At 46.9% G+C, this 144,179-nt stretch overlaps 1 protein-coding gene across 1 annotated transcript; it reads right to left on the bottom strand.

Annotated features, from left to right (window-relative positions):
• Window positions 1-65,880: 65,880 nt before the first annotated feature.
• On the bottom strand, window positions 65,881-133,227 carry STMND1 (stathmin domain containing 1). Its single transcript, XM_063923211.1, has 5 exons — window positions 133,067-133,227; window positions 85,815-85,989; window positions 82,006-82,142; window positions 81,515-81,649; window positions 65,881-67,539 (listed from the first exon to the last, which is right to left on the bottom strand). Exons 1-5 carry the CDS (start codon window positions 133,154-133,156, stop codon window positions 67,249-67,251), a joined length of 828 nt encoding a protein of 275 aa, XP_063779281.1. The 5' UTR covers window positions 133,157-133,227; the 3' UTR covers window positions 65,881-67,248.
• Window positions 133,228-144,179: the final 10,952 nt, after the last annotated feature.

The raw sequence follows: 144,179 nt of genomic DNA, 5'->3' as shown, positions 1-144,179 counted from the left end.
TATACTATCCATCTACATTCTATACCTGTGGTGCATTTTAGTTTTGCAGTTTGCTGACACAGTGACCACCAGTATACTATATATAGCAGTACGGTGCGGAAGGCCACTGCTGTACTTACCTCTGTGTCGTCATTAAGTATACTATCCATCTACATTCTATACCTGTGGTGCATTTTAGTTTTGCAGTTTGCTGTCACAGTGACCACCAGTATACTATATATAGCAGTACGGTACGGAAGGCCACTGCTGTACCTACCTCTGTGTCGTCATTAAGTATACTACCCATCTACATTCTATACCTGTGGTGCATTTTAGTTTTGCAGTTTGCTGACACAGTGACCACCAGTATACTATATATAGCAGTACGGAACGGAAGGCCACTGCTGTACCTACCTCTGTGTCGTCATTAAGTATACTATCCATCTACATTCTATACCTGTGGTGCATTTCAGTTGTGCAGTTTGCTGACACAGTGACCACCAGTATACTATATATAGCAGTACGGTACGGAAGGCCACTGCTGTACCTACCACTGTGTCGTCATTAAGTATACTATCCATCTACATTCTATACCTGTGGTGCATTTTAGTTTTGCAGTTTGCTGACACAGTGACCACCAGTATACTATATATAGCAGTACGGAAGGCCACTGCTATACCTACCTCTGTGTCGTCATTAAGTATAATATCCATCTACATTCTATACCTGTGGTGCATTTCAGTTTTGCAGTTTGCTGACACAGTGACCACCAGTATACTATATATAGCAGTACGGAACGGAAGGCCACTGCTGTACCTACGTCTGTGTCGTCATTAAGTATACTATCCATCTACATTCTATACCTGTGGTGCATTTCAGTTGTGCAGTTTGCTGACACAGTGACCACCAGTATACTATATATAGCAGTACGGTACGGAAGGCCACTGCTGTACCTACCACTGTGTCGTCATTAAGTATACTATCCATCTACATTCTATACCTGTGGTGCATTTTAGTTTTGCAGTTTGCTGACACAGTGACCACCAGTATACTTTATATAGCAGTACGGTGCGGAAGGCCACTGCTGTACTTACCTCTGTGTCGTCATTAAGTATACTATCCATCTACATTCTATACCTGTGGTGCATTTTAGTTTTGCAGTTTGCTGACACAGTGACCACCAGTATACTATATACAGCAGTACGATACGGAAGGCCACTGCTGTACCTACCTCTGTGTCGTCATTAAGTATACTATCCATCTACATTCTATAGCTGTGGTGCATTTTAGTTTTGCAGTTTGCTGACACAGTGACCACCAGTATACTATATATAGCAGTACGGTGCGGAAGGCCACTGCTGTACTTACCTCTGTGTCGTCATTAAGTATACTATCCATCTACATTCTATACCTGTGGTGCATTTTAGTTTTGCAGTTTGCTGTCACAGTGACCACCAGTATACTATATATAGCAGTACGGTACGGAAGGCCACTGCTGTACCTACCTCTGTGTCGTCATTAAGTATACTACCCATCTACATTCTATACCTGTGGTGCATTTTAGTTTTGCAGTTTGCTGACACAGTGACCACCAGTATACTATATATAGCAGTACGGAACGGAAGGCCACTGCTGTACCTACCTCTGTGTCGTCATTAAGTATACTATCCATCTACATTCTATACCTGTGGTGCATTTCAGTTGTGCAGTTTGCTGACACAGTGACCACCAGTATACTATATATAGCAGTACGGTACGGAAGGCCACTGCTGTACCTACCACTGTGTCGTCATTAAGTATACTATCCATCTACATTCTATACCTGTGGTGCATTTTAGTTTTGCAGTTTGCTGACACAGTGGCCACCAGTATACTATATATAGCAGTATGGTGCGGAAGGCCACTGCTGTACTTACCTCTGTGTCGTCACTAAGTATACTATCCATCTACATTCTATACCTGTGGTGCATTTCAGTTGTGCAGTTTGCTGACACAGTGACCACCAGTATATATAGCAGTACGGTACGGAAGGCCACTGCTGTACCTACCTCTGTGTCGTCATTAAGTATACTATCCATCTACATTCTATACCTGTGGTGCATTTTAGTTTTGCAGTTTGCTGACACAGTGACCACCAGTATACTATATATAGCAGTACGGAAGGCCACTGCTGTACCTACCTCTGTGTCGTCATTAAGTACACTATCCATCTACATTCTATACCTGTGGTGCATTTTAGTTTTGCAGTTTGCTGACACAGTGACCACCAGTATACTATATATAGCAGTACGGTACGGAAGGCCACTGCTGTACCTACCTCTGTGTCGTCATTAAGTATACTATCCATCTACATTCTATACCTGTGGTGCATTTTAGTTTTGCAGTTTGCTGACACAGTGACCACCAGTATACTATATATAGCAGTACGGAAGGCCACTGCTGTACCTACCTCTGTGTCGTCATTAAGTATACTATCCATCTACATTCTATACCTGTGGGGCATTTTAGTTTTGCAGTTTGCTGACACAGTGACCACCAGTATACTATATATAGCAGTACGGTACGGAAGGCCACTGCTGTACCTACCTCTGTGTCGTCATTAAGTATACTATCCATCTACATTCTATACCTGTGGTGCATTTTAGTTTTGCAGTTTGCTGTCACAGTGACCACCAGTATACTATATATAGCAGTACGGTACGGAAGGCCACTGCTGTACCTACCTCTGTGTCGTCATTAAGTATACTATCCATCTACATTCTATACCTGTGGTGCATTTTAGTTTTGCAGTTTGCTGACACAGTGACCACCAGTATACTATATATAGCAGTACGGAAGGCCACTGCTGTACCTACCTCTGTGTCATCATTAAGTATACTATCCATCTACATTCTATACCTGTGGTGCATTTTAGTTTTGCAGTTTGCTGACACAGTGACCACCAGTATACTATATATAGCAGTACGGAACGGAAGGCCACTGCTGTACCTACCTCTGTGTCGTCATTAAGTATACTATCCATCTACATTCTATACCTGTGGTGCATTTCAGTTGTGCAGTTTGCTGACACAGTGACCACCAGTATACTATATATAGCAGTACGGTACGGAAGGCCACTGCTGTACCTACCACTGTGTCGTCATTAAGTATACTATCCATCTACATTCTATACCTGTGGTGCATTTTAGTTTTGCAGTTTGCTGACACAGTGACCACCAGTATACTATATATAGCAGTATGGTGCGAAAGGCCACTGCTGTACTTACCTCTGTGTCGTCACTAAGTATACTATCCATCTACATTCTATACCTGTGGTGCATTTCAGTTGTGCAGTTTGCTGACACAGTGACCATCAGTATATATAGCAGTACGGTACGGAAGGCCACTGCTGTACCTACCTCTATGTCGTCATTAAGTATACTATCCATCTACATTCTATACCTGTGGTGCATTTTAGTTTTGCAGTTTGCTGACACAGTGACCACCAGTATACTATATATAGCAGTACGGAAGGCCACTGCTGTACCTACCTCTGTGTCGTCATTAAGTATACTATCCATCTACATTCTATACCTGTGGTGCATTTTAGTTTTGCAGTTTGCTGACACAGTGACCACCAGTATACTATATATAGCAGTACGGTACGGAAGGCCACTGCTGTACCTACCTCTGTGTCGTCATTAAGTATACTATCCATCTACATTCTATACCTGTGGTGCATTTTAGTTTTGCAGTTTGCTGACACAGTGACCACCAGTATACTATATATAGCAGTACGGAAGGCCACTGCTGTACCTACCTCTGTGTCGTCATTAAGTATACTATCCATCTACATTCTATACCTGTGGTGCATTTTAGTTTTGCAGTTTGCTGACACAGTGACCACCAGTATACTATATATAGCAGTACGGTACGGAAGGCCACTGCTGTACCTACCTCTGTGTCGTCATTAAGTATACTATCCAACTACATTCTATACCTATGGTGCATTCTAGTTTTGCAGATTGCTGACAGTGACCACCAGTATATATAGCAGTACGGTACGGAAGGCCACTGCTCTACCTACCTCTGTGTCGTCAAGTATACTATCCATCCATACCTGTGGTGCATTTCAGTTGTGCGCAGTATATATAGTAGTAGGCCATTGCTATTGATAGTTACTGGCATATAATTCCACACATTAAAAAATGGAGAACAAAAATGTGGAGTTTAAAATAGGGAAAGATCAAGATCCACTTCCACCTCGTGCTGAAGCTGCTGCCACTAGTCATGGCCGAGATGATGAAATGCCATCAACATCGTCTGCCAAGGCCGATGCCCAATGTCATAGTAGAGAGCATGTAAAATCCAAAAAACAAAAGTTCAGTAAAATGACCCAAAAATCAAAATTAAAAGCGTATGAGGAGAAGCGTAAACTTGCCAATATGCCATTTACGACACGGAGTGGCAAGGAACGGCTGAGGCCCTGGCCTATGTTCATGGCTAGTGGTTCAGCTTCACATGAGGATGGAAGCACTCATCCTCTCGCTAGAAAAATGAAAAGACTTAAGCTGGCAAAAGCACAGCAAAGAACTGTGCATTCTTCTAAATCACAAATCCCCAAGGAGAGTCCAATTGTGTCGGTTGCGATGCCTGACCTTCCCAACACTGGACGGGAAGAGCTTGCGCCTTCCACCATTTGCACGCCCCCTGCAAGTGCTGGAAGGAGCACCCGCAGTCCAGTTCCTGATAGTCAAATTGAAGATGTCACTGTTGAAGTACACCAGGATGAGGATATGGGTGTTGCTGGCGCTGGGGAGGAAATTGACAAGGAGGATTCTGATGGTGAGGTGGTTTGTTTAAGTCAAGCACCCGGGGAGACACCTGTTGTCTGTGGGACGAATATGGCCATTAACATGCCTGGTCAAAATACAAAAATAAATCAGCTCTTCGGTGTGGAATTATTTCAACACAAGTGCGGACAACAGGTGTCAAGCCGTGTGTTGCCTTTGTCAAGCTGTAATAAGTAGGGGTAAGGACGTTAATCACCTCAGAATATCCTCCCTTATACGTCACCTGCAGTGCATTCATCATAAGTCAGTGACAAGTTCAAAAACTTTGGGTGACAGCGGAAGCAGTCCACTGACCACTAAATCCCTTCCTCTTGTAACCAAGCTCCTACAAACCACACCACCAACTCCCTCAGTGTCAATTTCCTCCTTACCCAGGAAAGCCAATAGTCCTGCAGGCCATGTCACTGGCAAGTCTGACGAGTCCTCTCCTGCCTGGGATTCCTCCGATGCATCCTTGAGTGTAACGCCTACTGCTGCTGGCGCTGCTGTTGTAGCTGCTGGGAGTCGATCGTCATCCCAGAGGGGAAGTCGGAAGACCACTTGTACTACTTCCAGTAAGCAATTGACTGTCCAACAGTCCTTTGCGAGGAAGATGAAATATCACAGCAGTCATCCTGCTGCAAAGCAGATAACTCAGGCCTTGGCAGCCTGGGCGGTGAGAAACGTGGTTCCGGAATCCACCGTTAATTCAGAGCCAACTAGAGACTTGATTGAGGTACTGTGTCCCCGGTACCAAATACCATCTAGGTTCCATTTCTCTAGGCAGGCGATACCGAAAATGTACACAGACCTCAGAAAAAGACTCACCAGTGTCCTAAAAAATGCAGTTGTACCCAATGTCCACTTAACCACGGACATGTGGACAAGTGGAGCAGGGCAGACTCAGGACTATATGACTGTGACAGCCCACTGGGTAGATGTATTGCCTCCCGCAGGAAGAACAGCAGCGGCGGCACCACTAGCAGCATCTCGCAAACGCCAACTCGTTCCTAGGCAGGCTACGCTTTGTATCACCGCTTTCCAGAAGAGGCACACAGCTGACAACCTCTTACGGAAACTCAGGAAGATCATCGCAGAATGGCTTACCCCAATTGGACTCTCCTGGGGATTTGTGACATCGGACAACGCCAGCAATATTGTGCGTGCATTACATCTGGGAAAATTCCAGCACGTCCCATGTTTTGCACATACATTGAATTTGGTGGTGCAGAATTATTTAAAAAACGACAGGGGCGTGCAAGAGATGCTGTCGGTGGCCCGAAGAATTGCGGGCCACTTTCAGCATTCAGCCACCGCGTACAGAAGACTGGAGCACCACCAAACATTCCTGAACTTGCCCTGCCATCATCTGAAGCAAGAGGTGGTAACGAGGTGGAATTCGACCCTCTATATGCTTCAGAGGATGGAGGAGCAGCAAAATGCCATTCAAGCCTATACATCTGCCCACGATATAGGCAAAGGAGGGGGAATGCACCTGACTTAAGCGCAGTGGAGAATGATTTCAACGTTGTGCAAGGTTCTGCAACCCTTTGAACTTGCCACACGTGAAGTCAGTTCAGACACTGCCAGCCTGAGTCAGGTCATTCCCCTCATCAGGCTTTTGCAGAAGAAGCTGGAGACATTGAAGGAGGAGCTAAAACAGAGCGATTCCGCTAGGCATGTGGGACTTGTGGATGGAGCCCTTAATTCGCTTAACCAGGATTCACGGGTGGTCAATCTGTTGAAATCAGAGCACTACATTTTGGCCACCGTGCTCAATCCTAGATTTAAAACCTACGTTGTATCTCTCTTTCCGGCAGACACAAGTCTGCAGAGGTTCAAAGAGCTGCTGGTGAGAAAATTGTCAAGTCAAGCGGAACGTGACCCATCAACATCTCCTCCTTCACATTCTCCCGCAACTGGGGGTGCGAGGAAAAGGCTAAGAATTCCGAGCCCACCCGCTGGTGGTGATGCAGGGCAGTCTGGAGCGAGTGCTGACATCTGGTACGGACTGAAGGACCTGCCAACGATTACTGACATGTCGTCTACTGTCACTTCATATGATTCTCTCACCATTGAAAGAATGGTGGAGGATAATATGAGTGACCGCATCCAAGTAGGCACGTCAGACAGTCCGTACGTATACTGGCAGGAAAAAGAGGCAATTTGGAGGCCCTTGCACAAACTGGCTTTATTCTACCTAAGTTGCCCTCCCTCCAGTGTGTACTCCGAAAGAGTGTTTAGTGCAGCCTCTCACCTTGTCAGCAATCGGCGTACGAGGTTACTTCCAGAAAATGTGGAGAAGATGATGTTCATCAAAATGAATTATAATCAATTCCTCTGTGGAGACATTCACCAGCAGCAATTGCCTCCACAAAGTACACAGGGACCTGAGATGGTGGATTCCAGTGGGGACAAATTAATAATCTGTGAGGAGGGGGATGTACACAGTGAAAGGGGTGAGGAATCGGAGGATGATGATGAGGTGGACATCTTGCCTCTGTAGAGCCAGTTTGTGCAAGGAGAGATTGATTGCTTCTTTTTTTGGTGGGGACCCAAACCAACCAGTCATTTCAGTCACAGTCATGTGGCAGACCCTCTCGCTGAAATGATGGGTTCGTTAAAGTGTGCATGTCCTGTTTATACAACATAAGGGTGGGTGGGAGGGCCCAAGGACAATTCCATCTTGCACCTCTTTTTTCTTTCATTTTTCTTTGCATCATGTGCTGTTTGGGGACAATTTTTTTGAAATGCCATCCTGCCTGACACTGCAGTGCCACTCCTAGATGGGCCAGGTGTTTGTGACGGCCACTTGTGTCGCTTAGCTTAGTCACACAGCGACCTTGGTGCGCCTCTTTTTTTCTTTGCAGCATGTGCTGTTTGGGGACAATTTTTTTGAAGTGCCATCCTGCCTGACACTGCAGTGCCACTCCTAAATGGGCCAGGTGTTTGTGTCGGCCACTTGTGTCGCTTAGCTTAGTCACACAGCGACCTTGGTGCGCCTCTTTTTTTCTTTGCATCATGTGCTGTTTGGGGACTATTTTTTTGAAGTGCCATCCTGCCTGACACTGCAGTGCCACTCCTAGATGGGCCAGGTGTTTGTGTCGGCCACTTGTGTCGCTTAGCTTAGCCATCCAGCGACCTTGGTGCAAATTTTAGGACTAAAAATAATATTGTGAGGTGTGAGGTGTTCAGAATAGACTGGAAATGAGTGGAAATTATGGTTATTGAGGTTAATAAAACTATGGGATCAAAATGACCCCCAAATTCTATGATTTAAGCTGTTTTTTAGGGTTTTTTGTAAAAAACACCCGAATCCAAAACACACTCGAATCCGACTAAACATTTTCGGTGAGGTTTTGCCAAAACGCGTCCGAATCCAAAACGCGGCCGCGGAACCGAATCCAAAACAAAAACACAAAACCCGAAAAATGTCCGGTGCACATCACTATTTTTTATGGCCGCTTATTTATATAAATCTGTGATACCTGGGAAGCTGATTTGTCTGTGTCCTTACAGCGAATGAAGGCTCCGCCCACTGCGCTCTCTCCCATCCAAATAGATGGTATATACAGATCAGTTGAAATAGAGGGGAAGGAGGGGTCAAAAATTGGACTTTACGTGAAACCCTAGCACCAGAACTGAGTTATATGAGGTCTTTATTTCAGCCATGTAATACATCAGAATATAGTCACTGACATGAATGCTGCCACATATTATTTATATGATAATGGGGCAGATGTGATACAGGCAGGGATTCAAGTGAAAAAATCCAAGGCCCCAACCGCAAAATTGCATATAGAAAATGCATTGGTCTGTTTGTGTGTCTGTCAGTCCGCTCTGTCTGTGATGTCATGCTGTGATGTCATAATGGTAACAACTGCCTATACCAGGACTTTGCTGCAGCTGCCCTGTCTCATAGTCCTGCAGAGCCCTGGCAACACACAGCTCACCAGCAGTAGGCGATATCACCGGAAAAGGGGTGGTATTCATGTGACCGGTGGTCGGGAGACCGACAGTCACATGACCTCCTCCAGCATCCCGACCCCTCACTATCCCAATGGTCGGCATGCCGACCAACAGGGACTATTTCCACTCGTGGGTGTCTACGACACCCATAGAGTGGGAATAGAACCCGTGGTGACCGTAGGTCGCCACCGAGCCCGCAAGGGGCTTGCTGCACTCGCCCCTCCCCACCGGGATCCCGGCGTCGGTATGCTGACGGGATCCCGGCGTTGGTAAGCTGACCGGCGGTCTCCTGACCGCCGGTTAGCCATACCACACCCCCGGAAAAGCTATTCATATAAGGTTAGTGACTGGACAAATATAAGGCTGCTCACTGGGCAGGTGATCCTAGGTGTGTTGGCCTCATCATTTTTTCAATTGACTTTGCCTGAGGCTGAGTAACTCTGGGTTTATAGAAAGTGGAAGGGAAGGACAATTTTTTCTTCATTATTTCAATTCAGAGAGGCAGAAGACAATGGTCAGCACTTGTCCTTACCCCTGCAGGTCTGCGTGACTATAGCAAGGTGACTGCATGGGGCAGTACTTTATATTTTATTCAAAATATCTAAGGTTGCAACCTGATGTCCAGGCTCCGCAATTCATGTGGTTTGAACTATCTGGCCTGTTAGAGGCACATCGTTCTTTTCACTAGTTTGTGCCTGGTTGCCGTGTAGCTTAGCAAATCATTGCCTAATACAGGGAATGGTTTCTATACCTCCCATCAGTGCTGTAAGTATGGCGGTACGGGGCAATATGGCGTACCAGTAATAAATTCCCAGCCGGTATGCCGTACCGCCGGGCCATCCACCATACCTGCATCCCACTGGCGTCTGTGTGAGGGGAGGAGAGCGCATCTACTACCCCTCAATTCTCTGTGATGTCAGTCTCCGCACCGGCGACTGCGGCAGCAGGGGGTGATCTGAATAAGGCACCAATTTGCTAGCCAATCAGCGCTCGCAAACCGGCAGCCACGGCTCCTGATTGGCTGCCGGTCCGCAAGCTCTTGATTGGCTAATGAACCGGCACCTCATTTGAGACACCGGCTGCCGGAGACCTCACCGGACTTCACGAGCATTGAGGGGCAGGAGAGGAGCTCGCTGCGCTCTCCTCGCCTCACACAGCAGCATAACAGGCAGCGGTGAACAGACAGCGTTGAGTGGGGCACAGTGGGGGCAATCTGTCACAGTGGCGGCAATGTACGTCTGGCACAGTGGGGGCAATGTACATCTGGCACAGTGGGGGCAATGTACATCTGGCACAGTGGGGGGCAATGTACATCTGGCACAGTGGGGGCATTTGTGTATCTGGCACTATTGGGGGCATTTGTGTATCTGGCGCGCCACATGTGTATCACGCCCTTATTTTCGTTGGCCATGCCCCACACTGCATTTGGCCACACCCATTTTTTGGTGCACGGGCCTTCGGCGCGTGCACACAGTACCTATAAGACATTTTCTCTACTTGCACCACTGCCTCCCATGTATGCAAATTGGGATGGAGGGTTAACCCTAGTGGTTTAAATTCAGAGATTTCCTTTGAAGTTTGTCCTTTAAGAAACCACTCACTTTATACATCACACATTGGGCTTAATTCAGATGCAGTCGCAGAATGCTATTGCGCCTTATTTAGAGGTAGAGGATATGCCGATTTTGACCATCAGCGCATGTGCTGCCTTCCCAGAAGGATGCAAAAGCAATTTGATTGACAGTCGACGGGCATTCGGGAGCAGCTATGAGGCATTGGGGGGAGTGGAGCAGGAAACGCAGGTGTGTCATGGCCATTTTCGGGGTAGACTGACTACCTAGCCGGTAGTTCCTGCTATCAGAAACATGGCGCTGGTGCCCCTACATATGCACTTTGCTGCATATGCAGAGGGTCATCCTCTATTTGAGCTGCTGTGATGCGATCACACTATAAATGCGATTGCAATGCTGGGCAGTGCCATACATGCTGGGCGGACCTGTGTACAACTCTGAATCAGACCCATAGACAGCGGCTTTCTGAGTTCTTAAAGCCTCTACTTACTTGGTTTATTATCCCACTTGAAGAAGCAATTGCGACACAAGTTAGTTTTATTAGACATATGTTTGTCCTGAGCTGTGCTTAACTACTTGTATTTCTGCAACTGCGTTCTTGACTAGGGAGATCTATGGCTGGTATCTAAACAGGATGCGATTAATTTACCAGCTGTCGAGATTCCAGCAATCAAGATACCGATGCCGGAATCCCGACAGCCGGGGTAATAATGCCTGTGAATGGAATCCCGACACAAGCCCGGTATTCCCACTTGGGTGGTGGTCCATGTCACCACCCAAAGGGGAATAAAATAGTGTGCTGAGCTAAGCTCGCCCCTGGGCTCGAAGCGCGGCGAGCGTACCCGCAGCGTTCGCTGCCGGGATTACAGTGGTGGGCTCCTGATTGCCGGGATCCCATACCGAATCCATCTAAATGTTTTAATCTATGGAGGCATGAAACATGATCTTTTGGGTTTGTGTGAGACCCCTTTATTGGTGCCACATATAAATACATTTAATACAGTTAATTAACAAATATTACTATGACTTATAATGCTTATTGTGTTATATACTGTAAATACATAATTATAAGCAGCCACCTATATTTATTTTTCATTAGTGGCAGTGGACCCTGAAGGAGGCTTTAGCAGGTAGCGCGTGGGTAATACAGATAGGATCTCGTGTTGCAGCCGGGAGACATCTGGCAACTAGAAGAAAAGGGATACACTGACCATTGGAAAGAAGTCACCAGAGAGAGAGCCGAAGACAGAATGACATCCACTGCACACACAGTGCTTCTCTAGGAATGGATTTTTGAGTTCGAGTGGGTGCCTAGGTGACTTTGTAGGTAAATCTGGCCCTGGGTGGGCAGGAATTGAGGCGACGGGGACAGGTGGGGTGGCTGGGTAAGGTTTGGGGCAGTGGGGACAGGTGGGATGGATGGAGGCAGCGGGGACACAGGAGGGTGGCTGGGAAGGGTGAGAGGCAGTGAGGACAGGTGCAGTGGCTGTACAGGGTTTGAGGCGGCGGAGACAGGTGGGATGGCTGGGAAGGGTGAGAGGTGGCAGAAATAGGTGGGGTGGCTGGGCAGGGTGAGAGGTGACGAGGACAGGTGGGGTGGTTGGGAAGGGTTAGAGGCAGCAGTCACAGGTTGTGTGGCTGGACAGGGTTTGAGGCGGAGGGGACAGGTGGGGTGGCTGGGCAGGGTGAGAGGCGGCGGAGACAGGTGGGGTGGAAGGGCAGGGTTTGGGTAGGGTAAGAGGTGGCAGGGACAGGTGGGGTGGAAGGGCAGGGTTTGAGTCAGCGGAGACAGGTAGGGTTACTGGGCAGGGTGAGAGGTGGCAGAGACAGGTGGGGTGGCTGTGCAGGGTGAGGTGGCAGGGACAGGTGGGGTGGCTGGGCAGGGTAAGAGGCGGCGGGGACAGGTGGGGTGGCTAGGAAGGGTGAGAGGTGGCAGACTCAGGTGGGGTTTCTGGGCAGCGTGAGCGGCAACGCGAACAGGTGGAGTGGCTGGGAAGGGTGAGAAGCAGCATTGACAGGTGGGGTAGATGGACAGGGTTTGAGGCAGCGGGGACAAGTGGGGAGGCTGGGCAGGGTTTGAGGTGGCGAGGCCAGGTGGGGTTGCTGGGCAGGGTTTGAGGCGGTGGTGGAGACATGTGTGGCTGGGCAGGGTTGAGGCATTGGGGACAGAGGTGGCTGGGCAGGGTTTGAGGTGGCAGGGACAGTTGGGGTTACTGGGCAGGGTGAGAGGCAGTGGGAACAGGTGGGGAGGCTGGGCAGGGTTTGAGGTGGCGAGGCCAGGTGGGGTTGCTGGGCAGGGTGAGAGGCAGTGGGAACAGGTGGGGAGGCTGGGCAGGGTTTGAGGTGGCGAGGCCAGGTGGGGTTGCTGGGCAGGGTGAGAGGCGGTGGAGACATTGGTGGCTGGGCAGGGTTTGAGGCGGCAGGGACAGGTGGGGTGGATGGGCACGGTTTGAGGTGGCGGGGACATGTGGGGTGGCTGGGCAGGGTAAGAAGTGGCGGGGACAGGTGGGGTGGCTGGGCAGGGTTAGAGGCGGCGAGGCCAGGTGGGGTTGATGGGCAGGGTGAGAGGCGGCGGGGACAGGTGGGGTGGCTGTGCCAGGGTGAGGCAGTTGGGACAGGTGGGGTGGCTGGGCAGTGTTTGAGGAGGCCTAGACAGGTGGGGTTACTGGGCAGGGTAAGAGGCGGCGGGGACAAGTGGGGAGGCTGGGCAAGGTGAGAGGCGGTGGGGCCAGGTGGGGTGGCTGGGCAGGGTTTGAAGCAGCAGAGACAGGTGAATCACATTATATTGGCATAATTATGAAAAGTGCCAATGCCTACCATCCATCAATGACATCATGCAGTAATTTCATCCACTAAGCCAAGGGTGAGAGGTGGCAGAATCAGGTGGGGTAGCTGTGCAGGGTGAGGAGGCAGGGACAGGTGGGGTGGCTGGGCATGGTAAGAGGTAGCGGGGACAAGTGGGGTGGCTGGGTAGGGTAAGAGGCGGCGGGGACAAGTGGGGTGGTTTGAGGTGGCAAGGCCAGGTGGGGTTGCTGGGCAGGGTTTGAGGCGGCAGTGCGGACATGGGTGGCTGGGCAGGGTTTGAGGCATCAGGGACGGAAGGCTGGGCAGGGTTTGAGGTGGTGGGGACAGTTGGGGTTACTGGGCAGGGTGAGAGGCGGCGGGAACAGGTGGGGTGGCTGGGCAGGGTTTGAGGCGGTGTGGCCAGGTGGGGTTGCTGGGCAGGGTGAGAGGCGGTGGGGACAGGTGGGGTGGCTGGGAAGGGTGGCAGAATCAGGTGGGGTTGCTGGGCAGGGTCAGAGGCGACGCGAACATGTGGGGAAGCTGGGAAGGTTGAAAAGCAGCATTGACAGGTGGGGTGGCTGGACAGGGTTTGAGGCGGCAGTGACAGGTGGGGTGGCTGGGCAGGGTGAGAAGCAGCGGGGACAGGTGGGGTGGCTGGGCGGGGTAAAAGGTGGCAGGGACAGGTGTGGTGGATGGGCAGGGTTTGAGTCAGCGGAGACAGGTGGGGTTACTGGGCAGGGTGAAAGGCGGCGGGGACAGGTGGGGTGGCTGTGCAGGGTGAGGAGGCAGGGACAGGTGGGGTGGCTGGGCAGGGTAAGAGGCGGCGGGGACAAGTGGGGTGGCTGGGCAGTGTTTTCGGTGGCAAGACCAGGAGGGGTTGCTGGGCAGGGTTTGAGGCAGCGGTGGGGACAATGGTGACTGGGCAGGGTTTGAGGCATCGGGGACAGATGGCTGGGCAGGGTTTGAGGTGGTGGGGACAGTTGGGGTTACTGGGCAGGGTGAGAGGCGGCGGGAACAGGTGGGGTGGCTGGGCCGAGTTTTGAGGTGGTGTGGCCAGGTGGGGTTGCTGGGCAGGGTGAGAGGTGGTGGGGACAGGTGAGGTGGCAGGGAAGGGTGAGAGGTGGCAGAATCAGGTGGGGTTGCAGGGCAGGGTCAGAGGCGACACGAACAGGTGGGGTGGCTGGGAAGTGTGAGAAGCAGCATTGACAGGTGGGGTGGCTGGACAGGGTTTGAGGCAGCGGTGACAGGTGGGGTGTCTGGGCAGGGTTAGAAGCGGCAGGGACAAGTGGGATGGCTGGGCGGGGTAAAAGGTGGCAGGGTGGATGGGCAGGGTTTGAGGCAGCGGAGACAGGTGGGGTTACTGGGCAGGGAGAGAGGTGGCGGGGACAGGTGGGATGGCTGTGCAGGGTGAGGAGGCAGGGACAGATGGCTGGGCAGGGTAAGAGGCAGCGGGGACAAGTGGGGTGGCTGGGCAGGGTTTGAGGCGGCGAGGCCAGGTGGTGTTGCTGGGCAGGGTTTGAGGCGGCAGTGGGGACATGGGTGGCTGGGCAGGGTTTGCGGCATTGGGGACAGGGGTGGCTGGGCAGGGTTTGAGGTGGTGGGGACAGTTGGGGTTACTGGGCAGGGTGAGGGGCAGGGTGAGAGGCGGCGTAAACAGGTGCGGTGGCTGGGCAGGGTTTCAGGCGGTGAGGCCAGATGGGTTGCTGGGCAGGGTGAGAGGCGGTGGGGACATGGGTGGCTGGGCAGGGTTTGAGGTGGTGGGGACAGGTGGGGTGGCTGGGCAGTGGGGAAAGGTGGGGTTACTGGGCAGGGTGAGAGGCGGCGGGGACAGGTGGGGTGGCTGTGAAGGGTGAGGCAGTGGGGACAGGTGGGGTTGATGGGCACGGTTTCAGGTAGCGGGGACAGGTGGGGTGGCTGGGCAGGGTAAGAAGTGGCGGGGACAGGTGGGATGGCTGGGCAGGGTTAAGAGGCGGCAAGGCTAGGTAGGGTTACTGGGCAGGGAGAGAGGTGGTGGGGGCAGGTGGGGTGGCTGTGCCAGGGTGAGGTGGCGGGGACAGGTGGGGTGGCTGGGCAGTGTTTGAGGAGGCCTGGACAGGTGGGGTTACTGGGCAGGGTAAGAGGCGGCGTGGACAAATGGGGTGCCTGCAGTAACTTCATTCACCAAGACAGGCTTTAAAAGTAAGTGTTTATGTGTATTTGACCTATGTGTGTTTGCCTGTTTATGTATGTATCTATGGTATGTGTTCTTTGTGTTAGTGTGTATGTGTATGATTGTGTTCTATGTGTGTGTATACAGTATCTATGTGTTCTATGGTGGGTGATTTAGACCTGATCGCTAGGCTGCTAAAATTGTAGCCCTGCGATCAGATAGTCTCCGCCCAAGGGGAGTGTATATTCGCCGCGCAAGTGTGCGCCGAGCTGCTAAAAAAACCCTCAGTCAGACAGCTGCAAATCCGTTCACACCTCACTCACCAGTGGCTGGTTTTTACATGTGTGTGCAATCCCTGCGCAGCCCAGGACTTAGTCCTACAGTGCGATCAGAGCGGGCTGGTCGGGGCCAGACCTGACGTCACACACCCTCCCTGAAAATGCTTGGGCAGGCCTGTGTTTTACCTGATACTCCCTGAAAACTATCAGTTACCACCCACAAACGCTTCCTCCTGTTAATCAGCATGTGAATGGCTGTGCGATTAGAATTTTCGCACCAGCCTTCGCAGGCCGTCGATGCCTGTTGTTGTTGTCCGACGCGCGTGCTCATTGCAGTGCATATGCATGCGCAGTTCATGCCTGATTGTCCGCTGTGCGGAAACACACAGCAGCAATCAGGTCTGAATCAGGCCCAATGTGCATGTTTGTGTTCTTCTATGTATGTGTAAATATGTGTTTGTGTATGTGTGTGTGTGTGTATGTATGTGTGTGCTTTTATGTGTGTATGAGTTGTATGTAACATGTATGTGTGTATGTTTTATATATTATTATAATAAAATTAATAATAATAATAATAATAATAATAATAATAATAATTGTATTTATCATTAGACTCCGCGCCATGACACTGCCAGAGACAACTGATGGACGGAATCCTTCCTGCCTCTCACCCATGTGACACATCCATGGTAAATGCTCTTCTATCTTTATTTATATTATTTTCTCTTATATAATAAAGTCGTACCGTACAGAACATCATTGTGGGAGCTGTCATGTTGTGCTGCCTTACATGAAACACAATTTGCACTGTTATAATCTAGTAGGATGGAATTGAAATCCCGGCGGTCAGGAGACCGACAAGAGAATCCCGGCTGCCGGTGAAATGCTGGCCGCCGGCCCGTATTTCCACTCAGGTGGAATATATATCCACTCACTGCATTCCCACCACAAATAGCCCTATAAGTTACAATGCAATATTTGTAGTACTGATAATCACATAACACGTTTCAGTAAGTGTTGTTATGTATTATAGAAAACTCAGCGAAACACAGTTTATATAACCTGTTACATGACTTGAATGTGAATGTGGCAGATGCTTTAACCCCTTCAGTGGTGACTTTTTTGAATTTTGGTCACAACACATTGCCGGGGGTTTCATGTGCGTTGCCAGGGCTTTCACGCGCTGTGTCATGCTTTTTGCCAGGGGTTTTATGCTCTGGGATCCATGCTCGTTGCCACGGGGAATACTCATTGCCTTAGGGAATGCTCGTTGCCTAGGGGTAGCTAGGGATGGCCATCGACCATCGATGATTCAAAATGTCGAATACTTTTACCATCGATGGGGGAGAACCAGATGGTTTCCCGCAATTGATGGTTCAGTGCTACCAAATTGTTGTTTTTTTCTCAAAGTGTCAGGTTAGCTCCACCCCCTGACACCCACTAAGCCACGCCCCCTGGTTTGTATTTGTAATGTAAAGCACGGATGACCATCAATGGGTAAAACCATAGATGCAGGGCCGGCTCCAGGCACGTTCGACTAGAGCGGCCGCGCAGGGCGCCACCCTTAATGGGCGCCGCGCGCTGGCACCGCCATCTTTGTGCCTGGAGCCAGCCTGCAGTGCTTCCTGGCCTGAACTTTAACTCCTGTGTACGCGGCTGTGCGGCGCCGGCGTCTGACGTTAGACGCCGGCGCCGGGCAGCGCGCATAGCGCGCACACAGGAGTTTTAGAAGAGCCGCCCGCATCCTCGGCGGCACTCACCCTCCCGCCACCACCGCAGGTATAATAAAGTACTTTATGGATCGGGCACATTGTGGGGGCATATCTTGCACTGTGGGGGCATATCTTGCACTGAGGGGGCATATCTTGCACTGTGGGGGCATATCTTGCACTGTGGGGGCATATCTTGCACTGTGGGGGTATATCTTGCACTGCATATCTTGCACTGTGGGGGCATATCTTGCACTGTGGGGGCATATCTTGCACTGTGGGGGCATATCTTGAACTGTGGGAGTATATCTTGAACTGTGGGAGTATATCTTGCACTGTGGGGGCATATCTTGCACTGTGGGGGTATATCTTGCACTGTGGGAGTAATTATGTATCTGGAATTGTGGGTGCATATCTACACTGTGGGTGCATTTATGTATCTGGCACCGGGGGGGCATTTATGTATCAGGCACTGTGGGGGCATTTATGTATCTGGCACTGTGGGGGCATTTATGTATCTGGCACCGTGGGGGCATTTATGTATCTGGCACTGTGGGGGCATATCTGAACTGTGAGGGCATTAATGTATCTGGCACCGTGGGGGCATTTATATATCTGGCACCGTGGGGGCATTTATGTATCTGGCACTGTGGGGGTATATCTGCACTGTGAGGGCATTAATGTATCTGGCATTGTGGGGGCATATCTGGCACTGAGGGGGTGAGTTTTAGAAGAGCCGTCCGCGTACTCGGCGGCACTCCCCCTCCCGCCACCACCACCGCAGGTATCATGGAGTAATCTTGCACTGTGGGGGTAATTATGTATCTGGAATTTTGGGTGCATATCTGCACTGTGGGGGCATTTATGTTTCTGGCACTGTGGGGGCATTTATGTATCTGGCACTGTGGGGGCATTTATGTATCTGGCACTGCGGGGGCATATCTGCACTGTGAGGGTATTAATGTATCTGGCACTGTGGGGGCATTTATCCATCTGGAACTGTGTGGCCATTTATGTAGCTGGCACTACTGGGGGGCATGTCACGTGTAGCTGGCACTGCTGGGGGGCATGTCACGTGTAGCTGGCACTGCTGGGGGGCATATCATGTAGTGTTCCGGCTAGGCGTCTGTGGCTGGGCAGTGTGTCTCACGTGCTCTGCCTGGCGCAAAGTGTCTAGGAGGTTCTACCTGGTGCAATGTGTATTAGCTGCACTACTGTGTGGTGTAATGTGAATTGCCACTATAATGTGGCCACGCACCTTCCCCACGAAGTAACTCCCCTAAATTTTTGCTGCGCGCCTTCGGCGCGCACTGTCCATGCTTTAGCGGGTGGAAATGGGAACAACAAGCATTATAGTATGTACATCATTTTGCCCACCTAACTTAAAAATGTGCCCTCCCTGTGATCAGCAACCTGCCCTAAAAAGTGAACACTATCATGTGTAGCTGGCACTGCTGGGAGTCATGTCACGTGTAGCTGGCACTGCTGGGGGGCATGTCATGTGTAGCTGGCACTGCTGGGGGCATGTTATGTGTAGCTGGCACTGCTGGGGGGCATGTCATGTGTAGCTGGCACTGCTGGGGGGCATATCATGTCTATCTGGCACTGCTGGAGGGCATATCATGTCTGTCTGGCACTGCACATTATGTGTATCTGGCACTATACTGGAGACATTGTGTGTATCTGGCACTATACTGGAGACATTGTGTGTATCTGGCACTATACTGGAGAGATTATGTGTAGCTGGCACTATACTGGCACTATACTGGAGACATTGTGTGTAAGGAAGACTACTGTGGCTGTTTTGTGTAAGGCTGCTAATTGTGTGCGTAGAGGGGGTGTGAAAATATTAGTTTATAGTTTGATGATATGAAGTTACAAGACCACGCCCACTTTTTCAGGAGGCCACACCCACTTTTCCAGGAGCGCGCGTGACTTCGGCGCGCGCATGGGGGTTGGGGGGGGGGGCGCTTTTACATTTTCTCGCTCAGGGTGCTAGTAGGCCTGGAGCCGGCCCTGCATAGATGGATCCATTCCAGATGGTTTTACACTATCAATGTTATACATCGATGGTGACCATCGATGGATAACCCACCGATGGCCAACCCTAGGAGTAGCATTTGCTGGCAGGCACTAGCCCGCCAGCACTATAATCCCCTCCCCCCCCCTCCTCCCTTGTACTCCGCTCGGCTGGCAGAGTTTTGTGGAATGACGCAATCACGTCATGATGTCACGTCACAATCGCGTCATGACATCACAATGCGATTGTGTCATCCACTGGGCCGGCCGAGCAGAGTACAAGGAGGAGGGAGGGGTGCAGTGGCATGCCCCGGAAAATTTCCGGGGTTGTCAGTCTGCACAGCGCCGGATGTTTCCGGACATACCACTGAAGCGGTTAAAAGGCAGTTACTTATATACGATAGTATATGCATAGGACACATTATATTAGATTATTATGTTCCCACTCACTCCCTTCAAAAATATTTAATTCATACACGAAAATAGATCAAAAGTGATTGAAAAAGTTACACGGAGGTAACACGGAGCTAACCAACTACAGGTTTCGATTCCCTCATACATTCAATATTCAATAGTAAAAAAAAAATAGGATTCACTTTTAAGAGCACAAAAATAACGACCCAGTATAAGAGCTGTGTCACTAGAACAATGTTGTATCTAATATCAACAAGTCATTTTATAAAAAACAACAACAAAGCAATGTACATAATAGGGATTAATAAACAAATGTCACATAGAGATTCCCTACAAGATAGAAGTTGACAAGTAATGTCTTCCATTAAATGACGTCACTTCACATGTAAACTGAAACTGTATCTTATTGGGATAGATATATAAATTAGAATACAATTCATAGGAATAGGTGTAGCTAGGTGCCATGGTGCCCGGAGCAAAGGCACGTTTTGGCGTCCCCTCCCTTGTACTGAATTGGTTGCATGTTTCATTTGATAATACAAAATATTGAAAAATCCTAAAGTGGTGACAAGGCCGGTTCTAGACCTTGTGGAGCGCAACAAATATATATCGGAGTGGCTTCATAGGGAAGGGGCATGGCAACGGAATAGTACCAATTCAGATTACACTGCATAGTAGTGTCTGTTATTCACATTACATCTCACAGTAGAGTCGCTTATACACTTTACACCATAGTAGAGCCGCTTATATAAGTTACATGACAGTAGAGCTTTTAAACACAGTAGAACCGCTTATACATGTTACACCACAGTACAACTGCTTATACACGTTACACCACAGTAGAGCCGCTTATACATGTTACACCACAGTACAACTGCTTATACACTTTAAGGAAGCTGCACCACTGTTCTACAGCAAGTACGAGCCCGAATCTTCTACGGACCACACACACACGCCGGCTAACGTCACCGGAAGCCGGAAACCGCGAAACCGGAAGCCAGAGCGGTGCGTTCCACAGACTGCCAGCTGTGTAGAACGACGGATCACCGCGGCTCTGGGAGGCGGCTGACCTTATCAGAGGGGAACGAGGACGGCAGAGACGGGGGATCCACCATACTACCAGTAACAGGTACATGAGCGCTGTAATCGGCTAAAGTGTCACCAGAAAAATAGTGGATTTACCCCCATAAAGTTATCTATATGACTGTATGCTGCGGAAAAGTTCCCAATGTGGATTAAGCTATTTACAGAGCAAAGTGTAGAAAGACAAGAGGCTGTACCGTTGGAATACTGCTATAGACTGGTTTAATAAAATACATCATAAAGCCTATTTGGCTAAGGATACCAGGTCTCAGGACAATTTTTGCCGTTGAGGCATTGACTTTTAATTTTGAATTGGTTCATTACAGAGTGGACTATATCCATTGAATGAACTTATCATTTTTTAATTTAATTTTATGCTTATTAAATAATTTTTTAACTTGATATTAAATGTTATTTTCAGTCTGACATCAGTCTTTGTCTTTAAATGTTGCGCCAAGAATTCTGCATGTAGCTTATACACTTTACACCACAGTAGAACCGCTTATACATGTTACACCACAGTACAACTGCTTATACACTTTACACCACTGTAGAGACGCTTATACACTTTACACCACAGTAGAGCCGCTTATACATGTTACACCACAGTAGAGCCGCTTATACATGTTACACAACAGTACAACTGCTTATACACTTTACACCACAGTAGAGACGCTTATACAATTTACACCACAGTAGAGCCGCTTATACACTTTACACCACAGTACAACTGCTTATACACTTTACACCACAGTAGAGCCGCTTATACACTTTACACCACAGTAGAGCCGCTTATACATGTTACACCACAGTAGAGCCGCTTATACATGTTACACCACTGTAGAGCCGCTTATACACTTTACACCACAGTAGAGCCGCTTATACATGTTACACCACAGTAGAGCCGCTTTTACATGTTACACCACAGTAGAGACGCTTATACATGTTACAACACAATTGAGTTGCTTATAAATGTAACCCCACAGTAGAGCCGCTTATCCATGTTACTCTGCAGCTTCTAATGCAGAGAGGTGCTGCAGCAGCAGTTGGGGCAGAGAGAGGTGCTGCAGCATCAATGTAGAGAGTGGTGCTGCAGCAGCCGGGGCAGAGAGGGATGCTGCAACAGCCGAGGCAGAGAGAGGTGCTGCAGCAGCTGGGCAGAAAGAGGTGCTGCTCCAGCTGGGACAGAGAGAAGTGGTTCGGTAGCTGGGATAAAGAGAGGAGCTGCAGCAGCTGGGGCAGAAAGTTGTACTGCAGTACAGAAGTAACCCTGCTGCACAGCTACAAGCAGACAGTGAGGCATATAAAGAGGGCGGCAGAGCTTGATAAATCCGGGCCCTAGTTTCCAAGTCCAAGTCAGTGTGTGCCCCACTGCTTCTTCTGCTCTTGCTCTGCGGTTGCCTGTACAGCAGAGACCGGTCATGTAACCCACTAACCTGGACAAGGTATCAGGGTGTAATGTATGCGGTAACGCTGTATGGTAATATGAGGAAAGATGATGAAGAATTGGTGAGTGCCATTATAAACCTCTCCTTAGTTCCAGTGAGGATAACCTGAACAGTTAGAGGAGAGGGAATAGATCGTAGTTAGATGGGAGGGACATATAGACAGAGCCCGGAGGGAGGAGACAAGCACCGGCATGTAGCATGAAACACCTGACAACGAGCAGGACCGGGTACAATGCCAATTTTAAGGGGCATTGTGATTATTGCTAAGTGAGGCATAGTACAAGGGGCATTACTGTATGGGGCATAACAAGGGGCAATACTGTATGGGGCAAAACAAGGAGCATTACTGTATGGGGCATACTTTGGTGCAAGGGGCATTACTGTGTGGGGCATAACAAGGGGCATTACTGTGTGGGGCATACTTTGATGCAAGGGGCATTACTGTGTGGGGTATAATATGGTGCTAGGGCATTACTGTGTGAGACATGATAAGGTGCAAGGGTATTTCTATGTTGGCCTTAATATGGTGCAAGAGGCATTACTGTGTGGGGCATAATATGGTGCGAGAGGCATTACAGTGTGGGGCATAATATGGTGCTAGTGGCATAGCTGTTTAGGGCATAATGTGGTTCAGCATTTTCCTGAAAGGCCACGCGCATTTTAGCAAGGACACGCGCATTTTAGCAAGACCACACCCATTTCAGCAAGACCACTCCCCTTTTTTCTGGGGTGCACACATATTTTTGTGGGAATTTGCACTGGGAGCCAAACTGGCTAGAAACAGTCCTGATTTGCCATTGCAGCCTGTAGGGTACTCTTTGCAGAAATTACCAGGATAGGGGGCCACAGGATGGTACTGTGGGTAGTTTTTAAAACATTGGGGGTAATTCAGACCTGATCGCTCGCTAGCGTTTTTTGCTGCGCTGCGATCAGGTCAGAACTGCGCTGGTGCGTCGCACAGGTACAAAGCGGATCGCCGCTCAGCGATGGGTTTGTGTAAAGAATCCATTCGCATGGGCGATAGCAAGGAGATTGAAAGGAAGAAGCCGTTTGTGGGTGGTAACTGACCGTTTTCTGGGAGTGGTTTGAAAAATGCAGGCATTTCCATGCATTTGCAGGGAGGATCCCTGACATCAATTCCGGTCCCGGACAGGCTAAAGTGTTTGCAGTGGCTGAGTACGTCCTGGGCTACTCAGAGACTGCACAAGATCTGTTTGTACATCTCTGCTACACATGCGTTCGCACACTTGCAAAGCGAAAATACACTCCCCTATGGGCGGCAACTATCTGTTCGCAGCAGTGCAAAATACCTCTAGCGAGCGATCAGGTCTGAATTAGGCCCATTGTCACAATCTTTTATATCATATTGCCGTGAGAAAGACAAGGACATAGCATTGGATAAACTGCTTGATCATCTGACATCTGAGTAAGTCTTGGGTTACTGAGGATGTGCTGCTAAATCATGCTGCCAGGGCCAATTGCGAATTAATCAGAATAGTGCCCACCTCTGATCCAGCCCCTCTGCATGCACACACCATAATATAATAATAATAATAATAATAATAATAATAATAATAATAATATTTATAAAGTGCTTTTCTCGAGCAGGACTCAAAGACACTTTACTAGCATCAGAAACATTGGGCCTAATTCAGACCTGATCGTTCGCTAGGGTTTTTTTGCACTGCGGCGAACAGATAGTTGCCGCCCATAGGGGAGTGTGTTTTCACTTTGCAAATGTGCAAACGCATCTGTAGCAGAGATGTACAAACAGATCTTGTGCAGTCTCTGAGTAGCCCAGGACTTACTCAGCCGCTGTGAACACATCAGCCTTTTCCGGGACCAGAATTGACGTCAGGAACCCTCCCTGCAAACGCATGGACACGCCTGCATTTTTCCAACCACTCCCAGAAAACGGTCAGTTACCACCCACAAACGGCTTCTTCCTTTCAATCTCCTTGCGATCGCCCGTGCAAATGGATTCTTCGCACAAACCCATCGCTGAGCGGCAATCCGCTTTGTACCTGTGCGACGCACCTGCGCTTTGCGGTGCATACGCATGTGCAGTTCTGACCTGATTGCAGCTAGCGATCAGGTCTGAATTACCCTCATAGCACAGAGGTTTAGTATTACAGCATGGAGAAAAGAATCCGAATAACAGTGCACATAATGGTAGTAATGAGTATAAGGCAGGGTTGTTGCAGGCATTTTGATGAATAAGTTCCACAGGTTTCATAACCCACTCATGAAAGGTTCCAGGCAGACATACACACTACATAGGTTTCAGTGGGTGGAATAGGCAAGCCTAAAAGAGTTTACACAACATGGTGACATACCCCTCAACTGTCCCAATTTTCGCAGGACAGTTCAGTTTTTTTGGGACTGTCCCGCTGTTCCACCCGTGGGCAGCAGGGTCTCGTGGTTCGGGGTGGGAAATTGGGAGGATCCTGTCACTCACTGGCTGCTCTGCTTAGTGTAGCATCTATTCACCGCAGACAGAGGGACTGGGGGCATAACAGCAGCTCACAGAGCGCTGGCCATGCCCCCAGAGTTATGAAATTGGGAGGCATGGCTCACAATTTTGGCATTCCAGTGAAGCCACACCCCCTTTATATAAGCCACACCCCTTTTGAGGCAGGTGTAGCTTCGCCACGCAAGGGGAGTCCCTATGTATAAAGTCCCGATGTTGGGAGGTATGTGGTGATGCTGCAGTATACTAAGGATAGAAACAGAGCCCTTCCACAACAATCAAGTATTTTTCATTCTACCCACAGTCGTACAAGGTGAGGCATCCATCTTGGGCATACTACAAAGGTTACAATGTGTGAGATAAGTCATACAAGGAACTAAGACATATATGGGTGACTGACACGTGTGTGATATTATATGCACTGCACCAGGGCTGTCTGAACAGCATTGTAGGCCCTGGCCAAAGCAATGCAATGGGGACCCTATACACCCATTAATGGGAACCAATTAAATAAAATCATAACGTGCCCCTAATGTGGTCCTGCGCCATCTCTTCACATGCTTCCATACAGTAAATTCTGATTGGTAGATAGCTGCAGCCATTCGCCAATCAGCATGCTGACAGCCATTCACTGACTGGCTGCAGGCTGGGAGGAAGGTAGAGAATGCTGCTTGGCCACTCTGATTGTGTGACACCACCACCTGCCCTTGCTCGGAGGCCCCTAGAATCGTGAGGCCATGGGAAGCTGCCCAGCATGCTTATGTGATGATAGCTCTGCACTGCATAAATAGATCCACATGTTTACTTCTGTGAAGCCATGTGGCATGCACTGCATAGGTTACATCTGGCAGGGTGTGCATTTAGTGTAAGTATAATATCCAAAAGGAGGAAAAAGAAAAACAAATAGAGAAACTGAATACAAAGGTATAAAACGGCAGTATTAAAACAATGGTGACAGCACTATAAAAACTGTGGTAAAATCAATTAAAAACTTTTTGAAAGAGACTTCCGCTTCCGATGTGCATGTAGGAGGAAGCAGACTGCCGGAGCTCCGCTGCCGCCCCAGCCATCGGAAGCCAGTGTGCCTTTCACCCGCAGCACAGCCTCACGTCCGGTGCCTGGATCGTGCGGGGTGGTCCCGGTAGTCACAATGGACCAGTTTGTGTCTTCCCAAACAGCGGGGAAAAAACTGCGCCCTAATAAAAACAGGGCTAAATCCAAGATGGCCACTGCGCCGTGCTGTGGCTCCTCTCCATGTGAGGACATGCAGCCTGCGCCGCTTGTGCAAAGCCTAGGTAAGCTGATTGACACTCTCCCTCCTGCCCCTGATATGCCTGTCACATACTCGTATATGGGGGGGGGGGTGCGAATGCGTGTGCAGCCGAGCGGGACGAAAAAAAGTTTTTGGCAGTTTCTGAGTAGCTCTGGACTTACTCAGCCATTGCGATCACTTCAGTCTTTTTGGTCCCAAAATTGACACCAGACACACGCCCTGCAAACGCTTGGACACTCCTGCGTTTTCCCAAACACTCCGAGAAAACGGTCAGTTGACACCCATAAATGCCCTCTTCCTGTCAATCTCCTTGCGATCGGCTGTGCGAATGGATTCTTTGTGAAATCCATCGCCCAGCAACAATCCGCTTTGTACCCGTACGACGCGCGTGCGCATTGTGGTGCATACGCACGCACAGTAGTAACCTGTTCACTGCGCTGCGAAAAATGGCAGCGAGCGATCAACTCGGAATGACCCCCATAGTTAGGGCAATACAGGACACTATGGTGGTCATTCCAAGTTGTTCGCTCGCTAGCTGCTTTTAGCAGCATTGCAAATGCTAGGTCGCCGCCCTCTTGGAGTGTATCTTAGCTTAGCAGAATAGCGAACTAAAGATTAGCAGAACTGCTACTAAATAATTTGCTGCAGTTTCTGAGTAGCTCCACACCTACTCATAGACTGCGATCACCTCAGTCCGTTTAGTTCCTGGTTTGACGTCACAAACACGCCCTGCATTCGGCCAGCCACTCCCCCGTTTCTCCAGCCACTCCTGCATTTTTTACCTGGCACGCCTGCATTTTTTAGAACACTCCCTGAAAATGGCCAGTTTCCGCCCAGAAACACCCACTTCCTGTCAAGCACACTACGATCACTCAAGCGTTGAAAAAACGTTGCTCGAGCTTGTGTAAATCTCCAAAGTTTTCTGTTAAATTACTTAGCGCATGCGCATGCATTTTTGCCATTTTTTCACTTGATCGCTGCACTGCGAAAATCGGCATGACCCCCTATGGCTCCTATACTAGATACACATGCAGCCAAGCAGACTCAAGCTGTGCAGGACATACAATTACAGATCAAACATCTGGCCAAAAAGGTCACCAACAATGAGCAAAGACTAGGGGAATCTTTTCAAGATATTTCTGAATTAAAAACCCAGGATTCTCATTTGCAGGAAGTAAATTACCAATTTACGAATAAATTAGATGACCTGGATAACAGATCAAGGAGGAATAACCTCAGGCTAATCTGTATTCCTGAATCTCTTAAAGGGCCAGCATTACTGTTTTTTATAACTGATACCCTGCTGGAAATTCTTCAGATTCTAGATGCTTGTTCTGATTTAATTGTGGAGAGGGCAGCTCTGCTTCAGATAGCCAGCCACGTGCTGTAATATTTTGGTATCTTAATTATATACACAAGGAAACGATCTGGTTGGCTTCACGCTGTCATCGGGTCCTTCACTGGAATGGCTCCCAGTTGCATATTTTTCAAGATTACTCAGTGGGGGTCATGAAAGCTAGGAAATCATTTTCCCCCCTCTGCTCCCGCCTGTTTATAGATCACAAGAAATGTGCTCTTCTTTTTCCTGCTAGATTGCGTCTGTTTGAGAATGATTCCTTTAAAGATTTTCTTACTGTAGCGGATGCCGAGGCTTATCTGGCTGACATTTCTCCTGCCTCATGGGACTCCCACTCCGAGACATCGGGCCCGGATATGTGAGACTATTTTTCTGGTTACATGCTGGTTTTATTTTTCAAACTGTTATTATTGGCCATTCTTGCTTTGTTTTCCTCCCCCACCTGCTCAACAAGTTTGGATGCTACGTTGACTTAATTAAGCGAGGTTCATTTTTCCAAGTACTTTCAGCGAACCCTGTCTACTGCTGTTACCTTTATTTGTTTATTATTACTGCTATTTACTCCTATCTAGGTTTAATGGGGGTTATGCCTAAGCAATTTTTCTAAATGGTTTTACTATATTTTATTTGCCGGCTATACATTGAATGAAGAGAGGTGCGTGGGTTCTCTAGCCATTATTGGAGGTCATTCCAACCTGATCGCATGCTAGCTATTTTCTGCAGCGCTGCGATCAGGTCAGAACTCTGCAAAACTGCGCACGCATATGCACCGCAATGCGCAGGCACGTCGTACGGGTACAAAGCGGATAGCTGTTGGGCGAGGGATTTAACAAAGAATCCATTCACACAGCCGATCGCAAGAAGATTGACAGGAAGAAGGTGTTTATGGGTGTCAACTGACCGTTTTCTGGAAGTGGTTGGAAAAACGCAGGCGTGTCCAAGCGTTTGCAGGGTGGGTGTCTAGCGTCAATTCTGGAACCGGGCAGGCTAAAGTGATTGCAGCGGCTGAGTAAGTTCAGACCTACTCATAAACTGCACAAACTATTTTTGTACTGCTCGGCTGCACAAGCGTTCGCACACATGCAAAGCGAAAATACACTCCCCCATAGGCGGCGACTATCTGATCACAGCGCTGCAAAAAATAGCTAGCGAGCAATAAACTCGAATGACCCCCATTGTCTTTACTTTATAATTTTATTCTCAGCTGGGGTTGGCTTGGCGCGCACACACTATTAGTTGTTTATTGTTTGTTTACCACAAACACAGATTTCCCGGAAGTCTCTGTGTTATCTCCTTGTAGAGGACGTAGACTATCTGTGTTCCTTTTGTTCTGTTTGGTATTAATTTTTTTTTCTTGATTCTGTGCAAGAAACGTATGGTTGCATAGACACTGTTGTATTTGATACTACGGTTATCTATCTCTCTCTCTTTCTTTCCCTCCCCCACACACGCTATACTGTGCTTATGTCATGTATAATTTAATTACCTGATGATCTAATTAATGCCTGACATTACTGTTGGTACCCTCAATGTTGGGGGTTTTCATTCCCCAATTAAGAGAAAGAAAATACTGTTTTATCTGTCTAAGATTAAACTAGATGTAGTCCTATTATAGGAATTACACCTTGGGCCTAATTTAGAGTTGATCGCAGCAGCAAATTTGTTAACAGTTCGGCAAAACCATGTGCACTGCAGGGGGGTGGATGGCAGATATAACATGTGCAGAGAGAGTTAGATTTGGGTGGGGTGTGTTCAAACTGAAATCTAAGTTGCAGTGTAAAAATAAATCAGCCAGTATTTACCCTGCACAGAAACAAAATAACCCACCCAAATCTAACTCTCTCTGCAAATGTTATATCTGCCCCCCTGCAGTGCACATGGTTTTGCCCAACTGCTAACAAATTTGCTGCTGCGATCAACTCTAATTACCCCCTTTATGCCTATCGAGGTTTTGAAACTTAATATTCTTGGGTGGCCTGTTTTGGCCTCAGCTCCCTATACGTCCAAGGCAAGAGGTGTGGTTATCTTAATTAAGAAATTATTACCTGTCACTGTCCACTTGACAATTGCTGACCCTCAGGGTCGATATGTCCTCTCCGATATCTCTATATTCTCAAATAGATTTGTTTTCTATAATGTTTATGCCCCAAATGTGTACTCCAAAGATTTTTTTCTCCATGTGGTTTCTCTTTTTTATAGTTACGCTGATAAATCTATATTTCTGGGGGGAGATTCCAATATTACGGAATCTTCCCAGATGGATAGATCTGCTTCCTCCAGAGTTAGACAATCTCCCTGTAAGATAGGCATTCAATATATATTGCAACAACTACATCTGATTGATGTTTGGAGAGTGTGTCATCCGCTTGATAGAGAATTCACCTGTCTTTCATCCAATCATGGCACACTCTCACGCATAGATTATGTCCTTTTATCATCATCGCTCTTTTCCCATGTTTTGGAGTCTGCGATTGAACCAATTTGCATATCTGACCATGCTTTATGCTGGGTTAAGATCTCTACTTCAGTTGACAGAGGCTCTTATAGCAGAAATATGCTTGAGGCGTCTTGGATGTCATATAAGCATAATAACTTTGATATGGAAGAGAGTTCTCCCCTGGTCTTTTGGCAAGCCTCTAAACCAGTAGTAAGAGAGGATATTATTTCTTACTGCACTTCGAGGAATAAGGACTCCAATAAATTGTATTTAGACACGCAGGAGGCTTTAACTAAAGCATATCAAGAGTTTCAAAGATCTCCTACTCCAAAACATAAGGCTAATTAATTGCGACACAAGTCCTAGTTTGATAACTTATTATCACAATATGAGTCTCATTATTCTTTTCTCTCTAAATGCAGATTTCATAAATTTGGAAACAAATCGAGCAACATGCTTTCCAATATGTTACGAGGACAACACCCTCCTTCCATGATTAAATCTCTTAAGAACCCCACTGCTACTCGTGTCACCTCAGGGAAACAGGTTTCTAAAGTCCTCCACTCATTTTATGCAGAGCTGTACTCCTCTCCACAGATAGATGACGCCAAGAGGTCTACCTTTTGGTCCTCATTAAACTTACCTCAAATTTTACAAGATCTTGCGGATTCCCTGATAGCCCCAATTACAATAGAGGAATTCTTAGCTGCCATTCGCCATCTTAAGACAGGAAAAGCACCGGGACCTGATGGCCTCACAAATTATTTTTATAAAATTTTGGCCCCTAAAATTGCAGAATCATTATTATTGGTATTCAATAGGTTGCTGTCCGGTGATCCCCCTCCGTTGTATTTCAATTCTGCATTGCTTAAAGTTATACACAAATCTGGTCATGACCCTGACCTACCGGCCTCTTATAGACCAATATCCCTCTTGAACACTGATTACAAACTGTTTACCAAAATTCTATCTGACAGACTAAAGATTATCCTACCGTCTATAATTCATCCTGATCAATCGGGATTTATATGGGGGAGACATTCGGTGGTCATTATCCGTAAGGTTTTTATGATTTTGCAGGCACTGTAGTCTTCTGGGGTGTCTTGAACGTATGCCATCCTGTCTTTGGATGCCGAGTAGGCTTTTGATATGGTCACTTGGGGGCATCTGTTTGACACACTCCAGAGGTTCGGTACTCCGATCGCTTTTATCTCAGTTCTCAAGCATTTGTATTCTGGGTCTACAACTCAAATTTTGAATAATGGTTATTTATCTCAGCCCTTTTTCTTACACCGGGGAACTAGGCAGGGCTGCCCTCTTTCTTCTCTTCTTTTTGCTATGTCTTTGGAGTCCCTAGCGATAAAATTACGTACTTTACCCCTTTTTTCTGGCATCTTTTTGAGAGATCAGCAAGTTAAGTTGGGCCCATTTGCCGACGACATGTTATTATTTGTCTCCAATTTGTCCACGTCACTACCCGCTATTATTACGATGATAGATAATTTTGGCGCCTTTGCTGGTTTCAAAGTAAACTATAGTAAGTCACAGTTGTTCCCTCTGGGTCCTAATTGCGATTTACATGCTTCATTCCCTCCCTCTACTCTATTCTCAATTTGTAGAATGGCACGCAAGTACCTAAGTATTTTAATACCAAGATCTTTGGCCTCTCTCTATAAAATTAATGTTCATCCGATACTGTCTTCTCTTACCACCCTTATCATTGTTGGGTAGAATTACCATCATAAAAAGTATAGCATTCCCGAAGCTGTCATATCTGTTGCAAATGATTCCTATGTCTCTCTCCCAGAAAGACCTCAAAAAATACAATGCTCTTTTTTCTAAATTCATTTGGGCAGGGGAGAAACCCAGAATTACATTTGGTAGATTACAGATCCCAAGATCGAAGGGAGGCTTTGGTGTCCCTAATATTAGCTTCTTCTCTCATTCCAAACCTTTTCTTCCCATTCTCACAGAGTGCTTTGTTGCATACCCCTAGAAAACTACTTCCCTCTCATATTGCTACCAATGTCTTATTTAAGGTTACATATAGGGCCTGGTGCTCCATTAACAAAACTTTGGGGAACAGTCTTCTCTAGTTCTCCCTTTCTTACATTCTGGGGCAATCCTTGTTTTACACATGGTTTAACTAATAGTCCCTTTGTTCAGTGGAAGACGGTTGGTATTGCAGCTATTAAAGACATATTCGACCCTGGGGGCACATACTTACTAAATACATACTTTTGCATATTTATTAGATACATTTCACCTGTTTACCAAACAGTTCTACATGTATCTTCAAGCAAGACATTTTGTCCTTTCATTACCTCCTGCGTTCCCCTCTGATGTCTTAGCAGATCCTATCATTTCTCTTGTTTCTCAGGCCTCCTTGAGGGGCTATAGAATCCGCTACTTGTACTCAGATCTTATGAATGTTAAAGTGGACGCTTTGTGGTCTTCACCTTACTCAAAATGGGCTTCTGACATTCCGGCCTTGCCTCCATTGCCCCAATTGTTATCCCATTGTGAATCCACTCTTAAACATTTGAAATCTGCAGTATTACAAGAAGTACATCTAAAAATGATAAATAAATCCTACATCTCTCCGGCACGTCGTCGCTATATGGACACTGACGATTTAGGCTGCTGCCCAAAATGCGAACTAAATAATGCTTCTTTTTATCATTGTGTCTGGGAATGCGGTGCTATTAAATTTTTTTGGAATAAGTTAATGGGATTTATAAACCATATATTTTCCCTCAATCTTATAGAACATCCTACTTTTTGTTTACTACTTCATTTTACTGGCTGGGACCTATGTCCTGATCAGAAATCTATAATTCCACTGCTGACACTTATTATAATGATTGCTAAAAAAGTGATCTTAAACAAATGGATATATAAGAATATCCCAATGATTTCTGAGGTCAAATCTCTGCTTCTGCAATGTTTATACTCTGAGCACCAGGCTACGCTACCTGATATCGAACATGGCATTGAAAGATTCTATAGAAAATGGGATATACAGTATACATCCATCAATTAGATGAGTTGACTCAAGCAGATATACATAAATTGTTTGAATCCACTCATTGGTATCTATTACGTCAACTTGATTCCCATCATTCATGATACCTGCTTTTTTTAATGTCTTGCCCAACAACAGATTTGTATTGATTGTATACCAACATTTTCCACTCATACATGTTTTAGTCTAGTGTCTCCCCTCCCCCTTCTTATTCTTCCCGTTCACAGTCTCTTATTTCCATGTTATTTTTATGCTGATACAGTGCTTTCTATTATATTGAAGTTTGTTTATATTCTTTGTGCAGATACTTAGACGATATAGGGGGTAATTCTGAGTTGATCGCAGCAGGAATTTTGTTAGCAGTTGGGCAAAACCATGTGCACTGCAGGGGAGGAAGATATAACATGTGCAGAGAGAGTTAGATTTGGGTGTGGTGTGTTCAATCTGCAATCTAAATTGCAGTGTAGAAATAAAGCAGCCAGTATTTACCCTACACAGAAACAAAATAACCCACCCAAATCTAACTCTCTCTGCACATGTTATATCTGCCTCCCCTGCAGTGCACATGGTTTTGCGCAACTGCTAACAAAATTCCTGCTGCGATCAACTCAGAATTACCCCCATTGTTCTGAAGATGCTTCTTCGGAAAATGCTGACTTATCTCATTCTGATTTTTCTATTGTCTTTATTGCATTTTCTCATTGTATGACCATTTTTATGTCTCTGCCCTGCGTTATTGGGATATGTTGATATTCTACCTCATTATCAGTGCTGTACATTTAGTATACTGTACTCTTTGTATTTCAACTTTGAAACATGAAAATTAATAAATTGTTTAAAAAAACAAACCCCAAAACCTCAGAGGTCCTGATTCTGAGATAGACACAGTTGGGGCCTCCTTTGCTTTACAACTTTATGCATATGCTGCTACAATGCCCTTCCCTGATGGACATCCGTACGTCTGAATATACAAGGACTGATATGCCCACTTTCAGTGTCTACTGACACTGCAGTCATGCCTTTAATCTACTTTTGATTTTATTTATTTTTCATTCTACAAACCCCCTTTTTTTAACCTTATATGTTCCAAAGTACAGGGAGGAGGAGCACGCACTAGATACAGCACGGTACAGGGAGGGAGCACACACTACATACAGCACAGTACAGGGAGGGAGCACATACTACATACAGCACAGTACAGGGAGGGAGCACACACTACATACAGCACAGTACAGGGAGGGAGCACACACTACATACAGCGTGGTACAGGGAGGGAGCACACACTACATACAGCACGGTACAGGGAGGGAGCACACACTACATACAGCACAGTACAGGGAGGGAGCACATACTACATACAGCACAGTACAGGAAGGGAGCACACACTAGTAGTGAAACACAGACACAGGAGACCAGTGCATCAGAATCTGTCCAAGTGGCCAATCTGCCCCTGATTACATACATAGCCACCACATTATATACATAGTCACCTCATCACACGTATAGCACTGCATTACATGTATAGCACCGCACTATGCAAATAGCACCACATAACACGTATAGCACCACATTATACTAATAGCACCACATAACACGTATAGCACCACATTATACTAACAGCACCACATTATACTAATAGCACCTCATTATACTAATAGCACCACATTACACGTATAGCACCGCACAACACGTATAGCACTACATTATACTAATAGCACCACATTACACGTATAGCACCACACTACATGTGTAACACCACATTATACTAATAGCACCACATTACACGTATAGCACCGCACTACATGTATAGCACCACATTATACTAATAGCACCACATTACACGTATAGCACCGCACAACACGTATAGCACTACATTATACTAATAGCACCACATTACACGTATAGCACCACATTATACTAATAGCACCACATTACACGTACAGCACCACATTATACTAATAGCACCTCATTATACTAATAGCACCACATTACACGTACAGCACTACATTATACTAATAGCACCACATTACACGTATAGCACCGCACAACACGTATAGCACTACATTATACTAATAGCACCACATTACATGTATAGCACCGCATTATACTAATAGCACCACATTACACGTACAGCACCACATTATACTAATAGCACCTCATTATACTAATAGCACCACATTACACGTATAGCACCGCACAACACGTATAGCACTACATTATACTAATAGCACCACATTACACGTATAGCACCACACTACATGTGTAACACCACATTATACTAATAGCACCACATTACACGTATAGCACCGCACTACATGTATAGCACCACATTATACTAATAGCACCATATTACACGTATAGCACCGCACAACACGTATAGCACTACATTATACTAATAGCACCACATTACACGTATAGCACCACATTATACTAATAGCACCACATTACACGTACAGCACCACATTATACTAATAGCACCTCATTATACTAATAGCACCACATTACACGTACAGCACTACATTATACTAATAGCACCACATTACACGTATAGCACCGCACAACACGTATAGCACTACATTATACTAATAGCACCACATTACATGTATAGCACCGCATTATACTAATAGCACCACATTACACGTACAGCACCACATTATACTAATAGCACCTCATTATATTAATAGCACCACATTACACGTATAGCACCGCAGAACACGTATAGCACTACATTATACTAATAGCACCACATTACACGTATAGCACCACACTACATGTGTAACACCACATTATACTAATAGCACCACATTACACGTATAGCACCGCACTACATGTATAGCACCACATTATACTAATAGCACCACATTACACGTATAGCACCACATTATACTAATAGCACCTCATTATACAAATAGCACCACATTACATACGTAGACACCACATTACATACGCAGCCACTGCATTACATACGTAGCCACTGCATTACATGTGTAGTCACTGCATTACATACGTAGCCACTGCATTGCATAAATAGTCCCATCATCATGGACAGACTTTGGGCAGCTATAGGGCTGAAGGACTTTGCATAGAGATTGTCCCAGGACTGTCTGTGAATGCTCCCTCATCAGCTGGCATCTTGAGAACAAAGTACATCCTGCTCCTTGTCCAGCCCCCAAACCATACACTGTGATCGGGGACGCCCTAACCCTCACACCAACATGATAATGCAAATAATGTAATAAAAATAACCTCTCTGTGAGTATAGTGAACCCGCCTCCAACCATCGCTATGCTGCTGCTCCCGGGGAGGACTCAATGAAGAGACCTGTGGCCGGGGTCAGGGAGAGGATGCTGCTGGGCTGGTTACCTTTCTCCAGGTCCCCCCGTTGGTAGAACAACTTCACCACTTTTCATGGCTAGCGGCACCCGGAAGTCCTTTCTAGCCTAACTTCCGGATTGCGTTCCAATGAACTGCAAGTACTGGAAGCAGTGTGAGCCAGCCCAGCCTGAGTGTGAATCGGCCTGGCTGAGTGGGATGTGGGACCGGCCCATTGGAATCTGTCATGGTGTCCTGGTGGGCCAATCTGCCCCTGGCTCAGTATATCTTGTGTAACTGGAACTGCTCTTCATCTCAGTATATCCTGTGTTACTGGAACTGCTCCGCAGCTCAGTATATCCTGTGTAACTGGAACTGCTCCGCAGCTCAGTATAGCCTGTGTAACTGGAACTGCTCCACATCTCAAGTATATCCTATGTAAATGGAACTGCTCGGCAGCTCAGTATATCCCATGTAACTGGAACTGCTCTACAGCCCAGCTTATCCTGTGTAACTGGAACTTATCCGTAGTTCAGTATATCCCATATAGCTGGAACTGCTCCACAGCACAGTATATCCTGCTTAACTAGAGCTCTCTATGGGGGTCATTCAGACTCAATCGCACGCTAGCTTTTATTGCAGCGGTGCAATCGGGACTGAACTGCGCATCCGTATGGTCCGCAATGCGCAGGCATGTCGGTCGCCGGACAGCGACGGATTTAACAAAGAAAGCGATTGCATCGGCGATCGCAAAAAGATTGACAGGAAGAGGCCATTTGTGGGTGTCAACTCACCATTTCTAGGGAGTGTCCGGAAAAACACAGGCGTGCCCAGCCGTTTGGAGGGAGGATTCCTGACGTCAGCTCCTGGCCAGATCATCGCAGCAACTGAGTAAGTCCTGAGCTGTGCAGAGACTGCACAAACTTTTGTTTGTGCAGCTCTCTGCACAAGTGATCGCACCCCTGCACAGCGATTACCCCCTCCCCCTGTAGGCGGCAACTACCTGATCGCAGCACTGCAAAAAAAGCCTGCGTACGATCAGGTCTGAATCACCCTCTGTATCTCAAGTATCTAGCAGTACACCACAGTGCTGACATAGCTAACGTAGTGCTTAATACTCAACTTCCATTGTGACATCAGGTCTTTCACATTTCCTAATACATATTCACCAATTCCAGTGTGTACATGAGAAGAAAAACTATGGGGGTAATTCAGACCTGATCGCTAGGGTGCGTTTTTTGCATCCCTGCGATCAGGTAGTCGCCACCTACGGGGGAGGGAGAATACGCTGTGCAGGTGTGCGATCGCATGAGCAGGAGAGCTGCACAAACAGAAGTTTGTGCAATCTCTGCACAGCCCAGGACTTACTCAGCTGCTGCGATTATCGGGGCCGGAGCTGACGTCACGAATCCTCCCACAAAACGCTGGGTCCCTCCTGCATTTTTCCGGACCCCCGGAATTGTCGGATTTGTCACACCATCCCATCACTGCCCGGCGCTCCCCTTCGCTGCGGACCGGAATGCCTGCGTATTGTGGTGTATGCGCAGTTCAGATCTGATCGCCCGCTGTTCAAAAACGCACAGCAACGATCAGGTCTGAATTAGCCCTTTTATTCTACCTCCTTGTCTCATTCCAACTGTCAGTGAACCCTCCATTGCACCCCCCACCTCGTGGGGAACAGAGACACATCAAGATCTGACATTAGGGTTACCACAGTGGCCTGTCTGTGTGCCCACCTGAAAAAATATTTCCCCCTTTGAATTACAAATTTTCTAACTATTGGCAAATCTTATTAAAATTGTTAGACAATTAAGTCTGAAGGAATGTAAGTCTCATCAGGAATCTACAAACCGAAGAATACCTCTGTCTGTGATTGCTGTGATCTTTGCATGGTGGTATCTGAATCCAAATAGACTCTAGAGCTAAGGGCAATTGTTACTAAGATTGGCTGTCATGTAAATTTAAATGATCTTCATTTTTGTGCAGATTGAGTTTCTCCAATGAACTATCTGTAGACAGTTTATTCCTTATAAGCAGTAATATTCTTTAATACTTAATCCATATTATTAAATCCAGGGGCAAATTTAGGATGTGTAAGGGGGGGGGGGGGGGGGGGGTTGTAAGGGAGTAAGGGTGTCCGGCACTCCGTGATGCTTCTATATGCCCTGGTGCCCTCCGTGCTGAATAAACTCATTCAAAACGAAAGAACAGGCGGCACTCCCAGGTCTTGCAGTGAGATAAAATGTGTATTACAGATAACATCAAACATCCAAGGTTGCGGGGCTTGGTGCCCCTTTGTCAAGGCGCCTTGACAAAGGGGTGCCAAGCCCCGAAACTTTGGATGTTTGATGTGATCTGAAATACACATTTGATCTCACTGCAAGACCCGGGAGTGCCGTCTGTTCTTTCGATTTGGATGTATATATATATATATATATATATATATATATAAATATCCTCGCTGCCTAAGTGTCCATTATATGCCTGGAGTGCCGCTGTCTACACATGTTTACATCCATGTTTATGCGGGCACCCAGCTAAATATTATTGCTATCGGGAGTGCTGGGCCTTTTGGAATTTCATATATATATATATATATATATATATATATATATATATATACAAAAAATGCTGCAATTAACAAAATGCAAAGTGAATGAGCAGAAGAGAAATCTTATTCAAATCAGTATTTGGTGTGACCACCCTTTGCCTTCAAAACAGCACCAATTCTTCTAGGTGCACTTGCACACAGTTTTTGAAGGAAATCGGCATGGAGGTCGTTCCAAACATCTTGGAGAATTAACCACAGATCTTCTGTGGATGTAGACTTGTTCAAAACTTTCTGGCTCTTCATGTATTTCTAGACAGACTCAATTGAGTTGAGATCAGGGTTCTGTGGGGGCCATATCGTAGCCTAATAGTATTGCATGATGGATAGGTACATGCCCTTTGCTGGTGCAGATCATCCGTCTGACCAGGCTTCCATTGTAAACAATTCAGTGTTTTTATGCGCAACCACTTTCAGCAACACGCCCATGCCACTCCAATTACACACCCATACTATGTTACACCTGTGCCCGATCAGCCAACCACCTGTGATTGCCCAACACATTTCTAATACATTTCTTGGTGCGAGCATCTGAATCTGTACTGCAGCTCTATACAAACACCATTGGGACACATGCACAGTGCAATGCAGATTCATGTGTAGATGCAAAACATTGCACAAGTAAAAATATAACATATTGGCTTCCATAGGAAAAACAGACAACACATTGGCTTCAATAGTAAAAAACTAAAACACAATGGCCCTGACAGGAAAAAATAAAACACAATGGACTCACAGGAAAAAATAAATAAAACACATTGGCCTTATTAGTAAAAAAAATATGTAAGACATTGGCTTCAATAGGAAGAAAAAAAACCCATAATGGCCCCACAGGAAAAAAAGAAAACACAATAGCCCCAACAGGAAAAAAAGCATGTTGGCTCCCACAGAGAATACTAACCATTCTGCATTACTTACTGACATGCTTGGCTCCGCCCCACGAGAGAAATGTCTATTCAGCTTTGTAGCTCCCAATACAAGAGCTGTCGGGTGCTGTAGTTTATTGTGATCACTTATGAGTCCAGGGTTGGCAACCTTGCAGGCCACATCTGGGGCTGGGGGGGAAAGTTTGGTGATTTAAGTCCCTTGGGCTGGTGGGGGCAGGTAGTGGATGTCCCTAGGGGTTGGGGTGTAATGTGTAATGTGTGTTCCATAGGCAGGGGGCAGTGTGGTAAGTGTATGTCCATGGGCCAGAAGGGTGTACTGTATGTTTCGGGAGCCAGGGGGTAGGGTGTGGAATTTATGTCACTGGGGCCGGGAGGGGTTAGCGCAGGTAGTATATGTCCCTGGGGCTACAGAGTAGCATGGGGGTGGTAGGGTGTATAGTTATGACCTTGAGTTGGGAAGGTACTGTGGCTAGGGCACCAGGAGGTAGGGTAGGGAGTGTATGCTCCTGGGGCTGAGAGAGTAGCAGGGTGTATAGTGTATGTCCCTGGGTTTGGGGGGGGGGGAGGGGTACTGTGTCTTGAGCACTAGGAGGTAGGGTGTGTACTGAATGTAAAAAACTACAACAGGAGTGGGCGCTAGTGTACTGGATACAAGACACTCAAAATTAAAATTGCAGGTACTTATCACAGACTGCTACTTCAACTCTAAGGAGCTGAACCTCAAAACATTGTAAGTACACAAAAAACAAGAAAAGAAGCACTGTCCATGAAAGTATAAAGCAATACAAAGTTTATTAAAATTATAATACATAAAATTCACTAGTCACAATAAACAAAAAAGTAAAATCTAAAATAAAAATATACAGTTTAAATGTAAAAATCACACTTTTTGAGCCAACAAATGGTCTGAAGACCTAGCACTGAAAGTCAGTCAATTTGTATCCATTTAATATTAAGAGAAGGACAGATATAAATCCATGTCACTGAATTCTCATTTGTTAATTTGTAACAAAAATTGACATGACTCACTTTCAGAATATTATAGTTCCACACAGTGATGTAATATTAATGTAGAATAAATGCACAATTATCAGTTGTTATTCCTTATGCATATATTGTTAGCAGAAAGGCATCCCGTTATAGTAATATAAAAGTCAGTATTTTTCACAAGCTCCGCATTAAGATGACTAATTAGTTCCAAACAATGTTGAAGCCGCTCATCAAAAGACAGGATTGTGCATGTATGATTTAATCCCGCTTTAGTCCACTGATTTAACAATGGTCAAATTTGTGGACATGCTTACCCCAGCTCTGTTCAAATTGGTCCTTGTAATGTGGCTTCTTGTTGCTGGTGCCGGCTAGCCTAGCACTTGTGGAGCGGGGACCGGAGCTGATGGAGGCGGTGCATCCACCTTTTGCTAGCGCCGGTTGTCCCAGCACGTATGGAGCGGGGACCGAAGCTGACAAGAGCGGTGCGTCCTCCTCATGCTGGCACCGGCTAGCCTAGCACATGCAGAATGGTACAGGAGCTGACGGAGATTAGGCTGACGGGAGTTTATAGTCACTGCCGTTGTGGATCAGTTTGCAGGCATCAGAATAGAGTGGTACTTGACACGTTTCTCAGCCACTATGGAAATCCCCCTTCCCCATAGACATTGTAAAAAACAACAACGTACGAGCACCCGAAAAAGGTGTGTGACCTTGCTACAAAGGGGCATGACCTTGCTTCAAAGGAGTGTGGCCTTGTAGGAAAAAACTACCTTACATCATACAATAGGGCCCCTTACACTATGTTATGCCCCACACAGTAATACCCCAGCACCATATTATGCCACACACAGTAATGCCCCTTGCACCAAATTATGCCCCACACAGTAATGCCCCTTGCACCAAATTATGCCCCACACAGTAATGCCCCTTGTTATGCCCCACACAGTAATGCCCCTTGCATCAAATTATGCCCCACACAGTAATGCCCCTTGTTATGTGCCACCCAGTAATGCCCCTTCCTGGGAATAGCCATCTGAATGTGCTCCTGAAGTATGCCAAATTGAATATTTTATTTATATTACAGGTTGAGTATCCCATATCCAAATATTCCGAAATACTGACTTTTTTGAGTAAGAGTGAGATAGTGAAACCTTTGTTTTCTGATGGCTCAATGTACACAAACTTTGTTTAATACTAGTGATGAGCGGGTTCGGTTTCTCGGAAACCGAACCCCCCCGAACTTCACCCTTTTTACACGGGTCCGAGGCATACTCGGATTCTCCCGTATGGCTCGGTTAACCCGAGCGCGCCCGAACGTCATCATCCCGCTGTCGGATTCTCGCAAGATTCGGATTCTATATAAGCAGCCGCGCGTCGCCGCCATTTTCACTCGTGCATTGGAAATGTTAGGGAGAGGACGTGGCTGGCGTCCTCTCCATGTATTGTTGATGCAAATATTTGTGCTTGCTTTACTTATTGCTTAATTGTGGGGACTGGGGAGCAGCTGTATATTAATATAGGAGGAGTATAGTGCAGAGTTTTGCTGATCAGTGACCACCAGTTTTATCCGTTCTCTGCATGAAAAAAACGCTCCTTATCTGTGCTCAGTGTGCTGCATATAGCTGTGCTCACACTGCTTAATTGTGGGGACTGGGGAGCAGCTGTATTATATAGCAGGAGTACAGTGCAGAGTTTTGCTGACAGTGACCACCAGTATACGTTGTCTGCCTGAAAAACACTCCATATCTGTGCTCAGTGTGCTGCTTTATTGTGGGGCTGGGGACCACCAGTATAATATTATATAGGAGGAGTACAGTGCAGAGTTTTGCTGACCAGTGACCACCAGTATACGTTGTCTGCCTGAAAAACACTCCATATCTGTGCTGCATTGTAGACAGTATATAGTAGGAGTACAGTGCATAATTTTGCTGACCACCAGTATATAATATATAGGAGTACGGTACAGAGGGCCACTGCTGTACCTACCTCTGTGTCGTCAAGTATACTATCCATCCATACCTGTGGTGCATTTCAGTTTTGCACAGTTTGCTGACCACCAACATATAATATATAGCATTACGGTACAGTAGGCCACTGCTGTACCTACCTCTGTGTTGTCAAGTATACTATCCATCCATACCTGTGGTGCATTTCAGTTTTGCACAGTTTGCTGACCACCAGTATATAATATATAGCATTACGGTACAGTAGGCCACTGCTGTACCTACCTCTGTGTCGTCAAGTATACTATCCATCTACATTCTATACCTGTGGTGCATTTTAGTTTTGCAGTTTGCTGACACAGTGACGACCAGTATATATATATAGCAGTACGGTACGGAAGTCCACTGCTGTACCTACCTCTGTGTCGTCAAGTATACTATCCATCTAGATTCTATACCTGTGGTGCATTTCAGTTGTGCAGTTTGCTGACACAGTGACCACCAGTATATATAGCAGTACGGTACGGAAGGACACTGCTGTACCTACCTCTGTGTCGTCAAGTATACTATCCATCTAGATTCTATACCTGTGGTGCATTTCAGCTGTGCAGTTTGCTGACACAGTGACCACCAGTATATATAGCAGTATGGTACGGAAGGCCACGGCTGTACCTACCTCTGTGTCGTCAAGTATACTATCCATCTACATTCTATACCTGTGGTGCATTTTAGTTTTGCAGTTTGCTGACAGTGACCACCAGTATATATAGCAGTACGGTACGGTAGGCCACTGCTGTACCTACCTCTGTGTCGTCAAGTATACTATCCATCTAGATTCTATACCTGTGGTACATTTCAGTTGTGCAGTTTGCTGACACAGTGACCACCAGTATATATAGCAGTACGGTACGGAAGGCCACTGCTGTACCTACCTCTGTGTCGTCAAGTATACTATCCATCTAGATTCTATAGCTGTGGTGCATTTTAGTTTTGCAGTTTGCTGACAGTGACCACCAGTATATATAGCAGTACGGTACGGTAGGCCACTGCTGTACCTACCTCTGTGTCGTCAAGTATACTATCCATCTACATTCTATACCTGTGGTGCATTTCAGTTGTGCGCAGTATATATAGTAGTAGGCCATTGCATTGATACTGGCATATTATTCCACACATTAAAAAATGGAGAACAAAAATGTGGAGGTTAAAATAGGGAAAGATCAAGATCCACTTCCACCTCGTGCTGAAGCTGCTGCCACTAGTCATGGCCGAGACGATGAAATGCCATCAACGTCGTCTGCCAAGGCCGATGCCCAATGTCATAGTAGAGAGCATGTAAAATCCAAAAAACAAAAGTTCAGTAAAATGACCCAAAAATCAAAATTGAAAGCGTCTGATGAGAAGCGTAAACTTGCCAATATGCCATTTACGACACGGAGTGGCAAGGAACGGCTGAGGCCCTGGCCTATGTTCATGGCTAGTGGTTCAGATTCACATGAGGATGGAAGCACTCATCCTCTCGCTAGAAAAATGAAAAGACTTAAGCTGGCAAAAGCACAGCAAAGAACTGTGCGTTCTTCTAAATCACAAATCCCCAAGGAGAGTCTAATTGTGTCGGTTGCGATGCCTGACCTTCCCAACACTGGACGGGAAGAGCTTGCGCCTGCCACCATTTGCACGCCCCCTGCAAGTGCTGGAAGGAGCACCCGCAGTCCAGTTCCTGATAGTCAAATTGAAGATGTCACTGTTGAAGTACACCAGGATGAGGATATGGGTGTTGCTGGCGCTGGGCAGGAAATTGACAAGGAGGATTCTGATGGTGAGGTGGTTTGTTTAAGTCAGGCACCCGGGGAGACACCTGTTGTCCGTGGGACGAATATGGCCATTGACATGCCTGGTCAAAATACAAAAAAAATCAGCTCTTCGGTGTGGAATTATTTCAACACAAATGCGGACAACAGGTGTCAAGCCGTGTGTTGCCTTTGTCAAGCTGTAATAAGTAGGGGTAAGGACGTTAACCACCTCGGAACATCCTCCCTTATACGTCACCTGCAGCGCATTCATCATAAGTCAGTGACAAGTACAAAAACTTTGGATGACAGCGGAAGCAGTCCACTGACCACTAAATCCCTTCCTCTTGTAACCAAGCTCCTGCAAACCACACCACCAACTCCCTCAGTGTCAATTTCCTCCTTACCCAGGAAAGCCAATAGTCCTGCAGTCCATGTCACTGGCAAGTCTGACGAGTCCTCTCCTGCCAGAGAGTCCTCCGATGCATCCTTGAGTGTAACGCCTACTGCTGCTGGCGCTGCTGTTGTTGCTGCTGGGAGTCGATCGTCATCCCAGAGGGGAAGTCGGAAGACCACTTGTACTACTTCCAGTAAGCAATTGACTGTCCAACAGTCCTTTGCGAGGAAGATGAAATATCACAGCAGTCATCCTGCTGCAAAGCAGATAACTCAGGCCTTGGCAGCCTGGGTGGTGAGAAACGTGGTTCCGGTATCCACCGTTAATTCAGAGGCAACTAGAGACTTGATTGAGGTACTGTGTCCCCGGTACCAAATACCATCTAGGTTCCATTTCTCTAGGCAGGCGATACCGAAAATGTACACAGACCTCAGAAAGAGTCACCAGTGTCCTAAAAAATGCAGTTGTACCCAATGTCCATTTAACCACGGACATGTGGACAAGTGGAGCAGGGCAGACTCAGGACTATATGACTGTGACAGCCCACTGGGTAGATGTATTGCCTCCCGCAGCAAGAACAGCAGCGGCGGCACCAGTAGCAGCATCTCGCAAACGCCAACTCGTTCCTAGGCAGGCTACGCTTTGTATCACCGCTTTCCATAAGAGGCACACAGCTGACAACCTCTTACGGGAACTGAGGAAGATCATCGCAGAATGGCTTACCCCAATTGGACTCTCCTGGGGATTTGTGACATCGGACAACGCCAGCAATATTGTGCGTGCATTACATCTGGGCAAATTCCAGCACGTCCCATGTTTTGCACATACATTGAATTTGGTGGTGCAGAATTATTTAAAAAACGACAGGGGCGTGCAAGAGATGCTGTCGGTGGCCCGAAGAATTGCGGGCCACTTTCGGCATTCAGCCACCGCGTGCCGAAGACTTGAGCACCACCAAACATTCCTGAACCTGCCCTGCCATCATCTGAAGCAAGAGGTGGTAACGAGGTTGAATTCAACCCTCTATATGCTTCAGAGGATGGGGGATCAGCAAAAGGCCATTCAAGCCTATACATCTGCCCACGATATAGGCAAAGGAGGGGGAATGCACCTGACTCAAGCGCAGTGGAGAATGATTTCAACGTTGTGCAAGGTTCTGCAACCCTTTGAACTTGCCACACGTGAAGTCAGTTCAGACACTGCCAGCCTGAGTCAGGTCATTCCCCTCATCAGGCTTTTGCAGAAGAAGCTGGAGACATTGAAGGAGGAGCTAAAACAGAGCGATTCCGCTAGGCATGTGGGACTTGTGGATGGAGCCCTTAATTCACTTAACCAGGATTCACGGGTGGTCAATCTGTTGAAATCAGAGCACTACATTTTGGCCACCGTGCTCGATCGTAGATTTAAAACCTACGTTGTATCTCTCTTTCCGGCAGACACAAGTCTGCAGAGGTTCAAAGACCTGCTGGTGAGAAAATTGTCAAGTCAAGCGGAACGTGACACGTCAACATCTGCTCCTTCACATTCTCCCGCAACTGGGGGTGCGAGGAAAAGGCTAAGAATTCCGAGCCCACCCGCTGGCGGTGATGCAGGGCAGTCTGGAGCGAGTGCTGACATGTGGTCCGGACTGAAGGACCTGCCAACGATTACTGACATGTCGTCTACTGTCACTGCATATGATTCTCTCACCATTGAAAGAATGGTGGAGGATTATATGAGTGACCGCATCCAAGTAGGCACGTCAAACAGTCCGTACGTATACTGGCAGGAAAAAGAGGCAATTTGGAGGCCCTTGCACAAACTGGCTTTATTCTACCTAAGTTGCCCTCCCTCCAGTGTGTACTCCGAAAGAGTGTTTAGTGCAGCCGCTCACCTTGTCAGCAATCGGCGTACGAGGTTACTTCCAGAAAATGTGGAGAAGATGATGTTCATCAAAATGAATTATAATCAATTCCTCCGTGGAGACATTCACCAGCAGCAATTGCCTCCACAAAGTACACAGGGACCTGAGATGGTGGATTCCAGTGGGGACAAATTAATAATCTGTGAGGAGAGGGATGTACACAGTGAAAGGGGTGAGGAATCGGAGGATGATGATGAGGTGGACATCTTGCCTCTGTAGAGCCAGTTTGTGCAAGGAGAGATTGATTGCTTCTTTTTTTGGTGGGGGCCCAAACCAACCAGTCATTTCAGTCACAGTCGTGTGGCAGACCCTGTCGCTGAAATGATGGGTTCGTTAAAGTGTGCATGTCCTGTTTATACAACATAAGGGTGGGTGGGAGGGCCCAAGGACAATTCCATCTTGCACCTCTTTTTTCTTTCATTTTTCTTTGCATCATGTGCTGTTTGGGGACAATTTTTTTGAAGTGACATCCTGTCTGACACTGCAGTGCCACTCCTAGATGGGCCAGGTGTTTGTGTCGGCCACTTGGGTCGCTTAGCTTAGTCACACAGCGACCTTGGTGCACCTCTTTTTTTCTTTGCATCATGTGCTGTTTGGGGACAATTTTTTTGAAGTGCCATCCTGCCTGACACTGTAGTGCCACTCCTAGATGGGCCAGGTGTTTGTGTCGGCCACTTGTGTCGCTTAGCTTAGTCACACAGCGACCTTGGTGCGCCTCTTTTTTTCTTTGCATCATGTGCTGTTTGGGGACTATATTTTTGAAGTGCCATCCTGTCTGACACTGCAATGCCACTCCTAGATGGGCCAGGTGTTTGTGTCGGCCACTTGGGTCGCTTAGCTTAGTCACACAGCTACCTCATTGCGCCTCTTTTTTTCTTTGCATCATGTGCTGTTTGGGGACAATTTTTTTAATTTGCCATCATGTCTGACACTGCAGTGCCACTACTAGATGGGCCAGGTGTTTGTGTCGGCCACTTGGGTCGCTTAGCTTAGTCACACAGCTACCTCATTGCGCCTCTTTTTTTCTTTGCATCATGTGCTGTTTGGGGACAATTTTTTTAATCTGCCATCCTGTCTGATACTGCAGTGCCACTCCTAGATGGGCCAGGTGTTTGTGTCGACCACTTGGGTCGCTTAGCTTAGTCACACAGCGACCTTGGTGCGTCTCTTTTTTTCTTTGCATCATGTGCTGTTTGGGGACAATTTTTTTGAAGTGCCATCCTTCCTGACACTGCAGTGCCACTCCTAGGTGGGCCAGGTGTTTGTGCCGGCCACTTGGGTCGCTTAGCTTAGTCACACAGCTACCTCATTGCGCCTCTTTTTTTCTTTGCATCATGTGCTGTTTGGGGACAATTTTTTTAATCTGCCATCATGTCTGACACTGCAGTGCCACTACTAGATGGGCCAGGTGTTTGTGTCGGCCACATGGGTCGCTTAGCTTAGTCACACAGCTACCTCATTGCGCCTCTTTTTTTCTTTGCATCATGTGCTGTTTGGGGACAATTTTTTTAATCTGCCATCCTGTCTGACACTGCAGTGCCACTCCTAGATGGGCCAGGTGTTTGTGTCGGCCACTTGGGTCGCTTAGCTTAGTCACACAGCGACCTTGGTGCGCCTCTTTTTTTCTTTGCATCATGTGCTGTTTGGGGACTATTTTTTTGAAGTGCCATCCTGCCTGACACTGCAGTGCCACTCCTAGATGGGCCAGGTGTTTGTGTCGGCCACTTGTGTTGCTTAGCTTAGTCACACAGCGACCTTGGTGCACCTCTTTTTTTCTTTGCATCATGTGCTGTTTGGGGACAATTTTTTTGAAGTGCCATCCTGCCTGACACTGCAGTGCCACTCCTAGATGGGCCAGGTGTTTGTGTCGGCCACTTGTGTCGCTTAGCTTAGCCATCCAGCGACCTCGGTGCAAATTTTAGGACTAAAAATAATATTGTGAGGTGTTCAGAATAGACTGAAAATGAGTGTAAATTATGGTTATTGAGGTTACTAATACTATGGGATCAAAATTACCCCCAAATTCTATGATTTAAGCTGTTTTTTAGGGTTTTTTGTAAAAAACAAACAAATCCAAAACACACCCGAATCCGACAAAAATTTTTCGGTGAGGTTTTGCCAAAACGCATCCGAATCCAAAACACGGCCGCGGAACCTAATCCAAAACCAAAACACAAAACCCGAAAAATGTCCGGTGCACATCACTATTTAATACACAGTTATTAAAAATATTGTATTAAATAACCTTCAGGCTGTGTGTATAAGGTGTATGTGAAACATAAATGAATTGTGTGAATGTACACACACTTTGATGCACAAAGTTATAAAAAATATTGGCTAAAACTACCTTCAGGCTGTGTGTATAAGGTGTATATGAAACATAAATGCATTCTGTGCTTAGATTTAGGTAACATCACCATGATATCTCATTATGGTATGCAATTATTCCAAAATACGGAAAAATCCGATATCCAAAATACCTCTGGTCCCATAGGCATGCGCAGAACATTTTATTAGGGCGTGCACCGTCGGAGGGGTGTGTCTAGCACCGCCTTTTGGGCGTGTCCAGCACCATCTATTGACGGTCAACGCAATATAAAATATCCACCCTTGTACTAATTCTAATAAAGCAGATACATTGTCAGATGTTGTGGTGTGTACCAAACGAACACCCCTGATGGCACTCACTGCAATTACCCTGCTCCTCCTCAGCCTGGTCTGGCTCCCCCTCTCTTTCCTCTGCAAGCTGCAGCAGCTTACTTACAAGTCAGTCACTCACTGACACTGACAGTCGCAGACTAGTACTGCTGCTGCTGGAAAAACGAGTGACGTGTCAATGTTGCTGCCGACCGCCTGCCAGTATTGAATTTGTCTTCCTAAGAGGAACACTGGCTGCATGCTGCTCTTCATCAGTGGCTGGCGTTGGCATAGCATAGAAGGAGAGAGGTGGGCATGTGGCGGTTGTGGCGGGTGGGTGTGCGAGCAGCATGACGTAATCACATCACGCTGTTTTTGTACATGGAGGTGGAGCCGGGAGTTTGAAAGCCGGTGACAGTGGCACCCTCGATTAACCCAGGCGTCCGGTCAGTAATACAGTCCTGACAGGGTGCAACGCAGAGGGTATAGTAATCAGCTTGCTCGGCGATCGCTGCATCAGGCATGTGAGATCAGGGTGCCAGACATTAGGGGGTGCCTGTGCGCACCAGGCACCCCCCCTGCGCACACCTATGTCTGGTCCCAAGCATTTTGGATAAGGGATACTCAACCTGTATTGTTATTTACACCAGTTGATATTACTTAATGAAACCTAACATGATTTTGCTGATTATATAGATTATGTTTAAAATTGAATGTGAGAGTTTTAGGAATACCCTTTTAGATGTGATTGTTTACTTATTTAGACTAATTAATCCACCTGGAACCACAGCTGCTAGAGATAACTGATTAGTCAAATAGGATTGTGATTGGACATTTGTGCTTTAAATAAGGTTCCCTTATTTTTTTGAGTATACCCCTCTGATCAGGGCTGGATTAAGGCTTGCCGGTAACTGCCACCTGCCTGCACTCTGTGGTGTGGCATTTGCAACAGGGTGGGGGTCCCCAATGTGTGGGGGCCCCTGGTATACCACCTTGTCCGCTTCGCCTATAACCTGGCCCTGCTCCTTTACATGGACAGAGAAACATGTTAGACTGACCTTGAAGAACTCCACACCAGCTCCATCATTCAAGGACAGTAGTGATTGCCATATTTCTCCTGGAAAGAGACCACAAGTGTACAGGGCCATCTTCACAGCAGTGTAGGCTCCTGGGCACAGGAATGCACTGGACCCTCTACCCATCCTCCAGCGATAGGGGTGAGGGTGCTATCAGCGGCAGCTTTGATGTCCCGTGAGCAGTAGGGGGTGTTCTACCTTCCACTCAGCATGTAGGACCTGGAGCAGTAATTTCTGCTAATTACTCCTTTACTACACAGATGGGGCGAGAGGGAGAACATTAATCTGTAGAAGGGGGCATTGGGATGAATGAAGGGGCCCTGGTACTTGACTTACAGGGTGGTAGGGGGTGTTTAATACGCAGGGGACGGGTGGATAGATGGGAGGGCAGCTTGCTTGACTGCAGATACTGTATCTCAAGTTCCTGGCAATAAATTTCTTAGCTTTGAATGGGATAAAAAAAGCACACTCATATACTGAATCTAAAGGCTCAGACAGAGGAGGGTAAGAGAGACATTCAGTATTCTTTTCTCCCCTCCACTACAGCGGTGAAGATGCTGACGGATCACCAAGGACAAAGGGGTTGAGCATAGCACTATAGCCAGAGACAATCAGCGGCTAGTGCTTCCTCAGCCTAATGGTGGAGCATAGCACAGTGCACGAAATAGTAGAACAGCCTGCACTCTCCCCTTCGGGACACTAATACGGCAACACATTTATGCTAAAGGGACTGTTAATAAGGATCCGGATAAGAGAGATATTTGGCATAATTAATCTCTTTATCACCCAAGCAATAATCATTACTGTAAACACTGGTTAGTATTAGAGCTGGTCTTTTATGGGATATTTACCTTTTGGTTCTTAACAATGTTTTTTAAGTTTATAACTGCCAATTGTGAAATTGTGATTTTTATTATTGTGTATTGTGATGTTTTATATGATTTAGTGAATAAATACATTTTGTAATTTATTTTGACATTATTCATTGTTTTATGCGCCCCCATGGTGATCTGTATTACAATTTCTAATTTTTCCTATTTAACAAATATACTATCACTGGTGACGTTTTTTAAATTTATTTCTCACAAGTCACCATCTTCAGCAGTGGATGTCCCAACCTTTCTAATATTGGGCCCTACACTACTAACCTTTCAAGTATGTCGCTTATTTTTTGCCAGGTCACTTATCACTCTACTGCAAAGATACAGCATATTTTCTTATCAAAGTTCTTAAATGGAAGAATTAAATTAGTGTACAAGTCTTATACGCTAATTTCTCATGCATATCGGGAGTAAAATAATTCTTCTAAGCTGACTATGGGATCTCAGAGGAGCAATGTGACTAAGAATCATGGGGCAGATGTATTAAGCCTGGAGAAGTGATAAAGCAGGGATAAGTGCAAGGTGATAACGCACCAGCCAATCAGCTCCAATATGTAAATTGACAGGAGCTGATTGGCTGGTGGGTTATCACCTTCCACTTATCATTGTTTCATCACTGCTTTATCACTTCTCCAGGCTTAATACATCTGCCCACATGTTTGTTGGCCGGCAGTGTAGAAGGTCAAAATCACAAATTTACTAAAGGGCTATTTTGAGTGTTTGTGTTGTCCTGATACTCATCGGTTTCTGATGTGTGCGATTTCAGTAGGATTCTACCTTTACAACAGAATCTGCTGACAGTCTATATGAATCTGCCAACAGCGTGCAGCGGATTCAAAGCACTGCACGGTTCAGTATAATCTACGCAGGCTTTTGTGGTATTGTGTAAAGAAGGGGCTGAAAGTTAAAATAATAAATGAAAAAAATAAGCAAGGTTTCCCCCAAAAGCATAAAAAGCCATAGACCTCTGACCCCGGTCTGGTACTTGAAACTCGGGGGAAAACCTGGCATGGGGTATCCCAGTTTTCCAGTAACCAGAACCGGGCTGAAACAGCTGGGGGGTGTCATGCTCGGCTTGGAATGAGGATCCGGCAACTGAGGTTTGCCTGAGGAAACGAACACTTGTGAGTAGAGAAGATGAGGAGGCTGGATGTAATTCCTTCTCATGGGATAGGAGCACCTGAAGAAGGGGAACTTGAAACAAGAAGAACACTGAAGATAATGAACTGTGAGCTGTGAACTGTGGCTTGAAAGACGAGGTTGAAGAACATTGAAGATAATGAACTGGAGACTGTGAGCTGTGGTTTGAAAGACAAGGCTGAAGAGCACTGAAGATAATGAATTGAAGACTGTGAGCTGTGGTTTGAAAGACGAGGCTGAAGAGCACTGAAGATAATTAATTGAAGACTGTGAGCCGTGGTTTGAAAGACGAGGCTGAAGGGCACTGAAGATAATGAACTGAACTGAAGACTGTGAGCTGTGGTTTGAAAGATGAGGCTGAAGAACACGGTAACTGTCCGAGACCAAAGATCCTCGAGGGATCAGGGTTACCAGGAGCGCCCCTTCAGGTGGTAGCAGGTTAGTAACGGCGGGACTACTGCCACTTGAAGAACAGGGGCAGAGCGATGCTGGAGAGATTCCCCTGGACTGGCTAGACACAATGAGCCTGTGCTATTGGCTCAGAACTTTGGCCTCCAACATGGCGGCCCCTGTGCAGCAGACACACCAATAGTGCATACAGAACCAGGACCCCCCCTGGCCTCTCCGGAAGTTACACCCTGTGCAAATGAGCCCGCTGTAGCAGCCTCTAGCCACCATGAACGGACCCACAGCAGAAGCCCCTTACCGTCGCAGTCGGACCCGCCACAGACGCCCAGCACCGCCGCTGCCCACCAGCCACCTGAGCAGCAGTCCCCACGGCACCAATCCCCCAGTAAGACTCCGGGACGTGACAGGGGGCTTACGCCATAGTAGGGAGTGACACATCATGGGGTCCTCTGCCATTATGTAAACCACCCCCAATCTGGTCATCCCAGGCCTGGAATTCCTTGGAAAGTGTACATCATTCACATAGAGATGATACTGAAATCCAAAGGCGTTAGATTTCCAACAGAAATGCTATAAATATAGAAGTACAGAGCACTTAGGGTTGAGCCTTGGGGTACTCCAACTGACAAAGGGAGCGAAGAGGAGGTGGATCCAGAGAAAGCAAATGTGATTTGATTAATAGGATGAGAACCACTATAGGACAGTGTCATAGAGACCTAGAAAGTGTAGAATTTGTATGAGAAAAGAGGCCAACATTATCAACTGCAGCAGAAAGATCCAGTTGAATTATAAGTGAGCAATGGCTTTTAGACTTACAGTAGCAGTACAGTACAGTAGTAGTTGAGCACCTTAGTCTGTGCTTTCTCTGTGGAAGGATGGGAATGATAGCCAGACTGCAGTGGATTCAATAGGTTGTATGAGGCAAGTGTATGCAAGCATCTCTAGAAGCTTGTAGGAGCAATGAAGCTGAGAGCTGGGATGATTGAGTCAAACTAAAACTGAGTTTTGTTTTGTTTTAGAGTAGGAGTTAGAACTGCTGCTTGAAAAATTATTGAAAAACACCAGTATGGAGAGTGATATTAAAGATTTTAGTTAAGGTTGGAATGAGCACAAGAGACAGGGCTCAATTTATTTGTAACATAGTAACATAGTAACTAAGGTTGAAATAAGACAATTGTCCATCGAGTTCAAACTATTTGTGGTCTCCTATGCAGTCTTATTATAGGACTAGTTATTTTTATGTTAGGACTAGTTAAATTAACTATAATGTGTGCCTACGCACCATAACCCTGAATATCTTTATCCAATAGGAATTTATCTAACCCATTCTTAAAGGTGTTTACCGAGTCCGCTGTTACTACTCTCTCAGGCAGGGAATTCCAAACACGTATTGTCCTTACTGTGAAAAAACCTTTTCGCCTCAATGTGCGGAAACTCCTCTCCTCTAACCTAAGTGAGTGACCACGTGTCCTCTGTGATGATCTTATAGAAAACAGGTCCCTCCCGAGCTCTGTGTATTGACCCCTTATATATTTGTAGATGTTGATCATGTCCCCTCTTAGTCTCCTCTTTTCCAGTGTAAACATGCCTAGCCTTGCAAGCCTTTCCTCGTATTCCAGTGTCTCCATGCCCTTGATTAGTTTGGTCGCCCGCCTCTGAACCTTTTCTAGCTCCAGGATATCCTTTTTGTAATATGGTGCCCAAAATTGCACACAGTATTCAAGATGTGGCCTCACTAGTGATTTATATAATGGGAGTATAATACTCTCGTCCCTTGCATCAATTCCCCGTTTTATGCATGCTAATATCTTATTAGCCTTCTTTGCTGCACTCCTACTTTGGGTACTGCTGCTTAATTTGTTATCTACGTGAACTCCTAAGTCTTTTTCCAGTACAGAATCCCCTAGTATTACCCCATTTAGTATGTAGGTGTAATATAGGATTAAGAGTAGAGGCAGTAGAGTAGCAGGATACGAAGAAAGATGGTACTTCATCTTCATTTTTGGGATAAAATTTAGAGAGGGTGCACAAGGTTCAGGGAAGAAACTGAGCAAGTAGGACAAGTAGTAGGACACAAGATCTTGAGCACTGATTGATTGTCAATGAGTTTGACGTGGGAAGGATAAGAAAATATTTAATTGACTTTGGAGTTAGAAGCCTGAGCATAGCTGAGATATTGGAAGTTTATGTGTTTGGCAGTGTCCACAGCATTTTGATAGGAGTGTTAAATAGCAGTATATGTGAGGATGAGATTTGCACCAACAAGGTTCTAATTTACAGGAACTGCAAGGTTTCTACACTGACTGGTTCTTTTTTTGAGTTTCTGCATTTCGCTGTCACTCATCAGCTTATCCACTGGTGGCTGCACAGTAAAGCCATTCACCAAGATCTACATTATTAGTGGTGGCAGATAATGGTGCTACCATGTAACATCACACACTTTCCTGTCCAGCGAGTACAATTGTTATTCTACTTCCTTATGTATCAGGTGTTTTCCAGATCTTAAGATTGTAAGATTTTCTAGGCAAGATCATCTCTACGTATCTGCTCTCCGAGAAAATCTCCCATAAAATATGCTCTCTCCACGCCTTAAATATCATCTTAGTTAAATTGTGCAAAACAAAATATATATTTTTACATGTGGGTGTATAAATGGGCATCACTAAGCTCCTCCCATGATAACTGAGAACATCCCATTCTAATCGTGCTCCGACCATCAGAAGGTGCAAAAAGTTGTTCTCTATCAGAAACCTGTAATATGAGATTGCTCACTGGTTTAAAGCGTAACTGTCGCCTACATACATGTATGCTGATGGCACATTGATTTCCTTGTCTTGCCAAAGACCAGTCTGTGTAGCAACACATTGGTGTCTACATACATTTAAGCAGGAAGTAGTCTGTATATGCAATAGTGATGATTTGCACTATTACAGAAAGTGAATTATCCCAGGAATAACATCTATATAGTAACGATCTTTTGATGCACACTACGGATCTGTGTGCTTTGTTTGTTTCTCCTTTTGTTTGGAGAATTGATTTAAAGTAGAGATGAGCGGGTTCGGTTCGTCGAGATCCGAACCCCCCCGAACTTCACCTATTTTACACGGTTCTGAAGCAGCCTTGGATCTTCCCGCCTTGCTCGGTTAACCCGAACACGGCCGAACGTCATCATCCTGCTGTCGGATTCTCGCAAGATTCATATTCTATATAAAGAGCCGCACGTCGCCACCATTTTCACTCGTGCATTGGAGATTGAACGGAGAGGACGTGGCTACGTTCTCTGTCAGAAAAGCTCCATATCTGTGCTCAGTGTGCTGCAAATATCTGTGCTCAGTGTGCTGCAAATATCTGTGCTCAGTGTGCTGCAAATATCTACGTTCTCTGCTGAAAAGCTCCATATCTGTGCTCAGTGTGCTGCAAATATCTGTGCTCAGTGTGCTGCATTTTGGTGACCAACAGTATATAGTTGTACAGTACAGTAGACCATTGCTGTATCTTGCAGCTCTGTGTCACTGCAAGTATCCATTCCATATCTGTGCTGCATTTTTGTGAGCAGTATACATAGTAGTACAGTGCAGCATTTTGGTGACCAACAGTATATAGTTGTACAGTACAGTAGGCCATTGCTGTATCTTGCAGCTCTGTGTCACTGCAAGTATCCATTCCATATCTGTGCTGCATTTTTGTGAGCAGTATATATATAGTAGTACAGTGCAGCATTTTGGTGACCAACAGTATATAGTTGTACAGTACAGTAGGCCATTGCTGTATCTTGCAGCTCTGTGTGTTAGGGTCTCCTGCTCTGTGCTGCCACGTCGTCATGGCAACCGGGAGACAAGTGCTAGCGGAGTAACCTGAGCGTAGCTGATACTCCGGTTCGGGTCTTTTGCTGTGCAGTGGTTACAGGCTCTGTGCATGGCATGGGATCCGGTGCTGGTTTTTGTGCTTACAGTCTGTGAGGTCTGAGTGGGGCGTGGACAGCACCTGCTATATAAACCCTCTTCTCAGGTTAGGCAGATGCTGCTGAATCTTTGTTGGTTAGTCAGTTCCTGAAAGCTAGCTAGTACTGTGTAAACTTTGTATTTGTTTGTTGCTTACTGCAAATAGGCCTTGGGATTTGGTATTACACTCTGCCAATCCAGACCTAGCAGTAAGACTGGAGTCAGTCGTTTAACCTGCTGGGGTTCTTTTGCTACTCTGTGAACCTAGCAAGTTTGCGGCTGTATTCTCAGACTTGCCTGCCAAAATCCTTTCTCACTGTGCAAGGTGTTCAGGTGTCAGTTTAGTGGCAGTAAACTGAACCAGTGCACTGCAAGTGAGGACTAGGATTGTGGAGACTCTCCTTGTGTCTATTATTCCATCTCTGACCAAGGAGTTTACTGCCACACCCTTTGGTAACCCTTTAGGGTTTTGCTGTTGCCCTTAGCAACAGCATTTCGGGTTCTCTACGTATTAAATCACAACATCTCGCTTCTTTCCATCTGAGAATTCCTAATACTAGGGAGACACCCAGTTTCTTAGCCTTTGGGCTTCTCTGTTCACTTTGTGTTTATTTTGTTACCCTATCACCTTCTGTGTATGTAATGTCATATTCCCCAGTCTGTCTGTGAGTTCATTTGTTTTGCATCCCTCTCCGTTCAGACACCAGTACATTCCTGCTGGCACTGGTGTGCATAACATATTCAGCAGCCCAATACTCCTGTTGAAATTTTGTGGGAATATGGAGCATACTCCTCAAAATACTTTGCAACAGGTGGTCGATCAGGTGCAGGTCCTGACTCGACAATTTAATGATTTGTCCATTAAAATGCACACCTCGCAGGCCGCTGGCGGAGCTCCCGCAGCAGCAGTACCTTCAGGGGTTAAGGAGCCGAAAGTAAATCTCCCGGATCGTTTTTCTGGAGATCGCTCGCAGTTCTTTTGTTTCAAGGAGAGCTGCAAGCTATATTTCCAACTTAGGCCTCAGTCTTCTGGGTCGGAGATTCAGCGGGTGGGCATAGTGATTTCCTTGCTACAAGGAGACCCACAGGTCTGGGCATATGGGTTGCAGCCTGACTGTCCGTCGCTTAAAAGTGTTGATGCTTTTTTTACGGCACTGGGCATGTTGTATGATGATCCTGACAAGACGGCCTCAGCCGAGGCTCAGATTTCGATCCTTAAGCAAGGGCGAAGGCCAGTTGAGGTTTATTGTACGGAGTTTCGGAGGTTGGCCCATGATACCCAGTGGAATGACTCAGCCCTGAGACACCAGTACCGAAGAGGTCTTTCTAACCAGTTAAAAGACCAACTGGTACAATATACCTTGCCTGATAGCTTGGATCAGCTCATGCAGTTATCCATTCGGGTGGATAGACGTCTGAGAGAGCGCAGGCTTGAAAGGGAGACCGAGGTTTCCTTCTTTCCCAAGGGAACCTCAGACTCTGAGGAATTTTCCGAGGAGCCTATGCAGATTGGGGCTACCCGCCTCTCCTCGCGTGAGAAGACGCGGAGGAGACAGCAGGGGTTATGTTTGTACTGTGGGAATAAAGGTCATGTGGTAGTATCATGCCCAGAAAAGCCGGAAAACTTCAGGGCCTGAGGGTGATGGGAAATATCCTGTCAGGCCAGAAGTCAGAATTTCCCAAGAAGACTTTTATCATTCCGGTGACCTTGAAGATCCTCGGTCAAACTGTCAAGACTGAGGCCTTTGTGGACAGTGGGGCCGACGGGGTTTTTATGGACTGCCAATTCGCCCTGAAACACTCTGTTCCCTTAGTACCCTTGGCATCGGAAATTGAGATTTGTGGGTTAAACGTGGGAACCATTATCCCAGGGTAAAATTACCTCTTGCACTAGCCAGATTTCTTTGTTTATTGGAGCCACACACTCTGAAAAATTGTGCTTTTATGTGACTGTCTGTACTTTTGCCCCATTGGTGTTGGGGTTACCCTGGTTAAGGGCCCACAATCCTCAATTTGACTGGGTCTCTGGGGAGATTCTTAGTTGGGGTACTGATTGTTTCAGGAGTTGCTTGAGCCTTCCAGTCAGGCTTTCGCAGCTAAGTTTGCCAGGATTGCCAGGATGTTATGCAGATTTTGCGGACGTGTTCTCCAAAAGAGTTGCAGAGGTACTACCTCCCCATCGCCCCTATGACTGTGCCATTAATTTGTTGCCGAATGCTAAGCTTCCCAAGAGCAGGTTGTACTCCCTGTCACGTCCTGAGACTCAGGCTATGGCAGAGTACATTCAGGAGAACTTGGCTAAGGGATTTATCAGACCTTCACAGTCTCCAGTTGGGTCGGGGTTCTTCTTCGTGGGTAAAAAGGACGGTTCGTTGCGACCCTGCATCGACTTCAGGGAATTGAACCGTATCACGATTAAAAACTCATACCCACTGCCTCTCATTTCGGTCTTGTTTGACCAGCTTCATACTGCCACCATTTTTTCTAAGATTGACCTACGCAGTGCGTACAATCTAATCCGAATAAGAGAGGGGGATGAATGGAAGACTGCCTTTAATACCCACTCAGGGCATTATGAATATTTGGTGATGCCTTTTGGGCTCTGTAATGCCCCGGCAGTCTTCCAGGACTTCATGAATGATGTGCTCAGGGAATATTTGGATAGATTCTTAGTTGTATACTTAGATGACATCCTAATCTTCTCCCATTCCCTGGAGGAACATCGGAAGCATGTACGCTTAGTCCTCCAGAAACTCAGAGACCACCGGCTTGGGGCGAAGCTGGAGAAGTGCGAATTTGAAGTTCAGCAAATCGCATTTCTAGGATATATTATCTCCCCAGAAGGTTTCCAAATGGAGGGTTCCAAGGTACAGGCAGTCCTGGATTGGGTGCAGCCCACTAGTTTGAAGGCGCTTCAGCGTTTTCTGGGCTTTGCGAATTTTTATAGACGATTTATCGCTGGATTTTCATCTATAGTGGCGCCCTTGGTGGCACTCACTAAGAAAGGGGCGGATGTTGCTCACTGGTCTTGTGAGGCCAAAGCGGCTTTTGCCCGTCTCAAAAGGGCATTTGTCTCGGCCAAGGTGCTGCGACACCCAGATCCAGAGCGTCCTTTTGTGGTGGAGGTGGATGCCTCTGAGATGGGTATTGGGGCAGTGCTCTCTCAGATGGGGGTGTCTGATAATCGCCTTCATCCCTGTGCTTACTTTTCCCGTAAATTTTCGCCTGCCGAGATGAATTATGACGTGGGTAACCGGGAATTGTTGGCTATTAAGGATGCACTCGGGGAGTGGAGACACTGGCTTGAGGGGGCTAAGTTTGTGGCCTCAATTCTCACCGACCATAAGAATCTGGCATATTTAGAGTCAGCGAAGCGCCTCAATGCCAGGCAGGCACGATGGGCTTTGTTTTTTGCTCGCTTTAATTTTTTGATAACATATCGCCCTGAGTCAAAAAACATCAAGGCTGATGCGCTCTCGCGGAGTTTTGCTCCAATCCAGGAGACCACCGAGGAGCCATTGCCCATTGTGTCCCCATCATGTATTAAAGTGGGCATTACCCAGGAGCTCTTGTCATTAGTCCTTAGAGCACAGGAGCAGGCTCCTCCAGACCTTCCGGTAGGTCTTTTGTTTGTGCCTCCTAGGTTAAGACAGCGAGTGTTCCTGGAATTCCATGCCAAGAAGTCGGCAGGTCACCCGGGTATTGCCAGAACTCGGGAGTTGCTATCTAGGGCGGTGTGGTGGCCCTCGGTGGCTAGGGATGTGGATCAGTGGGTTCGGGCATGTGACATCTGTGCCCGAAATAAGACTCCTAGAGGGGTTCCTGTTGGCCCATTACATCCACTCTCTATTCCATCTAAGCCATGGACCCACATTTCAATGGATTTTGTGGTGGACTTGCCCAAATCCTCGGGGATGACAGCCATCTGGGTTGTCGTTGACAGGTTTTCGAAGATGGCGCACTTCGTTTCATTGGTTGGGCTGCCATCGGCCAGACGCCTGTCTGAATTATTTATGCTGCATGTTGTGCGCCTCCACGGGTTGCCACTTGATGTGGTCTCTGACCGCGGATCCCAGTTTGTGGCCAAATTCTGGAGGGCATTTTGTTCCGATCTCCAGATTTCTGTCAGCTTGTCGTCAGGCTAACATCCGCAGTCTAATGGGCAGACTGAAAGGGTGAACCAGTCCTTGGAGCAGTTCCTCAGGTGTTATGTCTCCAAGTGTCAGACTGACTGGGTTGCTCATCTGTCCATGGCGGAGTTTGCCTATAACAACGCGGCTCACTCTGCTACAGGGATCTCTCCCTTCCTTTGTGTGTATGGGCATCATCCTAAGGCCAATTCTTTTGACCCCCTGGACTCCACGCCTGGTGGTTCCTCTGTGGTTTCGGTCCTTAGAGGTATTTGGAGGAAAGTGAAGAAAGCCCTTGTGTCTGTGTCATTAGTGACCAAAAGGGTTTTTGATAAGCGGAAAAGACCCTGCAGCTTCAAATTAGGAGACTTCGTCTGGTTGTCTACCAAGAATTTGAAGTTGAGACAGCCATCTCATAAGTTAGGCCCCCGGTTCATCGGTCCTTATAAGATCACTAGGGTTATCAATCCGGTGGCATTTCAGTTAGATCTACCCCGTTCTTTGGGTATCAATAAAACATTTCATTGTTCCCTTTTAAAACGGGCGATTAGTAATCCTTCTTCCAGTGGAAGACCTTCCCCTCTTCTGATACGTGGCCAGAGGGAGTTTGTTGTTGAAAGGATTCTTGACTCCAAGATGGTTCGGGGTCGGCTGTCATTTTTGGTTCACTGGAAGGGGTATGGCCCGGAGGAGCGGTCGTGGGTGCGCAGTTGTGATCTTCATGCCCCCAGACTGTTACGCTCTTTCTTCTCGCAGTTCCCCGATAAACCCGGTGGTAGGGGTTCTTTGACCCCTCGTCAAAGGGGGGGTACTGTTAGGGTCTCCTGCTCTGTGCTGCCACGTCGTCATGGCAACCGGGAGACAAGTGCTAGCGGAGTAACCTGAGCGTAGCGGATACTGCGGTTCGGGTCTTTTGCTGTGCAGTGGTTACAGGCTCTGTGCACGGCAGGGGATCCGGTGCTGGTTTTTGTGCTCACAGTCTGTGAGGTCTGAGTGGGGCGTGGACAGCACCTGCTATATAAACCCTCTTCTCAGGTTAGGCAGATGCTGCTGAATCTTTGTTGGTTAGTCAGTTCCTGAAAGCTAGCTAGTACTGTGTAAACTTTGTATTTGTTTGTTGCTTACTGCAAATAGGCCTTGGGATTTGGTATTACACTCTGCCAATCCAGACCTAGCAGTAAGACTGGAGTCAGTCGTTTAACCTGCTGGGGTTCTTTTGCTACTCTGTGAACCTAGCAAGTTTGCGGCTGTATTCTCAGACTTGCCTGCCAAAATCCTTTCTCACTGTGCAAGGTGTTCAGGTGTCAGTTTAGTGGCAGTAAACTGAACCAGTGCACTGCAAGTGAGGACTAGGATTGTGGAGACTCTCCTTGTGTCTATTATTCCATCTCTGACCAAGGAGTTTACTGCCACACCCTTTGGTAACCCTTTAGGGTTTTGCTGTTGCCCTTAGCAACAGCATTTCGGGTTCTCTACGTATTAAATCACAACATCTCGCTTCTTTCCATCTGAGAATTCCTAATACTAGGGAGACACCCAGTTTCTTAGCCTTTGGGCTTCTCTGTTCACTTTGTGTTTATTTTGTTACCCTATCACCTTCTGTGTATGTAATGTCATATTCCCCAGTCTGTCTGTGAGTTCATTTGTTTTGCATCCCTCTCCGTTCAGACACCAGTACATTCCTGCTGGCACTGGTGTGCATAACACTGTGTCACTTCAAGTATCCATATCTGTGCTGCATTGTTGTGAGCAGTATATATAGTAGTACAGTGCAGCATTTTGGTGACCAACAGTATATAGTTGTACAGTACAGTAGGCCATTGCTGTATCTTGCAGCTCCGTGTCACTTCAAGTATCCATATCTGTGCTGCATTGTTGTGAGCAGTATATATAGTAGTACAGTGCAGCATTTTGGTGACCAACAGTATATAGTTGTACAGTACAGTAGGCCATTGCTGTATCTTGCAGGTCCGTGTCACTTCAAGTATCCATATCTGTGCTGCATTGTTGTGAGCAGTATATAGTAGTACAGTGCAGCATTGTGGTGACCAGTATACTACAGTACAATAGTCCACTGCTGTTCTCGCTGCTCAGTGTCAGTTCTCCATAGTATCATCAGTGCTCAGTAAAATCAGTGGTCAGTATAATCAGTGATTGATCAGTATAATCAGTTCTCAGTATAATCAGTGCGCTGTTAGACGTGCGCCCGTTTTCCGCCATTAGTGCATTGGGATTTAGACAATTGATGAAGTTATTGTGTCCCCGTTACAAAATCCCATCTAGATTCCACTTCACTAGGCAGGCGATAGCGAGATTTTACCAATTAATATCAGTGATTTATAATTAATTATTAATTACAGTGATCTTGCCGAATGATTCCAGTAATTTTGTCATTTTCTTCCAGTGATTTGGACCAATAATACCATTGATTAGAACGAATAATTCCTGTGATTTTGTCATTTTAGTCCAGTGATTTGGACCAATAATACCATTGATTAGAACAATTAATTCCTGTGATTTTGTCATTTTCTTCCAGTGATTTGGACCAATAATACCATTGATTAGAACAAATAATTCCTGTGATATTGAGGTGTTTGTGTCGCTTAGCTTAGCCATCCAGCGACCACAGTGCACCTCTTTTTCTCTTTTCTTGCATCATGTGCTGTTTGGGGACTATTTTTTGAAGTGCCATCCTGTCTGACACTTCCGTATATGTCCAGTGGTACTGCCATTTGATATAATTCCCGACATTACCGCCATATAATTCCAGTGATTTTGTCATTTTCTTCCAGTGATTTGGACCAATAATACCATTGATTAGAACGAATAATTCCTGTGATTTTGTCATTTTCTTCCATTGATTTGGACCAATAATACCATTGATTAGAACGAATAATTCCTGTGATATTGAGGTGTTTGTGTCGCTTAGCTTAGCCATCCAGCGACCACAGTGCACCTCTTTTTCTCTTTTCTTTGCATCATGTGCTGTTTGGGGCCAATTTTTTAAGTGCCATCCTGACACTGCAGTGCCACTCCTAGATGGGCCAGGTGTTTGTGCCGCCCTCTTGGGTCGCTTAGCTTAGTCATCCAGCGACCTCGGTGCAAAGTTTAGGACTAAAAATAATATTGTGAGGTGTTCAGAATAGACTGGAAATGAGTGGAAATTATGGTTATTGAGGTTAATAATACTATAGGATCAAAATTACCCCCAAATTCTATGATTTAAGCTGTTTTTGAGGGTTTTTTGAAGAAAAAAAAACCTGAATCCAAAACACACCCGAATCCGACAAAAATTTTGCAGAGAGGTTTTGCCAAAACGTGTCCGAATCCAAAACACGGCAGCGGAACCGTATCCAAAACCAAAACACAAAACCCGAAAAATTTCCGGTGCACATCTCTAATTTAAAGGGATGATACAGGATCCCCACTACCAAACAGCAGTTCTCTTGAATACCTGCATCATTGCAGAAACTCTCCATATGAAACTCATGTCTTTATCATATTTCACGAGTGAATTTGCAGAAGGCGAAGCTATCTCTTGTCTGATTTATCCTTTCATTTGGAGCACCTGCTTATTGATTACAAATAACATATTTAATGAATTTACATTACAAGTTATGGTTAGATTTTACGGTGGATGTAAAATATACATTTCCCACTTTAGTGTGTTTCTCATCATATTCATATTATTAGCAATTTATATACAGAAGTGCTAAATTTTCTTCTTTATGCATATATTTTGCTGTTCTTAGTTCATTGGCATCAGAGGTGGATCCAGAAGTGAGGCTGCAGCGCAGTTCAGAATTCAAATAGAGGAGTGACACAAAATGTCACCAACTGCCATTCCAAACTGACTGGCTGGCAGTTGGTGTGGCTCCACTATTTGAATTTTGGGCTGTGCTGCAGCAGCACCGCTCTGGAGCCACCACTGATTGACCCTCTAATGTTAACAGGCTGCAACGGTCTGATGTAAAGCACTGAGGGGATTCAATTTATTTACACAAAGTTTATGCTGAGATCTGTTAAAAAAGGTCTATACTGTCATTGAATGTTGGGATTTACTTTGCCAAATACCTCCTAGATCTACGTCTTCTTATAATATAAGACAAGATCCACATCACGGGTAAGCTTCTAAGAATTTGAAGTGATCAGGCACTTGCTCCTTAGGTGTTTGAGCCGGATCCCGTGGCTACACCTCCTGAGGGCAGGGCAAATATTATGTAAGTCAGTTCTGTGGAAGACTTGTAATCCCTAATATTGCCATGTGGCTATTTCTCCCTTGAATAAATGAGGCTAGCAGATCATAGATTCTTGCAAGCCTTGTTATTGGCAGTGCCCCAAAGACTCTAGCTGGGCCCAGGTGGCAGTGGTGGTGGGGTGTGGCCTCCCGAGGAGGTGTTGCTAAGACCTCTCTTTGTATACATACCTGGGCATGGTCACGTGTTTATTCCTAGCCTGTAGTCCCAGTCACCTACATAGGCACCTGCCTACCCTTGTCAGCGCCCTCTGGTTATTGGAACCCTACCAGTTTATAGAGGCATCTCAAAAAATTCTGTGCACTTTCAACTGCACTGTCTGGATCATATAGGTGGAAAACCAAAGCGATTTGCATTGGGCATCAAGTGGGCTTCGTAAATAAGATCTGCAGAGTCAGCACAATTTTTGTGGTCCAGTATTTATGAGAATTCATGTATATTAGTTAACTAGAAACTAGAGACATGACATAGGCACAAAACAGTGTGCCTCAGGGAGATCACTAGGCTACATTTTCTTTTTTCATACCACAGAATGCAAATCCATGTACATTTAGTTTTCTAATTTTTCTGCTATGTCAAAAACTGTATTAATTGATTCTCTAAATTTTGTTTTCCACTATGACCTGTTAGCATCACCACATTCACAGAAATATTCTACTTTCTCTACATTTTTTACAATGTGAGTTGTATATAAAAAAAATAGAGATGAAAGTTAAAATTGACAAAGCATTTCCATAGAAATTTGTGGCGTACATATTTTTGATTGAAAATGTAAATAAAGGGAAAAGAGCACTAAACATTACAATTATTTAGAAAAATAATTTAATCATAGTCATTGGAAAAATAATCAAAACCTAATTTGTTAAAAGAATCAGGATTACTTGTATTTTAATGATTACTTAGATCATTACTATACCAGGATTCAATATTATCTTTAAGGCAGACAAGTAAAACACAAATTAACTGTATTAGAACAGATGTTCTAAGCAACTAGATTTTGCAGTCTCTTTAGAGTTCTCCTTCTAACAATACAACATAAATCAGAGGTTCTCAAATGCAGTCCTCAAGGCACCCCAACGGTTCAGGTTTTAAGTATTTCCATGGCTCAGCATAGATGGTTAAATCAAATTGGCGGAGGTACTAATTAAATCATCTGTGGCCAAGCATGGATATACTTAAAACTTGGACCATTGGGGTGCCTTGAGGACCGAGTTTGATAACCTCTGACATAAACTACAACAGAATAACAAAGCAATGCAAACTGAAATATAGAAACATAGAATTTGACAGCAGATTCTGCCTGGAATGACGCTAATATGAAGTCTGAATGATCACTAGAATTGAAAATTTGGTAATGTATGAGAGCCAATGACAATCAACCATTTGTTCCCAAACACAGGAAAAAGGACAAAAATACTCTATAAAATTGGTTAAATCTAGACCATTTTTGTTAATTTTCCTCTGTTTGGGAACAAATGGTTGATTGTCATTGGCTCTCATACATTACCAGATTTTCATTCCAACCAGCCAGATTGGACAGATGGTCTGGCAGATAATTGTATAGTGTGTACACAGCTTTTATAGGGTTGCCAGATTATCCTTTTTATAAGGGACACATATAAATGACACATATTCTATGGCTGGCTGACTTTTCACCCATTTCACCTGGGTTTAATAAGCCACAGAACCTGTGTAAATAATGTGTTCCTTTTTAAAGAAATGATCTGGTTAATGTTAGTAATGCACTCAACATTTCATGGATAATCTACTGCTGTGTGGCGTGGTTGTATTACTTTCCGGCAGCGATGCAAATGTTTATAGGGATATCAGCTTATACCACCACCATTACAGCACAAAAAGAAACACAGCAGAAAAAAAGTGCAATTTTCTGTGTGCAGGTAAAGTAAACAAGAATCGTAAACCAAGTACTTCTCAAGATTAATAATTTCATGCAAATATATGTCATTTAAGCATGTTATCTCCAGTAAGTTCATTGATGGGGATTATGTTAACTGGTGAATACTGTAACTGCAAGATAAGATAATTTTTATTTATGAGAATTGTAAGGTTTGCTGATTCTGTGCAATCCTAATTTTAAACTGCAACATGTTTCCTGGCTCATCTGCAGATATGCTTTAAGCTTTAGATCACATCTTTTAAAGTGAGCTTTCTATCAAAAGAGATCATTTTCCAAGTCGCTGTTCTGGTCAGTGGCTTTATTATAGGTGTTGTCAGATTCCACATCACCTATTTCATTAAACTCTTCATCAGCTCTGGGGCTCTGTGTTGTGCCACTCATTACATTTTCTATAGCATCAGAGTCTAGGGTTTCAGGTGATGCATAGGCGGCAGCTTCTTGTCCGTCATCAGGAGTGAAAGAGCCTTCCCTTCTCTGCTCAGCGATGCTTGGTAAGGCAGTCATTGGTCTGTCACGTAGTCTTTTTTTTAGCTCCTCTTCCTTTGTCTGCAATATTTAAGCATACAAATTAATGTAAGTCACACAACGGACAATGAACAACCAAAGCCAATATTATCTCATTTCATTTACTCCCTGAACCAGGGCCGGCTCTACCATTAGGCAGCTTTAGGCGGCTGCCTAGGGGCGCCAGCCTCTGGGGGGCGCCACTGAATGAATCTAGCAAAAATCTGAAGGATGTCTCTGTATGCAGCCTCCTTCTTTTACACTGCGCTGGCTGCTGCTGCAGTTCTAATCATATGCATAATGATGCAATTCACCCCAGCCTACCTGCATCTCTCTCCGAGAGGTGGTTGTGGGGATTGCAGGTTAGGAGGCGCTAGGCTGAAGCTTTGCCTAGGGTGCAGAGAGACCTTGCACCGGCCCTGCCCTGAACAACTGTATTAGAGATGAAATATTACAGACAGTAATGAGCAATTGTCTAACACAGTGATCTAATGTAGGACTGTGAACTGCTATGATGTTAATTGTAATAAAATGTAGAAAATGGATTGACTTCCACAGTAACTATTTTATTTACAGTGCATCCGGAAAGTATTCATAGCGCTTTACTTTTTCCACATTTTGTTATGTTACAGCCTTATTCCAAACTGGAATAAATTAATTGTTTCCCTCAAAATTCTACACACAATACCCTATAATGACAACATGAAAAAAGTGTTTTTGAGATATTGCAAATTTATGGAAGAAAAAAACCCAATAAATCACATGTACATAAGTATTCATAGCCTTTGCTCAATACTTTGTGGATGCACCTTTGGCAGCAATTACAGCCTCAAGTCTTTTTGAATATGATGCCACAAGCTTGGCACACCTATCTTTGGGCAGTTTCACCCAATCCTCTTTGCAGCATGTCTCAAGCGCCATTAGGTTGGATGGAAAGCATCGGTGCACACCCATTTTCAGATCTCTCCAGAATCAGATTCAAGTCTGGGATCTGGCTGTGCCACTCAAGGACATTCACAGAGTTGTCCTGAAGCCACTCCTTTCATATCCTGGCTGTGTGCTTAGGGTCGTTGCCCTGCTGAAAGATGAACCGGTGCCCCAGTCTGAGGTAAAGAGCGCTCTGGAACAGGTTTTCATCAAGGATGTCTCTGTACATTGCTGCATTCATCTTTCCCTCTATCCTGACTAGTCTCCCAGTTCCTGCCACTGAAAAATATCCTCACAGCATGATGCTGCCACCACCATGCTTCATTGTAGGGATGGTATTGGCCTGGTGAGGAGTGGTGTCTGGTTTCCTCCAAGCATGACGCCTGGCATTCACGCCAAAGAGTTCAATCTTTGTTTCATCAGACCAGAGAATTTTGTTTTTCATGGTCTCAGAGTCCTTCAGGTGCATTTTGGAAAACTCCAGGCGGGCTGCCTTGTACCTTTTACTAAGGAGTGGCTTCCATCTGGCCACTTTACCATACAGGCCTGATTGGTGGATTGCTGCAGAGATGGTTGTCCTTCTGGAAGGTTCTCCTCTCTCCACAGAGGACTGCTGTAGCTCTGAAAGAGTGACCATCGGGTTCTTGGTCACCTAACTGAATAGGGCCCTTCTCCCCCAATCGCTCAGTTTAGATGATCGGACAGCTCTAGGAAGAGTCCTGGTGGTTCCGAACTTCTTCCATTTACGGATGATGAAGGCAACTGTGCTCTTTGGGACCTTCAAAGCAGCAAATATTTTTCTGTACCCTTCCCCAGATTTGTGCCTCGAGATAATCCTGTCTCGGAGGTCTACAGACAATTCCTTTGACTTCATGCTTGGTTTGTGCTCAGACATGCACTGTCAAGTGTGGGACCTTATATAGACAGGTGTGTGCCTTTCCAAATCATGTCCAATCAACTGAATAAACCACAGGTCCAATTAATCTGTAGGAACATTTCAAGGATGATCAGTGGAAACAGGATGCATCTGAGCTCAATTTTGAGTTTCATGGCAAAGGCTGTGAATACTTATGTACATGTGATTTCTTAGTTTTTTATTTGTAATAAATTTGCTAAAATCTTAAAAAAAAACTTTTTTCACGTTGTCATTATGGGATATTGTGTGTAGAATTTTGAGGGGAAAAAATGAATTTATTCCAGTTTGGAATAAGGCTGTAACATAACAAAATGTGGAAAAAGTGAAGCGCTGTTAATACTTTCCAGATGCACTATATGTATCAGGTTATTTTACCATGTGATGCCCCTGAAGACATAGGGCCTGATTAAGCGATGTATTGCATGTCTCCGATGTTTTCAGATCTGCGCATGCACAGGTTCCGTACTGCGCACGTGCAGATCTCTGCCTAAGCTGCAGTGTGATTGACATTCCGTGGCAGTCGAGAACGGAGAAGGGACATTGCCCCTGTTTTCTGGGCATGCCGAGGCAAGTGGCTATGGCCTGGCCCCGGCAGTGTTAAAAGTTTAAACACTGCCACCCTAAGTAACCTGAAGATTACTCACATGGCTGATATTCATGCAGATGATCCAATGCGGAATCCTTGGATAGCAGCGGATAAGCGAAGCCATCAAGAGATGTCTATTTATACAAGATGTCCTCCTCCTGCATTATTAGCATATTATTGCACAGCGTATATAGTCACAGCGGCTGTGCAATAGTATACAGATCTAAATCAGCCCCTTATATAGGTACGTCATAAACACCTCTGCATAACGCAGTCTTTTTTGGCATTACTAAAATAAAATTGGTACTTGCTTTCATAGTTGCCTTTCTAAAGCAGTATGTGGATGATAAGTTGACAGATAAAAGGTTGACAGTCAATAGGTTGACATGAAATGTCAAACATGAATATGGTCAACATGGTCAAAAAGTCAACAGGTTCAAAATGTCAACATGACAATGGTCAAATCAGCATATGGTCAACTTAAGTTTTTGTTTTTATTTTTCAACTTTTTTATACTTTACCATCCACGTGGACTACAATTGGGAGTAGTAACCTGTGCAGAGTGCAGTGGTAGGGGATGCAGTACACTAATTGGCTTTCCTGTGCTATAAGGGAACATTTGACACCAAAAAAACATTTAAAAAATCTCATGCAGACCTATTCTTGTGTCGACCATTTCCATGTCAATCTAGATACTGCCAACCTTTTAACTGTCAACCTGTTATACCATAATCTTCTAAAGGTTAAGTCCACTAAAATGTGAAATATTATAATGCTAATTTAATACAAAAACCTAAAATAAACATGTGCATAAATCATTAATAGATTGTATGTAATAGCAGCTATTACTGCACTGTGCACAAATTGTTTCCATAGGAACAAGTCCCACCTATGCATTGACCATCATTTAGCTTGTTAACTCCTAGTGACAACAGGTTTCATGATGACTCCTGTACTTTTATACGAGATGTGACTATTAAATATCGACTGTAACAAGCACTAATAGCTGCTAAGACCTTCTGGGGGGTGTGGGTTGATAGACAGACAGTGTCTAGTTAGACAGTCAATAGATAGACACCATATGTTAGACAGACATTAGGTCGACAGGGTCAAAAGGTTGACATGAAAAAGGTAGACATTACAAAAGTTCGACAGGGTCAAAAGGTCAACAGGGTCAAAAGGTCGATATGAAAATGGTCGACACATAAAAGGTAGACACCATTTTTTTTTGCATTTTTGTGGTTTGTGTGGATAGTTTTGTCATCTGGGACCCCCAATTGTAGAAAGGCAAACGCTCGCCACGCTTCGGCTATGCCGACATGGATAGAGAAGGTATGAAATAGTCCAAAAACATGTTACATTTAAAAAAAGGTGTCTATCTTTTTTTATGTCGACCATTTTCATGTCGACCTTTTGACCCTGTCGACCTTTTTCATGTCGACTTTTTGACCCTGTCGATCTTTTGATCCTGTTGACCTAATGTCTGTCTAACATATGGTGTCTACCTATTGACTGTCTAACAAGACACTATCTATCAACCGGATACCCTCCCTTAATCCGGCATTGAGAAAGGCACATGTTATCCAGTCTTAATTTCCTTCGGGAATTTAGGCCTATGCCAGCCAAGGCTAGTTTCACTTACCCACACTGCAGGGCTCCCTGTTACACTGTGACCAGTCATGCCTGGGACAACCTGATGCTGGTTGTCCTTTCTCCAAGGTGGCCGTTAAACTTGATATATACAGTACCTATTTTGTTGGTAACCAGACAGGCTACAGTATGTTGGTGTTCTGCTTTTTTCATTAAAGTTAATGTATTTTTTTTTTTAAGAACTAAAAATATATGCTGATGCATCATTTTCAGGCTGTATATCTCATCAAGGTTACAGAGCATACACAGAGGTGTCTAGTGATGCATTCAAGTGCTGTACTCACCTTGGATTTACCTGCCCCCACAATGTCTTTCTATGCATAAGTGGTTACAAGTGCTAGTTACAGGTACCTAAGGCTTACAATGTAGCCAAGGGTGTATCTACGAAAGGTGCAAGGAGTGCAGCTGTCATGGGGTCCAGAGCTGAGAGTGGTCCCCCTTTCCTGTCTAAGGGCCTAATTCAGACCTGATCGCAGCAGCAGAATCTTTGTCTAATGGGCAAAACCATGTGCACTGCAGGTGGGACAGATATAACATGTGCAGAGAGAGAATTAGATTTGGGTGGGTTATTTTTTTTTTCTGTGCAGGGTAAATACTGGCTGCTTTATTTTTACACTGCAATTTAGATTTCAGTTTGAACACACTCCACCCAAATCTAACTCTCTCTGCACGTGTTATATCTGCCCCACCTGCATGGCACATGGTTTTACCCATTAGAGAAAAATTTTGCTGCTGCGATCAGGTCTGAATTAGGCCATAAGTTACATGTGGTACAGTGGCGATTCTAGAGGTGGGCAAGCCGGGCCACCGCCCAGGGCGCTACAGCCTAAAGGGCGCGGCTGCAGTCATCCTGCCAGCACCTGTCCTCTCTCACCGCCGGCTGCCATTTACAAATGTAATGTATTAGAATTGTAATAGAACTGTGCGAACCGTACAGCACATTCCCCTCCCACTCTCAGAAGACAGACCAATCAAGGAGCAGAAATTGAGATAGCGGGGCTGGTGCAGAGTGCTGATTGGTTAGTATGGGGAAAGGCTCGACTGGTACTACTTTCTGGACATTTCGTCTCAGCTGATAGCAACGTCACAGAGGAGCTGGTAACACATTAACAGGACTGAGGCTGGGAGACAGCAGGCAGGAGCAGGAGTGAGTATGACCTGAACACGGGGGGAAACACAGGCTGCTAACAGGGTAATGTGATACAGCACAGGAGACAGTTCTCTCCTGCAGTATGTGTGATGTTCGCAGTCATCTATATGCATGTCATTTTCCAGTCTCATTTATGGTGGTTGCAATATGTGAGCACCCCCAAGAATTTAAGTATTTTTAAAAGTGTGCTCCCATATAACACAGGGTAATGCCAGAACAGTGGAAGTTCTAGGGATGGGCAAACAGGGCGCAGGGGCAAATTAACAATGGGAAGGATGGAGCTACAGCTCCATGCCTCCACATAGAAATAGGCCCACCATCATGGCAGTTTGATCACTAGCCACCAGTTGGTCACACGGTCGGCTAAGAATCATAACTATTAAGTGTCACGAACCTCGGGCAGCGGCGACCGCGCTTGTCCCTGCGGGTGGCCTGGTCTGCCCGGCGCCTCTCTTCCCCTGTCAGTCTCCGGCTTCAGCGGCGGGTCGGCGCTGCTCTCCGGCGGCTTCCCGGAAGCAAGGGCGCCGCCATCACAAGCAAGGGCAAGGAGGCGGAGCAGGTCTGACGTCACCTGCCTGCTCCGCCAATCAGGCTAGGGCGGGGAATTTAAAATCAGATACCAGGCAGAGATCCGATGCCTGAGTATCTTCGTTTCTCCTGTGGAAGCTATGATCCAGAGCTCCCTCGTCCCTGCAAGCATCCTGTGCTTCCAAGCATCCTGTCCCTGCAAGCATCCTGTGCTTCCAAGCATCCTGTCCCTGCAAGCATCCTGTGCTTCCAAGCATCCTGTCCCTGCAAGCATCCTGTGCTTCCAAGCATCCTGTCCCTGCAAGCATCCTGTGCTTCCAAGCATCCTGTGCCTACAAGCAACCTGTGCTTCCAAGCATCCTGTGCCTACAAGCAACCTGTGCTTCCAAGCATCCTGTGCCTACAAGCACCTCCGTGCCTCCAGTTACCTCCGTGTCTCCAAGCACCTCGTGCCTCCAAGCACCTCCGTGCCTCCAAGCACCTCCGTGCCTCCAAGCACCTCGTGCCTCCAAGCACCTCGTGCCTCCAAGCACCTCCGCGCCTCAAGCACCTCCGTGCCTCCAGTTACCTCCGTGCCTCCAGTTACCTCCGTGCCTCCAGTTACCTCCGTGCCTCCAAGCACCTCCGTGCCTCCAAGCACCTCGTGCCTCCAAGCACCCCGTGCCTCCAAGCACCTCCGCGCCTCAAAACACCTCCGTGCCTCCAGTTACCTCCGTGTCTCCAAGCACCTCGTGCCTCCAAGCACCTCGTCCCTCCAAACACCTCGGTGTCTCCAAACACCTCCGTGCCTCCAAGCACCTCCGTGCCTCCAAACACCTCCGTGCCTCCAAGGGTCTCCCAGCACTCCCTGTACTCCCAGTACCTCAGTGCCTTCAATACCACAGTGTCTCCAATATCTCAGTACCCCAGCCTTCATTATTTCTACAAGTCTTGTCTTACAGGAGACCTACAAGAATTCCTCTGGGCCTCCCGCCTGCCGTCTTAGTTCTGCATGAGGAAGACCTACATCCGGCCATCTCTACTACGACCCAGTGGCGGTTCCTCTTCCCGGTCATCGGAAGAAGCCCCGAGTCCACAACACTCCCAAACCAGGTCAGTGATAGTATACTCAGGCCTCATGGACTCGGGGGATCGGAACACGGACTCTAGTGCCATCCAGAACCTGGCTTCTCGAGTGCAAAGTCAGGAAGCAGCACAAGGTCAGGTGATGCAGTACCTCCAGCAGTTGTCCGGGCGTCTGGATCAGATTCAGGCGTCTCTGGCCTCAGTAATTCCGGCTCCTGTTCCAGCAGTCGCACCAGTTGCCGTTGCCAGCAATGTTCAACCATCGGCCGGTGTCACTCCACGCCTTCAGTTGCCTACTCCGTCCCGCTATAATGGGAATCCCAAAAATTGTCGTGGTTTCTTGAACCAGTGCGAGGTACATTTCGAGCTACTTGCACACAACTTTCCTACAGACCGGTCCAAGGTAGCATATATTATTTCTCTGTTGGAAGGTTCTGCTTTGGATTGGGTGTCTCCATTATGGGAACGATCTGATCCCATGGTTTCCAACTACACCAATTTCATCTCGTCCTTTCGAAGGATTTTCGACGAGCCCGGCAGAATGACCACTGCTTCTTCCGATTTGCTCCGTGTTCGGCAGGGCGCCCGTTCCGTGGGCCAGTACGTGGTTCATTTCCAGACCATTGCTTCCGAACTACGCTGGAATAATGATGCCCTGAGAGCTGCCTTCTGGAACGGTCTTTCCGACCGGCTGAAAGACGAGCTGGTTACTAGAGATCTGCCGGATCCATTAGAAGATTTGATTTCCCTTTGCGTCAAGGTGGATCTTCGGATGCAGGAGCGTGGAAGAGAACGTAACCGTTCGGATCGTTCCAGGTTCCGGAATCCTACTCCTAGGCCGGTGGCCTCACCTAGCTCAGATGAGCCCATGCAAATTAACCGCTCCCGACTGTCTCCGGAAGAACGACAGCGTCGTCGTGAGGGTAAACTCTGCCTTTACTGTGGAGCCGCAGATCATTTTCTTAAATCTTGTAAAGTCCGTCCGGGAAACGGGCAGACCTAGCTTGTTCCGGAGGAGTCAAGCTGGGAGTTACGACAAAAGCTTCTCCAACTTCGGACTGCTTGCTTCCAGTAACTCTAGTCTCCAATTCAGTCTCCAGGTCTTGTGAAGCCCTATTGGATTCCGGAGCTGCAGGGAACTTCGTTTCTTCCTTCTGTGCCCAAAGTTTGGGTTTAAAGTTACGGCCTATCGAGCGGCCAATTTCACTGACGGCTATCAACGGGACTAGAATTTCCAAAGGTCTCATAATGTGGCGCACGGGGCCAGTTAAGCTGCGGGTCGGGGCTCTACATCAGGAAGATTTGGAACTCTTGGTAATCCCAGAAATGCCCCATGATCTGGTTCTTGGAATGCCTTGGCTGAAAAGTCATAACCCCCACATCGATTGGAAGTCGTCACAAATTCTGTCCTGGAGTTCCTTTTGTCACACTAATTGTCTTACTCCTGTTTGTCCGCTCCGTGTTACCTCCAAAACGGATGAAGAGCACATTCCGGAGGCATATCAAGGGTACAAGGACGTATTTTCGGAACAAGCTGCTGACCTGTTACCACCTCACAGGCCTTGGGACTGCCCTATTGACCTTGTCCCAGGGAAGACGCCACCTCGTGGTCGCACATATCCTCTGTCTCTTCCCGAGACTCAAGCCATGTCGGAGTATATTAAGTCCAATATGCTCAAGGGATTCATTCGCCCCTCTTCCTCCCCTGCTGGTGCAGGCTTCTTTTTCGTGAAGAAAAAGGACGGGGGGTTGAGACCATGCATCGACTACCGCGGCCTAAACGACATTACTATTAAGAATAAATACCCCTTGCCACTAATCACAGAGTTATTTGATAGGGTTCGTGGTGCCCGCATTTTTTCAAAACTCGACTTGAGAGGAGCTTATAATCTTATACGCATCCGAGAGGGGGATGAATGGAAGACTGCCTTTAATACCCGAGATGGGCATTACGAATACTTGGTGATGCCGTTTGGTCTTAGTAATGCTCCCGCGGTTTTCCAGGGATTCGTCAACGAAATCTTTCGTGATATGCTGTATCAGAGCGTTGTGGTATATCTGGACGACATACTGATTTTTTCCAAGAATCTTGTCGAACACAGGACTCAAGTCAAAGAGGTGCTACACCGTTTACAAGAGAATCATCTCTACGCCAAGCTTTCCAAATGTACCTTTGAAGTAACATCTATTCCGTTCCTCGGTTATGTCATCTCGGGGACGGAGCTTCGCATGGATCCGGAAAAGTTGTCGGCCATTCGTGATTGGACTCAGCCTCTTTCCCTGAAAGCAATACAAAGGTTCCTGGGCTTTGCGAACTACTACAGGAAATTCATTAAAGGTTTCTCCACCATTGTTGCACCCATTACTGCCCTGACGAGAAAGGGTTCTAATCCTAGTTTGTGGCCTCCGGAAGCCATTGTAGCTTTTTCTCGCTTAAAGTTAGCTTTCACGACGGCTCCAGTTCTCCAACAACCAAATTTCGAGGAACCCTTCTTCTTAGAAGTTGATGCATCTTCAGTCGGGGTGGGGGCTGTCCTCTCCCAGCATTCCTCTGATAAGAAATTACATCCGTGTGGCTTCCACTCTCGTAAATTCTCTCCAGCCGAACGAAATTACTCTATTGGAGACCAGGAACTCTTGGCAATCAAATCTGCCTTGGAAGAATGGAGATATCTTCTAGAAGGGGCTAAACATGTGTTTACCATCTACACGGATCACAAGAATTTACTGTACATCAAATCCGCACAATGTTTGAATCCTCGCCAGGCGAGATGGGCACTTTTCTTTTCCCGATTCTCGTTCATTATCAAGTACCGTGCCGGGACTCTCAATATTAAAGCAGATGCGCTTTCCCGTTCACAGGTTCCCACAGACGAGGATGAACCTCCGGAGCGGGGTTTAATTCTGAATCCAGTTTCTGTCTCTGCTGCTTTAACTACTCCAGCTCCTCCTCCTGGAAGAATGTCCGTACCAGCTAGATTCCGCCCAGGAATACTACGGTGGGTCCATAACTCCAAGTTTTCCGGTCATCCCGGCGCTCAGAAGATGTACAAGTTTCTGCAAAGGTCTTACTGGTGGAACACCATGAGGAAGGATGTACAAGATTGCGTTAATTCATGTCCCCAATGTACACAACATAAATCTCCTCGTCTGCCTCCTGCAGGGTTACTTCGTCCTCTGCCTATCCCTGTGAGACCCTGGACTCACATTTCCATGGACTTCATCACTGACTTGCCCTGTTCCAAGGGTTGCAACACCGTTTGGGTTATCGTTGACCGTTTTTCGAAGATGGCACACTTTGTGCCCTTGACTGGTCTTCCGACAGCACCGAAACTGGCTCTATTGTTTATCCGAGAACATTTTCGTTTGCATGGGTTGCCACAAGAGATTGTTTCTGACCGTGGAGTACAGTTCACCGCCAGGTTTTGGAAAGCCCTTTGTTCAACTCTACACATTAAACTTAAGTTTTCGTCGGCTTATCATCCCCAAACAAATGGACAAACGGAACGAGTCAATCAAGATCTAGAGACTTTTCTTCGGTTGTATCTCTCTCCTTCACAGGACAACTGGGTGGAGTTGTTGCCTTGGGCGGAGTTTGCCCATAACCATTTGTTTCATTCTTCCACTGGGGAATCACCATTTTTCGTCAACTACGGGTTCCATCCCCGTGTTCCGGAATTTCCAAGCCTTCCGATAATAGAGGTTCCTGCTGTAGCGTCCACTCTACGACACTTTGGACAAATTTGGAGAAAGGTTCATGCTAATCTTAAGCAGGTTTCTGTTCGGTACAAGTTCTTTGCAGATAAGAAACGGCAAGCCGCACCTCAATATAAAGTTGGGGACAGGGTATGGCTGTCCACACGGAATCTCCGGTTGAAGGTGCCCACCATGAAATTCGCTCCAAGGTTCATCGGTCCTTACCCTGTGCTACAAGTCTTAAATCCTGTGGTCTGTAAACTGGGTTTGCCTGCCCATCTTCGCATACCTAACGCCTTCCATGTTTCTCTACTCCGTCCCCTCATACTGAATCGATTCCACTCAGCACTCCCAAGGCCAACGTCCGTAGTGGCAGAAGCTGGAGCGGAGTTTGAAATCAAAGCTATTCTGGACTCTCGTTATCTTCATAAAAAATTACAGTACTTGGTGGACTGGAAGGGTTATGGACCTGAGGAGAGAAGTTGGATTGGGGCTACTGAAGTAACGGCTCCTCGTCTGATTCGGATCTTCCACTCCAGACATCCGACTAAGCCCGGGAAGTGTCCAGGGGCCACTCCTGGAGGAGGGGGTACTGTCACGAACCTCGGGCAGCGGCGACCGCGCTTGTCCCTGCGGGTGGCCTGGTCTGCCCGGCGCCTCTCTTCCCCTGTCAGTCTCCGGCTTCAGCGGCGGGTCGGCGCTGCTCTCCGGCGGCTTCCCGGAAGCAAGGGCGCCGCCATCACAAGCAAGGGCAAGGAGGCGGAGCAGGTCTGACGTCACCTGCCTGCTCCGCCAATCAGGCTAGGGCGGGGAATTTAAAATCAGATACCAGGCAGAGATCCGATGCCTGAGTATCTTCGTTTCTCCTGTGGAAGCTATGATCCAGAGCTCCCTCGTCCCTGCAAGCATCCTGTGCTTCCAAGCATCCTGTCCCTGCAAGCATCCTGTGCTTCCAAGCATCCTGTCCCTGCAAGCATCCTGTGCTTCCAAGCATCCTGTCCCTGCAAGCATCCTGTGCTTCCAAGCATCCTGTCCCTGCAAGCATCCTGTGCTTCCAAGCATCCTGTGCCTACAAGCAACCTGTGCTTCCAAGCATCCTGTGCCTACAAGCAACCTGTGCTTCCAAGCATCCTGTGCCTACAAGCACCTCCGTGCCTCCAGTTACCTCCGTGTCTCCAAGCACCTCGTGCCTCCAAGCACCTCCGTGCCTCCAAGCACCTCCGTGCCTCCAAGCACCTCGTGCCTCCAAGCACCTCGTGCCTCCAAGCACCTCCGCGCCTCAAGCACCTCCGTGCCTCCAGTTACCTCCGTGCCTCCAGTTACCTCCGTGCCTCCAGTTACCTCCGTGCCTCCAAGCACCTCCGTGCCTCCAAGCACCTCGTGCCTCCAAGCACCCCGTGCCTCCAAGCACCTCCGCGCCTCAAAACACCTCCGTGCCTCCAGTTACCTCCGTGTCTCCAAGCACCTCGTGCCTCCAAGCACCTCGTCCCTCCAAACACCTCGGTGTCTCCAAACACCTCCGTGCCTCCAAGCACCTCCGTGCCTCCAAACACCTCCGTGCCTCCAAGGGTCTCCCAGCACTCCCTGTACTCCCAGTACCTCAGTGCCTTCAATACCACAGTGTCTCCAATATCTCAGTACCCCAGCCTTCATTATTTCTACAAGTCTTGTCTTACAGGAGACCTACAAGAATTCCTCTGGGCCTCCCGCCTGCCGTCTTAGTTCTGCATGAGGAAGACCTACATCCGGCCATCTCTACTACGACCCAGTGGCGGTTCCTCTTCCCGGTCATCGGAAGAAGCCCCGAGTCCACAACACTCCCAAACCAGGTCAGTGATATTAAGATTGCATTTTTATTTTTCTTACAAAATTATGCACATTTTTTGTTGTTTTTTTTTTGCATATTTAGGGAGACATTGGAGCTGATAGTGTAGGGGATGTACACACCCACATGGATCTCACCACACCCACACAGCACTGATCACACCTCCCAAGTTTCTCACAATAGGCCCTTGAATATTTTTAGCTCCAGGCACATGTGACCCTTAATCCGGCCCTGGCAGGGCAAGAGCCCCAGACGCTGCAACTGCAGTCAATCTGCGCCTGCCCACTCACTCTCGCCAGCCGTGATTACTTTCATTTTGAGCAGTGGCAGGATGCTGCTGCTGAATGCCATGCCCGTGTATGTTTGACGATGTCATGCCACGTGACTTCATGGTGCACGGTATTCTGGAAGCTGCTGCAGGGAAGAGAAGACTCAAGAGCAGCAGCGTACAACACCTGCCAACCAACCAATATGAGTAAAAAAGGAAAAGAAAAAAGGTCAGAGATTCAATCTGACCTGCACCCTGGCTTGCACCACATATCGTTCTGCTGAAACTAAGATAAGTTCTTTTTTTGTGTGTTTGTGGGGGAGGGAGAGGGCAAAGGAAACTTTTGCCCCGGGCTCCGCTTGGTCTAGAACCGGCCCTGATGTGTTACTGTATATGCATTTTTCACCAATGGGTGATACATAGGGGCCCTTACAAACTTTTGTATTGGGGTCTACAATATATCTTGTTACACCCCTGAACCTTCTCATTGTAATGTGGTAGTAAATTAAATGGAGGTCCTTATAATGTTATATTATATGAACTGGCAGAGACATCATTAAGGAGTGCAAATCGCACCCAGGTTTCACCAAAATGCAGACCCTTCAGCAGTGACAGCAGCTGGGTGCTGCACTGTGACATTCTCCTGCAGCACTCGGCTCCTGTCACAGAGGAGAAGCCGACAGTGCAGGCATTAGTGTCCGGGCATAGCCTAGCATCTCCGGTGATGCTGGGCATGACCCCGGCGTTATGTCATCGGGATTCCCTGAGGCTACGCCCCCTTTAGGGCATGTGGGAGATACAGAGTGCACACCTGGTGCCCACAGACCCCCATGACACCACCTTCACTCTGGCATTGGCATCCCTCCAATTTACCCTCAGGTGTTTTAATTAGCAATTGTTCCTGCATTTTAGTTCACACATTAATAAGGGCTTATTGGAAGGTAAGACCTTGATAAATGTATATAATGTGACAGTATTAGGGATGTTAGGAACCCATGTTATGAAGAACTATGGTCACGGTGCATGGGCCCTCATATTTGCGTAAATGTGTTCTATGATCTTCCATGACACTCCATGTTAATTGTGAGGGTTTATTAAAAGTATTCTTACTATCAGTGTTCTTAATGCTAGGAGTGTGCATCTGCATCTCTCTTATTCCAGCATAGTATTAGATGCCTCAGCATGATAGCACCTCTTAATATGGGGCCCATGAAGGTCTGGCTACGTCCCTGAATGTAACCACAGTTTATTGAGCATGTATAGTAAGGCAACCCAATTTGTTGCCCACAGTTTGACGATCAATCTAAATCCCACACAATTCTTTACGACAGATTAATACTTTAAAGAGAATCAGTTATATGTTCACATTGTGTTTTTCAGTAAATATTATTGGAAAATATTGTTACCTTTCTTCTTCCTTCTGCAGCCTTCATTTTAGCTTCAATGTCCTCCTTAGTTAAACTTTTATTTTTTTTCTTTATGGTTTTCAATTTTTCCAGCTTTGCAGGGGGGTTTCTTAGCAATTTTCCTGGCACTTCCACCTAGAGGGAGAGGCATACATCACATTTTGCTGAAGATTCCAGTACACTTTATAGGTGGATGTAACCTTTCCTATAACCTTACAATGCTGGGTGTGAGGAGCTGTAAATTGGGAATTGCAGTTTTAGCTTAGCCCGTGTAGAAATCTCTGCTATCATGTGCAGTCAACAGTAAATCAGCATCATATTATACTTGTATCTAACGCAGAGAAGGAAATGAGTTCAAATATATAACCAATGGGACCAGCCAACGCAAGTGGTACATTTTCCTTTAGTAATACGGAACAACCCTCTGGAAACTGATACTTCAGTAGAACGAAGAAACATAAGAAAGAAGAAAGACCTTTTTGTATACTCACCATGACATCATATGCTTCCCCATTCCTCACAACCTTGCTCTGGCTCTGTATTATTCCTTGGGTCATAAGCTCTTCCAAGATATCATAGGAAGTTTGTCTTTCTTTCACAACTGCTTCTTTATTCAGCAGGGATAAGTCTGCAACACAAAATATAAAATGCACAACAAAAAGTAACAGTGACAGATGCTCTTTAACACAAGAACAGCATGGATATACCTGTGAGAAACACTGTATCATCTTTATAGACTGCTTCGGGTAGGAGAAAGCAAGGAGTTGGTCAGGTACTTTATGTTATAACCATCATACCTTGCTTTAATATGTGGAATGCTGTGTATACAGTAATTACATTGCACCTTTGGTTTATTATTTCACTTCACTTACCCATTAGGCCAGTGGTTCCCAATCTTTTTTGAATCACGGTGCCCTAGAGTATCAGAATTGTTTTCACGGCACCCCTACACCAAAAGTTTCTTTATAAGATATTTAGAAAGAAATATTAAATTAAGTAAATTGTGTTTATATGTCATCCTTAGGTTGAATTGTGTGGTGAGGGACAAGATTTACTTCTGTTTGTCCACATATTTTATGATTGGCAGCCACAGCACTGGTTTTTCCTATTACATTGCCCATAAATAATTTCAATTGGTCCTGGACCACCAATCCGAGGCACCCCTGCAAGTGCCCAGGGAGCCACGGCACACAGTTTGAGAACCACTGCATTAGGCACAAACCAAGCTTTACCTATATCAAGAATCATTGCATTCATTTACCATAGTTCTTTGGGTGACAAGAGCACAGTAAAATGATTTTGAAAATGCAAACCATTGCACTCGAAAATCATACTTGTTACATAAACCCCTTGCTATTCCACACAATTACACTGGGTAAAAACAAAAATTCTCATTGGGTAAAAGAAAAACATGAGTCATTCCATCTGTGAATAAAGCATCCCAAATATATGAGAATATGATCATTGAGTTACAAAATAATCCAAATATGAGAGCATTACATTCACATGCAATAATACCTCTTCTGAGACAATAGGCCCACTTGCTGCACTTCAGTACACAAGCACTGAACATTTCCTTTCACTACATGAACAGGTTTATACAATTAGAGAATTGTCTTTTGTCTGCAGGTCAATGATATGAAGTTAGGGGTTATTGCTGCTAGGATACTGCTTTTCATGTTGTGTCTAATTACATATTCTGCTTTTCAATGAAAGAAAAAGAAGCAATATACATTGTCTTCTGTGGTTGTCAGTCTAGTTTGCAATTGCATAACAGTGTTCAAACATTCACCTGCCAATACTTTGTTTAACTTTTTTAAAAAGTAATGTTTCTTTTAAAAACGATTCCCGCCTGGGCCAGCAAGACTAGTGTCCTCTTGTCAAGTTGTGCAGTGAAATGTAAGGGCTTGTGAAAATTTTGTCTATGACAATTTAAATCCTGTTTCATTCATATTTAAAAAACCATCTGTATTAAATTAATGAACAATAGACAATAAGGGTCTTTTGTGAAAGTAATGAAAAGCTATAGATGTTACTTGACTTTAGATAAGGTGGGTACTCAGGTGGACCCCTTACCTCCAGGGACGCACACTACCGACGGGGGCTTGCCGCGAGTTAGGGGGGCGTGGACTCATGGCATGCCCCCATTTCCATAGAGCCTTTCCGGCTCTCTGTGTGACAGGACCGGCCCACCAGCCCATCGGCCCTTCTGGCATTTGCCAGAAGTGCTAGATGGGCAGCCCGGCCCTGCTTACCTCTTTTTATGAGACTCTCCACCTCTCTACAGAACTTTAAACGTGCTCTCGAAACCCACTCGTTATCAAACCCAGCCAATTCCCATCCTAACCCTCTGTTACGTGCTCAATTCTACCCCTCCCCTTCAGAATGTAAGCTCTCACGAGCAGGGCCCTCTCTCCTCGTGTGCTTTCCCCTCTCTTAGACTGTTACCTACTCCATACCCCATTCAATGGCATGTAACCCTCGATTTCTGCCACCCTAATGATTATTTCAGTGTCCTGTCCCCCATGTACTTGTTCTACATTGTTCTTGTACTGTTTTCTTGTTTCACTCATTTGTTTATGTACTCTGTTAGATGCTGCAGAACCGTTGTGGTGCTATATAAATAAATGATAATATTAGGTATATTGGCATAGAGGACGTTATATAAAACAGGAGTTGTCTAAAACAGATTTATTATGGAGGATGATCAAATTAACAGGTAGATCTTTGTACTAAACCTGCAGATGTATAACTTACTGGGAGTCGCAGACCTGTTAGTCCATACACAAAGATGATAAATGAGGCCCAGTGTTGATATATTTCACAAAATAAACTACAGAAGATCAAGCATTTTTTTTTTTTTTGAGAAATTGAATTTTTTTTTCCAGTAATACATGTTAATTTGGCAGTGCATGATATATTCTCTAGTGAGTGTCATGTCATGTCAGACCAGCAGGCATTATAATTTGAGATGACATAACAAAAAATGTTAAAACAAATATGCAAAAGTCCATATACATGCATAATACCAGTTTTGGTGTGCAAGTTATTACAAAGGGCCCCATTCAAGTTTGTAAGCAAAGCAAAAAGGCACACAACTTTATATGCTGAGAGAGTTAGATTTGGGTGGGGTGTGTTTAAGCTGTAATCTATGTTGCAGGTAAAAATAAAGCTGTCTAACATTTGTGGGCTATATGCAAAACCAGCCATTATTTACCCTGCACAGAGACAATATAACCCACCCAAATAAAAATCTCTCTGCGCATGTTACATCTGCCCCACCTCCAGTGCAGCATGGTCTTGCCCAGTTTTGTGCTGTTTTGCTTCGCTTACAAACCTGAACCAGGCTCAATGTTCGTCAGGCAAATAAATGACACAAATGTGTCACAGTTCATAGGCCGTTGGGCTATTTATTATTTATTTATTTATTTCCCAGTTATTTATATAGCGCACACATATTCCGCAGCACTTTACAGAGAATATTTGGCCATTCACATCAGTCCCAGCCCCAGTGGAGCTTACAATCCATATTCCCTACCACATGTACACACACACATTCATGCTAGGGTTAATTTTTTTGCTGAGATCCAATTAACCTACCAGTATATTTTTGGATTGTGGGAGGAAACTGGAGTACCCGGAGGAAACCCACACAAGTACTGAGAAAATATACAAACTCCACACAGTTAGAGGCATGGTGGGAAGTGAACCCATGACCTCAGTGCTGTGAGGCAGTAGTGCTAACCATTACACCATCCGTACTCCTATAACAAAGTAGGTATAAAACCTAGGCTTTCTATCAATATTTTGATGGTAGAGAATATATACTTTGCAGTAGTGAATGAAAATTCAGATATTTATAGTTGGTAGCCCTGAAAGTATAATATAACATATTGCGGCACCAGGGAAGGATTTTTCAGGGCAATTTCTCAAATGCCTCTTGCTGGGACAGTGGCTCTGATAAGAGCCGTCCCATCACAGAGTAAATAGTAAATCAATAGCTTATATTACCATTAAACTGTTGGGTTTGTACCCAGCTTAATTTCTGCATATGCATGGGCATCAGCGTGCCCATGTGCATTGTGCAAGCATAGACTCCTGAAGAGTGGTCCAAAGATGCCACTCTGGATAAAATATTCAAAAAAGTACCAACAACTATCACCAGCTCAAGGGGTCAAGCTCTGAGAAGTTTGCAAATGATTGTGGGATTTCCATATGATTTAAGGGAGTGATAAGCTTGATAAATATGCCACATACTCTACTGCATAAGCCTAGAACAAGACAGATTATACACACTTACCATTATTCAAACCATTTGCTTTTCTTGGAGAAAACCCTATTTCGGTTATTCTGCCGGGCAGATGGTTGCCTACACCTTCATCATCAAGACCCACTCCACTATCCATCGTTCCTTTTGACAAAGCTGATCCATCTCTACCACTGAAAGCATTGTTTTTTGGTGACTCCAGATCATCCTGCAAAATAATATTGGGTAATATACACAAGTCAGTGAGCAGACAGTAACACCCTCTTTTACGATCTATCCTCCAATTTAGCAGAGTGCCGGAAGAGTCATAATACGAATCACTGTACAATGACAAGAAGCACAGAAACAACTTAGAAAAATGTGTGGGGTCTCTGACCGGAGGAACCTCGCTGCCTGCGCCAAGTAATCACAGACATGTTCGGTGTCACTCGACCTGGGCCAATAGGGGATTCCCTCTTACTGTCAGTAACCTCCTGTTACTGACTCTACCCACTGCGCAGTGGGCAGGTATTTTGCTGCCACCACCAGGCTCCTCCTACTGACACCTGGTACCGCAGATTTCAAATCAGGCTCCTACCCTCGGTAGAATACCTAATACTGCTTGCTGCAATGTATGCGTAGACATCCTGCTGACACACTTCCTAATTGGTGTTGGTTGATTCCCACTGGTTCCTCACCATGGACCAGGCCCTGCACGGTAGGCAGCAGGTGGCAGAGCTTGAAGAGGCTGGGCTCAACCCAGAGCAACCAGAGAACGAAATTGTATTTGACACAATTCTGCTTATCGTAGTAATTCAGATGTAGTTGTCTTGAAGGCAAGATGTTTATTGCTCAGATGGTCTTAAAAAAAAAAAAAAAAAAAAAGACTGTTCCCCATCTTAGGAAGTTTCTCAATACTCCCCGGAGGGCATTTTAAAAAATGTGCTTGTCCACAAAGGACTTGGCTAATTGGCATCTATCCCCTGCTGGAGCTACGACATTTACCATATTATTTGCTATGTGAAAATGTCCCATTAACTGTGTCCATATGTCAACACCTAAGTGCATTTTTACCTTTCAAATACATTTAAACACATCTTAGATATAAATACATTTTAAAAATGCAATTTTACAACTGTGCATAGAGCACTAAATATAACACATTTATTCCAATACGTTTACAGTATATGGCGCCAAGCGCCAATTCATCCTTTCAAAAATAACAAGTTTATCATGTGGGACTGGTATCTGGCCACAGGAGTGCTCTGCCAAATATGACTGAAAAAATAACATATATAAAAATGGTTAGTGGCAGCAAAAATATTAGAGAGTTGGGAACGAGAGATGAGATGAAACCAAGTACCAACAGCACTGACAGAGCTGGCTACTATGGTTTGGGTAGTATGTGTTAAATTATGCACCTGCATGGATGACTGCAGCTCATGTCCAATCAAGTGATGAATTCAGTACACACCAAGGGGCCCAATTATCAAACTATATTTGCAGCCATTTCCCTCGAAAACATCCATTTTCAGGGGTTAGCCGCAAGTATTCATTATCCCTGCAATGTATGTAAAAGTGACCACAGCAGGTATCTCCAATACTTGCTGTGATCCCTCCATTCCTGCTGGCAGTCGCATCCCCTATAGTTTTTTTTTATGGGGAATGCAGTCTGTCAGATGAATCGATATCCGGAATGTGAAGCATTCACGCTATTAGGCCCCTCAGCTACCTATGGGCTACACATGGCATCTCCAGCCATCAAGGGTTTCCCTTGGAAACCTCCCCGGAAGTGGCCGCAGTTCGCAGTCCCAGCTGACTGCGCATACACAGCAGCCCTGGCACTACATTTGGCACATCGTAGGGATGGGCTTCTTTTGGAGTCCCTGTCCCTACCTGTGCCACATGATACATCTGGTTGATGTGATTGCATTCTGCAGTGTGATCCTGGGTGCTAATATCGCACCAAGGTTGCATTGCAAATGTGATCAATGATAAATGGGCACCCAAGCCTCTTAAGACGTTTCAATGGGTTCGGTATTGTATCCCAGCGGTCGGGATGCCAACGGTCACATGACCGACAGCCAGTGCCAGATTAAGGTCCACATGGGCCTGGAGCTGAAATGTATGAAGGGCCTATTGTATTGTATCTACTCTGCAGCAGTTATGATCAGCATGTCATGGGTGTGACTACTGATATGGGGGAAGGTGACCAGTGCTTTTGGGGTGTGGTCTACACACTCCAAAGACATCTGTGGGGTGTGGATAGTACAGTAGAGGGCATAGCTACCGTCTACCTTCAACCATCTCAAACACCCTCCCTCCTAGCTTATATAAAGTATACACAATCTGTTATATTGTTGACCATTGCATACAAAAAACACAAACTATAGTGTATTAATAAAATGCAACTATTTTTAATTATAAAGTGCTTTACCACAAACACACCTGAACATGTTAAATGTTTCCAATAATTAGCTTTGAACAAAGTGCAAAGGTGCAGAACATGAAAACATAATAAATAATACAAAATAAATATTAAATAAAAATAAAATATGTAGTTTGTACTGTATGCAAATGCCTCTACAAAGCCATTCCCTGTGTTAAAGTGTGCAGGACTGAGTCGCCCACTGTCAGTGTCTATAGACTCTGTAATACTGCCTGGTACTTCTTTAGATGCCACCATTGGTCACACCATCAAAATTTGTGTAGCCTCCATGTGTACAATAAAGCATCTGTGTATGCAAATACTTTAAAAACCACCTCCCAGTCATTGCCCAGGAACGCACAGCACATTTCCAAGACATTTCTGATATTGGGGGTCATTCCGAGTTGATCGCTAGCTGAATTTGTTTGCAGTGCAACGATCGGGCTAAAAATCGACAGTTCTGCGCATGCGCGACGTACGGGCACAACGAACGATGTAGTTTTGCACAGGGTCTAGCGATGTATTTCAGACGCACTGCTTGCCGCAGAGTGATTGACATGAAGTGGGCATTTCTGGGTGGTAACTTACTGTTTTCAGGGAGTGTGCGGAAAAACGCAGGCGTGCCAGGAAAAACGCAGGCGTGGCTGGCCGAACGCTGGGCGGGTTTGTGACGTCAAATCCGGAACTGAATAGTCTGAAGTGATCCCAAGCGCTGAGTAGGTTTTGAGCTACTCTGAAACTGCACAAATTTTTTTTTATAGCCGTTCTGCGATACAACCGTTCGCACTTCTACTAAGCTAAAATACACTCCCAGTGGGCGGCGGCATAGCGTTTGCACGGCTGATAAAACTAGCTAGCGGGCGATCAACTCGGAATGAGGCCCATTGTGCATCTCAACTACAACTGCACCTCTGTGCGTACACACCGAACAGCTGCATTGCATGCGCCCAGTAGCAGCTCCAGATGTGGGGCTGCAGCACCGTCCAAAATTCAAATAGAGGAGTCACACCAACTGCCACTCCAAACATCACCAGCCAAGACTCAATGGCAGTTGGTGCAGCTCCTCTATTTGAATTTTGGACAGTGCTGCAGCCCCAGCTCTGACTCCGCCACTGCATGCGACTCAGAATCAGGCCCACAGTGCATTATATTAGGCAAATATCAGTCCATTTTAAATGTACATGAGGTAAAAAATTGTTCACTATATGATGTATTACCACTAAAACAATGTTGTACTGAAAAGCTTCATAAAATCTTATTACACAATGTATTACACATCTATTAGAATATGGAGAGAGAATTGACTGCATAGGAAAGGAATGAGTTTTATGAAGCTTTTCATCTTGTGAGGGGTGGACCTAGCTGTGAGGAAAGTACAGCCTTTGGAAAAAGGGGAGGGTTAATATATATAGGGAATGCTAGGCCAACTCGGTCTCTCTTGCTGCTGAATTGCCTTGGGGTGAGTGCTGCATTGCAGAGTCTCCTCATTAACTGTCAGTTTAAATCAATTGCATTTATCAAGCCTTTTCCCTACATTACACCTGCTTGTGTCATGGCTTCCTCTTGCCCTCGCCGTTCCGCCGGGACCCCGGCTCGGTACCGCAGCCCGAGGACGGGCTGGCTGGCCCTGGGGACGGCGTCCCGTCCCCCGGGGCCTGCACGGGCTCTGGCGGGGTCACGGAGCGGCAGACGCGGTCATCCGTGCCACTGGGGGCCGGGCCGACTTTGCCAGCCGGGCGCGGGCGGCGGGGAGGGCCGGAGGCTCAGTCAGGCCGCCCGGGGGTGGAAGGGCAGCAGCCCTCACCTCCGACCGCGGCGAGGGAGATAGCAGTGCCGGGCGCTGCAGGAGTCTCCAGTCTCTTCCCCCTCGTCAGGGCAGCACGGCGGTGCCAGGCGAGGGGGGGGGGGATCAGGCGGGAGGCGGCGGTTAGCCGGACAAGGCCCGTCGCGGGGCCTCGTCCGTCGGATACAACAAGTGATGTGGACGGAGGCTTGTCGGCGGGACGCGCGCACGCCCGCGTTCGCAGCAGGCGGCGCCGTTCGCGCACGTGTGCGCGCAGCGGCGCCGCTAGTCTCCTCGTTTTCCCAGCTCACTCCCCTGCAGCTGGAGTCCGGCGGTGAGTGGGGGAGGAGGAGAGACAGGGAATGGGAGTAGCCAGCAGGGCTGCACATAGCAATAGAAGCTCTCGCCGCGGGTCCCCCCCAGCGGGCGGAGGTAGATCCGGCCTGCGGGGGGAGGGTGCCCGCGGGGAGGGGGAGAGTGACGGCGGCGCTGGCTCTGACGGGAGGCCGCATGAGGAGAGCGGAACGTGGTGGGGTACCGGGCCGCTGGCGGTCAGGGGCGCTGCCGGTTCCCCACCGGGCCAGACTGGGCGTCGGGGCACCGGTCGGCGCCTGTCGGGCGGGCCGGCGCGCGCCGACGCCGGCTGGGGAACCCACGGCGGACGACGCCGTGTTCTGGGGTGGTCAGGACCCCTCCGGAACACTGGCGTCGGCCCTGGCCACGGTGGCGGCGGCATTGGGGCCGCTGGCCGCGTCCCCGGGGGTGGCACACAGTTCCGGCACGCCGGCAGTGGCAGGCGGGTCCGGTGCGCGGGCGGTGTCGGCAGCGCAGCGGGTTGCTCGCGCCTGCCGGGAGCTCGGGGCGGCCGCGGCGCAGCTGCAGCATAGTGCCGGGCGGGGCGAGCAAGGGCGTGTAGCGTGTACGCCTGCCCCCCGGGGTGCTAGGCATGCACCGCGACTGCTTTCTGGGTCCTTTGCTCCGTTTTCTTCTGCAGGTGAGCGCGGAGAGGTGGAGATAACGGAGACCGAGGATGAGGATGTCGGATTTGCCACGCCGGAGGATTCCGTGTCTGAGCAGTCGGTGGCATCAGGTGAGGTGGAGCAATCGGAGTCGGGCTCCTGCACGTGCTCTAGTTCTCGCAGCTCTTCCTCTTCTTCTTCTCTGGCGTCGCTGGCGTCCGAAATCAGTAGTACGACTAGGGCGAAGAAGCGCGCGATGAAATTCGCCAAGAGGGCGGCGGGGCAGCAGGAGAGGCGGAAGAGGCGGAGGCGGCTTAGCGAGGACGCTCGCAGGGCCAAGAAGCGCCGCGATTTGCCTGGGGTAGTCCACTGCGATTACACTGCCGTGATGCGGGGACTGAGGGACAGCTGCCGTAGGAAAATATGCAGGGGGGATTACGTTGATATGTTCGTATTGACGAAGGACGCGAAGAAGGACTATAAGTCGGCGTCAGCCAAGAAGGGCACCGGGGCCGAGGCTTTCCGGACCTTCGATAACTGGCTGGCAAGTTTTTGTGTCTTCGCGGCTTGTTACCTGGAAGACAGGCCGGACGAGCATATGAATGTCATTCGTTACCTGCATTTAATCCACGACATGCAGCGCACATCGTCGGGCATCGAATGGCGGATGTACGACGAGAAATTCCGGGAAAAGCAGGACTGCTTGCAAGTGATAGATTTCGGTTGCAAGGACGTCGAGGTCTGGTTACAAGTCACCCGGGCCTCTCAACAGGCCAGGGAGCCCCGGATTCCGGGGGCGGACGGGCACCGCGCAGGTTCGTCCGCCCATGGGACCGGCGCGGACGGCGGATCGGGCAAGGCAGGTAGGTCGGCCGTCCGCGGAGGGGGTCAGGCCGTCGCAAAAGGGAAATGCTTCGCGTTTAACAACGCGTCCTGTTCCTTCGGCAAGCAGTGTCGGTTTCGACATTTGTGCTTGCAATGTGGCGGCTCCCACCCAGCCTCTACCTGCTTTAAAGGCACTCGCCAGGGTGCCCGGGGTAAGCAAAATTACCCAAGACCTGGGGCAGGCGGGAGCGCTCCGCAGGGCTCCAACGCCAATTAATTTGGATACAATGGGCAAGTGGTTGAAGTGGTATCCAAATAGGGCGGATGCGCAGTTTTTGTTTGACGGTTTTCGTTTTGGTTTTCGCTTGCCTGTTGCGAGCAAGGTTTCGGTCCGGGCCCAGAGGAATCTCCAGTCTGCTCGTGCCTTGCCGTTAGTTCTGCGGGAGAAAGTGGATAAGGAGGTTAGGCTGGGTAGGATGGAGGGACCGTTTCTATCACCCCCAGTGGATGACTTGGTCATCTCCCCAGTGGGGGTGGTTCCCAAGAAGACTCCAGGTGCTTTTAGGCTCATTCAGCATCTTTCTTACCCGTCGGGGTCGTCAGTCAACGACGCAATACCGCCGGCCCATTGCTCGGTGGTGTATCAGTCGTTTGACGAGGCGCTAGAGCTGGTCCGTAGTTACGGCCAGGGGGCCCTGATGGCTAAGATAGATGTGGAATCCGCATTTCGGCTGCTGCCGTTGCATCCGGACTCATTCCGTTTTATGGGTTTTCGGATCGGAGCGGAATATTTCATTGACAAATGTTTGCCGATGGGTTGTTCCGTGTCCTGCTCGTTTTTCGAACGGTTTAGCACTTTCCTTCATTGGTGCGTGGAGTCTTCGTCAGGGGGGCACGGGGTCGCCCATTACCTCGATGACTTCCTTTGTGTGGGCCCGGCAGATTCACCGCGGTGCGGCGACTTGCTGTTCAGCATCCGAGCTCTGTTTTTTCACTTCTGCGTTCCCGTGGCCGAGGATAAAACAGAAGGGCCGGTCTCCTGTTTGTCATTTTTGGGGATAGAGATCGACACGGTGGCGGGATCGTGTCGACTGCCTCCGGACAAGGTTGCAAGGCTCCGCGAGGCTATCTGCCGGTTCAGAAGGTCGCGCAAAGTCACTCAGCGGCAGGCGCAGTCCTTGCTGGGCATTTTGAATTTTGCTTGTCGGGTAATCCCGATGGGCAGGGTTTTCTGCCGGAAGCTGGAACGGGCGACCGCAGGGTGTGCCAGACCACATCATTTCGTGCGCTTGTCCTCCGAGATTCAGAGGGACTTGGCCGTCTGGGCCTCGTTCCTGGAGGACTTAAATAAGATTTTACTTACCGATAAATCTATTTCTCGTAGTCCGTAGTGGATGCTGGGACTCCGTCAGGACCATGGGGAATAGCGGCTCCGCAGGAGACCGGGCACAAAATTTAAAAGTTTGACCACTAGGTGGTGTGTACTGGCTCCTCCCCCTATGACCCTCCTCCAAGCCTCAGTTAGGATACTGTGCCCGGACGAGCGTACACAATAAGGAAGGATTTTGAATCCCGGGTAAGACTCATACCAGCCACACCAATCACACCGTACAACTTGTGATCTGAACCCAGTTAACAGTATGACAAACGTAGGAGCCTCTGAACAGACGGCTCACAACAATAACAACCCGATTTTTTTGTAACAATAACTATGTACAAGTATTGCAGACAATCGGCACTTGGGATGGGCGCCCAGCATCCACTACGGACTACGAGAAATAGATTTATCGGTAAGTAAAATCTTATTTTCTCTGACGTCCTAGTGGATGCTGGGACTCCGTCAGGACCATGGGGATTATACCAAAGCTCCCAAACGGGCGGGAGAGTGCGGATGACTCTGCAGCACCGAATGAGAGAACTCCAGGTCCTCCTTAGCCAGGGTATCAAATTTGTAGAATTTTACAAACGTGTTCTCCCCTGACCACGTAGCTGCTCGGCAGAGTTGTAATGCCGAGACCCCTCGGGCAGCCGCCCAAGATGAGCCCACCTTCCTTGTGGAATGGGCCTTGACAGATTTAGGCTGTGGCAGGCCTGCCACAGAATGTGCAAGTTGAATTGTGCTACAAATCCAACGAGCAATCGTCTGCTTAGAAGCAGGAGCACCCAGCTTGTTGGGTGCATACAGTATAAACAGCGAGTCAGATTTTCTGACTCCAGCCGTCCTTGAAATATATATTTTCAATGCTCTGACAACGTCCAGCAACTTGGAATCCTCCCAATCGCTAGTAGCCGCAGGCACCACAATAGGCTGGTTCAGGTGAAACGCTGAAACCACCTTAGGCAGAAAGTGAGGACGCGTCCGCAGTTCTGCCCTGTCCGAATGGGAAATCAGATATGGGCTTTTATACGATAAAGCCGCCAATTCTGACACTCTCCTGGCTGAAGCCAGGGCCAGTAGCATGGTTACTTTCCATGTAAGATATTTCAAATCCACCGATTTGAGTGGCTCAAACCAATGGGATTTGAGAAAATCCAAAACTACATTAAGATCCCACGGTGCCACTGGGGGCACAACCGGGGGCTGTATATGTAGTACTCCTTTTACAAAAGTCTGGACTTCAGGAACTGAAGCCAATTCTTTCTGGAAGAAAATCGACAGGGCCGAAATTTGAACCTTAATGGACCCTAATTTGAGGCCCATAGACAATCCTGTTTGCAGGAAATGTAGGAATCGACCCAGTTGAAATTCCTCCGTCGGGGCCTTCCTGGCCTCACACCACGCAACATATTTTCTCCAAATGCGGTGATAATGTTGTGCAGTCACCTCCTTCCTGGCTTTTACCAGGGTAGGGATGACCTCTTCCGGAATGCCTTTTTCCCTTAGGATTCGGCGTTCAACCGCCATGCCGTCAAACGCAGCCGCGGTAAGTCTTGGAATAGACACGGTCCCTGCTGAAGCAGGTCCCGTCTTAGAGGTAGAGGCCACGGATCTTCCGTGAGCATCTCCTGAAGTTCCGGGTACCAAGTTCTTCTTGGCCAATCCGGAGCCACGAGTATCGTTCTTACTCCCCTTTGCCGTATAATTCTCAGTACTTTTGGTATGAGAGGCAGAGGAGGAAACACATACACTGACTGGTACACCCATGGTGTTACCAGAGCGTCTACAGCTATTGCCTGAGGGTCTCTTGACCTGGCGCAATACCCGTCCAGTTTTTTGTTGAGGCGGGACGCCATCATGTCCACCATTGGTCTTTCCCAATGGACCACAATCATGTGGAAGACTTCTGGATGAAGTCCCCACTCTCCCGGGTGCAGATCGTGTCTGCTGAGGAAGTCTGCTTCCCAGTTGTCCACTCCCGGGATGAACACAGCTGACAGTGCTAACACATGATTTTCTGCCCAGCGGAGAATCCTTGCAGCTTCTGCCATTGCCCTCCTGCTTCTTGTGCCGCCCTGTCTGTTTACGTGGGCGACTGCCGTGATGTTGTCCGACTGAATCAACACCGGCTGACCCTGAAGCAGAGGTTTTGCCAGGCTTAGAGCATTGTAGATTGCTCTTAGCTCCAGTATATTTATGTGAAGAGACGTCTCCAGGCTTGACCACACGCCCTGGAAGTTTCTTCCCTGTGTGACCGCTCCCCAGCCTCTCAGGCTGGCATCCGTGGTCACTAGGACCCAGTTCTGTATGCCGAATCTGCGGCCCTCTAACAGATGAGCACTCTGCAACCACCATAGCAGAGACACTCTTGTCCTTGTGGACAATTTTATCCGCTGATGCATCTGCAGATGCGATCCGGACCATTTGTCCAGCAGATCCCACTGAAAAGTTCATGCATGGAATCTGCCGAATGGAATCGCTTCGTAAGAAGCTACCATTTTTCCCAGGACTCTTGTGCATTGATGCACAGATACTTTTCCTGGTTTTAGGAGGTTCCTGACTAGATCGGATAACTCCCTGGCTTTCTCCTCCGGAAGAAATACCTTTTTCTGAACAGTGTCCAGAATCATCCCTAGGAACAACAGACGTGTCGTCGGGATCAGTTGGGATTTTGGAAAATTCAGAATCCACCCGTGTTGTTGGAGCACTACTTGGGTTAGTGCTACTCCGACCTCCAGCTGTTCTCTGGATCTTGCCCTTATCAGGAGATCGTCCAAGTAAGGGATAATTAAGACGCCTTCTCTTCGAAGAAGGATCATCATTTCGGCCATTACCTTGGTAAAGACCCGGGGTGCCGTGGACAATCCAAACGGCAGCGTCTGAAACTGATAATGACAGTTTTGGACCACGAACCTGAGGTACCCTTGGTGTGAAGGACAAATTGGAACATGAAGGTAAGCATCCTTGATGTCCAAGGACACCATAAAATCCCCTTCTTCCAGATTCGCTATCACTGCTCTGAGTGACTCCATCTTGAACTTGAATTTTTGTATGTACAGGTTCAGAGATTTTAGATTTAGAATCGGTCTTACCGAGCCGTCCGGCTTCGGTACCACAAATAGCGTGGAGTAATACCCCTGTCCCTGTTGTAGGAGGGGTACCTTGACTATCACCTGCTGAGAATACAGCTTGTGAATGGCCTCCAATACCGTCGCCCTGTCGGAGGGAGACGTTGGCAAAGCAGACTTTAGGAAACGGCGAGGAGGGGACTTCTCGAATTCCAACCTGTAACCCTGAGATACTACCTGCAGGATCCAGGGGTCCACCTGCGAGTGAGCCCACTGTGCGCTGAAATGTTTGAGGCGACCCCCCACCGCCCCTGAGTCTGCTTGTAAGGTCCCAGCGTCATGCTGACGCCTTTGTAGAAGCCGGGGAGGGCTTCTGCTCTTGGGAAGGAGCTGCTTGTTGCAGTCTCTTACCCTTTCCTTTGCCTCGGGGCAAATATGAATGTCCTTTTGCTCGTTTGTTCTTATAGGAACGAAAGGACTGCGGCTGAAAAGCCTGCGGCTTTTTCTGCTGGGAGGTGACCTGGGGTAAAAAGGTGGATTTTCCGGCCGTTGCCGTGGCCACCAGATCCGATAGACCGACCCCAAATAATTCCTCCCCCTTATACGGCAATACTTCCATATGTCGTTTGGAATCCGCATCACCTGACCACTGGCGCGTCCATAAACTTCTTCTGGCAGATATGGACATCGCACTTACTCTTGATGCCAGAGTGCAAATATCTCTCTGTGCATCTCGCATATAAAGAAATGCATCCTTTAACTGCTCTATAGTCAGTAAAATACTGTCCCTATCCAGGGTATCAATATTTTCAGACAGTGACTCCGACCAAGCCACGCCAGCACTGCACATCCAGGCTGAGGCGATTGCTGGTCTCAGTATAACACCCGTATGTGTGTATATACTTTTTAATGTATTCTCCAGCCTCCTATCAGCTGGATCCTTGAGGGCGGCCGTATCAGGAGACGGTAACGCCACTTGCTTTGATAAGCGTGTGAGCGCCTTATCCACCCTAGGAGGTGTTTCCCAGCGCGCCCTAACCTCTGGCGGGAAAGGGTATAATGCCAATAACTTCTTTGAAATTAGCAGTTTTCTATCTGGGGTAACCCACGCTTCATCACACACTTCATTCAGTTCCTCTGATTCAGGAAAAACTATCGGTAGTTTTTTCACACCCCACATAATACCCCTTTTTGTGGTACTTGCAGTATCAGAGATATGCAAAGCCTCCTTCATTGCCGTGATCATATAACGTGTGGCCCTACTGGAAAATACGTTTGTTTCTTCACCGTCGACACTGGATTCAGTGCCAGTGTCTGGATCTGTGTCGACCGACTGAGGTAAAGGGCGTTTTACAGCCCCTGACGGTGTCTGAGACGCCTGGACAGGTACTAACTGGTTTGCCGGCTGTCTCATGTCGTCAACCGACTTTTGTAGCGTGCTGACACTATCCCGTAATTCCATAAACAAAGCCATCCATTCTGGTGTCGACTCCCTAGGGGGTGACATCACCATTACAGGCAATTGCTCCGCCTCCACGCCAACATCGTCCTCATACATGTCGACACACACGTACCGACACACAGCAGACACACAGGGAATGCTCTGATAGAAGACAGGACCCCACTAGCCCTTTGGGGAGACAGAGGGAGAGTTTGCCAGCACACACCCAAGCGCTATAAATATATATAGGGACAACCTTAATAAGTGTGTTCCCTTTATAGCAGCTCAAATATTATAAATATCGCCAATAAGTGCCCCCCCTCTCTGTTTTTACCCTGTTTCTGTAGTGCAGTGCAGGGGAGAGTCCTGGGAGCCTTCCTCGCAGCGGAGCTGGGCAGGAAAATGGTGCTGTGTGCTGAGGAGAATAGGCCCCGCCCCCTTTTCGGCGGGCTTCTTCTCCCGGTTTTTTTGGAACCTGGCAGGGGTTAAATACATCCATATAGCCCCAGGGGCTATATGTGATATATTTTAGCCAGAATAGGTATATTACATTGCTGCCCAGCGCCCTGCACCCTCAGTGACCGCTGGTGTGAAGTGTGCGGAGAGCAATGGCGCACAGCTGCAGTGCTGTGCGCTACCTCATGAAGACTGAGACGTCTTCTGCCGCCGGTTTCTGGACCTCTTCTCTATTCGGCATCTGCAAGGGGGTCGGCGGCGCGGCTCCGGTGACCCATCCAGGCTGTACCTGTGATCGTCCCTCTGGAGCTAGTGTCCAGTAGCCTAAGAAGCAAATCCATCCTGCACGCAGGTGAGTTCACTTCTTCTCCCCTAAGTCCCTCGTTGCAGTGAGCCTGTTGCCAGCAGGACTCACTGAAACAAACTTTTTCTAAGCAGCTCTTTAGGAGAGCCACCTAGATTGCACCCTGCTCGGACGGGCACAAAAACCTAACTGAGGCTTGGAGGAGGGTCATAGGGGGAGGAGCCAGTACACACCACCTAGTGGTCAAACTTTTAAATTTTGTGCCCTGTCTCCTGCGGAGCCGCTATTCCCCATGGTCCTGACGGAGTCCCAGCATCCACTAGGACGTCAGAGAAAACGGGGTGTGTATATGGCAGGCCCCAATGGTCGACAGCGTCGGGCTGCAGCTGTTTACCGACGTGGCGGGTTCCTCTGGGTTCGGTTGCTATCTGGAGGGATCTTGGTGCGCGGCCTCGTGGCCGGCGGAGTGGCATCGCAAAGGTTTGACTAAGGACCTTTTGCTGCTGGAGCTTTTCCCCATTATGGTGGCGCTGGAGGTTTGGGGCGATCGTCTGGCTCATCGCAGCATCTTGTTTAGATGTGACAATCTGGGCGTGGTGCATGCGATAAATAACCAGAGGGCGAAATCGCTGGTGGTCCTGAGGGTGCTGGGGCAGTTGCTGTTGACATGCCTGCATAGGAACGTGTGGTTTCGCGCGCAGCATGTGCCTGGTTTGGAGAACGGAATTGCCGACGCTTTGTCACGCGGTCAATGGGAAAGGTTTTGTTTGTTGGCACCCGAGGCCGACGAGCACGGCTTTCAATGTCCCGATTATGTCTGGCAGGTGATCGGGCCGGATTGGAGGGTCTAGCGATGCGGTCAGTCGCTCCGAATACGCTCAAGGCTTATGGACAAGCTTGGAGCGAGTGGGAGGAGTTTGTTCGAGGACGAAGTCAGCAAGGTAAGAGCGGGCATCGAATGATGATTTATTTGGCAGCTGTTTGTTGCGGGTAGGTCCAGAGCGGTGGTATCCCGGTACTTGGCTGGTATTTCGTTCTTTAGCAAAATCAAAGGCGTCCCGGACGTAACAAAAAGCGGGATTCTGCTTAAGGCGATGAAGGGATGGGCGAGTGTGGCGCCGGCGCCGCCTGACAGGAGGCGGCCAATTGATGCGGCCTTGCTTCCGGATGTCATCAGGGCGGTTGGCGGTATAGCGTCGTCCATGTTTGAGTCGCTGCTGTTCAGGTTGGCGTTCTCAATGGCTTATCACGGTGCCTTTCGGGTTTCGGAGCTGGTGGCGCCTTCTAAGCGAGCAGATTCGCGCATGCTTCTCGAGGACGTGGTGGTGGGGGAGAGGTCCTTGCTGTGCCGATTGCGTCGCTCTAAGACGGACCAAGTGGGTAGAGGTCGATGGGTCACTTTGGTTCCGGCACTTGAGGAGAGCATTTGCCCAGTGAGGTTGGCAGTTCGATATGCGGCAGTATGGCCCGATGGTCGGGGGTCATGGTTGCTTCATTATGACGGGCTGCCAGCGACGAAATATCAGTTTCGTTGGATGCTGGGTCGCTGTCTGGCGAGCTTGGGCCTTCCACCCGCTGCTTTCGGGACGCATTCCTTCCGCATCGGGGCTGCAACGTCGGCTGCGTCGGCAGGGCTTTCCGTGGCTGAAATCCAGGCGGTGGGGCGATGAAAGTCGTCAAGTTACAGACGATATATTCGCCCCGTTGCGTGAGATGCTGGCTTGCACTGCGTTTTGTTAGTTGTAGTTGTTATAAGTCATGTTGTACAGTTCAGTACGTCCTTGTGTTGTACGTATGTTTGTCTTCCCGTTTTATCCTACTCAGGGATTAGCCACTCGCCGCATTTTATACCCCCCTCTCCCCCCCGTTTAATTTCTTAATTTTATTTTATTCTTCCCGTTTATGTTCTGCTTCAAATTGGCTGGAAGCTTGTGCAGATCGGCTAGGCCGTGACTTCTGCAATAAACGAAAACCCGATTTTTTCTTTTGGCAGATCCTTCAGGTTAATGTGTTAATAACACTGCTGTAGATTATTAGTAACCAATTTTTACCCCTTTCCTTCTCTTCAGGTTGGGTAGAAGATGACTTGGCTATCTGGGTGGTGGGCCACTCTTATGTTTACTGGGCAGCCAGGTTTTTGGCCTCGGAGGGGGCGCAGATGTTTCCTAGGGCTCATGGCGTTCGTTGGCTTGGTTGGCGGGGAATGATGTGGAAGGATCTGAAGAATAGACTAGTCAGTCAGGCCAGCGAGCATGGAGTCCCTAGGGTGCTGGTTGTCCATTTAGGTGGCAACGACCTGGGGAAGAGGACATCTTTGGAGCTGCGGTGGGCCATGATAAAGGATCTGGCCAGTGTGACCGCAGCATGGACCAATTGTGTCTTGGTGTTCTCTTTGATGGTGCCAAGGTTGAGTTGGCGAGGTGTGGCGGATGGTCGGCTGATTGATGAAGCCAGGCAGAAGGTGAATGGGGCGGTGGCGAAGTGGGTATTGGCCCACGGAGGCAAAGTGGTTCGCCACCCTAGGATTCGGTTCCGAGACAGTCACCTTTTTCGGCCTGATGGTGTGCATCTATCCAATGAGGGGATGATGCTTTTCCTGGAGGATCTGTGTCTAGTGTTGCAGGAGTTAGGGTGAGGTTATGGTGGCGGTGCGAAGACTCGGGGGAGGAGTCTTTCGCTGTTGGCGGAAAAGAACGGCAGTTTGTAGTTGTATTGTTAGCTGTAGTGATTTACAGTTTGGTGTGGTTTAGGTGCACTCACCTCCATCGACTTTTAGGGCCGCTCGACCACCCGTCCGGGGGCAGCGGCAGGCACCCATCGGGGTGGGTAGTCACTGTGGGGGTTGAGTTGGGCACCTATTACCGATTTTATAGTTTGTATTTAAATTAGGATAGTTTTGCATTTTAACATTTTTGAGGTTAGCGTCAGTTCAATAGAGCCGTTCTTTTTTCTGCCACCATATGCCGGCTGAATCGGCATGTTAACAAAGTTTTTCATTTACAGGTTTGCTATGGTTAGGGACAATAAATAGCTAGCAATTTTTCTGCCAAATTCAAGTCTCCGTGTCATTATTTCTGGGTATTTGAGGTAATAAATGCTTTACTTTGAATGAAGGGGTCCACCAAGTATCACTAGGATGTTTATGGTCTCAAGCAATGTCTGACTATGACCACTGATTAACACATGCCAATGGAGGAGGTACTGAGACTAAATAAAAATAAGAGATGAAGGGGAAGAAGACTAAGAGGTAGGTGGGACATAGGGGAGGGTAGTAGCAAGAGAGAAGGGGAAGAGAGAGGGGGGTACTGTATATAAAGACTGTAGCAGGAGAAAAAGAAAGTGTGGAATAAAAATATACAGAGAGAGAAGGGGAATAGAGAGGGGGGTACTGTATATAAAGACTGTAGAAGGAGAAAAAGAAAGTGTGGAATAAAAATATACAAAAATGGGAATGAAAAAAAAAGGCGATCAGAAACAGACAGCGGGGGAAGGAGAAAGTGATGAGAAAGATATAATACAGAAATGGGAAGATGGAGTAAAGGCTGGGACAACTGCTAGCATATTTATACAATATAATGTGTGCCACCTTTTTAAAACAAAAAACAAACATAACATTTAAAATATGGTAATAGAAAAATGTATATACTAGCACTCATACTGCACACTGGGAGGAATTCAATTAGCATTGTGGGGACATAGCTACCGGGTTAAGTGCCCGGAGCTATTCAATTGACTATATTGCACTCAGCAATACCCGGGAGATGCACCTTACCGCAACTATTGCCATGGGCTTAGGTGGTCATTCGGAGTTGATCGCTCGCTAGCAGTTTTTAGCAGCCGTGCAAACACATTGTCGCCGCCCACTGGGGAGTGTATTTTCGCTTTGCAGAAGTGCGAACGCCTGTGCAGCAGAGCGCCTGCAAAAACATTTTGAGCAAATCAAGACCAGCCCTGAACTTACTCTTCGTGTGCGTTGATTCTAACGTTGGGGGGTTGGCTTTTGACGTCACACACCTGCCCAGCGTTCGCCCAGCCACGCCTGCGTTTTCCCTGGCACGCCTGTGTTTTTCTAAGCACTCCCTGAAAACGGTCAGTTGACACCCAGAAACGCCCCTTTCCTGTTAATCTTCTTGTGGCCGCAAGTGCGAATGAAAACGTCGCTAGAACCTGTGCAAAGCCACAAAGGACTTTGTACCCGTAAGTCGCGCGTGCGCATTGCGGTGCATATGCATGCGCAGAAATGCCGATTTTTAGCCTGATCGCTGCACTGCGAACAACGGCAGCTAGCGATCATCTCGGAATGACCCCTTAGTCACAGTGAAATGCATTTCCTGGATTAAGTGCTGGGTGCAACTGTGTTACCACATGTGGTAACACCGCGACTAGCCCAGAGGCACTAGTTAATGCAGGCATACTGCACAAGTAATTGAATAGCTCCAGGCACTTTACCTGGGAGCTACATCCCCGTGATGTTAATTGACTGTACCCCATTGCGTTCTGCAACTACCTTAAACACATCAATATGCACTGCAAAAGCACCAAAATACATACAATGAGCAAACCGTATTACATACACACACGTTAATACGTTTAAATGCTTGGCACACATGCATGTAGTTACAATTCAACAGCCAAAGGCCTGCCACCCCCGCTATCAAACTTCCACCATCATCTCCCCAGACAGCAGCTCTCGCTAATCCGCTACATACAGATGATTCTCGGCTGCTGCACCCGGCTCCCCCTTCCCTGAATATCTGCAACATAACAAACCTGGAGATGTTACATTCACTACCCTGGCGTCTTCTATGCAGGATCAGGGATTATTGGTGCAGGCTGGTGTGATATTGAGATAATGAGTGACTCGGGAAGCAGGGGTGACGGAGATAGTGGGTGACAAGGAAATATGGGTGACTGGGAAGATATGGGCGACATGGAGATAGTGGGTCTGTGGGGAGACAGGGGTGACATCTAGATATTGGGTGACAGGGATGACATGGAGGTAGTGGGCGACTGGGGAGGACGGGGTGACGTAGAGATAGTGGGCAACTGGGGAGGCAGAGGTTACAGGGAGATAGTGGGTGACTGGGGAGGCTGGGGTGACATGGCGATAGTGGGTGACTTGGGATGCAGGGGTGACAGGGAGATAGTGGGTAACAGGGAGATAGAGGGTGACTGGGGAGGCCTCGATGACATGGAGATAGTGGGTGACTGGGGAGACATGGAGATAGTGGGTGACTGGGGAGACGGATGACATTGAGATTGTGGGTGACTGGGGAGGTAGGGGTGACATGGAGATAGTGGGCAACTGGGGAGGCAGGGGTGACATGGAAACTGTCGAAGTCGAAAAATATTGCAATACACACATCACGTACAAACTACACACAGATGGCCTCCGTGCGCGTACTTGATCTTCCGTGCGTGCGCTTATTTGCAATCTGCGTATGGTCGCTCCCACGGTCCTGCGCATTAGCGCGTGGTATGAGTATTTACGGTAGAGTTTGTGAACGCATGAAAAAGCCATCAAAACACATTACATATTTAATCCAAATAGTGCACAATGTACACATAGTCTCTCTGCACCACACCAGCAAGTTACAACAGTTTAAATGGTATCAGAACAAAGGGATTCACCTTTACAGGATAGGAGGGGACAGAACAAGGTTATAAGGTGGTGTTTGGTATCCAGCTGTAGGGTATTTTAAGGGCAATATTCCGGTGTTGGTTTGCAGAAGATCGCACGCTCCTGCGAATAGTTATGCGCAGAAGCAGAATATAAATATAAACTGTGTTTACTGTACATCTGGTATGCGGCGGGAACCCAGAGGAGACCACCTACAAGTGCACCTGGAACAGACATCGCCCACCTATTCAAACCAACCTATGACCTCTCCTGTACTGTAAATGACCATCCCTGTGTCCAATGGACAAAGAGATTACAGTATCCATTGTGTTAGGTTTTGGAAGATTGTACAAAAGAGCCAGCTGCATGCCTGGTCACACACAGACTCTAAAGGTCATCCACCTAGATGACTGAGGTCCAGACTGGGAAGCGCTGGCGAAACCAAACAAGTATGTACCATTGATTGTAGCCATTATTCTATTGTATTGTATTGTTTATATTGTTACCCCCTGCAAGTAAAGAACCGTTGGTGGGTTAGACCCCAACCTAGTTTTGATTTACAATTGGTGTCGTGTTCCATTTCCTTGCTAAGGTTTAAAGTGTATTTACAGCCACTCGGGCTGCTGCATTGTGCTAACAGTGTATAGGCCTGTGTACGCAAACTGTGTAGTCCCTACGCCCTTTTGGCGTACATACGCAGAGTGCATACACTGTGCGACCTTGTGTACGTAAGGTTTGTAAATAATATAAAGGTGAAAGGTTAATTACTGCGTCCGCAGCGGCTCAATATTAAAGTGTATCAAGAGTGTTTAAGCTATATGCTTTTTTAGTCCTGTAAGTAAACCAGCATTTACAATTGGGGGCATCGTCCGGTTTTCACATACTCACAGCCTAACAGGTCATAGCAGACTTAATCTATCAGTAAAGGGCGGAAAGTTATCCTACATAACCTTTTCCTGGTCGATGGATGTGCTGAAAACCCTATTTGTGTGCTGTTAGATTGCGTCTGCTCTGTCTGGTCTGCAGAGGTTCTGATAGAACCCGTAAAACAGGAAAAAAGCTATTTAAAAATCTGTGAATTTTTTTTGGGTGCCAAAAGCGTATACAAAGGGCACCGATACTTTGCATACCCTCTCACATTGTTGCAGCAAAATTCAGATTGCTAGATTCATTTAGATCTGTGTGAAATCGGATACATTTGCTGCTATATAGTTAAAACTGAAATAAAAGTGTTTAAGGAAGTAAATATAAAGCACAACACGCAGGTCTGGCCCTGTCGTTAAAGGTTACACAGAACAAGCGGTTGTGCTTGTGAGCGATTATAGTTTATAGAGGTTGTGGGATTTGTTTTATTGCGGACGCACGGTTTTGTACACGTGTCTCGGACAAAGTACAGGACTGCGCACGCAGCGTAAAAGACACGCACGGTCGCGTGTTTATGCAAAGTGCGTAAGAGTGCGGACGATAAGTACAAATTACATGATAGTTTTTGTTCAGTTAAAAGGTGGGACAGTAGCCATGCTACAATAGCACATAACTATCCGGTTTCTAAAGCAGATTAGTATAAAACTTTTGTTTAAACGGTATTGCCTCTGGGGGTAAAGCTGTCAATCAGAACGCGTGAAAATTTTTCTGTACAGAAAAACAAAGCATATTTGAGTGAGTGAAAGTAAGAGTGAACGTATTGAACCCCGGGAATTTGGGATCCCGTCGTGTGGTACACCAAGTGAGTGGAGGCTTGGCGGCGTGAGGCGGCTGACTCACATCAGTATAGACTGGAATACGTAAGTCGTGAGGAGACTTACACAGGAGCTTGGTAGGGAATTGTGAACTTTGTGACACATATAGTTTTTGATACGCTCCGGCTGAGGTTTCGCAGCTTGTGATTCGATTCCAGTGGTCGTAGGGCGGATAGGTAACAAGTACCTATACGCTGTGTGATTGGACCGCGCGTTTGTGGGTGCAATATATAGCGCAACTTAATACCCTTTTTACGAGCTTTTGCGTAAAATCGCGGTATCAGTAGCGCCGTGTAGAGCATACGCAAGCGTGATTTGCGTATAAAGTGTATAGGGAGTTTTCACTGGTCTCTCTCAGGAAAATCTCCAATGACAGATATTTTACTGGAAAGGGTAAGTTACTCCTAAAAACTTCCAGTAAATATAGGTCAATTAGGGGCCTAATTTGGGTACATCACCTTCGCTATCAACAGTGTATGGTAGTACCGGCCAACGTGGGCGAGAGTGGGTGGAAGCGCTCAGAGAACTTTCACCGTCGCCTTATATTGAGTATTTTGGTATTTGTGGGTATAGCCGAGAAGGCAAGACCCACAAATTATGGGAGCCAGTTGATCAACTAAGGGACATATGGTAGCCAGGGTTCAGGCAGAAGAGTTGGGACCGAGAAGGTCAGAATTGCGGCCGAGATGGTCAGCAAGGTTTATTATGTGTGGAAAATATGGTCCACACGCTGAAGTTTACTGTGACGAATGGGTACGTATGACTGACAGCGATAGGGTATCATTCCCTAGGGTGGGCAGCTTTGAACCAGAGGTACTGCAGAATGTAGGCAGTAAAATATGTCTGCTTAAATCCAGAAAACAAAGGATTAGACATAACAATTGTTTAAAATTATGGCAACAAGAGGGGGAGATGCAAAGGGAACAAACTCGCAAAGCAGGTTCCAAACCTAGCAGGAATGAGGACACAAACACACCATTATCGACACAGGTCTAGAGGGAAGAGATGGCTACAGTCAATGGTATATCTATGAATGATAGTATAATGCAAGAGAAATGTATTAACCCTAATTTTTGCAAGATGTATCCTGTTTTGAAGTCTTTTCAAGGTTATAGGTCACAGGAAGATGAAGGACCCAGCCAAATCGCAGCTCTCATTCAGGCAGTCGCCTTGCAGGAAACTCAGGTGGGGCCTATCCATCCAGTTAGAGCAGTAACAGTATTCCCCACTGAAAGAACTGGTGAGGTCACAGCTACCGGTAAGTGTGAGACGGGTCATTGCACAGAGACAACAACACCTTACAGCAAACAGATTAGGAGCGGAATGGTAGGATTACATCCTGTCTTGGAAATAGTAACTCCCAATGGGGAAACCGATAGTCAGGGAGTAATCCTCACCAGGAATAATGCAATGTATTGCCCGTGGTCCAGAGCTGAGCTGCGGTCAATCATTTCAGAATTCCCGGATCCCCGGAAGCATTTAGCCAGATGTCAAAAGTTTATCAGAGATCTGGATAATGCTCATGAACCAGCTAACAAAGATTGGCGGATATTTTTGAAAGCGTGCCTACCCCCTAATATTGACACCCAAAAATGTATCACTGATTGTAGATTAGAGTCGGATAGTCCTATGACTGATGAATACAATCAGGAGAATGTGGAACGAATTAACATGCAACTAGAGTTGTATTTCCCCATTACTGTTAAGTGGAGAAGAATTTTCTCCATAAAACAGAGGGAAAATGAAATGGCATCTGAATATTTCCATCGGGCCCTGCAAATAATGGATAGATACATTGGGATATCAAATACAGGGAATGATGCAAATTACAGGGAGGTGGCTGTCTCTGTGCTAATGGACGGACTCTATAAGACAGTAAGGGACAGGGTACAAACATCTTTGCCTAATTGGAGAGGGGCCACAGTAGCTTGTCTTAGAGAGTGCGCAATGGAACACCACGAGAATATTGCTAGGCGCAGAAAACAACAGGAGGAGAAGCTGATGCTACAGGCTCTTGCAGCAAAGCCTCATCAGCCAAAACCCCAGACCCCTGGTGGTACATCACGAACAAGAATATGTTACATTTGTAGAAATAAAGGGCATTTTGCCAGAGACTGTAGGAGTAGTAGAACACATCGTCAATATAGACCCCTAGACAGAGAAAACAAGCCACATTATTAAACACATAGACGGGATCAAGGGACATATAGTAAGGAATCACGAGCCATATAGAAAACACAGATTCGGTTAATGGGAAGAACGGAATAAATGCAACTTTACCCTTTTGACAGAACTTGCTGGGGTTAAGATGAGGCCCCTAAACTTTTGCTTCTTTCTCTAGCAGAAATGGCCCCTGATTAACTTAACAGGAGTTTTGTTAGAGATGGTATACATATAGCGTGCTCCCGCCGAGGAAGCACAAAGTAGTGTTCACTCTAAGTGTCTTTCACAGGGCGCTGCGCCCTGCCCCTTTTTTAGACATCTGAATGCGCCCTGCCCGTTTGTGTGCGCACTGCCGCCCTGCACTTTGCTGCCCGCCTGACCCCGCCATGCTGCCGTAGCCAGCCATGCGCCGCAGGACACATTGAACACACTGTAGTAATCACACGGAGCGTCTCCCTGCATGAGAGACCTCCGCGGCCCGCCCCGCCCGTCCTTAGCTGTCAGTCGCCGCAGCTCTCCTCCTCTGTGAGCAGACTATAGGTCTGCTCGTGGTCTGGTGAGACAGGAGGGCTGGGTTTGCCTCTCCCGCCGAGGCAAACCCAGCCCCCCTGTGTGGATGAATGTTTAAAAGGAGACGCCAGGGAGGATCAACAGGACGCCATCTTTAATGCCGCTCCGCAAGTGTGGCAGGATGAATCAGCGCTCCCCCTCTGTGTCCTGGGCTATATTTAACATGTAAGTACTGCAGTTGTAAACTTGTCTGAGCCTGAAGTGCTGGAGAACCTGAAGTGTTGGATACCTGTTGCCAGACCTCATCCTGTCTCTGACCCGCTATTGCCTGTGCCAGGGGTAGAACCAGGGTGGAGAGATCAGGTCTGCCCTGGATCCAGCACTGGCCTCTGCTCTAATTTATTACATGCCTGGTTTGAACTGCTATTGTCTGTCATCTTTGTTTGACACCTGTTGATCCTGGCTATTCATTGCCCGAGCCTTTAATACTGTTGGATACGTGGGACGTGCCGTGGACTCACTGTATCCATCCCCCTACTGTCAGGTGCCCCCAGCATGGCTGAACATTTACTATTATTTATATATCGTCTATTTGTGCTGCCATCACACTGTCACACTCAGCTTATGTAAATCCCACACCCACAGAAACCTTTTAAAGGTCCATGTATACTGTATCTTTATTTGTATGCATATGAGCGATACATGGATATGTTCTTCCATTCTGCTGCTTGGTGGCTGCCATGAAGTTGGACGTTTATTTAATTCTCCATGAGCTGAGAACGGTCTGTGATAAGTGATCTCTCCACTAGTGCTTGGTCTGCTCAGTTGACATCTGCACGGATTCCTCCAGAGCAGTACAGTCCTAGTGGATTATTACGACCCACCAACTGCATCATTCCACACTTATTATGCTGTGTTGTATCAATTTTGGATACTCTCCAATACATACTTCATTACGTAGCCCAGGGAATAGCAATAGTGCAAATTACATGCACTCTGCAGAATTAGAGGAATCACTATGTGCCGGAGAAATAGGGACATCGCACAGCACTAACTAACGTGTCCTCCGACAAATCTCCCAAACCTGGAATATAAGGACAGCTAACAAATAGAACAGGATAGTTTACTTATTAAAGTCGGTGACATGGGATGGGAATGACATTCACATAAATATGGCAGCATGCAGCGATAAAAATGTGAATGATTTTCTGTGGAAGAAAAAGTTGTTTTTAAAATGCAGCAAAATGAGAATCCTGTTTGTCATATAGTTTTTTGTTTTAATTCTATTTAAAGTTGGGGTAGGACAACTAATGTAAATTCAGGAGCAGGTCACATTTATGGGTCCATGGGATCTTGTAATGAGCCAGGTAAGGCTTGCCCTCAAGTAATAATGGCTGCCTGAAGTGTGGTGCCACGTCTTATGGGGAAATGTCAGCCCACATCATGCCGCAGCGCTGATGAAGAGTTTCCATACCATGTTGGGGTTAGTGGGTACACGTCATTATAATGCCCCCCTCATCCCTTGGCGCCCTTGGTTGTTTGGATTTTGTCCACTCCTGACTTACAGGTCTTATGTTGTCTGTTAGGTGTCTACAACGTCTTGTGCTTGAACTTGGATTGTGTGTGTGTATATATATATATATATATATATATATATATACACGTGTGTGTGTCTGAGTTTATTTGCAGGTGTTCACTTTTTCACAGCCAGGATTCATTGTTTATCTAAAGCTGCGTCACACCCATTGTTCAGGCTCCAGAGCCCTTGACAGGTCGCTGACTACCAGGGAGTAAAAGGAGCTAACATAGGATCAGGCCAGAACACACAGCCTATCCTGTATTTTACACCATGCAGTCCTCAGTGGCTCTTATCCTAGGGAGCTTGAGTGTGTTAAGTGTTTTGTTTTTTTTCTTCAACAGAAAGCTGGCTCATCCTCATCTCTGTGTACTCCATCACGTTAATCCATTGAATCAACTGACGCATCACTCCACACCACAGGCTCCAAAGTGGCATATTCTGGCTCCTTCTTTGATCCTCTCGGGTTCACCGGAGTCCTCAATTTGCCTCAGGTGAGTATGCTGGTACTGAGAGTGAACAGTGGCTCTTATCCTAGGGAGATTGAGTGTGTTAAGTGTTTTGTTTTTTTTCTTCAACAGAAAGCTGGCTCATCCTCATCCTCATCCTCGTCTCTGTGTACTCCATCACGTTGACCAACCATTGAACCCACTGTGCATCACTCCACACCACGGGCTCCAAATCGGCATATTGATCCTTCTTTGATCCTCTTGGCTTGACCGGAGACCTCAACTTGTCTCAGGTGAGTATGCTGGTACGGAGAGTGAACAGTGGCTCTCATCCTAGGGAGCTTGAGTGTTTTTATTTTTTTTATTTATAGAAAACATGCCTACTCTTAAAAGGAAAGTGAAAGAACATGAAAGAAAAAACAAGGAAATAGGCAGAAAATGTTTTAAAATCAATCAAATGTTTTCCGAAAAAAAGCAGGTAGGAAAACATTTAGATACACCCATTTTAAACCCCTGTAAGAAAGTGTAACAAATATTTGAATTTAGATTACGATTTTTATTAATTACAGAAAATAAATGCAGCAGAGTTAGATCCTGTACCCAGCACCTCTGATCCTGTACCCAGCACCTCTGATCCTGTACCCAGCACCTCTGATCCTGTACCCAGCACCCCTGATCCTGTACCCAGCACCCCTGATCCTGTACCCAGCACCCCTGATCCTGTACCCAGCACCTCTGATCCCTATACCCAGCACCTCTGATCCTGTACCCAGCACCTCTGATCCTGTACCCAGCACCTCTGATCCTGTACCCAGCACCTCTGATCCTATACCCAGCACCTCTGATGCTGTACCCACAGATAATCAATGCACTTCCCAAGATAATTCACTGGCCACAGTTAACACAAATTGCAGCAATGTAGATGACTCGGTATCGACGTCATGTAATTTCATTGTTAATGAAAATACTATAGATGTGCATTCTCAATCCTCCATTTCTCTTGCCAACTGTTCTCAGAATTTAGAGTACGACACCTCACCCCCTATTATTTTGGATGACGACCTATCCGAAGAAAGGTGCTCCTCTAATGAAGATACAGATACAATAAATGACATTGGGGTTAGTGCTTCTCCAAAAAAAAAAAAGTAAAAACATAAAGTTGGTTTCCAAATAAAATGGAAAAGAGAGTTTCCGTGGCTTAGTTGTAAAAAAAATGGTGAAAGAGAATCTCTAGTCTGCAAGCTGTGTTTAAAACATCTGTTGAACGACACGAAATACAACAAATCTCCATGGATGAATAGTGGGATGAGCACAGTAAGGCGCGATAAAATTAAGGAGCATTCTGTTTCCGAGATGCACAAGGCGGCAATGCAAACTGAAATAATCTGTTGTAATGCTGAGCCTTCACAGAACAGAAAAAATAGACCAGAGTCAGAGGAATTCAAAGCTGTGGAATGTGCTGTCAAGTGTCTGGATTTTCTAATCCATCATAATATACCACATACAACTGTTTTTAAACCATTTGTTGTTTTCTGTATAGAGCAATTAAAGTCTCCAGTTTTAGCCCCCCTGAACAAATCTAAAAATGCCTCATATACAAGCTACCAAACAATCAACAAATTTGTTAATTCGATGGCCAGTGTTCAAAGAGAGAAAGTTATCTTGTCTTTACAGAAGAGTCCATCATTTTCAATTATGTCAGATGAAACTACTGATGTCAGCAACAGAAAACACTTGGCAACTGCTGCAAAATATATAAAAGACAGAGAAGTCACAGTGTCCTTTATTAATGATACAGAAATTCCAGATGGAAAATCAGAAACTATTTTCAATGCTCTTTCACAGACTATAGAAGACTGTGGAGGGTTTGAGAAATTAGTAGGCTTCGGAAGTGACGGCGCCAGTTCAATGGTTGGTCACCGTGATGGAGTAGCAGCCAAACTAAAGGCCAAAAATAATAAGATTATTTCAATACATTGGCCCTCATTCCGAGTCGTTCGCTCGGTATTTTTCATCGCATCGCAGTGAAATTCCGCTTAGTACGCATGCGCAATATTCGCACTGCGACTGCGCCAAGTAATTTTACAATGGAGATAGTATTTTTACTCACTGCTTTTTCATCGCTCCGGCGATCGTAGTGTGATTGACAGGAAATGGGTGTTACTGGGCGGAAACAGGCCGTTTTATGGGCGTGCGGGAAAAAACGCTACCGTTTCCGGAAAAAACGCAGGAGTGGCCGGGGAAACGGAGGAGTGTCTGGGCGAACGCTGGGTGTGTTTGTGACGTCAAACCAGGAACGACAAGCACTGAACTGATCGCAGATGCCGAGTAAGTGTGGAGCTACTCTGAAACTGCTAAGTAGTTTGTAATCGCAATATTGCGAATACATCGTTCGCAATTTTAAGATGCTAAGATACACTCCCAGTAGGCGGCGGCTTAGCGTGAGCAACTCTGCTAAAATCGCCTTGCGAACGATCAACTCGGAATGAGGGCCCTTGTCACAATCATCGTTTAGCTCTTGCAACAAAAAATACATTTGAATCTTTGAATCCTTTCCTGAAAATGGATTAAGTATTAACAAGTATTTACAAATACTATAAATACAGCTCTGTGAGGAGCAACACTTTGGAAGAAATACAAAGAGTATTTACTAAATGTAAGGGAACAAAAATAAAAAAGGCTAGCCACACAAGATGGCTATCACATGAAAATGCTATTAATTCAATAAGAATTAATTATCATTCGATCATTATCGATTTGGAAAATGCTGTTGTAACTGGACAGTCAAAGACTACAAGTGGTGTGAGTGGACCAAATGCTGAAGGACTTTTCAAACATCTGAAAATTTTTCATTTTTTGTCAATTAATTCACTTTCTTTGTGATGTACTGAGCCTGCTTTCCAAATTAGTTTTAATCTTTGAAAGAAGAGATATTGACTTGTCTACAATACACAGCAATGGCCCTCATTCCGAGTTGTTCGCTCGTTCTTTTTCATAGCATCGCAGCGATTTTCTGCAAACTGCGCATGCGCAATGTTCGCACTGCGGCTGCGCCAAGTAAATTTGCTAAGAAGTTTGGTATTTTACTCACGGCATTACAAGATTTTTTCTTTGTTCTGGTGATCGGAGTGTGATTGACAGGAAGTGGGTGTTTCTGGGCGGAAACTGTCCGTTTTATGGGTGTGTGTGAAAAAACGCTGCCGTTTTTGGGAAAAACGCGGGAGTGGCTGGAGAAACGGGGGCGTGTCTGGGCGAACGCTGGGTGTGTTTGTGACGTCAAACCGGGAACGAAACTGACTGAACTGATCGCAGTGGCAGAGTAAGTGCCGAGCTACTCAGAAACTGCTTAGAAATTTCTATTCGCAATTTTGAGAATCTTTCGTTCGCAATTTTGCTAAGCTAAGATTCACTCCCAGTAGTCGGCGGCTTAGCGTGTGCAATGCTGCTAAAAGCAGGTTGCGAGCGAACAACTAGGAATGAGGGCCAATGTTTCCATTACGCTTTGAAAAATTTAAAGCGTAAGCCTGGGGGTCAGTTTTGCAGGAACCTGGAAAATGCTGCAAGAAAAATAGGAATTCAGGCTCCTATAGCAGCAGAAAATTGTAAGTTTGAAGAAGATGCAAGGTGTTTTCTAGATCTATTGGTCCAAAACATTTCTGAGAGGATGCATAATATATCTATACTTGATCATCTAAGTGTCTTAGATATGAGGCATCTTAATGCAGAGAAAGGTGTGGGATTTTATGGTGTGGCTGAAATGGCACAGCTTGCTGATTTTTATCACTGGACGAAGATCGTCTGTTATCAGAATGGGAAGACTTTAAATCTGTATTCTTACAAACGGAAGAAGAAAATTCTGATCATGAAAGATTGTCCATGGTCAACGTGTACAAGACTTTAGAAAAATCTGAAGACACAATTGGCGTAGCATTTCCTCTCATTCAGAAACTTGTGTCAGTTGGCTGTGTTCTACCACTCTCAACTGCTGAAGTTGAAAGAACTTTTTCGCAAGTTAAATTAATCTTAACAGATCACAGAAACCGTCTCAAGGTGGAAAATGTCAACAGCATATTAGCCATTAAGCTAAATGGCAAGGTAAACTACAGAGAGGCGGTGAAGCACTGGATGAAAAAACAAAGAAGAATATTTTCTTGTAGACCACACACAGCTGGCCACCGACCACACTCTACAATCAGAAACACCTGTACTGTAGATTGTGAGCAACAACCAAGGACACCGCACATAAACTGACCCACCCAAGCTACTTGGAGCCCAACTTTCCAGTTCAAAAAGGTGAGTACCAAGAAAATGTGGGAGGAGGGAGAGTATTCCTACTAGAGGTGGAGGAGTGGACCTAGTATGTCCATAATTCTGTTATCAGAGTCCCTTTTCTGCTGTGTTTTTTAGTTCTTCAAAGCACAAGCCCTTATTTTTGGGGGGAAGAATTGTAAGAGACTAAAAATCTATGGTGGTCTTACAATTCTACTCCAAGGAATAAGCTGTGCTTTGAAGAACTAGGAATGCAGTACAAATGGACTCTGATAACATGCAGTCAGTTTATGTTGTATGGTTCTGTTTCAGCTTCAGCACAGCACCTAAGCGAGGATATTTACAGCCAGTGACAAGACGGCATCCGCCTGAGCCTGCATAAATAGTTGGACGGCTGTGGCGATTGCTCTTCTTCAGTTACCAAATCTGCACTCGACATTTCAGATGACAACCGAGGACACTGCACCTGAGCCACCCAAGCTACTTGGAGCCCAACTTTCCAGTTCAAAAAGGTGAGTACCAAGAAAATGTGGGAGGAGGGAGAGTATTCCTACTTAGAGGTGGAGGAGTGGCCCTAGTATGTCCATAATCCTGTTATCAGATCTCCCTTTTCTGCTGTGTTCTTTAGTTCTTCAAAGCACAAGCCCTTATTTTTGGGAGGAAGAATTGTAAGAGACTAAAAATCTATGGTGGTCTTACAATTCTACTCCAAGGAATAAGCTGTGCTTTGAAGAACTAGGAATGCAGTAAAAATGGACTCTGATAACATGCAGTCAGTTTATGTTGTATGGTTCTGTTTCAGCTTCAGCACAGCACCTAAGAGAGGATATTTACAGCCAGTGACAAGACGGCATCCGCCTGAGCCTGCATAAATAGTTGGACGGCTGTGGCGATTGCTTTTCTTCAGTTACCAAATCTGCACTCGACATTTCAGATGACAACTGAGGACACTGCATCTGAGCCACCCAAGCTACTTGGAGCCCAACTTTCCAGTTCAAAAATAAGAATTTACTCACCGGTAATTCTATTTCTCGTAGTCCGTAGTGGATGCTGGGAACTCCGTAAGGACCATGGGGAATAGACGGGCTCCGCAGGAGACTGGGCACTCTAAAAGAAAGATTAGGTACTATCTGGTGTGCACTGGCTCCTCCCTCTATGCCCCTCCTCCAGACCTCAGTTAGGGAAACTGTGCCCGGAAGAGCTGACACTACAAGGAAAGGATTTGGAATCCAGGGTAAGACTCATACCAGCCACACCAATCACACTGTATAACTTGTGATAACCATACCCAGTTAACAGTATGAACAACAACTGAGCCTCAATCAACAGATGGCTCAACAATAACCCTTTAGTAAGCAATAACTATATACACGTATTGCAGAAGAAGTCCGCACTTGGGACAGGCGCCCAGCATCCACTACGGACTACGAGAAATAGAATTACCGGTGAGTAAATTCTTATTTTCTCTGACGTCCTAGTGGATGCTGGGGACTCCGTAAGGACCATGGGGATTATACCAAAGCTCCCAAACGGGCGGGAGAGTGCGGATGACTCTGCAGCACCGAATGAGCAAACACAAGGTCCTCCTCAGCCAGGGTATCAAACTTGTAGAACTTAGCAAATGTGTTTGAACCCGACCAAGTAGCTGCTCGTAAAGTCGAGACCCCTCGGGCAGCCGCCCAAGAAGAGCCCACCTTCCTTGTGGAATGGGCTTTCACTGATTTAGGATGCGGCAATCCTGTTGCAGAATGAGCTTGCTGAATCGTGTTACAGATCCAGCACGCAATAGTTTGCTTTGAAGCAGGAGCACCCAGCTTGTTGGGTGCATGCAGGATAAACAGCGAGTCAGTTTCCCTGACTCCAGCCGTCCTGGCTACATAGATTTTCAAAGCCCTGACTACATCTAGTAACTTGGAGTCCTCCAAGTCCCGAATAGCCGCAGGCACCACAATAGGTTGGTTCAAATGAAACGCTGATACCACCTTAGGGAGAAATTGGGGACGAGTCCTCAATTCTGCCCTGTCCATATGGAAGATCAGATAAGGGCTTTTACAAGACAAAGCCGCCAATTCTGACACACGCCTAGCCGAAGCTAAGGCCAATAGCATGACCACTTTCCACGTGAGATATTTTAGCTCCACGGTCTTAAGTGGCTCAAACCAGTGGGATTTCAGGAAACCCAACACAACGTTAAGATCCCAAGGTGCCACTGGAGGCACAAAAGGGGGCTGAATATGCAGCACTCCCTTAACAAATGTCTGAACTTCAGGCAGTGAAGCCAGTTCTTTTTGAAAGAAAATAGACAGGGCCGAAATCTGGACCTTTATGGATCCTAATTTTAGGCCCATAGTCACTCCTGACTGTAGGAAGTGCAGGAATCGACCCAGCTGGAATTCCTCTGTAGGGGCCTTCCTGGCCTCACACCAAGCAACATATTTTCGCCATATACGGTTATAATGTTGTGCTGTCACGTCTTTCCTAGCCTTTATCAGCGTAGAAATCACTTCATCTGGAATGCCCTTTTCCGTTAGGATCCGGCGTTCAACCGCCATGCCGTCAAACGCAGCCGCGGTAAGTCTTGGAACAGACAGGGCCCCTGCTGTAACAGGTCCTGTCTGAGAGGCAGAGGCCATGGTTCCTCTGAGATCATTTCTTGTAGTTCTGGGTACCAAGTTCTTCTTGGCCAATCCGGAACGATGAGTATAGTTCTTACTCCTCTCTTTCTTACTATCCTCAGTACCTTGGGTATGAGAGGAAGAGGAGGGAACACAGAAACCGACTGGTACACCCACGGTGTCACTAGTGCGTCCACAGCTATCGCCTGAGGGTCCCTTGACCTGGCGCAATATTTTTTTAGCTTTTTGTTGAGGCGGGACGCCATCATGTCCACCTGTGGCCGTTCCCAACGGTTTACAATCTGCGTGAAGACTTCTGGATGAAGTCCCCACTCTCCCGGGTGTAGGTCGTGCCTGCTGAGGAAGTCTGCTTCCCAGTTGTCCACTCCCGGAATGAACACTGCTGACAGTGCTAGCACGTGATTTTCCGCCCATCGGAGATTCCTTGTGGCTTCTGCCATCACCATCCTGCTTCTTGTGCCGCCCTGTCGGTTTACATGGGCGACCGCCGTGATGTTGTCTGATTGAATCAGCACTGGTTGGTTCTGAAGCAGGGGCTCTGCTTGACTCAGGGCGTTGTAAATGGCCCTTAGTTCCACTATATTTATGTGTAGTGAAGTCTCCTGACTTGACCACAGTCCCTGGAAGTTCCTTCCCTGAGTGACTGCCCCCCATCCTCGGAGGCTTGCGTCCGTGGTCACCAGGACCCAGTCCTGTATGCCGAATCTGCGGCCCTCGAGAAGATGAGCACTCTGCAGCCACCACAGCAGAGACACCCTGGCCCTTGGGGACAGGGTGATCAACCGATGCATCTGAAGATGCGATTCGGACCATTTGTCTAACAGATCCCACTGAAAGATCCTTGCATGGAACCTGCCGAAGGGAATTGCTTCGTAAGAAGCCACCATCTTTACCAGGAATCGCGTGCAGTGATGCACCGACACCTGTTTTGGTTTCAGGAGGTCCCTGACCAGAGATGACAATTCCTGGGCCTTCTCCACCGGGAGAAATACCTTCTTCTGTTCTGTGTCCAGAATCATGCCCAGGAAGAGCAGACGCGTCGCAGGAATCAGCTGCGACTTTGGGATATTCAGAATCCAGCCGTGCTGTAGCAACGGTTCCCGAGAAAGTGCTACGCTGACTAACAACTGCTCTCTGGACCTCGCCTTTATAAGGAGATCGTCCAAGTACGGGATAATTATAACTCCCTTCTTCCGAAGGAGTATCATCATTTCGGCCATTACCTTGGTAAATACTCTCGGTGCCGTGGACAGACCAAACGGCAACGTCTGGAATTGGTAATGACAATCCTGTACCACAAACCTGAGGTACTCCTGGTGAGGTGGGTAAACGGGGACATGCAAGTAAGCATCCTTAATGTCCAGCGACACCATAAAATCCCCCTCTTCCAGGCTTGCAATAACCGCCCTGAGCGATTCCATTTTGAACTTGAACTTCCTTATATAAGTGTTCAAGGATTTTAAATTCAGAATGGGTCTCACCGAACCGTCTGGTTTCGGTACCACAAACATTGTGGAATAGTAACCCCGTCCCTGTTGAAGGAGGGGAACCTTGATTATCACCTGCTGGAGGTACAGCTTGTGAATTGCCGCCAGTACTACCTCCCTTTCCCTGGGAGCAGCTGGCAAGGCTGATTTGAGGTAACGGCGAGGGGGAGTCGCCTCGAACTCAAGCTTGTATCCCTGAGATACAATTTGTACAGCCCAGAGATCCACTTGTGAGCGAACCCACTGGTTGCTGAAGTTTCGGAGACGCCCCCCCACCGCACCCGGCTCCGCCTGTGGAGCCCCAGCGTCTGGTGCAGCTTCTTTCCTCTACCCCTGCCTCTGGGCAGAAAGGATGCGCCTCTGATCCGCTTGCCTTTCTGAGGCCGAAAGGACTGTACATGATAATACGGTGCTTTCTTAGGCTGTGAGGGAACCTGAGGTAAAAAAGTTGACTTCCCGGCTGTTGCCGTGGATACGAGGTCCGAGAGACCGTCCCCAAACAATTCCTCACCCTTATAAGGCAAAACCTCCATGTGTCTTTTAGAATCAGCATCACCCGTCCACTGCTGAGTCCATAATACTCTCCTGGCAGAAATGGACATTGCATTAATTCTAGATGCCAGCAGGCAAATGTCCCTCTGTGCATCCCGCATATATAAGACGACGTCTTTTATATGTTCTATGGTTAGCAAAATAGTATCCCTGTCGAGGGAATCAATGTTGTCTGACAGGGTATCAGACCATGCGGCTGCAGCACTACACATCCATGCTGAAGCAATAGCAGGTCTCAGTATAGTACCTGAGTGTGTATACACAGACTTCAGGATAGCTTCCTGCTTTCTATCCGCAGGCTCCTTTAAGGCGGCCGTATCCTGAGACGGCAGTGCCACCTTTTTTGATAAGCGTGTGAGCGCCTTGTCCACCCTAGGGGATGTTTCCCAACGTAACCTATCCGTTGGCGGGAAAGGGTACGCCATCAGTAACCTCTTAGAAATCACTAGTTTCTTATCGGGGGAACTCCACGCTTCCTCACACAATTCATTTAATTCATCAGATGGGGGAAAAGTCACTGGCTGCTTTTTCTCCCCCAACATAATACCCTTCTTGGTAGTAACCGGGTTAATATCAGAAATGTGCAATACATTTTTCATTGCAGTAATCATGCATCGGATGGCTTTAGTAGACTGTGCATTTGTCTCATCCTCATCTACACTGGAGTCAGACTCCGTGTCGACATCTGTGTCTACCATCTGAGCTAGCGGGCGTTTATGAGCCCCTGATGGCCTCTGAGACGCCTGGCCAGGCGCGGGTTGAGATCCCGGCTGTGCCAAGGCTGCTACGTCATCGAACCTTTTATGTAAGGAGTTGACACTGTCTGTTAAGACCTTCCACATATCCATCCAATCCGGTGTCGGCCCCGTCGGGGGCGACACCACACTTATCTGCCCTTGCTCCGCCTCCACGTAACCCTCCTCATCAAACATGTCGACACAGCCGTACCGACACACCGCACACACACAGGGAATGCTCTGACTGAGGATAGGACCCCACAAAGTCCTTTGGGGAGACAGAGAGTATGCCAGCACACACCACAGCACTATATAACACAGGGATTTACACTATAATGAGTGATTTTTCCCAATAGCTGCTTAATATATATTATTTGCGCCTAAAATTATGTGCCCCCCCTCTCTTTTTTACCCTTCTTGTATCAGGAATACTGCAGGGGAGAGCCTGGGGAGCTGCTTCCAGCGGAACTGTGAAGGAAAAATGGCGCTGGTGTGCTGAGGAAGAAGGCCCCGCCCCCTCAGCGGCGGGCTTCTCCCTGCAGTTTCTGATTGAAAAATGGCGGGGGTTTTACACATATACAATCACAGACTGTATTATGTGTATTTTTATGCCAAAAGGTATTTTATTGCTGCCCAGGGTGCCCCCCCCCCCAGCGCCCTGCGCCCTACAGTGACCGGAGTGTGTGGTGTGCAGTGGGAGCAATGGTGCACAGCTGCAGTGCTGTGCGCTACCTTAATGAAGACCGGAGTCTTCTGCCGCCGATTTCATCTCCTTCTCTTCTGTCTTCTGGCTCTGCAAGGGGGACGGCGGCGCGGCTCCGGGAACGGACGATCGAGGTCAGGCCCTGTGTTCGAACCCTCTGGAGCTAATGGTGTCCAGTAGCCTAAGAAGCACAAGCTAGCTGCACGCAGGTAGGTTTGCTTCTCTCCCCTCAGTCCCTCGTAGCAGTGAGTCTGTTGCCAGCAGATCTCACTGAAAACAAAAAACCTAACAAATACTTTCTTTCTAGCAAGCTCAGGAGAGCTCACTAGGAGCACCCAGCTCTGGCCGGGCACAGATTCTAACTAAGGTCTGGAGGAGGGGCATAGAGGGAGGAGCCAGTGCACACCAGATAGTACCTAATCTTTCTTTTAGAGTGCCCAGTCTCCTGCGGAGCCCGTCTATTCCCCATGGTCCTTACGGAGTTCCCAGCATCCACTAGGACGTCAGAGAAAAGGTGAGTACCAAGAAAATGTGGGAGGAGGGAGAGTATTCCTACTTAGAGGTGGAGGAGTGGCCCTAGTATGTCCATAATCCTGTTATCAGAGTCCCTTTTCTGCTGTGTTCTTTAGTTCTTCAAAGCACAAGACCTTATTTTTGGGGGGAAGAATTGTAAGAGACTAAAAATCTATGGTGGTCTTACAATTCTACTCCAAGGAATAAGCTGTGCTTTGAAGAACTAGGAATGCAGTACAAATGGACTCTGATAACATGCAGTCAGTTTATGTTGTATGGTTCTGTTTCAGCTTCAGCACAGCACCTAAGCGAGGATATTTACAGCCAGTGACAAGACGGCATCCGCCTGAGCCTGCATAAATAGTTGGACCCTTCTGTTTTGAACAGCTGACACCTACATCTTTACTCCAGGTGACCTGTAGGACGTTTGATCGGCTACCTGCATCCAATCCACATGGTACTATTATAATAACTTGTATAAAATGCTAGGATTACATTAGTGTTTATTTTAGCACCTTCACAACCTGTGCAGTCCTCCTGCCTGGGCTGTCGTTCTGTACTCTAGTGCTTCTATCACAAGTCTTCCACTGAAATAAAGACCAGAGTGATAGAAGCACCAGAGCAGAGGACGACACCCCTGGCAGGAAAGAATAACTGCACAAGTTGTGACAGGTGCAGGATGATAGAACACTGTAGTTGTAATCTACCATACAGTAGAACTACATTGGTGATGAATGGACCACAAATACTTTTATTGAACACTCTTCACTTTCAAATCCTTGTCCGCATGTAAAAGGTAAACATTAAATAAAATGGGTGCACAAACAAAAAACCATGAGTCTTTGTACTCATTTTTAGTTAAGACACCTGTCTAAGCATTACAGTATGGACATAATCGTGCCCTCCCGAATGAAAAATGTGCCCTCCCGAATGAAAAATGTGCCCTCCCCATGATTAGCACCCTGCCCTAAAAAATTCCTAGAGTGAACACTAACAAAGTATGTTGGATACCCACGAAGACTAATGTTGCATTTCACGGTTCTAGATTCATGTCCATCACAGGTAGAGGAAATTATCTCACAGATACCGGGTTCCCTACAAATTTAGGATGGACAGGACACTGGATGATGGCTGGGTTAGTCCCAGTAGAGATATGACACATAGAATTTTTTTTAGGGGTATAGACAGTAGAGAATCACTTCCCCATAGTGCCCAATCCAGTTGTCAAATTTTATAAAATCCTCTTTGCCTCTACAAATTTATCTGTTACTAACCTCTATGTGATTTTTCTTCAAAGTTTCCTCCTCATCTCTTACGTTCACTGACAGGAGAATACAATACATGGACCCGATTACAGTTCAAACGTCACATGCCTGCTCGGTCCTTCAGAGTTCAGCCCAAATCCAGTATATCTCACCAGCACAAGGACACCAGTATTTATGCAGTGTGCCTGGTCAGGCACAAAGGGTGGAGAATGAGAATACTGGTGAAGGGAGACTGTGTACAGACACCGATATGCATGATGGTGTGACAGTCTGTGGTGAATGCCAAACCTGATATTTTCTTTTTTTTAATTTACTATTTTTCCCTTCTCTTCTCTCATCCAGAGACGGTTTACTTCACACAACTGATAACACACGATAGAAAATTAAAATGCAAAATTTGTGTTCCCTACAGGAAAAGGCAGTCTGGAGGGCAAAGGGATATGGCCAGGAGTCCTCAGGACTTTGGACAGGTGGACACAGTAAACCGGTGGCCCCCAGAGCATGTCTTCCAAGTCTAGCTGAGGTGGCACAAGGTCTGACTCATCTAGGCAAAGAGGGTATGTGCAAGCTGGTGAGAGCCTACTGGTGTGCGCCAGGATTCTCTTCTCATGCAGGTAAGAGAGACATGTTTTACTTGCTTGAGGAAGAATATTGGTAAGACAATACCAACAGAGCCATCCCATATCCCTCTGACAGACGGACCTTTTTCAGGTAATACAAATCGACTTCATACAGTTACCAACCTGTAGGAATTTGAAATATGTGTTAGTTTGTATTGATGTATTTTCCAATTGGGTAGAAGCGTTCCCTGCTGCCACAAATACTGCAATGTTCACTGCAAAGAAAATTGTGCAGGAATTTGTGTGTAGATATGGTATCCCTAGAATGATTGAAAGTGATAGGGGTACCCACTTTACAGGTGAAGTCTTTCAGGTCATGTGCAAACTGATGGGAATTAATAGCAAGCTGCATACTCCGTACCGGCCACATGCGAGCGCAAAGGTAGAGAGAGTGAACAGCACTATTAAGAACAAGCTGAGCAAATTAATGGCTGAAACTGGATTGTTGTGGCCAGAAGCTTTGCTACTAGTGTTGTACAGCATCAGAACCACTCCCAGGTCTCCACACTTAACTTATCACCCTTTGAAATTCTTTTTGGTCGACAACCTCATGTAATGATAGACCCCCAGGGTGATTTGAAATGTAATAATGAAGTGACTGTGAAATATTTGGTTGGGATGAGCCAGCAGCTAAGAAATCAACAAAGAAATCAAAAGCTGGTGATTCCTGACCTACCGAACAGTAATTGTCATGACTCACAGAACACAGAAAGTGTGAGAAAAAGTGGCGCAACTAGACACTTCCTGAGACGTTTATAAGAATTGCTTACACACTGGTGGTTTTAAATGCAGTAGATAAAGATACACCTTCCATACATATGGATACTAAAAAGATAACAAAAGGACACAAAACATAGTGTAATCCAATTAAATCAGATGGTGTATCTTTTATTCGTTACTGGTCCCACTCACATGGCGTAGATCATAGGTTCTCAAACTCGGTCCTCAGGAGCCCACACAGTGCATGTTTTGCAGGTAACCCAGCAGGGGCACAGGTGTATTAATTACTCACTGACACATTTTAAAAGGCCCACAGGTGCAGCTTATTATTTTACTTGTGATTCTGTGATGAGACCTGCAAAACATGCACTGTGTGGGCTCCTGAGGACCGAGTTTGAGAACCTGTGGCATAGATGGTATAAGCCGGGACTATTCGTGCTGGACTGACGGGAGATTTGGAGGATATATCTGACAGCGTGGGGGTATTCCCAAATAACCAGGACTGGTGGTGACTATACATCTATGCCTGCTGGCTGTTGTCTCCTGTAGCTTCTGATGTCCATGCAACATCTCTCTGTTTTCATGCTGTTTTTTAACCTATGTTTGTGAGTGTCTCTATTAAAATATCCGTTTTTTACCTATACACAGACGGTATTGCACTATTGCTATTTTCTTATTTTAAGTGCTTATTGGAGTCTATACGCCCTGTATCCTCGTGAAGTGGAAGCAGTTATATACAAAGTATATGGTTTCTACATGCAAATATACCATCTACGCCATGTGAGTGGGACCAGTAACGAATAAAAGATACACCATCTGATTTAATTGGATTACACTATGTTTTGTGTCCTTTTGTTATCTTTTTAGTATCCATATGTATGGAAGGTGTATCATTATCTACTGCATTTAAAACCACCAGTGTGTAAGCAATTCTTATAAACGTCTCTAGAAGTGTCTAGTTGCGCCACTTTTTCTCACACTTTCTGTGTTCTGTGAGTTACGCTGAAACCACAGTGAAGGTTTCTCTTGTGGGATTAAAGGCTGCTATCTAGTATAAGCGCAAGAAAGATCTTTTTTGTTTGGTTGACTAGTAATTGTCATGACATTGAGCCTGGGGATTATGTGATGATTCGAAATTTCTTACGCTCAGGTTGCCTCATAGACAGGTGGGAAGGACCATATCAAGTCTTGTTAACCAGCGCGACAGCATTGAAGGTCGCCGAAAGAGAGACTTGGGTCCACTCGTCCCACTGCAAGAAGGTCGCTGACCCGGAAAGAACTTGTGACAAAGAGCAGAGTGTAGAGAACCTCGTATCACTGGAGTGTTTGTTCCGGGAAAGTTGAGAAGCAGGACTGTTGAAAGGCACCTGAGCACGGAGAGCAACAAGATCAAGGACGGTTGTCACACCATTTTCTTTTTTCACCTCCCCCTGCATTTTCCTTTCTTTTCTCCTTCTTATTTTCCTTCTTTCCCCTAACGAAATGGATCTATCACAAGAAACTGCGTTTCGGGTTCTACTAGTAATTCTGTTTTTGATCAGGACAATTTGTTTTGGTGAGGGTCCCAGAGAGGTCGAGCAGGGATCTGGAATGGGTTCTGATGGCGAGTACGAATTTGTAGGATCTCAGGAGCAGCACATCACTCGAGTAAAGGCTGGTATCAGTAAGCGCTCTGGTAGTCATGGAGCTCGGAGGCACTGTGAAGGGATATTGTCTGCTGAACTTGTACACCAAATAGCCAACAGTGGGAGGTATTTTCGGTATAGGTATACCCGTGGAAGCAAGACCTTGTGGGTTGGAAAAGTATCGTCAGGGTATTGTGCCCATATCATCCAGCCCGATACTTGTACTGAGCAGATGGGAGAACTAGGGATTGGTTTCTTTACTTGGAAAGTTTGCAATATGGTGATGTTACATTTTATCCCCTATGTTCTCCCAGATTATGCCTATTTCATATGTGGGAGGAAAGCGTACAAGTGGCTTGCCCCGAGCTCAGAGGGATTGTGTTATATTGGGAGAGTACTACCAGAGGTCATGACCATAATCCATGATAAAATGAAAGACGTTCACCGCAGTGCTCAGGCTCCTTATACTCATACTCACTATGAACACATCATCAAGAGACACCTCATAGATAGGGCAGAGCACGCAGCCTCTGATTTGATCCACGAATCCACCGGGATTCAGTTCCTTCTCGCATTAGACATCACCCGTACTGCCAGAGGAACTATAAATTATAAGTATATCCATGCGCTAGCAAACTTGATAGATAATATCACTGAGATGTATGATGACACCTTCAGGTATACGGGAAGGGAGTTACAAGCCTACAAGAAGGAACTGATCCAGCACAGGATGGTCCTTAATTATGTCACAGCCGTGACAGGTGGGTACTGTGTTACTCTGGCAACTCAATATGGTGTGAAGTGCTGTACATATATTACAAACAGCACTGACAACCCCACGGAGATCATCGATCAGAAGATGGACGAGATCTTGCAGTTGAAGTGGGAGTTCAGGAGGAAGCACAACCTTACCTTAGCGACTGTGAGTAATAAACTGACCGGCTGGGTCTCATGGTTGAACCCACGCAAATGGTTCTCAGGTTTAGGAGAGTGGGCTCAAAATGTCATTATGAGTGTGGGGAAGTTTCTCCTTTGTATCCTGGGAGTCATCATAATTATTGGTTTGATATTTAGGTGTGTTCAAATTCTAACGTGGCGCAAGCACGGCACAAATTTGATGAGTCTAAGGAGCGAGGGCGCTGTTACAGCAGCAGATTTAATTTATGATCCATCCATAGAGACAGCGTTATGATAAGGATTGCAAATGAATTTCATGGCCTGTTTCTTTCACCCGTTTTTCTTTGTCCCCCCCTCTGCCCAGATACATCCAACCGGAAAAGACGTCAGCCCTACCCAAAATGTTTATGTGAATGTATTTTTATATATGTGTCTTATCTTCATCTCTTCAACCTCCAGTTAATGGCACACATAGTCGACAGGTGATATCCACATATGTTCCCCCTCCATGTATCATCAACTAAATGTGCACCCCATTTGTTGGAACAAGAAGCCGAAAAGAGCTCGGTAGTGTTTGTTGGCCCATTTGCAGACCCTTAATACGGGATGAGAAGGATTTAATGTATACTTCGCAATACCCCGAAGCTTATTTAGAACATATACGGCACAATGATACATGCCCCTCAGACATGGATTCATACATACATGCTTTTTACTATCCCACTAGGTCATACATTTCCCACCTACAACTCTCCCCCGACCATCACAGCTTCTGTATATATTGTATAGATATTTTTCTGTTTATTGATTAGGTAGTGGCAGTTATTGGTGCCTGCCAAAGGGTGGACTGTCGAAGTCGAAAAATATTGCAATACACACATCACGCACAAACTACACACAGATGGCCTCCGTGCACGTACTTGTTCTTCCGTGCGTGCGCATATTCGCAATTTGCGTATGGTCGCTCCCATGGTCCTGCGCATTAGCGCGTGGTATGAGTATTTACGGTAGAGTTTGTGAACGCATGAAAAAGCCATCAAAACACATTACATATTTAATCCAAATAGTGCACAATGTACACATAGTCTCCCTGCACCACACCAGCAAGTTACAACAGTTTAAATGGTATGAGAACAAAGGGATTCACCTTTACAGGATAGGAGGGGACAGAACAAGGTTATAAGGTGGTGTTTGGTATCCAGCTGTAGGGTATTTTAAGGGCAATATTCCGGTGCTGGTTTGCAGAAGATCGCACGCTCCTGCGAATAGTTATGCGCAGCAGCAGAATATAAATATAAACTGTGTTTACTGTACATTTGGTATGCGGCGGGAACCCAGAGGAGACCACCTACAAGTGCACCTGGAACAGACATCGCCCACCTATTCAAAGCAACCTATGACCTCTCCTGTACTGTAAATGACCATCCCTGTGTCCAATGGACAAAGAGATTACAGTATCCATTGTGTTAGGTTTTGGAAGATTGTACAAAAGAGCCAGCTGCATGCCTGGTCACACACAGACTCTAAAGGTCATCTACCTACATGACTGAGGACCAGACTGGGAAGCGCAGGTGAAACCAAACAAGTATGTACCATTGATTGTAGCCATTATTCTATTGTATTGTTTATATTGTTACCCCCAGCAAGTAAAGAACCGTTGGTGGGTTAGACCCCAACCTAGTTTTGATTTACAATTGGTGTCGTGTTCCATTTCCTTGCTAAGGTTTAAAGTGTATTTACAGCCACTCGGGCTGCTGCATTGTGCTAACAGCGTATAGGCCTGTGTACGCAAACTGTGTAGTCCCTACGCCCTTTCGGCGTACATACGCAGAGTGCGTACACTGTGTGACCTTGTGTATGTAAGGTTTGTAAATAATATAAAGGTGAAAGGTTAATTACTGCAGCCGCAGCAGCTCAATATTAAAGTGTATCAAGTGTGTTTAAGGTATATGTACATTCACATATCCCCCATATATACATGCCTTTCCCATAATCACATAACCCCCAATACACTTATATGCCCCCTTCTGTACATGCACATACCCTGATTCATACAATATTCTGTATAGACACATACCCACTAAAATGCATATATGCACACCTACCCCTGCCTAATAAACATATATACACCCTCCCATACATAGACACCCAATATACAGTAAATAATGTATATACACACGTCGTGTATATACATACACCCCCCGGAGGCACTCCAGGGACCTCTTCTAGTGCAACTACAGTACTATTGAACACCACAGGCGTGTCGAACCTGATTTGTACCAGGGCTGTTTCTAGCCAATTTGGCTCCCAGTGCGAGATTTAAAAATGCGCCCCCCATGACATAAAAAAATGTGCCCCCCCACACACACACACACACACACACACACCTAGAGAAAATAAAACTTGCGCATGCAAGTGGCAAGGGGGCGTGGCCTCATCTAAATGGGTGTGGTCTCATTTAAATGGGCAAGGCCTCGTCTGAAAAGACTACCTCACAATCCAGTTTTTGACCCTGCTCCAACAGATCACGACCACCACAGGAAAAAAAAATTCTACCATATTAAGCCCCACACAGTAATGCCCCCTGCACCATATTATGCCACACACCGCAATGCCCTTGATACATTAAATCCCCACACTACGGCAGGTAAGAGTCCCCATTTCACACATTACGGCAGGTGTCCCCATTTTACACATTGAGGGAGAGAGAGAGAGAGAGAGAGAATACTTACAGAGGCGATTACCGCTCTTCGGCCCGCCTCACCAGTCACTCCTCGCGCCGGCCTTTCCCTCTTCCTAACTTGGATCCCCCTCTGTACCCCGCTGGGGGGGGGGGGGAGTTTCGCGGAGTGACGGGGTTGTGTCGTGACGTAACGACGCAAACGCGTCATTCCGTGAAACTCCGCCCCCCGAGCGGGTTACTCTGGGAGAAATAGGAGTGGGAAGCAGGGAGCCACAGTTAGTGCCACGGCGGGCTCCCAGTGCGGTTGCACTGCTCGCCTGCCCCAAGAAACTGCCCTGATTTGTACTATATATATATATATATATACACACACACAGGCTACCAATGCATAAGTGATCAACACCATGACTCACCCACCCAATCAGCAGCCGGAAGCACTGCGGAGAGACAAGACATCAGTAAGAGTCACCTCATCTGAGCTGGCCCGCCTCCGTGGAGCTCTATTGGGTCATGTGGCAGCATCTATGTGGCTTCACAAGGAGGCTACAAGACCCTAGTATGCAGCGTAGGAAGGACAAGTGAAGCCATCACCTTCCACTTCGCTGCCACAGACTGTGCTGGGGTTCGAACCATGTGGGGCCTCCGGCTGCTGTACTGGCAGAGGGGGAAATTTGATCCAGCGGCTGCCTTAGCAGAAACCCCTTCTCCGGCGGCTGTACTGATAGAGGACGGGGTCAGGGGGCCTCCGTCTGCTGCACTGGCAGATGGAGGAGTGGTTTGGCGGCTGCCCTAGCGGAGGAAGGGGGGTCGCCGGCTGCTGCGCTGACAGAGGAAGGGGGGAGGGTCGGGGGTGCCTCCGTCTGCTGCACTGACGGCTGCTGCCTTAGTGGAGGAAGGGGGGTCTCTGGCGACTGCACTGACAGAGGAAGGGTGAAGGGTGCCTCCGATGGCTGCGCTGGTGGGAGGGGGGACTTGAAGTGGCTGTTGCATGAAAAAAAAATCCTATGTACACCAATTTAGTAGAATGCTGTGGGCCTATTTTGGTGGGGGGGCCTGGAGCTGCAGCTCCATCCTCCACATTGTTGATCTGGCTCTGCCGACAGCGGTTTCCCAACATTGGAGGGGGTAAAGGGCCCTATACACGGGAGAGATGTGTGCTGAGCAAACCGCTCAGCACACATCTCTCCCACCGCTCAGCACAGCGTGATGTGTGCTGAGCGATGCGGGGAAGGATGGGGGGCCGCTCATTTCACCCAGCGGGTGAAATGAGTGACGTGCTAGATTGGCCTGCATGCAGGCTCAATCTAGCACCGGCGATATCGCTATCGCTGAGGGGGGTACACATGAGTGATCTGTGCTTAAAATCTAAGCAATCTAGTCAGATTGCTTAGATTTTAAGCATGGATCTCTCCGTGAGTACCCCCCTTAAGTATTTTTACCATTCCCCTACCATTCCACTTATCACTTCTTTATCACTGCTTTATCTCTCCAGGTTTAATACATCTGCCCCAGAGTGTGTACATGAGGTGGCCTAATGTGGAAAAACAACTTTATAAATCTCTGTTTTTATTTATTATTAGTAAAACACCCTAGCAAAATATCAGAATCATGGTACTATAGCATCCTGGATACAATGTTACTGTATACTGTATGTCTACAGTATATTATAATTGGCTATGGCATATCCTGAGATCAACATGCGCAGTGGGAATGGGAGACATGCCACAGATCTTCAACCCTTCCACGCTAAAGGCCGTGGGGGACAGAGTTTAGGGACGAGCCATGGCGAGGTCAGGAGCCAGCAGGAAGACGTCATAGCTAGGGTTAGTGAAGAAGGGGCAGAGGAGCAGGGGAAAGATCTCTTGACGTAATGAATGTCAGGTGATGGGTCTAATATACTAGTAATTGCATAATTAAACATATCATCTAAACGAACCAGTTATAGGTAATCAATATAAAGTGCAATAGTGTTGCCATGATTTACTATGCAAAAATCCTTTTGTCTATGCTAAATAAGCCATAGACAAGTCTTAATTCCCAATGCATTTTGCACTGTTCTTGTGCCTGTGTGATAGTTACTGTATTTGTTTTCAATACTGAAGTCACAACGAGGTAAATCAGAAAAAAAGTGGCATTTGTGGTAACATGATTTTTGAACAACCAATAAACATGTAAATAAAGTATATGAAACCCCAAAACTGCAGGCTTGTGATGAATGTAATAAACTCAGAGGCAGAACTCTGGGAGGCAACGGAGTCAACTGCCGCCGGGCTCCTGCTTTGAAGGGGGGCACTTCTCCGCCAGTTCTGTGTTTTCAGCGACATTAATCAATTAAGTTAAATGACAGCAGCCGGTATCTCTTCCGTAGCCGACTTCCCCACTAGTCATTGCACCTTACAAATCACACCCTCTTTATTATAGATACACTGGAAGCAGATACCTTACTGATGAAGCTATTTGCCCCTATAAAGGAAGCATGAGAATTCTAACTATATGAAATTCTTTCTCAGACAATTACAAGTAACTTCATATACTGTAGTTAGAATTCTCATACTTCCTATGCAAGAAAAGATATCTCCATCAGTAAGGTGCATGTTTCCAGTGTAATAGGTTGTGGGTTCTAATCCTGGATAATTGTCAGAGAAATAATCAGCATTTGTGAGTGACTGAGCAGATCTATTTAGTGTGTGGCTGGACCCCTACATAGATCTGCCTAGTTGCAACGGTTTTGTAGTATCTTCATATAGTTAGATTCTTCAGGTTTGCTATGCAGGAGCAAATAAAAAAAAAATGCAGGAGCAAATAAAAATAATAATAATAATAATAATAATAATAATAATAATAATAATTAAAAAAAATATATATATATATATATATATATATATATATATATATATATACAGGTTGAGAATCCCATATCCATATATTCCGAAATACGGAATATTCCGAAATACGGACTTTTTTGAGTGAGAGTGAGATAGTGAAACCTTTGTTTTTTGATGTCTCAATGTACACAAACTTTGTTTAATACACAAAGTTATTAAAAATATTGTATTAAATGACCTTCAGGCTGTGTGTATAAGGTGTATATGAAACATAAATGAATTGTGTGAATGTAGACACACTTTGTTTAATGCACAAAGTTATAAAAAATATTGGCTAAAATGACCTTCAGGCTGTGTGTATAAGGTGTATATGTAACATAAATGCATTCTGTGCTTAGATTTAGGTCCCATCACCATGATATCTCATTATGGTATGCAATTATTCCAAAATACGGAAAAATCCGATATCCACAGTACCTCTGGTCCCAAGCATTTTGGATAAGGGAGACTCAACCTGTATATATATATATATATATATAGGGGGGGGGGGGGGGGGGGGTTTACCAATAATTTTCTTGCCTCTGGGCAACTGGGACAAACTTACGCCACTGAATACACTGATGTTAATGAAGAGATGAATGTAGATAAATGCTCTAGATTAAACCCACGTTTTTCCTTTGCATATGTTTCAAAAACACTTACATTGGTGATTGGTATATTTAGCAAAGTAATACAAATAATCAGCAATGAATATCACACGTCCATGCAATTTATTCATCATAACGTGTATAGAGGAAGGTGTCTGTCCATTAATCCTCAGGGTGTGATACATTTAGGTTCTTGCAATTTAATCATTAATTTAGATTTTTTTTTTTTTAATTGCTAAACACCTTAATAATGCTACATATGCTAGTTCCTGAGACGCTGAAACATGCTTTCCTTCGGATAACTGGCATAGACTACCATACATGCGGTCCCTTGCTGATCGCAGAGAGGCTGTATGTATAAAAGCGCCCCATGCTGTACATACAAAGTGCTGGGGCACCAGTCTGCGTGCTGTATATTATATCCTGACCTGGGCTCCCGGTTTGCCGCTCGCTCCCCATCCGCTTTTCCTCCCGTCAGAGGGATGGACCACCAGCACTTTGGAGCTCTTGCATCCCATGGTGACGGCGCACACAAGTGCAGCAGGGGACTGTGGGTGAGCCGTGCATTCCTTTATAGCGCCGGCCAGGTTGCTATGGACGCCGAGGTTTCCATGGCACGTTGCTACAATATAGGGCGTATGAAAGATCCTCTACTAAGTGTACGTGAATACCACAGGGCTGCGTAACCTTGCCATGAACGTGTGACTTGTGTAATGCCGCTTCGAGGACAATAGGGGGGTGGCACTTCTGTAGAGATTAGCGCCAATACTGTACAGGGAACAGGAGGAGATGAATATACAAAAAATTGTTTTGTTTGAACTGTTGTCTCCCAGGAGGTAAGCAGCAGCGCCTCATGGGGATATCCTCCCTCTCCTAACACTGGACCTAAGTAGGAGATATACACTGTATTTGCTGTTGTCTGTGTGGGGGGAAGGGGGTGTCAGTCTGATGGCTTAATGCATACTTCAATGTTCATCTTTTAAGTAAGCAATGAGTAGTTCTGGTACTACACATCAGGTACGTGAGATAAGAAGACGGTGGTATTTTTAGACAATAGCAAAGCTGGTCGTATAAAAGTCCTTTTCATAGGTTTATTGACGAGAAATACAGTAGCCAGGCACAACTGGAAAAGCCCCCAAAGTTCGACAGGCTGGGGCGCTTGTGGTGTCACAAATACCGAGATCCGGTCTGTTACAGGAGTCCGGAGGGTGCAAGCGGTGTGGCAACAAGACGGAAGGCGGCAAACTGTAGATCTCGCAGCAAGACTGAATCCGCTCAGGAAGTGAGCCTGGACTAAGATCTCTGTAAATGATATCAGCTGCTGGGATGAGCTTTGAAGCACAGGACTGCAAAGGGACTAGGACACAGCTCCCTAAGGAAGACGATGTACTAGCACTTGCTGCTTGAGCAGAGGTCAGCAAAATACCCCGTGATGCTTCCTGATTGGTCAGTGGCAGCAGAAGCAACAGTCAACAGACAATTAGAGCAAACAAGTCACCAAAATGGCGGCCGCGACACTTCCGGTTTTAAAACAGACCCTGAGCCCAAATCCAAGTTGGCGGCTTCAGCACTTCCGGTTTTCAAAATGGACGCCCTTCTGAGTCCAGAGACCCCTGACAGCCTGACAGCCACTCTCGCTTGTATCCAGTTCTCCATGCCACCTCCAGATGGACCCTGCCAGAGCGTGCGAACCGGTAAATCCAGACACGGGATTATCCCTGCAACCTGGACCGTAACATGTACTGCCAAGTCAGAGCCGTCCCCAGGCATAGGCAGTATAAGAAAATGCCTTTGTACATCTGAAAAGCCTAGGGGCATCTGTGCAGGTTATCCAGTTGATAGACAGTGTCTAGTTAGACAGTCACTAGATAGACACTATATGTTAGACAGACATTAGGTCGACAGGGTTAAAAGGTCGATATGAAAAAGGTAGACAGTACAAAAGGTCGACAGGGTCAAAATGTCGACATGAAAAATAGTCCCTTGGGCTCATGTATGAGTGTGCAAATCCGGTGTGCAGTATTTAAAAATGTTCTGGAGTTGGGGTTGGAGACACTTGTGTGGTCTTGAGAAATGCAATGGGGATGAGACTATTACCCCTTTTCCACCTACGAGCATGGGTCGCAGCCGGGAGCCTGACATGGGAGTTGCCCGGCTGCGACCCGTGCTCAGCCCCTTTCCCATCAGCAGTCACCAACCCGGCATATTGCTGGGTTGGTGACGCTGCTAGTGACGCGGCAGTGTAAATGGGGACCCGTGTCCCATCGACACGGCTCCCGTTTACACTACAACCCTACCCGGGTCATTCCCGTGTCCTACCCAGGTAGATAGCCGGGTAGGATTCATGGGTCACTTGATCCGGGTTTTTGCGGGGTGACCCTTTTCCACTTGCAAAAAACACGGGTAAATGCGCGCCTCCGTGCATTTACCCGTGTTTTTTGAGCTAGTGGAAAAGGGGTATAAGTGGGATGGGGAGCACAACACAGTGGGGCAAGGGGAGCACAGCACCACGAGGCAACACTGTTAAATGAGACCACACCCCTTATAAGAGCCCATGACCCTTTTTAATGTGCGCGCCTGCCAGGGTCATAGCCAGAAAGTTGTGGGTCAGATAGCAACATTTTGAAGAGGCCCATGTCCCAATGCTTCTCGAGAGATACATCTCCACAGCAGTTGATAATTTATGCCCCATAATAGTGCCCTGGTTTATTTTCTGCACCGCAGTAGTGCCCTAGTTCATGTTATGTCACATTGTAGGGCTGCCAGTACACATTATGCCACACAGTTGTTTTTGGGCAATTCAGTTAATTAATGGCATTGTTTTGTCACTATTCAATTGTGTGTCGTGCCCAGACAGTGTTTAACTAAACCCATCTAAACTCCCTGCTTTGTGTGTCCCCACATTTTTTTCTTGCACCTTAGGAGGAAAAATGTCAGCCCCACTGCTACTAGGCATCTAAACAGAGCAACAATTGAATTGCTCCTTTTCTCTTACGTCCTAGAGGATGCTGGGGACTCCGTAAGGACCATGGGGTATAGACAGGCTCCGCAGGAGACATGGGCACTCTAAAGACTTTAGATGGGTGTGCACTGGCTCCTCCCTCTATGCCCCTCCTCCAGACCTCAGTTAGATCCTGTGCCCAGAGGAGACTGGATGCACTGAAAAATACTTTTTGTTAGGTTTTTTATTTTCAGGGAGCACTGCTGGCAACAGGCTCCCTGCATCGTGGGACTGAGGGGAGAGAAGCAGACCTACTTAAATGATAGGCTCTGCTTCTTAGGCTACTGGACACCATTAGCTCCAGAGGGTCGGAACGCAGGTCTCACCCTCGCCATTCGTCCCGGAGCCGCGCCGCGGTCCTCCTCACAGAGCCGGAAGATAGAAGCCGGGTGAGTATGAGAAGAAAGAAGACTTCAAAGGCGGCAGAAGACTTCGGGTCTTCAATGAGGTACCGCGCAGCGGTAACGCTGCGCGCCATTGCTCCCACATTAACACATACACTGGCGGCACTGTATGGGTGCAGGGCGCAGGAGGGGCGCCCTGGGCAGCAATTATTAAACCTCTAGGGACACTGGCATAGACATATACTGCGGAGGCAGTATATTACAAAAACCCCCGCCAGTATAAAGATTTGAGCGGGATCGAAGCCCGCCGGAGAGGGGGCGGAGCTTGATCCCACAGCACTAACCAGCGCCATTTTCTCCACAGCATGCTGCAGAGAAGCTGGCTCCACGGACTCTCCGCTGCTGAACACAAGTACAGAGGGCAAAAAAGAGGGGGGGGGGGCACATTTATTTGGCGCAGTGAGTATATTTATATAAAAGCGCTGTACTGACTGGGATTTTATTCCAGTGTCCGGTGGCGCTGGGTGTGTGCTGGCATACTCTCTCTCTGTCTCTCCAAAGGGCCTTATTGGGGGACTGTCTCCATATATATATATATATATATATATATATATATATCTATCCCTGAGTGTGTGGGGGTGTCGGTACGTGTGTGTCGGCATGTATGAAGCGGAAGGCTCATCTAAGGAGGAGGTGGAGCAGATGATTGTGGTGTCTCCGTCGGCGACGCCGACACCTGATTGGCTGGATATGTGGAATGTTTTAAATGCAAATGTGTCTTTATTACATAAGAGAATGGACAAAGCAGAGTCCAGAGAAAAGCCAGGGAGTCAATCCATGGCTTTTGCTGTATCACAGGGCCCTCCAGGGTCTCAGAAACGTCCCCTGTCCCAAGTAGCAGACACTGATACCGACACGGATTCTGACTCCAGTGTCGACTACGATGATGCGAGGTTACACCCAAGGGTGGCCAAAAGTATTCATTATATGATTATTGCAATAAAAGATGTTTTGCATATCACAGATGACCCCTCTGTCCCTGACACGAGGGTATGCATGTTTAAGGAAAAGAAACCTGAGGTAACCTTTCCCCCATCTCATGAGCTGAACGCGTTATTTGAAAAGGCTTGGGAAACTCCAGACAAGAAACTGCAGATTCCCAAGAGAATTCTTATGGCGTATCCTTTCCCTGCACCGGACAGGTTACGGTGGGAATCCTCGCCCAGGGTGGACAAGGCTTTAACGCGCTTGTCCAAAAAGGTGGCGCTACCGTCTCCAGACATGGCAGCCCTCAAGGATCCTGCTGATCGCAGACAGGAAACTACCTTAAAATCAATTTATGCACATACGGGTGCCTTGCTCAGACCGGCAATAGCGTCGGCTTGGGTTTGTAGCGCAGTAGCAGCTTGGGCAGATAACTTGTCATCTGACATTGATACCCTAGATAGGGATAGCATTTTATTGACCTTGGGTCACATTAAAGATGCAGTCTTATATATGAGAGACGCTGCGAGAGACGTTGGGCTGTTAGGTTCAAGAGCCAACGCCATGGCAATTTCTGCTAAGCGAGCCCTGTGGACCCGCCAATGGATGGGTGATGCCGACTCAGAGACATATGGAAGTTTTGTCTTACAAGGGTGAGGTTTTATTTGGGGAAGGTCTCGCGGACCTGGTTTCCACAGCTACCGCGGGTAAATCTACTTTTTTACCTTATGTTCCCCCACAGCAAAAGAAAACACCACAATATCAGATGCAGTCCTTCCGGTCGCATAAGTCCAGAAGAGGTCGGGGTTCTTCCTTCCTCGCCAGAGGTAAAGGTAGAGGGAAAAGAATGCCTGCTACGGCTAGTTCCCAGGAGCAGAAGTCCTCCCCGGCTTCTACTAAATCCACCGCATGACGCTGGGGCTCCACTGAGGGAGTCCGCGCCAGTGGGGGCACGTCTTCGACTCTTCAGTCACGTCTGGGTTCAGTCAGACGTGGATCCTTGGGCGATGGAAATTGTATCCCAAGGCTCCAAGCTGGAATTCGAAGAGGTGCCTCCTCGCCGATTTTTCAAATCGGCTTTACCAGCTTCTCCCCCAGAGAGGGAGATAGTTTTAGCTGCAATTCAAAAACTGTGTCAACAACAAGTGATTGTCAAGGTTCCCCTAGTTCAACAGGGGAAGGGGTACTATTCATCCCTATTTGTGGTCCCGAAACTGGATGGCTCGGTCAGACCCATTCTAAATCTAAAATCCCTAAACCTGTACTTGAAAAAGTTCAAATTCAAGATGGAATCGCTTCGGGCAGTTATCTCCAGCCTGGAAGGGGGGGATTTTATGGTGTCACTAGACATAAAGGATGCATACCTTCATGACCCCATATATCCTCCTCATCAGGCGTACCTGAGATTCGCTGTACAGGACTGTTATTACCAGTTTCAGACGCTGCCATTTGGGCTTTCCACGGCCCCGAGGATTTTCACCAAGGTAATGGCGAAAATGATGGTGCTCCTGCGCAGGCAGGGAGTCACAATTATCCCGTACTTGGACGATCTCCTGATAAAAGCGAGATCGAGAGATCAATTGCAGAATAGCGTGTCGCTCTCCCTGAGAGTGCTGCAGCAGCATGGCAGGATTCTAAATCTACCAAAGTCACAGTTGGTTCCAACAACTCGGCTATCTTTCTTAGGCATGATTCTGGACACGGAACAAAAGAGGGTTTTTCTCCCTATGGAAAAAGCCCAGGAACTCCAGAACATGGTCAGAGACCTGTTAAAACCGAAAAGAGTGTCAGTCCATCAATGCACTCGAGTACTGGGAAAAATGGTGGCGACCTACGAGGCCATCCCCTTTGGCAGGTTCCATGCGAGGACATTTCCAGTGGGACCTTCTGGACAAGTGGTCGGGGTCCTATCTACAAATACATCAGAGAATAAGCCTGTCCCCCAGGGCCAGGGTGTCTCTCCTGTGGTGGCTGCAGAGTGCTCACCTTCTTGAAGGTCACAGGTTTGGCATTTAAGACTGGGTTCTGGTGACCACGGACGCGAGCCTCCGAGGATGGGGAGCAGTCACACAAGGAAGACATTTTCAGGGACTATGGTCAAACCAGGAGGCTTGTCTACACATCAACGTACTGGAATTGAGGGCCATATACAACGGCCTACGAGAATCTTCTTCGCGACCTACCAGTTCTGATTCAATCAGACAACGTCACAGCTGTGGCTCATGTAAACCGCCAAGGCGGGACAAGGAGCAGAGTGGCAATGGCGGAAGCCACCAGGATTCTTCGCTGGGCGGAAAATCACGTAAGCGCTCTGTCAGCAGTCTTCATTCCGGGAGTCGACAACTGGGAAGCAGACTTCCTCAGCAGACACGATCTCCATCCAGGAGTGTGGGGACTTCATCAAGAAGTTTTTGCAGAGATAACAAGTCTTTGTGGACTTCCTCAAATAGACATGATGGCGTCACGCCTCAACAAGAAGCTTCGGAGGTATTGTTCCAGGTCAAGGGACCCTCAGGCAGTAGCGGTGGACGCCCTGGTGACACCATGGGTGTTTCAGTCGGTCAATGTGTTCCCTCCTCTTCCTCTCATCTCAAAAATATTGAGAATCATAAGACGAAAAAGAGTGCAGACAATACTCATTGTTCCAGATTGGCCTCGAGGGGCCTGGTATTCAGATCTTCAGGAGATGCTCACAGAAGATCCGTGGCCTCTTCCTCTCACGGAGGACCAGTTGCAGCAGGGGCCCTGCGTGTTACAAGACTTACCGTGGTTACGTTTGACGGCATCGCGGTTGAACACCGAATCCTAGCTGGGAAAGGTATTCTGGAGGAAGTCGTCCCTACTCTGATAAAGGCTAGGAAGGAGGGGACGGCGAAACATTATTACGGTATCTGGAGGAAGTATGTATCTTGGTGTGAAGCCAAGAATGCTCCTACGGAAGATTTCCACCTGGGCCGTTTTCTCCACTTTCTGCAGACAGGAGTGGATATGGATATACAGATTTCGGCCCTATCTATATTCTTTCAGAAGGAATTGGCTTCTGTCCCAGAAGTCCAGACTTTTGTAAAGGGAGTGCTACACATCCAGCCTCCTTTTGTGCCCCCAGTGGTACCATGGGACCTTAACGTGGTGTTACAGTTCCTAAAATCTCACTGGTTTGAGCTTCTTCAAACGGTTGAATTAAAATTTCTCACTTGGAAGGTGGTCATGGTGTTGGCCTTGGCATCTGCAAGGCGGGTGTCCGAATTGGCGGCTTTGTCTCACAAAAGCCCCTATCTGATTTTCCATGTGGATAGAGTAGAGTTGAGGACTCGTCCTCAATTTTTGCCTAAGGTGGTTTCATCGTTTCATACGAACCAACCTATAGTGGTGCCTGTGGCTATGGGAGACTTGGAGGATTCCAAGTCCCTTGATGTAGTCAGGGCCTTAAAAATCTATGTAGCCAGGACGGCTCGGGTTAGGAAAACAGAGGCACTGTTTGTCCTGTATGCAGCCAACAAGGTTGGTGCTCCTGCTTCTAAGCAGACTATTGCTCGCTGGATCTGTCACACGATTCAGCAGGCTCATTCTACGGCTGGATTGCCATTACCAAATTCGGTAAAGGCCCATTCCACTAGGAAGGTGGGCTCTTCTTGGGCGGCTGCCCGAGGCATCTCGGCTTTACAGCTTTGCCGAGCAGCTACTTGGTCGGGTTCAAACATCTTTGCAAAATTCTACAAGTTTGATACCTTGGCTGATGAGGACCTCATGTTTGCTCAATCGGTGCTGCAGAGTCATCCGCACTCTCCCCGCCTGGTTTGGAGCTTTGGTATAATCCCCATGGTCCTTACGGAGTCCCCAGCATCCTCTAGGACGTAAGAGAAAATAAGATTTTAAACCTACCGGTAAATCTTTTTCTCCTAGTCCGTAGAGGATGCTGGGCGCCCGTCCCATTGCGGACATATTTCTGCAAGTCTTGTATATAGTTGTTGCTTACATAAGGGTTATATTACAGTTAAGATCAGTCTTTGGCTGATGCTGTTTTGTTCATACTGTTAACTGGTGGCGTATATTCCATGTTATACGGTGTGGATGGTGTGGGCTGGTATGAATCTTGCCCTTAGATTAACAAAAATCCTTTCCTCGTACTGTCCGTCTCCTCTGGGCACAGTTTCTCTAACTGAGGTCTGGAGGAGGGGCATAGAGGGAGTAGCCAGTGCACACCCATTCTAAAGTCTTTAGAGTGCCCATGTCTCCTGCGGAGCCCGTCTATACCCCATGGCCCTTACGGAGTCCCCAGCATCCTCTACGGACTAGGAGAAAAAGATTTACCGGTAGGTTTAAAATCTTATTTTAACAACTTATGGATGATCCCGAGCCATCCGTTCCTCCTAAGAAACCAGATAGGTTCAAGCGTCAGAAGGTGATTAAACAAGTTTTACCTCACTCTGACCACCTAATTGATATACGTCAGGAACCCAGGGAAAACCCGGGTACGAAGTTTGTGCCTCAAAAGAAGATGCTGGCTCACTATCCCCTCGCGCTGGAGCTGTCTAAGAATTGGGAAACGCCTAAAGGTACTTCCTTTCGCCCCTTTCATCCTTCAGGTAAAGCAAAAGGTCAGGCGTACAACAAGCAGGCCCGCACTTCAAAACCTGGTAAGCCTAAGCCCAAAAGAGCCTGGGCGGCCCGTCAGCCAGCTTCCAAGACAGATATGATGGGGCGGGCCTCCCTCTGGGGGATCCCAGGGTGGGGGGCCGGCTTCTAGGGTATACCCAGGAATGGTTGAAGACCACTTCAGATGCCTGGGTACGGGAAGTCGTCACGCGAGGTTACGCCATAGCCTTCAAAAACCGACCCCCTCATCGATTTTGCCAGACAGATGTCCCGTTGGACAAGACAAAGGCAAACACTCTACATTCGGTGGTACAGACCCTCCTGGATACAGGAGTCGCAGTACAGGTGCCTCTTGCGCAGAGGGGCCGGGGGTACTATTCTCCGCTGTTTCTAGTCCCGAAACTGAATGGGTCCTCCCGGCCCATTCTCAACCTCAAGGCATTGAACAGGTTTGTGAAGGTTTCCAGGTACCGGATGGAAACCCTTCGCTCTATAGTTCTGGCCTTGGAACCTGGGAACTTCATGGTCTCCCTGGATATACAGGATGCTTACCTGCATATTCCTATAGCAGTGTCTCATCAGCAATACCTCAGAATTGCGATTGGCAACTGCCATTACCAGTTTCGGGCGTTACCTTTTGGTTTAACAACGGCTCCGCGAGTCTTTACAAAAGTCATGGCGGTGATGACGGTGGTACTCCGCCGTCAAGGGGTCAGGATACTGCCGTAGTTGGACGACTTGTTAATCCTGGTAAATTCCCCAGAACTTCTCCTGCGTCATCTAGATGTGGCGGTCCGGTTTCTGCAAGCCCACGGGTGGCTCATCAACTGGAAGAAGTCATCCCTGATCCCTGCTCAGAGCACGGTGCATCTGGGAGCACTATTGGACACTCACAACCAGCGGTTGTTCCTGTCTCAGGAGAAAGTCCTGAAACTTCAGGACAGGATTCGTTGCTTCCTATCTCGTCCGCAAGTGTCGATACATTCGGCGATGCAGGTGCTGGGCCTCATGGTGTCAGCATTCCACATGCTGGAGTACGCTCAATTTCACTCTCGCCCTCTCCAGAGGCTGATTCTAGCCAAATGGGACGGCCTGCCTCACCGGATCAGGTCTCAAATGATCTCATTGACTCCGGAGGTCCGTCTGTCGCTGCTCTGGTGGCTCCGGGACCAACAACTGTGCAGGGGCCGTCCGTTCTGGATATCCGACTGGGTCCTGTTGACGACAGATGCCAGTCTAAGAGGATGGGGCACGGTGCTGGAGCAACACTCCCTTCAGGGTCGGTGGATCAAGGAGGAGTCCCTCCTCTCGATCAATATTCTGGAGTTGCGGGCGGTCTTCAATGCCTTGAACCTAGCCCAGCATTTAATTCAGAACCGTCCTGTTCAAGTACAGTCGGACAACGCCACTACAGTGGCTTACATAAATCATCAAGGCGGCACTCGAAGCCGCCGAGCAATGAAGGAAGTTTCGCGGATTCTACAGTGGGCAGAACGCCATCTACCGGCCATATCGGCAATATTCGTTACGGGAGTCCTGAATTGGGACTTTCTCAGTCGTCAGGATGTGCATGCCGGCGAGTGGGCCCTCCATCCAGAAGTGTTTCAACTCCTAGTGGAAAGGTGGGGCCTTCCAGACGTAGATCTGATGGCGTCTCGACACAATAACAAGGTTCCGGTCTTCGGAGCAAGGACAAGGGATCCTCAAGCAGCATTCGTGGATGCGCTGGCAGTACCGTGGAGGTTTCGGCTGCCGTACGTGTTCCTTCCGGTGTCACTCCTGCCCAGGGTAATTCGAAAGTTCAAGCAAGAAAAAGGAATTCTGCTTCTCATAGCTCCAGCGTGGCCCAGACGGCACTGGTTCTCAGACCTGCAAGGCCTTTCGTCAGAGCGTCCAATTTTACTTCCACAACGCCCAGACCTCCTCGTTCAGGGCCCTTGTGTCTACTAGGACCTAGCCCGGCTGTCTTTGACGGCGTGGCTCTTGAAGCTTCCGTCTTAAGGGCTAAAGGGTTTTCTGAGGCGGTCATTCAAACTATGTTGCGGGCCCGGAAACCGGCTTTGGCTCGGATTTACTATAGGGTCTGGCATTCTTACTTTGTTTGGTGCGCATCTAACGATTATGACGCTTCCAAGTTTAGTATAGCCAAGTTGTTGGCTTTTCTTCAGCAGGGCCTGGACTTAGGCCTGCGTCTGGCCTCCCTCAAGGTTCAAATATCTGCCTTGTCGGTGTGGTTTCAGAGAAAAATTGCGACCTTACCTGATGTGCATACCTTTACTCAGGGTGTGTTGTGTATCCAACCACCCTATGTCCCGCCTGTGGCTCCTTGGGACTTGTAGGTGGTTTTGGTGGCGTTACAAGAGTCTCCGTTTGAAACTCTTGGTTCAGCTGATCTTAAGTGGCTTTCCCTTAAGGTGGTGTTTCTGCTGGCTATTGCTTCAGCTAGAAGAGTGTCGGATTTGGGTGCCTTGTCTTGTAGTTCCCCATATCTGATATTTCACCGTGACCGGGCGGTTCTTAGGACTCGTCCCGTTTATTTGCCTAAGGTGGTTTCTTCGTTCCACCTTACCCAGGAGATTGTGGTTCCGGCACTTGTGGTTCGGGCTCTCCGTATCT

Source organism: Pseudophryne corroboree, chromosome 5, assembly GCF_028390025.1.
Source record: "Pseudophryne corroboree isolate aPseCor3 chromosome 5, aPseCor3.hap2, whole genome shotgun sequence".
Taxonomy (NCBI): domain Eukaryota; kingdom Metazoa; phylum Chordata; class Amphibia; order Anura; family Myobatrachidae; genus Pseudophryne; species Pseudophryne corroboree.
The sequence above is the reverse complement of the archived record's forward strand: the minus strand, read 5'-3'. Positions and strand labels throughout refer to the sequence as shown.

Coding starts and splice junctions, on each gene's coding strand:
- STMND1 (XM_063923211.1), bottom strand. CDS start 133,156: ATGGGATGCAAGAGCTCCAAAGTGCTGGTGGTCCATCCCTCTGACGGG. Junction 85,990..133,066: donor GCGGCAAACCGGGAGCCCAG/GTCAGGATATAA, acceptor ATTATTTTGCAG/GATGATCTGGAGTCACCAAA. Junction 67,540..81,514: donor CTGCAGAAGGAAGAAGAAAG/GTAACAATATTT, acceptor TAAATATTGCAG/ACAAAGGAAGAGGAGCTAAA.